The sequence below is a fragment of the Haliotis asinina genome, chromosome 6, assembly GCF_037392515.1.
Source record: "Haliotis asinina isolate JCU_RB_2024 chromosome 6, JCU_Hal_asi_v2, whole genome shotgun sequence".
In the NCBI taxonomy this organism is placed as follows: domain Eukaryota; kingdom Metazoa; phylum Mollusca; class Gastropoda; order Lepetellida; family Haliotidae; genus Haliotis; species Haliotis asinina.
This window is the reverse complement of record NC_090285.1, coordinates 63,101,817-63,226,753: the sequence shown is the minus strand read 5'-3', so window position 1 is coordinate 63,226,753 and position 124,937 is coordinate 63,101,817. Positions and strand designations below refer to the sequence as shown.

General features: G+C 41.4%; 7 protein-coding genes across 9 annotated transcripts; 4 read left to right on the top strand and 3 right to left on the bottom strand.

The window, feature by feature from the left end:
- Positions 1-2,290: 2,290 nt before the first annotated feature.
- LOC137286554 (retinol dehydrogenase 12-like) lies at positions 2,291-11,008 on the bottom strand. Its single transcript, XM_067818479.1, has 8 exons — positions 10,710-11,008; positions 9,792-9,877; positions 8,080-8,293; positions 7,582-7,616; positions 6,357-6,551; positions 4,389-4,539; positions 3,863-3,989; positions 2,291-3,176 (listed from the first exon to the last, which is right to left on the bottom strand). Exons 1-8 carry the CDS (start codon positions 10,783-10,785, stop codon positions 3,065-3,067), a joined length of 996 nt encoding a protein of 331 aa, XP_067674580.1. The 5' UTR covers positions 10,786-11,008; the 3' UTR covers positions 2,291-3,064.
- Positions 11,009-17,494: 6,486 nt separating this feature from the next.
- Positions 17,495-21,985, bottom strand: LOC137288004 (A disintegrin and metalloproteinase with thrombospondin motifs 9-like). The gene is made up of 5 exons (XM_067820364.1): positions 21,778-21,985; positions 19,963-20,231; positions 19,361-19,546; positions 17,904-18,048; positions 17,495-17,538 (listed from the first exon to the last, which is right to left on the bottom strand). Exons 1-5 carry the CDS (start codon positions 21,983-21,985, stop codon positions 17,495-17,497), a joined length of 852 nt encoding a protein of 283 aa, XP_067676465.1.
- A 6,784-nt stretch (positions 21,986-28,769) lies between these two features.
- On the top strand, positions 28,770-43,968 carry LOC137288003 (NADPH oxidase 4-like). The gene is made up of 13 exons (XM_067820363.1): positions 28,770-28,812; positions 29,351-29,406; positions 32,053-32,166; positions 32,873-32,970; positions 34,365-34,475; positions 34,814-34,894; positions 35,443-35,599; positions 35,980-36,144; positions 36,893-36,955; positions 37,122-37,182; positions 40,612-40,690; positions 41,407-41,532; positions 43,851-43,968. Exons 1-13 carry the CDS (start codon positions 28,770-28,772, stop codon positions 43,966-43,968), a joined length of 1,272 nt encoding a protein of 423 aa, XP_067676464.1.
- A 4,389-nt stretch (positions 43,969-48,357) lies between these two features.
- LOC137287354 (opsin-5-like) lies at positions 48,358-55,552 on the top strand. The gene is made up of 5 exons (XM_067819608.1): positions 48,358-48,469; positions 48,858-49,151; positions 49,717-50,057; positions 52,013-52,263; positions 53,759-55,552. The coding sequence occupies exons 1-5, from the start codon at positions 48,358-48,360 to the stop codon at positions 53,862-53,864; spliced, it is 1,104 nt and encodes a 367-aa protein (XP_067675709.1). The 3' UTR covers positions 53,865-55,552.
- A 1,038-nt stretch (positions 55,553-56,590) lies between these two features.
- Positions 56,591-78,503, top strand: LOC137286295 (protein F37C4.5-like). Of its 2 annotated transcripts, XM_067818069.1 has the most exons (9): positions 56,591-56,876; positions 61,069-61,300; positions 62,140-62,339; positions 66,710-66,839; positions 67,378-67,538; positions 72,193-72,313; positions 73,690-73,929; positions 74,378-74,611; positions 75,029-78,503. In XM_067818069.1, the coding sequence occupies exons 1-9, from the start codon at positions 56,689-56,691 to the stop codon at positions 75,221-75,223; spliced, it is 1,701 nt and encodes a 566-aa protein (XP_067674170.1). In that variant the 5' UTR covers positions 56,591-56,688; the 3' UTR covers positions 75,224-78,503. The 2 variants fall into 2 exon arrangements, with proteins under 2 accessions (XP_067674170.1, XP_067674169.1); XM_067818068.1 differs by lacking the exons at positions 56,591-56,876; positions 61,069-61,300; positions 62,140-62,339 and having other exon boundaries at positions 65,744-66,839.
- Positions 78,504-84,855: 6,352 nt separating this feature from the next.
- On the top strand, positions 84,856-114,165 carry LOC137286297 (protein F37C4.5-like). Of its 2 annotated transcripts, none has more exons than XM_067818071.1 (9): positions 84,856-85,319; positions 86,713-86,932; positions 87,855-88,054; positions 89,083-89,212; positions 104,409-104,569; positions 109,463-109,583; positions 110,826-111,065; positions 111,507-111,740; positions 112,136-114,165. In XM_067818071.1, exons 1-9 carry the CDS (start codon positions 85,132-85,134, stop codon positions 112,328-112,330), a joined length of 1,689 nt encoding a protein of 562 aa, XP_067674172.1. In that variant the 5' UTR covers positions 84,856-85,131; the 3' UTR covers positions 112,331-114,165. The 2 variants fall into 2 exon arrangements, with proteins under 2 accessions (XP_067674172.1, XP_067674171.1); XM_067818070.1 differs by lacking the exon at positions 109,463-109,583 and adding an exon at positions 109,284-109,419 and having other exon boundaries at positions 84,919-85,319.
- A 1,295-nt stretch (positions 114,166-115,460) lies between these two features.
- On the bottom strand, positions 115,461-123,506 carry LOC137288001 (uncharacterized). The gene is made up of 7 exons (XM_067820362.1): positions 123,433-123,506; positions 121,644-121,721; positions 120,877-120,945; positions 119,865-119,894; positions 119,476-119,576; positions 117,272-118,385; positions 115,461-116,711 (listed from the first exon to the last, which is right to left on the bottom strand). Exons 1-7 carry the CDS (start codon positions 123,504-123,506, stop codon positions 116,606-116,608), a joined length of 1,572 nt encoding a protein of 523 aa, XP_067676463.1. The 3' UTR covers positions 115,461-116,605.
- Positions 123,507-124,937: the final 1,431 nt, after the last annotated feature.

Sequence of the window (124,937 nt, the reverse complement as noted above, 5' to 3'; positions counted from 1 at the left end):
AGTTTGGAGATTGAGGTACTTGGTGCCGGTCTACTACCAGCCTGGACCTGGAGAAGAACAAGTCTCGATATGGGTCTGTTCCTTCCTGATCATATCCATGAATATGTTTATGTTAGGATGCTATCACGATGTTTTTGACGAAGTGGTTGGATATGTTTTTCGTTGCCTGACAGGTATTTCTGATGCAACGGCAGTGCACAATGTGTTTCTCCTGGTCTTAATTCTGTGGCCAATATGAACAAGGTTCTCTCCGCCTTGGGAGTTAGTAACCAACCGTTCATTTACTTGGACATTTGCCATTTTGTAAAGACTAGTGTGACCAGTCCAAGCAATTTATATACGTGCCAATACCAGCACTGGATTGATGGGCAGTGAGCGTATCAAGGCAAGCACACTTGTTTGTGTGAGCTGGATCGTATCGCCTATCAGGAATGAATGTATATTGGAAACCATGACATGCCATTCGTCTGATGCAACCGGGACACACCCCAGTATATATGTGTAACTGTCGGGCATGTTTCTGTATCCAACGATAGCTAAGTAGTGGGTTTAGTGGGTTCCCTTAAGCTTGAGCGTAATCAGAGCAACAATGATGGTGATTAGAACAAATAATATACATGTAGTATGGTTCAGAATGTAGCTGTGGATGATATTTTAATATACATACTATGCGTTTGTCACAAAATGTAGCTAAAATTAAAATTTAAATTCTTTACTTGTAAATCATATTCTGTGATTCACCTGATGAAGGGGTAAGAAGCAGCGGGGAAGTGAAGTGTTGTAAATAATAAAGGAATTTCAAATCTATACCATGCGTTGTTGTGCACCCATATGTAGCTTGTGGTCTAAGGCACTACACAAGCGTTTCAGAATTTATCGTGTGATTTATACACCACTATCGTTGTGTTACAGACTGACGTGATCCTTCAGACACCCAAAGAAGAGTTTATCGTCTTCTTGACGATAATGGAAGACATAACTGGGTGTCGGAGGTCAAACTTCTGTCCCCAGCGGGTTTCAGCATGGACATGGTTATCACAACAAACTGGTGATGAAAACCTAAGTACGAGAACTTTCAAACAAAGATTACAGGATATCTTTATCCAGGAATGGCATTCGTCTGTTTCTACCTCCAGTGTCTGCCATTATACTCCTGGATTTGAAAAAAAAAGTCTGAAGGTAATAGGTACAGGAAGGACAGACAGCAGGACGACTATGACATCTACTTTGAACATTGTATGGATCTCTACATCGAAGATATGATGTTCACATAATATTTTCCTGTCCAAAATATTCCGAATGAAATATTTACCTTGGTTAACCTCTGTTGTGCCAAACAAAACCAACTTCATTAAACGTATTTGTGCACAAAATCCACAAGCAGATCACTATCAGTATATTAACAACATGTATTTAATGCACGCAGTTCTTGATAATTAGTTTTGTTTATTCACATCACATTCACGTGACCAAATGATATGTTGTGGTGTCATTGTACCCTGGGTATATGGTCTGCAGTATAGGATGAATCAAAGTGTGAGCCTGAGTCATCTAAGGTCATATGTCTGTGCACCACAAAGAAGCATTTGAATTAGGGCACGGCGTTTGTGTTACAAAATGTAGTATGTGAAGTACAGTCTTTTGCTGTTACACAATACAACCTGTGAATTAGGGCTGTTCAAAGAAATGCAGCATGTGAACTAAAATACCATGGTCGTGTTCATATTAAACTAAACATGACATTCATAACGAATGTGACTATTTCTTAACGTAGCTCTATCTTTAAGTCCTCTGATGTTGCCATAAAATGTAGCAATACGGTGTAGTAGGTACAGGAGCGGCCTCAGGCTTTTTGAGAAGTGTGTGTGTGTGCGCGTGTACACACAGACGTCATTTTCACTCGACTTTCGAAGGTAATTTATCAAAGTTTCATGACAAAAGCGAGGTGCACATCCCTGCACCAACCCCACCTCTGGATCAGTATAGTATAGTATAGTATAGTATAGTATAGTATAGTATAGTACAGTACAGTATAGTATAGTATAGTACAGTACAGTACAGTACAGTACAGTACAGTACAGTACAGTACAGTACAGTATAGTATAGCATAGTATAGTATGGACCCCATGTCCTGCGCACAAATCTGTTCTAGACGGTTCGGATTTAGCTGTTTGTTGTTGCTGTTTTGCTTAAGGTAATTATGGTTCAGGTACATGATGCCTACTTGGTTGTGGGATATGGTCCCAAATCATTCCATAATGCCAAAAACAAACAACAAAAACTACAATAATATCGTTTTGTTTTCCTCAGAGAATTCGTTTATGAATATCAAAACTCTAGGAAACTGAATTTATTTAATCAATAAATGGTACAAGAATACATCACATGTAGTACCATATGTGATATGTGTCCATAGAAAACGCATCCCTGAGATCATAACTTATGTTTCGTATCTGTCGTCGTTGTCATTGAGTTTTCGTAACATTTACACTACATACAAAAACTTTTGGCGCAGTGTGCGAATGAAACAGGGGAGGCAACTTAAAGAGTATTTTCTATGGCGGACACGTAATTTAACAAGTACAATACCCTCCTGGTCTGTTCCTTCACTCCGTTGAACCGGATGCTGGCTGGGGAATGGAGGCGAAGAACGATCTGACATACCACGAGTCGCGCTTAAAATGTTGAATATAATATATTTCACTTAAGAAATTATTAATAATGGCTTTTGAAATCTGAGCGCATAGCCTAGTGATCGAAGAAATGGGTGTATACCCTTGATGGTGGCGACATCGATGGAAGCGAGGGTTGAAGTACGTTGCCAACCTTTGCTCGCTTCTCTCTCATCTAGGAAGACTGGTCAGTTTCTCTCTGCTGCGCAACCCCGAGAATAGAATTCACTTTCCGCTCACGAAGCCAGTGTGATAACAGCACGTTAGAGAATTCGACTAATACAGACAAAGGTCCGATAGTGTAGACCGCATATGGCGAATAGGCAGCGACTGGAGTGAGCGCTCGATGTCTACCTTTTGTGACTGACGTTTATTTGTTTCTGAGGTAGGAATTACTGGTAACTATCTTGAGGTATATCAAGTGACGCAGTGACATCTGGGGGCAGATATTGCTTCAGGCACTCTACAGAATAGTTCCACAGATCTTCCTGGTACTGCTCATTCCTGAAAAAAATTGATTGAACCTCAGTGGTTTAAACGCTTTACAATCTCTGCACTATTCGCATCAGAGGCATTATACAAACATGTATTCCGTGAAGGTCCTGGTTAGAATATTGGTCTCCATTAAGCCATTCTTGTCGTATGCGGGAACTAACGGCACCTGGTGGTCAGGCTCGCTGACTTGGTTGTCATTGTATCCCCATTTCGCAGAGCGCTGCTCATGCTGTTCATGATTGGACTGTCTGGTCTTATTTACAAACCCCTACAATATAGCCGACTGCGGCGTAAAACTCACTCACTCACCCAATACCAACACGCATGCTGTAGGCCTGAAATCACAAGCAAGGAGGGCATGAGTGGTTGAGCCGTCTGAGAACCCCCGGGTGCCAGAATCATGTATATATCACAATATACCATCCGATCCCAGATTCGCCATGATTCAGTGATTGTGGCCTTTAGTTTATCAAGCCCCTGGCACCTTCGATTTCTGTCATGAACGGTGTACTCAGCCCTTCCATCGTTCGCGACGGGTTTCACTCTCACTTAAACCTAATCCTAGAAACCCTCGCATAGACATAACAAAGTTAAGGCGTTGATTCAAACTCTCACTCACTCACTCACTTACCGACTCTCTCAGTCTAAAGTAAACATGTTCTGAACATCATCAAGCGATATCTGCATCAACGTACCGGGCAAGTCGTGCTATGGATGAGGATTTGCAGTCAACAAAGTACACATCCGTTACTCCTTTATGTTTTGGGTTTACAGCCACATCAATCAGAGTCACTGCCCCTTGATACGGCGTACGTAGAACTTCTGTAATTGGCAAATAATTTATTTCAACTGTAAATAATAGGCTACGATGTTTTAGTTGATTTAACACTGAAATCAGTAATACTCTCGTGATATGACGGCGATACAACAAATATTGAGTCAGGATTAAGTGATCGACATTTTCAGCATTGATCTACGCCAATCAGAAAAACTAACCACTTGATCCCGTTAGCAGCATGAGGTTCTCTGGACTAGAGGATCGTTACGACTGAAAGAAGATTACGTAAACTTGTCTACGACACGATTCCATACTCATAGCAAATGTCCACTACAATCCTTAATCACTGGAAAACATTGTGACAACTGCCATATTGTGACAACTGTCACAATGTACATGAAAATGTATCTACATGAAACTAATATCATGAAACTCTCACTTACTCATACTGTCAAGACAGCTGACTAAGCACGAGAAACACTTCATATCACTGTAGTTTCTTGTGATCTCGGTGGAGACAGTACCCGGATGCATTGACGTCACAGTGATGTCACTTCCTCTCAGTCGGCGTGAAAGACAGAACATGTGTTGAATCTATAACAGATGCACGATTGTATTGTAAACATAACTGAAAACTAAGACTGGAAAGATTTAAGTCTTGAAATGGATTATACCCTGTTACTTCATACTTTAACATAAAAGGAATTTGCTTTACAACAATTCCATTCATTAATCAACTATCAGAATTGGCGCACAGAGCAAACCCACCCTGAAACTAACTTCAGCAAAGTAACTAGGGCAAGCACGACAAGACCCTTCAACAAAATTTACAATGAAGAGAATAGTCCTACACAGTAAATGCTTTTTGACAAAAGTTAATTGACAAGATCTTAAATTTCTTCTTCACTTTCTTCAGTGAACTGTGGCCATTTTTGATATACGAGGGGATGTCAATAAGTTTTGAGCCTTGCATAGAAAAACACAAAATATTGGTATGAACCACATTTATTTTTCAACATAAGTCCCCTTGTGAGTCAAGACACTTGTTCCATCTTTTCTGCCAGGCGCTGATGGCATCTCTGTAGCCATTTTGGTCCTCAAACCAAGCCTCAGTAGTAGCAATAAGCTCATTATCATCCTGAAATCTACGACCACGCAAGTGTTTCTTGAGATTTGGGAACAGATGGTAATCACTTGGTGCCAGGTCTGGAGAGTAGGGGGAATGCGGCAAGATTTCGTACCCGCATTCCTGGACAGCAGCGGCTGCAACCCGAGAGGTGTGTACTGGAGCATTGTCTTGATGTAGAAGAATACCACGTCTGATTTTGCCCCGGCGCTTCTCGTTGATTGACTGTCGCACTTGCCCCAACAAGTTAGCGTAATATTCCACATTCATTGTTCTTCCTTTTGGTAAGTAATCTATGTGGATGACGCCTTTGCTATCCGAGATGACTGTCGCCATTACCTTCTGCACTGATCTGGAGGCTCTGAACTTTTTGGTCCTGGGAGAAGTGACATGTTTCCATTCCAAGGATTCTTGTTTGCTCTCAGGATCATAGTGGTGGATTCTTGTTGCATCTGGTTAGCATGGAGTTACTTATGGTGACCCTTGTTTGCTTCATTTCATCTGTAAGCATTCTTGGCACCCATCTTGCGCACATCTTTGACATGACGAGATGTTCATGAAGAATTGTCTCTATGGATCCGTGTGAAATGCCTGTGGTCCCCATTAACTCGTGCAGTGTGATTCGACGATTTTCCAGCACAAGACTATGCTCTCTGTCAATGTTTTCCTGACTAGTGCTTGTTGTTGGGCGACCTGGACGGGGGTCATCTTCAAGACTCTCTCTACCATGCTTAAATTCATTGACCCATCGTTTGATGGTAGCAGATGAAGGGGAAGACTTCCCATAAACTGCTGAAAGCCTTTCTTCAATGTTCTTCGCGGAGTTTCCTTCAAGAACTAAAAACTTAATTACTGCTCTATACTCAATTTTATTCATTTTCACTGCCGTGAGGGGGGTCTCTTTCTGTCAATGTGAGCTGTTCAATAACTTCTGAGAGTAGGATACCAAAACTTATATATCACATCAGCTACACCCCAAGGTTCAGTGTCGTACCATAGGCTGCGACACCTGGGTATGAAAAATGTTCAAGGCTCAAAACGTATTGACATCCCCTCGTATCATTATCAGTTGCTCCTGTTGTATTGATGGTATGCCATACACAAGGGTCTCCAACATACGTTAATGTTGATGTATTGTGTCAAGTAATGAATTATGTATGTTTACGCTCGTTCTTCGAAACATATCCAGCATCATGGAATACTTAGAATGGAGTTTTAGGAATTCTATGTCACGGAGAAACTGTATTGATAAAAAGAGGTAAACCAAACTAAAAGGCTACAGCACCTGATACATCTTTGAGTTGGAATAGTAACGCATTCGCCCATAGTCAGATGGATTCTGGGCTTGTGCCTTCTCAAGGTCGAACCTTGCTCCTTTGTGAGCCAGACTTGACGTGAACACAATCCTGCAGTCTTCTCCCGAGGTCTTCATGATAGGCAGCAGATGAGCGACAATCAGGAAGTGGCTCAGGTAGTTCACCTGGCAAAGGTAATACATCAGCTAATAAATCAGTGTTCAATGCGGCGATCACACAATGCCTATACAATATGTCTCCTGTTTGAGATCAAACTGGGCTACGAGACGAAAAGTGAAATAGTCGTTCAAACGTCCTATGGATCGCGGAAGGTCCAGAAGGGTCAGACAAGCACCTCCGACAGTAGGTGGATCCCGTAACGTTTGGGAGGCTAAGTCGATTTTGTCTAGCCCGATAACAATCTTAACTACTTCTCGAGAGAGTCTGCTATATTGGATCAAAATCGTTGTGCGGTAGAATGAACTGTGCTGTCTGGACGGTATCCTGAGGATTGGGATGTCGTGGTGAACGGGCATGAATTGGAGCTATATTTCATTGTCGGTTTAGGACTACTGAGCCAGGATTGCGTCCAGATCAAGTGTGGTTCATTGTCAACTCCCAGACCTCTCAAAGATCGTATTCAGGAGAACCGGTACAGTGCCTGGGCAGATTTGGTCGTTTTTACCATGCGGGATACAATTGTGATCTGGAACAGGACAATCGGGACGAATTTGTCTGGACATGGCTGAATCAGGAGGCTTCCTGAACAATTCCTGATTGTTGTCGTGATTACATAAATATTTTAACAAATGTGTGAATTTCTCGTCATGTATCACAGTGAACTATTTGAGAGGCTTTCTTAAGAAGTAGGAAGTCTTTACGGATGATCAAGTTCTTTATTATACAGTTGTGCCGTTCCGGTATAGATGTTTTTCCTCATACTTGAAAACGGTATAAGCATAATACCGAAACGTCGCAATTGTACAATACAGAAATATCCATACACACTTGTCATTCCTACGAATAATCCGGAACGCTGCTATCAATCCTGTGTGATTGAGGGTTCAGATTACGTAGCAACAATGACGCTTGCTAGTCTTCAGCACAGCAGATTAGAACATTTACCTCCATTAATAGAATGATCAATAGCTATTATGTCATTACATATTCTTCTGTATTAACGTGCGTGTTCTTGGGTAAGCTAAGCTGATTTACCTGAAAGTGAGTCTCATAACCATCCTCTGTGTGACCTGAAAGCGAGATGTCAGGCCAATAACTTGATCACAGCATCATTTAGTTGTTTGATACGGTTAAATAACATTAAAATGAAAGGAAAGTTTTGCATTGACAAAACACAGCAGGTTTTCTTCACAATCGCTCTCTGGAATATCTATTGATAACTTATCTGACGACAGTTTGAAACTGATCCAGGCTTGACCAGACAAGTCTTAGTATGACTGCATAAAATACACTCAGCCTGGCCATTCAATCCACTTGGTCATCACTCATGACAAGCTTACATAACCTATTGTAACGCAGACGTATGATTAATACAAACTATATGATATTTCTCATTGGTTTGCAACATACAAGAGGAAAATCAACGCGTCGTCAACCCGCTATCAACAACAGTTCAGCTATGCATTCCGTAATGGCATATTAAGTATAACCCGATCCTGACGGGGTTAGGGGACGCAACTCTGTAATAATTACCTCTCGGTACAACTGCCAGTCCAGCATTACACAACAAAACGTGAAGTTTCCGCCCGGATGACTTGAATGCTTCAATGAACTCCATCGTTGATTTCAGTGAAGCTAGGTCCAGCAGCATGAAGTCCACCGGAAGTTTGTCTTCATTTATGTGTCCCTCCTTAAGCTTGCCGTTTTTCTTGTCCTCGTGGTATTCGTCATTCATTCTTCTAATGGCCTGAAAGTGAAATAGGCGGACTGGTGTTGAGTTGAGGTGCCGGAAATAAAGCTGGTGTCTCTACTCTGTACGTGCGTGCATGCGAGTGGGTTTGCGTCATAAGGTACTTGTAAGAGTGAGTACAGTTTTACGCCGCCTTTAGCAGTACTCCAGCTATACGGGGGACACAAGAAATGGGCTTCCCACGCTGTACAAACATGGGGAATCGAACCAGAGTTTTCGGTGTGACGAGCGAACGCCTTAACCACTAGGCTATCACACCGCCCCAGTACTGAAATGAAGCCGCTATGTGCTATCCCGCCGAGATACCACACCGCAGGTTAACACATACACCCTACTCACGCATAGTATACTGACCAACTCCCAGCACATACTCGGTTATCCTTAATTCTGAGAGGCAGGGCAACAAGTAACCTCTGTTGGCGTCATGTAGCATGACGCAGCCGGGGATCGAACTTGCTGTTCTCCTGGGAGACACTCTACCCATTACACTACCGCGGACTGACGGTGGAACTACTATGGGTGTCGCGAACTGACGGTGGAACTACTACTACTACTACTACTACTACTACTACTACTACTACTGCTGCTACTACTACTACTACTACTACTACATATACACACACGTATGTGTAAATTGGTGATTGCCACAGGTGTATAAGCAATAAATATATTAATGATGAGTCCAGATACTTCTTCTTGGTAAAATTGTCTCCACAAGATCTTTCACCGTTCAACGGTACTTCAGGTGGTTAATATTAATGAAAACTTAGTGTCGTCATTGGCGACGCAGAACTGTAACGAATTTATGAAACTAATCTGGATTTGTATTTCCAGACAGTGAATGATCTTTGCTGCATTTCAGCTGGATGGTTACTTCTGTTGTGTTGTGTAGAGGCCTTTCTAATCCTTGTAAGAAATGTCATCAAATCATTTTCAATTAAAATCGATTTTTTACAATGCATTTGTGTAAAATCATATTACCAACACCTTTGTTACATATTTTGACGACTGTTTGTACAGAAAAGGTAATTGTCTACATGTATCAGTATTGAGTGAGCTGGATTCAGCACGGAGCTCCACAGTATTTCAGATACAGTAAGAGTGTAAGATGAGAGTGGGACGCCGGAAGTAATGTTGGCGCCAGACCTTCACCATATATGTTGTTGATAACCATACAAATATTATTCCGGTGCATTTAAACCGTACCCCACGATAACAGACCGCCGGCGCAAGGGGCACAACTCTGTAAAGCGACTGGGTATACATAAGAAACACAGTAACACACACACAAAGGAAAAACGGTTCATCCCTGTTTACCCGAAGAATACTTTAATTGTTTAGCCCTCTACCAAAAAAACCCCAAACAATCAATACCCACTACACAGCTCTTTAAAGTTCCGTTTATTAATTGATAGATATATGTTACAACACAGCTATACTTGAAGATTAGAGCAATGCTGACAGCGGACATGCATCTGCATAGATAGATACTCACATCGGTAGCTCTCTGTTCCGACCGACAGGCTATGATGACCGTGGCTCCCATCATTGCGATGTGTTTAGCCGTCTCGTAGCCAATACCTGACAGTGAGAACAACGTAAAACGGTATCATATGATACTATGATGATCATAGGGTGTGTGAAGTGGGTGGGGACTTTTTCAACCTGTACAAGAAGCCTCAATAAGGGCAGTACATGTGGCCTGTTTTATCTTATTTCGCTTTATCTTGATTCTCCTGACCAATATGTTTCTAAAGTTCAGTTTGTAATGGAAATTTGAACATTTGTAAGGAACGTGACGAAGCAGGACTTGGTACACACTCTCATTGCCCAGAAACACATTATTAACATACAAATTTACATGTATACATTCAATCTCGTGATTATCATGAACATTGATCTACGTATATCAACCAAGTCAGCGACAAAATGTAAACAAACACACACACATATGTATGTATGTGTATACACTTCTACCATATAGAGAGATAGATGTACACTGATCCACACACATGTACACACGTACACACACACACACACAGAGAGAGAGAGAGAGAGAGAGAGAGAGAGAGAGAGAGACTTCGCACACGCACACGCGATCAGTACTCAAAGGGAGGTAACTGTTTATGTTCAAATGTTTCCACATGCGGAAATGTGGGGCCAAGTTACATAAACTCAGTTCTGGACTTTCTCTCACACATATTCATAACGTTTACATTCATTCTCTGAATGTCAATCTTTGACAGTCGGCCGGTGCAAAAACGTTTTGTTACGTCCACAATTTACAGAAAATATAAACAGTCTGCAAAGTAGCTATATAGGAAGTAATTAACAAACGGAAGCGGCAATTCTTAAACCATTCATGCATGAACGATAGATCGCATGACGGATGATCTCATGCCACAAAACTTACCTGTGTTGCCACCAGTGATGACGATGATCCTTTCTCTCGGGAGAGAGACAACGGGAAAACTGGGGGAGGACCCCATTCCGATGTTTACAAAATTTACAACCCTCGTCGTTCTTTGTATTTGTTCGCAGTAAGCGTTAACTTAACATCCTTCGTCTTGTATGTATGTTTATACGACTAGCAGTTGAGTCATGTCCGGTTCTCAACCCTTTGAGTTCGTATCACCTTCAGTCGTTATGCCCAGTACCGTCCTCGTGACTTGTCGAACCTCGAGAACACGGGGCGATAAATGGTCTATAAATAGCCTGTAAACAACATCACAGTTGAACGTTGCTAGCCGTGAAGAGTTGCTTCCCTTGCATCATTAGCAAACCCTATACAGTGCATGTCGTCAACTGTCAGTTCGTCTGTAGAGCAGAGTACGAAACAGTTTCCAAACTTTGCTAGACAATGAGACTAGCTGTATGGTTGAAAGTTACTAGCCCACAAAATAATATACTAGCAAAATTTGAATGTGGACACTAAGCAAAAGATTTTTAGAATATATGAAAAGAAGATTCATCATTGCGTTGCTAATGTGATGGCTATTATTATCAGTCCATAATCTTGCATGATGCAAGAGTGCATTATAACTTAACAAGTCGGAAAGAGTTATATATTTACAAAGTGGCCCCATGAAATGTACTAGCCAGTCCTGCCAGTCACTGTGGAGAATTACTGGCCTGACAGGGTTATACGCGGGTCATAGGCTATTTCGAACACTGCTCTTGTGAATAAATTGCGTACAGCATTTCAAGCTATTTATTGGTAAATGCTTGGTGTGTTCTTCGTTGAGTGCATTCGGTCCCTGTCACCAAGTGCGAGATCGCGGACCAGGTTCAGCGCCACTTTGCCTCGTTTGTGACTGCGTGTCATCTAATACGATCAGTGATCTAGAGCAGCTCAGGCCCATATATAACACAACTCATCGCTTACAATGACAGGAAATTAGCTAGGAAGGCTATTTCAATAACTATCGCAGGATGCTGGACCCATGACAACAATGAAAATAACCTGGTAGCCAAATAAGTAATTCTATTTAATAATAATCATTTCATTTTGCCACATGACATTGATATACTCTGGAAGATGTCGATTTCTCTTTTTCGGACCCACGATCGTTTTTCCCGATCTACACTTGATATTTGGATTGGAACAAAATGCTACAAACGTTTTCAAAAGGCTCTAAGCTGTACACCACTACTGCATCAAACGCATCACCAGTGAACGAAGAATGATCAATCATTCAGTCAAGCAAGAGTTCACTGTTATGAATCTTGGTTTGGTGTGGCGGAATGAGTTTAGGACTTAGTTCCACCAGGGATACTCTGTAACATCTCTCTATATAGGCTCCCTGGTTCCACACAGAGAACACCTGAGACTCTGTGAAGACAACCCTCGATCCCGTCATGACGGGTGAACTCAATAGTAAAACTACGTTCCAGTGGTAAATAAAAGCTACTATGAACCAACTTGCAATAGTTTATCAATCCCATACGAAGGTCGATTATACAATCTTCCTTCACCTTCACCTCAATCCCCCCTGTACCTATGTGTTAATTATCATCACAATTATTCTGTATGTTTTTGTGAATTATTTACATATTCATTTTGAGGCCATCTCCCCCATTTTAACCCTTCTAAGCTAACCCTTCCATTCCCAACCTTTCTACCCCACCCCAATATCTCAACCCTTCCACACCAACCTTTCAACCCACCTCCTATATCCCAAACCTTCCAATCCAATCCAAACCAACCCTTGTACCCAACCCATCTACCCCTACCCTTCTACCCCACCCCTATATCCCACCCCCACTACCCTAACCATTCCGCCCTAACCCTTCCACCCAACCATTCCACACCACCTCCTATATCCCAATACTTTCACACCAACTTTTCTACCTCAACCCTTCTATCCTGCCATATATCCCAACTCTTCTACCTCAACCCCTCCATCCCAACCTTCCACCCCTATTCCTCCCATCCTAACCCTCCCACCCAACCCTTCTACACCACCCCCACCCCCCATCCCCCATCCCAACTATTCCATGCAAAAACTTCCACCCGCCCCTATGTCGTACCCCTTCCACAACACCTACATCCCAACCATTTCACCCAACCTTTCCACCCAAACCTTTCAAACCTATCCTTCCACCCCAACCCCTGTATCCTAACCCTTCCGCCCCACCTCCTATGTCCAATCACTTCATCACAACCCTTCCACCGCATCCCTATACCCCAACCCTTCCACACAAACCCGTCAACCCCAACCATTCCACCCTAACCTTTCTACAACAACCTTTCTACCCCAATCCTCCTTTTACCTTTCTACCCCAACCCTTCTACAACAACCTTTCTACCCCAATCCTTCTACAGCAACCTCTCTACCCCAACCATCCTTTTACCTTTCTACCCCAACCCTTCTACAACAACCTTTATACCTCAACCCTTCTACAACAACCTTTCTACCCCGACCCTTCTACCAACAACCCAACCTCCATCCTGATCTCAACTATTGTCGTTCAACACAATATACATGTATCAGATAAAGGACTTAACCAACAATGCACTGACATCATTAGCAAATACGGTGGCTTCAGCAACAATGAAACTCTGATATTGCTCTGATAGTTGTTTGACTTACGAAACAATCAATTGTAAGAACTGGATTCCTTGTTGTGTTGCCTTGTTTGGCAAGTACACGTTAATGACAAAACCCTTTCAGCAAAATATCATGCTGAGCCTCTAAACTGTAAATATAAGTCTCCCTAAAAATGACATACAGCTGTTTTGAACCAAGTATTTTCTAGATTAACAATATCATTGAATACAGGTAAATAATCATAGAGATATATGCTAGTATTTACATGTTTACTTTACAAAGAGAACACGTGAAAGGGCATTTACTACTGTGAGGAGTACGGTCCCAGAACATTCTTCGACTACGTCCTTGTGGAAAGCCTCTCTAGCAATGCCTTCATTAATCTATAATCAGACGTTTTAGAAATATTTAGCAGTACCACGGTGGGGGAAACCAGAATTATATAGGCTTTACATTTGATTGTGTGAAATCGAACCTTGGACAAGGGTGTCTTTGGACAACTGCGCTACTAACATCACGTGTTTCACATCAATCGTAAAACTATAGTTTGAATGGCCAGGCAAGATAATCCATATTACCGACATACTGTGCGTACATTGTCCAATGCTTGTCGTATGAGTATCGTATGGTCGGGCTCGCTCACATGACTGTAGTATGTGTTCGAATCCCAATCGCATATCGATGCTAATGATGCCAGTCACTGGATTGTCTGGTTCAGAAGTGATTACTTACAGACCTCCCTTATATCAGTGGTATATTGTTGTGGGTAATGTTAACAACAACAAACACACAAACAAAGCATTAAAGGATACGACCTCGACGTCCAGTCATGCAACCGATCGTCAAATGACGTCACGTCTGTCAGCCTCGGTTGTGGTGGAGGTTTAGTTTCACAGACTTATCAATCTCGGTTACGGTGGAGGTTGTGTTTTTACAGACGAGTACATTTACCGCATCCCGTTGTGACGGAAGTTACGGTGCCTATGGACGTCATTGGGAGTGTTATGCGCATGCCTCTGTCGTGGTGAGGAATCGTTTTGGGGATGGTTTCGTGACGGTTTTTGGTTTAATAAGTGCATGTCTGAGAACCCAGCTACTTGTTTATCAGGGTAGAGTGACGTGGGATACACAGATCCGTTTTTTTGTGGCAATTTCGGGCATTCAATAAAATGGCCCAGGACAAACGCGTAATGTTCCTATGGCTTTTCTTCAACAGCACAATGCTCAACCATTTGCAAATACACATGATCTTCTCCCCACCCCAGCCCCCATCCCCCATTCCCCATCTATCCACAGAGCATGTATGGTACGAATTAGAACGACGTCTTCGAATCTGCCAGACGACGTCTTAACTGGTGATGTTTTAACAGCACAGCTGCAGTTAATGTGGAAGTACGCAAATTCCACACACTTCCATGCCTACTTGACAGTCTCTGTACGGCGGTGATGTACTGAGGTCTTAATACGTGTTACTGAGTTTGGATCTCTGTTGCTTGATCCCTGCTCATTGGATTCAATACGTCAATGACTTTGAAGGTACTTTACTGCCATCCTCTTATCATATTAATATCAACCTATCAACGTCTATGACATCACAATACCATTTAAACAAGATGTGGATTCGAATCCCACATGGTAATAAATATAAAATTACTATAAACTGTGTTTTACTCATAGTGGAAACCTTTCTTTTTTATACTATCAAATTTAAAAAAGATGTTTTGCAACGCTCAGTTTCTTCTTTTTTCTTTTTTTTTACTACGTAACTATTTAATCCAGGATTGTAAAGCACCCTGGTATATTATTTCTAAAAGAGAATATGGGATCAGTGCTTGTTGAGCAGTCTGTTTAAGATATAATTTTCTGACAAATATGGCGTGAAATGGTATGTGAGAATGAAAGTTAATGTAACTGTTTCTAGATCTGCTAACCCGTCGGGGATTCAGACAAAGTAATTGTCCTCATTGCCCCATGTAATCCGTGAATACGAATCTGTTCGAACATTGTGAAATGTGATACCTTCAATCGGTGGTGTCAGACACTGGTATATCACACACTTTTACAATTCACTTACTTACTCATGAGATGATAGAACAATCGAAGGGATCGATAATGACGTTCCCTTGAACTCATCCACCTACACACGAGAGACGCATTATTCAGCTTTCACTTAGACTTTTAAGGACCTTCTTGAAAGTTTGATTTGAAATCTGAAGGCCACATCCTTCCGTAAAACTGTACCCTATAGGAAAGCAGAGATAAAAAACGAAATCGGAAGTGCGCCTTAAATATTGATTTACTTCTAGATTTTGAACTAACCATGGTGGCACATACAGACACTATATTATAAGGGTCATATACTGCCAAAGATTTCCTTAAAACTGAGGAATAGATAATGATCGATTTGTGCGTGTGTGCGTGCGTGCGTGCGTACGTGTGCATGTGTACGTCTCTCCGTCTCTCCCTCTCTCTCTCTCCCTCTGTGTGTGTGCTCCATAAATGCAACAAATACAAGACGACTCACTTGAGCGAGTAGCTGTGGTTGACTGAGCTGATCATATTCGCTATTGTAGACAGTCGTGAACGGCCTGTATTTTGCATGCATTCTAATGAACACGTCAGATCATGATTATCATTACAGTACACGTCCTCCGTACCTCGTCAAAATGGATCATATCTCAAGGGTGTTGCATACAACTTCTGTGTGTTACAGCAATGCTTTTTCGGAACAAACATTTTAGAGCAAACATTTATAACAAAGACCCCTTCAAGGTTTTCCATGGGGATACACCCTAAAAGAAAAACTCAAACAAGTTGGTGACTATGACATTTATATTTAATATCCTTCAATCTTGTGTCTACAGATCAACCCAACAGACACGTGAAAAAGATAATCCACACACGAAACAGGTTCACCCATACACATTGGCGTCGTTTATAATCACAGTTCATTGAGCTTTGAAGGTCTTACCAGAAGCGTTTTCTTTATTTTCACAATATGTGATATATGAACTGGAGCACCGTTTACTTGTCATCCGTACCCTCTATCAAGGCCGCAGAAACTGCGTCAGCAATCTTTAGCGGCCTTGAGGAGGCGCGAGTACGAGGCTTAAAGGCACAAGGTTGATGCACTAGAAAGGGGACACACAAGAGGTGGTTCACCTTGAATTAAGGCTCATTTGCACATACCCAGATGCGCAGTTCTTTTGACGGTTCATCGTTACTACATGTTGAAACATTTGTCTTTCCATGTCATAAAATTTCATTTCCAGCAGTATTTTTAAAATACTGATTCCTTTTGTTGTTTGTGTGAGCCTATACATTTTGCCATGGAGTATAGCACTAGAAAAAGATGTTTAGCTGTCTATGTCTTAAGGGAAGAAATATAAGTAATAGGATTTTAAGAGCATAATCAAACCATTCTCAGTGCTAATTGATTTTCGAAGGACCACACAAATAATGACGACGACAAAATATTGAACAGTTTATGTTTCCTGCATAAATGTGTTGAATAAACATAATGAAAAGTTTGCTCAATACCGATGCAGTGAGACCAAGTGAAACTTCAGTCTAACCTCCTAAAACATAAGGTATTATTTCAAACCTGTTCATCAACGGGACACATGTCTGTTGTGACCCACTGCTAAACTACATTTATACCATTAACCTGATGAAGGAGTAAGCATATAATTGTATTTGCTGTGTTCCTCATCCATAAAGCCCCTCATTACATATATACCGAAATGAATTACATAATTAACCCAAAATAATGGCTATATATTAGCATTTAAACGTGCCCTTTCTGCCGGATAAATTAATATTTGGATTCGAACCTCTTGGACAAAATTGCGAGTGTCAATACTGCTTCAAGAAATTGTGTGAAGTTGTAGATTTATTGGTACAGTCGTGTTTATGAAGATAATGTACTCAAAGCATGTTTGCACACGATACACGATTTCGCGACGCATCACACAAGATTCACGACGCACGATCGAGGCCACACGACAAACAATAAGGCCGCAATACAAGCAGTCATGGTGCATTAGTCATGTCACGTAAGCAGTATCTCAGTTGTTTATTGATGCAGCATGACACGCTGGATTTGGAGCTTGGTCAAATGTGTCATTTAGAATCCCCATGCCTGCCATCACCACACATCGTTAGGGTCCACCGCGGCACTCCAGTCCAGAACTGCAACACAAAACTATCGCATTACAGACGAGAAAGTACGGGAGAGGGCTCCTAGTTACAGAAATTACCATGAAGAGGACTCCTAGTTACAGAAATTACCACGCAGAGGAATCCTAGTTATAGAAAAACATGTCAAACACTGACCAACGTTGTACCTCTTAAAAGTCACCAGTTCCACACAATATCTATGAAAAACCCTATAGTGTTTTGGGGTTCCTTTTAACACATAAACTCAAATTGAACTAATTAACCTTTCAACTTATGTCTTTTGTTGACGCATTAATGAACTTCAATTGTTTTCATTACCTACTAGTCCCTTTGTGTGTTTCAGATATCATTGACGCCTATTTAAACGGGTGCCTTACCATCGGACGGGTTCAAGACCAAGGTCAGGTGTCCGTTAGGTGAACAGAAGCCAGCATAGCCACCACAAAGAATATCCACCTTGGTCCCATCGGTTGACTTGTTTACTTGTTTCCAGACATCAATTCCAAACATATTCCAGGTTGTCTGTTGACAACATAACGAGCACTGACTACATGTCTGCTTTAACAACACAAAGCATGCTTGGAAATCAAGTTATCTCGGAATAAAACACTCTAGATGCGATTTGGATTTAATTACTTTTGCGTTTGGTAGATGAATGATTCATTAAAATGTTTCATACAGTAAGGCCTATGGGGAGTCCGGAGTGGCTTAGCCCATCGCTTACCTCATCCGTTCCGTTCACTAGTTCATGTTTTGTTATGAGTTTATTTGTTTGTTTGTTTGTTTGTTTGTTTGGGTTTTTTAGTACTTCGTGGTAAGGTGCCCCTGAAGGTATGATCGCCATACATATGTTATGCTTTAGACCACTCCTGAGCTTTTCATCCACTAAAATGGTGAATTAACAGTTTGAATATATGAACTAAATCTTCATTTACCACTAACCAAGGGAAATGACATCCATTATTACGTCAAAAGTACTTTGAATATTTTGAGAGCGAAAACAAGAACTTGTTTCCGCCATTCGTAATCCGAAACGATTGTTTCATGTTTCTGGTATACCTTGCTCATTCACGGCTTGTCGTGATATTACGCTGACAAGGCGTCGTTCCAAATGCAATATGTTACCTATGTCACCGATATATTGTTAAATGCGACGTTGTGCAACATCCATTCTATCATTTCATAAATCATGCAAAGACAATTTGTGGTAATAGCATTCTCAGATTATGTGCACGAGAGACAAATGCATTGTAACTTTCGATTATTTTGACGGTTACTGAGTGTTGGGACAATATTAACTGTAGAAAGTATACTTTCTAGAAAAAATGTACACAAGAGATACAACGTGTTCTGAAACACACAATATATTTAAACACCTGAGTCACCGATAAATCGGGTACTGACTCCGAGTGGAAATTCAATCTAGCTATCTATGGTTCACTACATAAAACACCTAAACGTGACATCCCATTTTACCCAACTAAACGTGAATACCGTTTTAATCAACTAAAATACAGAAACTGTCTATCAAGCAAATGTTAAGCGTCAGTGTCTAGTTCCATTTAATCTATGCTATTCTAGATGAAAACATAACTTGGAGAGAGCTACCCGAGGTGATTGACCAAAGTAGGAATACATGCATTTATTGCTGAACTTACTTGAAAAGTTTTCAAAACGTGGCTTGGCCTAATAATCACTGCCAACCTAATGTTCAAAACACAAAACTATGTACGAATCAAATGCGCCATAGATACGGATTGTTTTGCTTTTCAAGCCAGCGACAAACATGGGTTTATATTTTCTTGTGCTGAGCAGTCATTGTCGGTAAACATACGTCTGGGTCAATGATGAGTCCTGTTCCTGCGGTGTCTATGGTGAAGTTGCCCTTTGGTCCACAAGGAGCCCGGACTCCGCCCTCATGTTTGGCATATGCATCACTGGCATCACCGTAGTAATAGCTTTCGGTCAAGTCCCCAACCATACAAGCAAACGCCAAGTCATCCTTGACAACTCTCATGGTCTATAACATAGCAAAAACTATGTTCGTCATTTACAGTTGCAGCTGAAATGTATTATTCGCTGACAGGGTGTTTACAATGATGACGAATACGATGATAATAATAATACATGTAATGATAAAGTTAATAGGACCGGAAGCAAAGAATTACGCAGTTTCTGAAATGGGAAAGAGGATATAAGGACTTATGACATACTATATGGAGTTGTGTTGTTTCTGATCAGATTGACAGTACGGAAATAAGTGTCAGCCAAGGAAACTGGCGTCAATGAACTAGTCAAATTGACGAAGGCTCTGAACCAAGGGAATGTTCACTGAACAACCAAGTATTGTTGTAGAGCGGACGGGTAACACTGAAGTGGTCCTTCACTAGAAATGTTGCGGATACATCCAATAAAATCAAGGTCAAGGACACATACCCCTGTCAACGTTACACGTATCTTCAGGAACTGGTACACGCCTTCGCCAAAGCCCGTCGGGAACTCTGTGGGACCACAAAAGGGGTTGGACACTCCGGGTGTGAAGCCACCATTGTAGTTAGGCAAGGTGATATACTCGTGTGGGAAAGCTGACCCCATGTTGTTGCAGTATACCTTCACAGGCCTCCCGTCAAACATTGCCGGATACAACCAGTAATCGGCGTCCGTGGTGATCTTGAACTTGTCTTGCAGCTCTGCACAGCTCTTTGCTGTATCGAAAACCAGACCGTGACAGACTGCATAATGGTTCTTTCTACATGACATGCTTCTGTTATACGTTTCTAACTGTCATGACATGCTTCTGTTACACCTCCTAACTGTCATGACATGCTTCTGTTACACCTTTCTAACTGTCATGATATGCTTCTGTTACCCCTCTCTAACTGTCAGGATATTCCTCTGTTACATCTCTCTAAGTGTGTCATGACATGCTTCTGTTACACCTTTCTGTGTCATGACATGCTTCTGTTACACCTTTCCACTAGTAAACGCATATAAGATGATCCACGACCTGACAAATGACCCCAATTTGCATACTTGGGAACGCCCCACAGAACGATCAACTTGAAACAAGAGGGAGACAGGTTGTATGATAAATATCGAGAAGTTCATTTTCCCGTGCGTTTCACGCATGATATTGTTATAGCACACTCGATTTGGGAACAGGTACAATCCGAACGAACTGAATCAACACAATATACTGAGCAAATATGTTTAGGACCACCGATCCATTTCACGAAGCAAATGACATTTTCCTGGGTTTTTTTTAACAAAATTGTTGAATATCTAAAATGCTTGTCAATGCCCCAATAATCTATTTGTCTTCGTCTTAACTAAAGGTTAGCGTGAAATATCAGTATCTTATGCCTGAAATTGCAGTCTTATCATTCGAAGGAATATGCTGTGTTGATTTCATGTCACGGTTAGCATGTATTGCACGTGCATAATCGTCAAGTTACCTGTAGCAGCCAAGTGTACTCGCCCAATTTGTTGTACCGCCTCTCTTGTCACAAATGCGTTTAGTGCGCAGGATCATCTAATATGTGTCTAGCAGTAACTGTGTCATGATATGCTCTGTCACACCTTTCGTTTTGCAATAAAATTTGAGAATTGAGATGGTGTTTGGGGGTATAATTTGCCATGTAAACTAACGTACGAAATACGTTTTACATAATTAAGCAAATCTTTTCGAAGGACAGATACTTTCATCTAAACGTAAACAAACCGAAGCCAATCGCTTTGGGATTTCCCTTTTCTATACACAGTACTTCCCAACTGTCCATTGCATCTAATATTCCAAACCTGTCTACCAACAGAAAAAAGACACTATGATTGGCCATTCTTCAAAAACTAGCATCCACGAACCACTGTCTGTCTGACAGTTTATTCCCCGTCTGACCAGCCCTTTCTGCAATGCTAAAGCTCAACATGAAGCAAACACGAAGATTTCGTCAAGTTCTTAATCTCCCCTCTCAGTCTTCCGTCTCCAGTTACAAAAAGACTTCTTTGTTTCTATCAAAATTATTTCAATTCAGAGACTCTCTATCCTTTCTAAAATAACAAAATTACAAGAAATATACAACCAAACAAGTACAGTCACACCTGAATATTACCAAACACTAACCTGGCATCAACTAGAGACATTAATGCAAACAAACACCGCACAGTCTGAGCCATAGGAGTTGATACGATGTGCAATATCTAGATTAACCTACAGCTCTTCTTTAATAAAATCGTTGATTTTAGAATTCTTACCTTTCAATCGCAATTTCCCAAAGTAAGCCGAATTCCCCAAATAGGTTGTCGGAGTGACATCGTGATCAAAATATCGACACATCCTGCTTGTGGAACTGTACAAGACACCAGCACACAGATCCTTGCGGAGACATTGCAGTGTACAGTCCAGGACACCCACATCAGACGAGAGTGCCATGGACGAGGCGATGGTCGGTTTGTCTTCCATTACAATACCCCGACGAACAAGTATAACTTCATCATTTAAACAAGTACAAGAACATATCAAGGACGATAGGATTGCGGGGAGATACAGAGCCCAGGAATATATGCACATTATTAAACTTTCTTAAAGTGCGATATGTAAAATGTGTGTTCCGAAATGACTTAATGTGATGTTCCTGGGACTTCGGCCTAGGTTGGTTTCTTCCCTCGTACACAAACGCCCTCCCGGACACGGTGTTGTGTACGACAATGCTGATCAATACTTTACCTTAACGCTGATTTAGCTAGAGACAATGAGTATCATGTACGTACTGACAGCGTTACACAAACCGAATACTCAGTCTTGGTCCAGATTGTGAACAGCCTGTATGTAAACAGTGACATATTTGACTATCAGTCGAGCTTTAGAAACATTTATATCGCGGATGCAGTAATGAAAGGAGATTGTATACCTGTTATTAATCTTTCATATAAAATCGCCATAACGTTAAACAAATATGACCGATACGAGCTTCCACGCTCAAAAGGAAGACGTCATTGTAAACTGTCAATATGTGTTAACGTGTGTTAATGGTTGTCCTTTTCGCTAACACCTTGTGTCTTCAGTGATTTTTAGTGACCTATCCATGAAATCTATACAGCTATTTGGGTTTTTTTTATAATAAACGGTATTTGTTTCTGGGGATAGTCAAACCTGTGTATTCCTTTGAACTGACGCTCTGAAGTAACAAACCAGTTGGGTGCTGTTCAAAAACGCACTTGTGAAATGTCATCTTTTATTGATTATTTCGTTCAGGAAATCTAATAGATGGAAAATTAAAGTTGCCACTGAGGCCCTTATAGGTACTTGCATACACACGTCGTCACACGCGCACATATATACATCATAATAAGTAATGCCATGTACAAGATATCAGTGTTAGTTCGGTGATAAGCGCCAATCCCTGACAAACAGTTCCAGTCTGCCTCCACATGTAAATGACTATGGACACAATCCAATACTCCAGTGATCCCTTACGCGCACATTCATCGCTGGTTCATCTTTACCGCCGTGCAGCCATTAGAGATTACGGGAGAAGTTTGAAGTGTCATCTTCTGCCCTATTTACTTGCAATGCAAGTAGTACTTAGATATAGCATGGTACCAGTCATTTCATTTCTGTTTATGAAAGTATGTAACTGATGCATTGTGGGCTATTTATTACAGAGCAAATGAAAAGATTCAAGAAAAGCTGACTATTGTGACTACCTTAAGCCTCCAGACGTGTCAACATTTCTCACAGGTGTTACCATCATGACCACCGTCTGATATAACAGTCATATATGAAATCGGATTTAGGTCCGATAAAAGATATCATTTTTTGTTCCATGTAAATAGTTCAAAATATCTCAACGCTTTCATTTAACCCTTATTAACCCTTATCTAACATCGTCTCTAGGGGCGGTGTAGCCAAGTGGTTAAAGCGTTCGCTCGTCACACCGAAGACCCCGGGTTCTATTCCCCACTAGGATACAACGTGTGAAACCCATTTCTGGTGTCGTATTGCTGGAATGTTGCTAAAAGCGGCGTAAAACCACATTCACTCACTCATAACGCCCCTATACCTGTTGGAACATCTACATCTGCAGACGTACATGGGCCTATTGCCTTCATACGTAATGGCGAATTTATGATAAATAAGAGAGAACATAAAATGAAAGAACGTAAACATACTTATATTTCCTTAAAAAATGTTCCTAAAAAACTACATATACTTTTATCAAATGTGTTATTACTTTCAATGCTAATTATCTTTCAATGTCTTGTGCGTCAGTCTCCCAAAAACATGTACTATGTTAGGTGCCCATGTTGGAAATCAGCCACTTAGGTTCGCCCTTCCTCAGAACGGAGCACTCGGTGTCCTATTGAACCGACCGTGCCTGACTCAGCCAGCGGAACACAGACCCTGGTCGACGTTACATCAAAGCCTCGGGGTGGCGGGGGAGGGACGGTACGTTAATAGTGAGGAGCTGAGGGTTAGAGGTACAGGGAGACTTGTTCTTGTAGGAAGAATGGGAGTGTCGTTCGCAGCCTGGTATATCAACACTGGAAAGAAATATTTACTACTGGTAAGTAAATACCGTTATTATAATCTGGATTCTGAAAACGTGTTCTTAATGCAGTGGTATGTATGTTTATTCTTGAACAACGCATGCGTATTGATGACAATATAGCTACTGGTCAAGTAAATGTAACGTACGTATTGTATGTGATCCTGAATGTGAGCTGGACCACTGGACATATCTTGTTAGAAGATTACGATGGTAATAAGGTAAGAGTTTCTATTCAAACAATCTATATGGATTAACGAAGCACCGAAATACATATGGTTAATGAAGTGGAAGCGATACACCCAATTCTCTAATATCATAAATATCTCCTGAATCTATTGTATATATGGTAAGTATAACTTTCACAACCCATCAGAACAGTTACATGAGGCAACCTGCGATGTAGGGTCAGAACACAATGCCCCATGCATGGGTAGACGTGATATGATGTGTGGAATGCTGCTCACCGAACGCCTTACATCATGTTATTCCATTGGGCCGAGATTGAACCCTGTGCTGAAAATCGCGATTGTTTCAGTGTGTGCAATGGAAGGCTTGCCAAGATAATTCAATTGTAATCTGTATCGAATGATGATAAACGATGTATACACAGACCACATGTAAATTCCTCACAAAGGTTCAGGTCTGGGAATTTGTGAAAATACACCCTCCCACCCCAACTATCTGTCTCTCTCCCCCCCCCCCCCTCTCTCTCTGTGTGTGTGTCTCTCTCTGTGTGTCTCTCTCTCTCTGTCTCTCTCTCTCTCACACATACACACACACACACACACACGCACACTCACATACACACACACACATACGCAAACATGTTTTTTTTCAGTACTTAATCACATGTTGCCCGTTAAGCCAAAAACAAAATCACAAACATTCGTTAAAACCTATGGAGGGGGAAGATCTCCTTGTGGCACACCATCTAATGATGTTATGTAGTTCTTCCCGTTAACGTTATCGCCATTACCACTGTGTGGTCAGTCAGACTGGGAGAACCAGTTACATACAGGTGATGATCAAAGCCCAGTCAGAGGTCACTACGGTCACTTGATACTCCACAACGTGTCAGAAGGCAGATAGCGATAATTAGGCAAATATGACCGTCCGATGACCGATATGCTTCACTGAGTATCCACTACTATAGGGAGTAAGTATAGAGTGAGTGCAACATTAAACAGGCTCTGTGACCCAAACTGTTTTGAGAAAATAAAAATAATATCTAATTGTCTAACGATATAACTGAATAATCGTATTAATACAAATATGGGGCGTTCGTCAGAGCGTATCTGATCAGATGTACACAGCATTTGACAAATATAGTTATAGAAATGTCCATAAACAGATGCCATAAATGTGGTGTGTAAGACTGTGGTTTGTAAGTGCAGAATGAATGACTACATATGATAACTCTCAAGTCGTTTGTCTCCAACGTTCTCCAAGCTGATGAAGTTGTTTAAAATAAATATGTCGACATATAAGCCCGCTAAAGAGAGTAAACCTCGCAAGCATGAAAAACAATCGAACACCAAGTGTTTTAGGGCTACACAAACCCAAAGGTGGCATCACTTACAAAGGTATGTGGAGGAAAATCAATTGGTGACTTGATATGCATAGTTTTACGCGGTTTATCTGACCTGCACTCAAAGCTTGCACTGTAATTTATGTCCCAATTTCGCAGATCCATGCTAATGCTGATGATCACTGGATTGTACGGTCCAGAGTCGGTTATTTACAGACCGCGGCTGGAATATTGCTGAGTGTCTCGCAAAACTAACCTCATTCACTCACTTACCCATTATGATCACTGACAAACCATAACGGAAGCTGAACACAATCTGGAGCCGTTTGACAGGGTTAGTGAGGTAGTCTAGTTCGAAGATCATCCCTAATGATTGGGTAGGATTCCAAACATGGTTGCAATGTGTGAAGCACGTTTTTGGCTCCCCACGCACTGATATTACAGAATATTGCGGTAATCCAACTCAAACTGTATCTCAATTAGAAACTCGGACCTTGGTGCTGTAAACAGTAACCTTTACTGACAAACCCGTGCGACCAATGTAAGAATAATTGGCATGAGAGTAAGTGAGATTTAACTCCTATTTGAACATTGTTTCAGTCATATCTAGGCATGAACTTGGATTAGAACATGCGATTGTCCAACACACTTACGTGAGGCTAATTGGACAACCATGACTTTGCACATAGGGGAAGTTTTAAAGAAATTTACTAAAACATATACAGTATTATTATTAAAGTCTCACCATTAGTACAGCAAGGGTTGAAATGCAGTATTTTCAATGTCAAAAAGGTAAAACTACAAATGACACCCAAAAGGGATATGAGAGATTAGAAAAGTACAAAATTAGTGTACTTTATAACTATGTAAAAAGACATAAAATGTTACATATTATTATATGCATAGAAACAGTTTAAAGACATAAATATAAGGACTTTATGAAAAACACTATAAAAGATAAAATATTATTCCGAGTAATATAAACATTTTGAAGGCCTCCTTATAGTGGTAATGGTTATTTAAAATAGTAAAATGGCGTATTGTTTGTAATAGCGTGTGCGTGGTAAATGGTTATTTAAAATAGTAAAATGGCGTATTGTTTGTAATAGTGTGTGCGTGGTAAATGGTTATTTAAAATAGTAAAATGGCGTATTGTTTGTAATAGTGTGTGCGTGGTAAATGGTTATTTAAAATAGTAAAATGGCGTATTGTTTGTAATAGTGTGTGCGTGGTAAATGGTTATTTAAAATAGTAAAATGGCGTATTGTTTGTAATAGTGTGTGCGTGGTAAATGGTTATTTAAAATAGTAAAATGGCGTATTGTTTGTAATAGTGTGTGCGTGCCCGCGTGTATGTGAATCGAAGGATGCGCCTGCCCAAAACACATTTCTTAGATTGTTGTTGCAGTCAGACATTGAAATTACAAAACTGCACTCACACAGAACTCTCTCAGTCGCCTCGGCCAGTTGTCAGATCTAGAGGACGTACATTCTCTACGAACCTCTTTAAATTCATTCTGATGATGTCAGGGGAAAGCATGTTCTCGTAGATATAAATATTCCGCCACATAACAACGGACATATATTCCTTTCGCTCCTAGTCAATTCCCTTCCGATTTCTGTTTTTCACATTGGCATTTGCGGATTCATACAGGCGATATGCTATCCTTGGTTACAGTTTCGGCGCAACATGTGTTTGACGCCCTTATCAAATGTTGCGTGTGCTGTGCATTGATGGGCTTAAGGAATGCTGTTATATATTGGCTGCGCCACGCAGACTGAGATCATGGGGATGAAGTCAGCCTCACTGAGAAGCAGTTGGTGATAGGAGCTGAATAGTTTCATTGATAGCGGATCATCCCATGAGAGCAACCATACATCAACGATAAGCTGGAGTTATGGCATACTCATATAAGCCCCACTCATTGAGAAATCAATGCTAATGGGGGATTCCATATTGCGAAAACGTCTGAAGAAAAAGCATTTGTTTTTGGACAACTGTTAAATACTAACGATACCAGGTGTTCGAGAAAAGGTAAACGGATATATAGACGTTGTGGTCACACTGAGCGTTTCATGAATATTGCCCTCAGAGAGTCTCACGTATGCATGTGCATGCGCGTGTGTGAGCATGTGCGGATGTATGCAACACAGCAGTGGATACCAGTCTCAGACACAGTGTACTGACACCTAGCAGAGAGAGTAATCATTCATTCCAACTGCCAAAGAAAAAACCCACGCAAAGATAGTCTTTTCCTGAATCTCCCAATATGTTAAATCCAGCTGAGAATGTCTGAAATGGACAAATGTGCATGTACTAAATTGTGCAGTTATAATTATACCCTGGACATCAATGACTAATCCCGCTTATCATATTTCGAGACCCAGCTTTTCCAGTTCATCCTCGGTCACATTATTTAAAATATACAGTCACTATAAACATATAAACATTTCTTTTGAGAAGTTTACTAAGGTGTATTTCTTCTGCCTTTCCTGATCTCCTTCTGTGTGAGCGTGTGACACGTATATATTTGTCCTTGTTTGAACACCTGGGTTACATCTGTTAACCACCTGTTTTACAGGTTTTCAAAAGGAATACACTCAAAATACCCCCTTAGATCTGAGGAAGTAGGTCTAATTTGACACTAACAAGATCGCGTATAGTAGTCAGAGATCTCAGCCGTGTGGGTGACCTATTTCCTGTGAATCCGGAAGTGAAACGATTCTGGTATTTCCCCGAGAGGGAAAACATTTCCCGCATGTGTGTACTTACTCAACATGTGTTACCTCCCTATGACGGAATCTCTTTGTTCAAGGTGTTTATACGTAGGGTGGACATAATTGACTTTCTCGGTCAAGTTCAAGCAACACTTGCTTCATTCAAGCTTGAAATAATCTCATTCGCTTTTGTTTAGTGAGCCACCTTAAATTATTATTGGATTACGTCAAGGCCACTGTGGGATTACAGTTCTTGGGATTATTGATATGATCATTTGTTAGTGTGGATGATTAAGGAATGGGTAAATACTGACTGTACACAAAGTGTTACAGTTCGCGCGTTTAGGCTGTAAGGATAAGAATGAGTAAACTATCGACAGTAATATAACAATTAAACTGGCCTTTCACACAATACATATACTAGTGTCTACAGTAGATAGACATAGATAGATGGATGGATGGATGGATGGATGGATGGATGGATGGATGGAACGTGGGTCTGGTTCTGGTTTCCTTCGCCTTCAAATGTTGCTAAACACGGCATAACACACACTCTTCTGCAGGTTAAAACCATATGGTGAATGAAATATTTACCCCTGTTCAACTCTTATATCCCTGTAGAACCCCTTAAACCTGGCGGTATTGAAGGATTGGGGGGTTCTTTCACTGGATTAATACTCTTCATTATTTGTACAACATTTTTGACGAGTCCACAGTAAAAACATAACAGTTTTGTTAACGTTTCACTCATGTCTAGCTATATCAAGTATTATTAGGGTGTTTTGATTTCCATTACAAGGCACAATATAAATTAAACACTTCACTCATGACTGACAGAAACAGGTTTTATGCCGCTTTTAGCAATATTCCAGCAATATCACGGCGGAGGACACCAGAAACGGGCTTCAAATAGTGTACCCATGTGGGGAATCGAACCCGGCCTTCGGTGTAACGAACGAATGCTTTACCCACTCGGCTACCCCACCGCGATGTAAACCAAGAACCGAGCTAAGTTGTTCTTAATGTTTCAGATGCTGTGGACTGCAGGTTGCGCTGTGTTGTTCTGGAGAACCTATTGCTACTTCAAGTATGATCCAGGCTTCTATTACGTACATCTGATGTTAGGGGTACGTTGTGACGATGTTAGGGGTACGTTGTGACGATGTTAGGGGTACGTTGTGACGATGTTAGGGGTACGTTGTGTCGATGTTAGGGGTACGTTGTGTCGATGTTAGGGGTACGTTGTGACGATGTTAGGGGTACGTTGTGTCGATGTTAGGGGTACGTTGTGACGATGTTAGGGGTACGTTGTGATGATGTTAGGGGTACGTTGTGACGATGTTAGGGGTACGTTGTGTCGATGTTAGGGGTACGTTGTGACGATGTTAGGGGTACGTTGTGACGATGTTAGGGGTACGTTGTGTCGATGTTAGGGGTACGTTGTGACGATGTTAGGGGTACGTTGTGATGATGTTAGGGGTACGTTGTGACGATGTTAGGGGTACGTTGTGACGATGTTAGGGGTACGTTGTGACGATGTTAGGGGTACGTTGTGTCGATGTTAGGGGTACGTTGTGACGATGTTAGGGGTACGTTGTGATGATGTTAGGGGTACGTTGTGACGATGTTAGGGGTACGTTGTGACGATGTTAGGGGTACGTTGTGATGATGTTAGGGGTACGTTGTGTCGATGTTAGGGGTACGTTGTGATGATGTTAGGGGTACGTTGTGACGATGTTAGGGGTACGTTGTGTCGATGTTAGGGGTACGTTGTGTCGATGTTAGGGGTATGTTGTGACGATGTTTGGGGTACGTTGTGTCGATGTTAGGGGTACGTTGTGACGATGTTAGGGGTATGTTGTGGCGATGTTAGGGGTACGTTGTGACGATGTTAGGGGTATGTTGTGGCGATGTTAGGGGTACATTGTGACGAGCAGCACTGTTGGTACACCACTGTATGACAGCAACTCATACATCCAGACACCTCACCATACTAAACTCCAAATATCAGTGTTCAGCATCGTTATTTGACGTCTATAAAGGACCCTCCGTGAAAATATACTGCCAGTTAACTATGGGTTAAAGGTGTAAGACAGACATGTTTTCAAACACATGAACTATCACCTATTTTCAGTTTTCTATTCATATAACTTTCATCGCCATGGGATGGAATGGAAAAACTATCGTTGGCATGTGTTATATATTTATGATAAGCGTCTGGATACTGTAGAAAACGTTGCCCAGGTTACTTCATTCAACCGTTACGTTTGCCCTTCTCTCATTTTGACAGTATTAGAGATCGAATGTTTAATTTTTTATGACGTCACAAACGAGGAAAAACAATGGTTGCTAAGTGATATATAGAGAATCTCACCCAAGTGTCTACTGATATCAAATATATCAAGTCTAGTTGATAAAGTGACAAATTACCTTTTTACCTTTATTATTGATATAATTGATATCAGGAGAGACGAGGATGAGATTCTGTTTATCATCCAAAATCATTCTTCATTAGTTTTCAGTGAAAAATGTACATCTATGAACACACCACTGGCATTAGCTTTGCAGTGCAACGATGCTATAGCATTGTGACGTCATCAAGTTCATGACGTCATGGCATTGTCAGGGCATTGTGCAAATTCTACTGTCAAAGCTATATCTACTAGGAGATATCTCGATATCAAGCGATATCCCCTGTGCAACACAGTTTTGGATGATAAATGCACATATAATACATATGACACTGGTTATTTCAGCACATGGATCATGAAATGTTATATGTTCTCTCCGTTCATAATGTTGCTATCCACAATGTCATTAAACAGTAGATGAAGAGAAATTAGGGGAAAATGTGACAATTTATTCCATTCCTTCGGAACTGTTTATTAAAAGGGTATAGTTACGTGTATGGTATCAATACATTGTGTAAGCTTTGAGCTCTGTAATACGGGATGAAGTGAGATGATAAAGAGCCACGTGTTTGTGTTATCTGCGACGGAACCATGTGGATGGATTTCACGGAATGGGATGCTTTGCATTTGCGAATATGACACACACCTCACCAAAGCGTGTACGGGATATTTTTAAAAGGTTCCTTATGACCTTTCTCCATGTAAACACACTGAGTTATGTCTGTACATACCGCTGCACCCCCCTGTGTGAATCACCTGGAATGGCTGCGGCTTCCATATGAAGATAAACGATGTGTATAACGCGTGTTGGTTACAGTGGGGAAGGTTACATATGGCAGTTTTATGATTACAAATTGTAATTAATACGATGGACACGTCTATATGTATGCAGACACCTGTTCGCCTGATAACACGTTGTGTCGTTAAAGACTGTACATGGTTAGAACCATTGTGAGTCGATTCTTGTTATCCATTATGCTTTTAAATGGAATAAATAGACATACTTGGTACTTCGACTTGAAAATGAGCGTGTCTTTACGTCATATATCGCACTGTTTCGTTGCATTTCTAATACCTCTAAGAGGCGACTAATGGGATCGAGTGGTCAGGCTCACTGACATTGTTAACATATGTAATCGTATTCCTATTGCGTGGATCGTTGCTCATGCTGTCGATCATCGGATTGTCTGGTCAATTATTGACAGACCGCCGCTATATATAACTAGAATATTGTGTGGCGTTAAACAACAAACCATTCATATCTGACCGGACTGGGTGGTTACAGCAGTATTTGTTCACCAAGTGTGATACTCCTGTTCCAGCCATGGCTGTGCATCTCGCGAGGGTCCGCCGCCGTTCTCAACCTCAACTGTGGCTTCGTTCTGCTGCCCATGTGTCGATCCCTTCTTACGCTGCTGCGTCGAATCAACAGGAAGGTAATAGAAGCATGTCATTAAGTATTAGTCACGCCAAATGATACCTTGGTTTATCCTCGTGCAAACTGTATTGTAAATACGTTGTTGATATGTTTATGTTCATGGGATAGGCAGGAAGCAAAACATGAGGAAGGTTGTTGTTGTTGTTGTTGTTGTTTTTATATAACATTACCTAATCTTGTTTTTATATCAAAACATGTCCCAGCCGTTTAACATTGATCGTGTTCTCCAGTCTGGTGACCCTCCATGTTTTGGAGTTTATTTTTCCTCGTGAATAGCTCTGTTAGAATTGGCCTGCGACAACCCAATTTAAGATTTCTGGTAAAAGGAGGCCAGCGGGATAGGGTGTTCAGCCTCGTTGACTTGGTTGACACATGTCACTGCTTTCCAATAACGTTGATTGATGTTTATGACGATTGGTCACTGGATTATCTGGTCCAGACTCGATCATTTACAGATGGCTCACATATATAGTTTGGATATTTCTGGGTGCGGCGTTAAGCAACAAGCTATGATTTTATTTCAGATCTCTGTGGAAACCATGCGACTGGTCCTCGACACATGCAAGGGTTTTCACATAACATGCGCCTTCTTCATATGTATTAATGCAGGTAAAGCTACACACTATAGAAACGAAGTCGAGTATACTTAGTAAAAGTTTCACAAATGTTTATACGGACTATCGAGATTTTTCTCTCTGTTTCAGTTATTCATTTTGTTGCTCACATGTTCAATGCCAGGAACTTTTCTCAGTTCTACAACTCGGCCATTCCAGGTGTCAACGGTGCACATTTCTCAAACCAGGTAACGTCCCGATATCCCGTCACAAAACAACTAAGGCGCTTAACGTCAGGGAAAGGGCATATGTTACCTCCATCCAGCATTTTCCGTAAGAGGAGCTCATAAAATATGGATGTAAAATATGGCGAAACTCAGTTATGGGTTTAGTTATGGCACGCATTTTGATCGGAGGATTGGAACTACGAACCCTCTTAAAGCGGCTCCATTTAGTCAAGGGAGATCACTGTACAGAGTTAGTTGAGGTAACTAGATTGTTTGTTTTAATTTCTTCATTTGAACAGGAAATCATGATTCGAATTAATTCTGTTATTCATACTCCGTTTGGCAGCAGGTGATCTCGTTAACACAGGATTCTGTACTATGATACGGCAATCTCCTGTCTTTCCAAGCCAGTAGCGTAGGGCATCTCCTTAGTTCTATTAAGTAAACACGTGCCTGAACTTCCAAACATGATATAGGAAGAACAGCCCTTTGCCAGTGTCGTTTGAATGACTCAGCTTCGTTATATCCCACGACGTTCAGTTTGAACGCTACATAACCCCCTCACAGAAAACAGACATTCCTCCGAAGTCCCTCCCCTAGTGATGAAGATGTCACCGTGTGACAGGGTGTTTAACATATCCTCTACGCGACATCGTCTACACCTGAGATAGATTATTTCGACGAGATATAGAAAACTGATATATTGATCTTAATGGTTCGCTCATTCTAACCGGAACTACAGACATCTAGACGCTCACTGGCTGATGAGAAAGCTCACCTGGAGCTACCGTGTCAGTAGACGTCATACTGGGGGATGTCACATCAAAGAAAACGACGTCTAATTAGACTGGTGGTTGAAGGTAGACGTCAACAGTCATGTCTGGTTTTCTTCTGTCATTTACCCCTCCGTTTTCTGATTGAGGTATTGGTAACAAAACAACAATACCCTGCATGGATTAATGGTTGAAATCCATCCTTGATACTCCCCGCTGTGATATCGCTGGAGTGTCAATTACAAAACATATTGTAATCATTTGCATATTGTTCCGTTATCACTTGTGACCTTGTCATAATTCACTAATTTGTCTACGCCTGGGGTATTTAGTCCCTATATATATATATTGAATTTGCGTATTTGCAGGATCCTCTCCTTGTTGTTATAACAACAGGTAATTTATTTTTTGTTTCCTTCTGAATAATTTTGAATTTTTACTTTTTACATTATATACGTGCATTTAGATAACACTAAATAGACGAATAAGGATGCATCATAACGAAACCTTGCTCATAATATCATCCACTTGTCTGTCTGGTTAAGATTCGATCAGTTACGCCCTCAGGTCGCTGGAATACTGTTGAGTAGGACAAACCAACAAAGACATCACTGTAACTGTAAACGGAACTTCACTTTTCAGTTCCAGGGATCACGGGGATGATGATGATGATGATTCTGATAATGATTGTGACAACAAGTTTCCGTTACATGAGGTGAGGATCACAAAGGTCGGAATGCCTGTAGATGATGTGTGAGTGAAGACGTAGACACTGTTTTGATAAGTAGACGTTGAAAACAGGCTCACATAAAGTTTACTGTTAAACCGAATGAAGCCTTAATCGCCCCGCACACAATGCGTGGCAGCGTGCATGCATTTACCAACCTTAAACGGGGTTATTGGTATTTTTATAGTTTATTATCACACACCTGCACCTAACTGACCACCAGCACCACCATACCTAACTGAAGCTACGCGTTCACTATTCCGTTTGATTATTTATAAGCGTAAGTGTTTGGTTGTAACGAGGTAAATGCGTGACTTTCATGTTTATGATTATAGTTTGTGACTTGTTTGTTTATTTGTTTCAGGGACACCAACTACGACCTGTTCTGGTACACACACAGACTCATCGTGATATTCTACATCCTTCTACTCATACACGCCTTAAGGTGAGTGCTGGATCAGGAGCTTTGGTGAGTGAGTGAGTTTAGTTTGACGCCGCTGTGAACATTACCGCTTCGAAGAAGCTGACGGGTTCTGGTGATCCGGTTAGAACTGGACTTCTGCAGCCAATACCTGATAAAATAAGTTTCTATCGATATCGGGTGGTAAGACTCGCACATCTGGTTAACAAATGTCATCGTATCCAACTTGCGTAGATCGATGCTGATGGTGTTAATCACTGGATTCACTGGCCCAGACTTGATTATTTACAGACCATCGAAATATATCTAGAATATTTCTGGCTTGTATTTTAATCGGACCTTTTTAATGATGTAACATTGGATCAAAAAGAGTTACTAGTATATTCTTTCACTAGTGTGATTATGTATGCTTATACTTGTTTTTTGCATTTTGATAGTAACATTTGTTATTTGACGTATTCTGTTGATACAAGGCATGGTGATTGTATTATTATGATTCATCTGTTATACTCTGTTATATCTGTTATAAACCTAAACTCACTCACCCATCTCTGTTGCAACTCCGTTATCAGGGGACCGATACGGAAGCAGGTCAACATTCCCGCTCACACACCCGGATGTAACGATACATTGAAAATGTCAATGGCTGAACCGGAACCGGAACCAGAATATTCATTTCACTCCTACCGTTGTCAAGAGGAACCAAAGTTTGACAGTATCGGTTGCCAGGTACGTCATCGAGTTTCCTACAGTTGTGTTATTACTGTATTCCATCACAGCCTTCAACATCAGCCTTGCGGGACATTGATTCCGGTTCACACCTACACATCATTTGATGATTTGGTTTGAGGACCTCACTTGCGTTTGTTAGAATGGAGATAACAGTTATATTAATCGTAACCAGTACAAGTACGGTCAGTTAACGGTCAGACAAGCCTTCTAATCAGGACGGCCCATGGTGATATGGCCAGCTACAATAAATGTCATGATTACAGAGTCACAGAAACATTTTGATAGCTGTTGTTGTCTGCAAAATGCTAATCCTGATTCGGGGTATTTGTATCAAGTATAATTTTACATCGCATGCGGTATCTGTCTTTGTATTTCAGTCCTGGCTGTGGATAGGCATACCCCTTCTTCTCTACGTCATAGATGGTGCCTTCCGCATGAAGCAAAGGGAAACAACTGTAATTGTCACGGACATAATCGAACATGACTGTGACGTCATTGAAATACAAATGCAAACGGATATGCGCAAACCTTCACCAGGGCAGGTAATTATATACACTGTTTGCAATGATATTAACAAGTGTTTTTCGTGGGTTCTTACTTAGGTTACAATACACAAGTAAGTTACTTTTCATTAGTGATTCGTAAATACAACTATTTCGTTATACCTATTTCGAGTTTAAATTAGTGAATAGCTAATTTCAGTAACCATCACATCCCCTCACTGTAATAATCACTTCTTTTGCGATGTAAGCTGTATGTTTAAACAATGCAGTAATATTTGTTGAGCGAATATACTGACGAAGAAAAGAAAGTACACATCCGTGTTATTTTGGTAATACATGCTTAGTGTTTGTGGCTTGTAAGTCAAACTCAAATTAAATTACATAAATTCAAAATAATTACGTTCACTTGTATTTTGGAAAATCATCCCCTTGTGTATACTTTCTTTTGTACGTCAGTGTAGGTTTACATGGTTGTAACTGGTTTGGTTTTATAATCGACGTGATGGTTTTCATATTTTGAGTACTGATGACGTTTCCGTGCCAAAATGGGCTGTGGGGGTAGCGTAATGCTTAAAGCGTTTTCTCGTCACACTTACGACTCTCCTCATGGGTTCACTGTGTGAAGCCCAATTTTGGTGTTCCCCATAATGCTGTTGCTGGAATATTGCTAAAAGAGACGTACATCCAATCTCAGTCAGTCAGTACGTGCCAAACCATTTTTAAAAAATCTATCCCTTTACATGCAGTATATTTAACAAGAATCATCTCAGTGATGGTTTCTTTGCAGTATGTTTTGATCCAGTGTCCGAGACTCTCCGTCTTTGAATGGCATCCATATTCAATCACGAAGGTACTGTAGCATCACATTATTACAAAAGTACTTTTGTTATACCCGTAAAGAACCCAAGAGCGATAGACATGATCCGTTTTACATTAAAACTGTTTATGTCGAAATGTAATATTGTCGAAATGTACTTAATCAATTCTTCACCTTTACCAACATGTCCATTTTGCAGTGTCCGACGAGAGAACATCCAGAAATATCAGTACATATCCGAACACACGGTGACTGGTCAGGTGAATTGGTAACTATTACTCAATATCTTGTCATTAGAATCATAAAATCTCCCGTGTTAAGAAACACTGTGTCAACTCTACGGTGGGACGATGTATATGACAAGGGCTAGAACAGGCTGCTTTCGCTGATCCGTTGATCGTTATTCGAATGCCATATTTTCCTGGTCCTCTGTCTGTCAAACCTATGTGCGTTTCACTGAAGGCGTTATACAAGTACATCCTCAGGAAAGCCCAGCCAAGACTAGTCTGTGTGACAATCCCTGAACTGCATTATTTGACCTTCTATCGATCTCGTTCTGCAATGTTAAAGGGGCACTAATGCGGAGCAATTTCCGTGGACTGGTGTAAACTTTTGTTATTGTTTTTCACCCGTGAGTACCCGGATGATATCCCAGAATTCGTGACTGGTTCGTGACCTCTGCTGCGCAGTCCTTGTGCGCAATTGACAGTTTAATTATAGACAGATCAACTATGGTGAAGTCATTTTTACTTCATTACAAATGTATTGTGAAAACAAATGAAACACTTTGAAGGTTAATCATCTGCCAGTGGTAGAAATAGTAAAAAAACTATTAGGACGGAAAAATAGCGAAGCCAATTTACGTCTCTATATTTTGTCTCATAATCCTAATTAGTTTATTGTATATTTGTAGGATTTTGAAAATTACTAAAAGAACGCACGGTCTGCTTATACTTATAGTACATTTCTAACATGACAGTAACATTTATACATTGTATCAGGGATACCCTACCTCTATATAGGCTCCCTGATTGTATAGATTGCCAATGTGGATCCTATTTAACATACATACGCGATCTAGTGTGTGTTTCTGTCATATAGATTCTGCTGAATGCTACGACAAATAAATTAAAACAAAATGCAAATAATGAATGTAAAACAGACTAATTTTATAGCAACAATGTCAGGCTACTACCTTGTTCAGGAATGTATTCATCAATATCCATATAAAAGATCGTATTCCATTCATCTGCAGCTGGTAAATAATCCTTCTCTGTGTCGGGTGTCTTACAACTGTCTAATTTGCGAAAAAGTAACACATCGTTTCACGTCTTTCACATTGGTGAAAAACTGACAAACCTCTCATTGGTCACCCAAGATAGCACACCTGGCAACTAATTGTATGATGTCCGCCATTCTAAGTAATTTAGTTAACCAATAATGAGCAATCAATCAATTAACGCAAGGGTGGTTAATTCTTTGAAGGGAGGATGTTGTTTTTACACTCGCACTTTACGACAGGGTGTAGTCAGTGTGAATTAGTACATCTACACACACTGTCTTTTGACAAATCCGCTAGAAGATAAAAGTAATTAATTAATCAGTGTGTTATCGGTTAATCCTTTGATCGATGTTTGTTTTTGTAACTCAGTTGATAAATCCTCTAGCATCACATACATGCACATATTACATAACATACAATACATTTGCCTATACAGACCTTAATTTACAATGTTGAGTATTTAAACCAGACAGGAGAAATGTCAAATGGGAACCTTTGTTGAGTAACCGAAGTGATGGTACCGCTAATTATACCTGTTATAAATTCATTAACTGACCATCCAAAGAATGATGACAAATAACACGTGTAGGTTTACACCATCAAACGCGAGTTACAGCAAGGAAGATGTAATCTCTGTGTCGCATGCAGCCTGAAAACACTTATGGGCCGAAACTGTTTTGAGGATACCAACGGAACTTCGTTACATAAGGAATACATATTGGCATTGGCTGTGTACTTGGGTAAATAGGTGTAATAAGTTGGGTTTTTTTACGTAGGAAAATTTTCAGATTTCTCTACCAAAGGCAAAATCATCGTTTTTAGTTTACGAATTCAAATAAATCAACTGTGTGTTTTTATTATCATAAATAATAATCCAGGGTAGCTACCATAGCTACCAAAATGTACATATGATATTTGCTATCACAGCTGAACTAACACCCAAAACTACCCAACTATAAAGCTTTGCAATCTTTAGGACTGAAACAAATGGCTTGCTACGTGCCTCTAGACATCATATTTTCACGTAACATGATTAAATATCGAGGATAGAAATAGGATCAAATTGGATCAGTCACTATACCATCCAAGCATCCGAAAAAAACTACACTGCTGGGATATTTTGTTACGATCAGACAAGGAATACCGTGGATATTTTTAAATAATGGCATATGATGGGCATCCGGCCTCTTGACTGTCTAGGTGAAGAAATTCTGCTAATATGAACAGGAGCCCAGTCCCTTTGTCCGTCACGGTCGAGGGAGCGGGCGCTGACCAATTTGCAGTTTGGTTTCGTAATTAGACCGTTGGCGAGAAACATTATTCGCTCCGCATCAGTGCCCCTTTAAGGCCTAAATGAAGCAAGTCTGGATAACCGCAAGTTGCGGTTGTGAATCTCCCATCTCATCTTGACTCCGTATCAGTTTAAAAGGAATTGTTTCTATCAAATTAATTATATTCAGACTCTGCGCGTTAGTCCACCCCAGCCCGGTGCATCCAAATTCAACTCACCGTCAGTTCACACCAAGCTCACACTCTCTGTTACCACCATGATAGCCAATGGGCTTTAAAACCCAACTACTTCAAACCCTTCATATCCTTATTATAAACTGCTACACTTAAACTCACTCACTCACTCACTCACTCACTCACTCACTCACTCACTCTCGTTATGTGTTTTCCCATTCCCCTTTAACAGCCAGCCTTTGCATAAGTAGTGTTGAGGGGATGGATCCAGTTATATGGTTAACCACCTATGTAGAGCTGAAGGCAGTGACGCATCTTCCCCAGTCTCATCCTCCGTCACGTGGTAGACGTCTTGCCGCCTCACCTGTTTTGTGACAATCTCAATTAGGGAATTAAGGTATGATGAGACATTTGGCTGTGTGGCTCTCGGCACAGACTTACATATCGGATTTGGAAAATAGGACCAAGAGACATATTCATGGAAATGCATTGTATGTTCAGAATTATATTACATGTACTACACATTTCAAATTTTGAAATTTCTCAAATACAAGCTTTCTAGTTGTCAGAGAGAAAACACCACTGTCGTCTTCTGACTGATTTCTCAGTAATTTATTGAAGAGATATGTCTCCCTGAAACTTATTGTCGGGGAGTCGAATCCCAGTTCATTCCTGTAGGGTTTGTAGGTTTGTTTGCACCAAATCCCAGCTCGTTCTTGTCATAGTAAGCATCTAATTTAACGTGTCACCGACTCGTCACCATCTTCAACACTAAGTCAACGGGCCGTGGTGATGTGCGGGAAGTACTGTTCGTTATCCCACACCCACAAACAAGTGAGTTGTTCTTCGAAACCGGCTCATCGCAATCCGCAATTTTCCATATCATGCATTTCAGCATTTCTGTTCTCGAAGATCACAAGAACTATATACGTCTATATTTTAGAGAGACTCGGGACACACGTGCAGGATCTGCTTCACGAAGAGCGTGGCGAATCTGCTGAGTCACTTGATGAGACATCTCGGTAAGAATATCCAACAGTGATTAAACCAAGTATGTGTGTTTTGTATTCTGTATATATTAATCTGTCGTCGATCTTATTCAATAGAAAAACAAAATCGGTTAAAGTATATAACTGAAACAGGTATGATACTTTCATCAAACAATCAGTTCATTCTTTGTAAGTTACCTTGTAGAGAATGACAGAATTGTCTGGCCATCTTATTGGCATGATACATGCATTCTAACATGTTTAAATGTCATACAAAGCCATTAAACCGTATCTGTATAACTATATCAGTGACATACGGTTCAACGCTGGTTATGGTTTTAATGTTAAACATTGCTCAGTGTCAATGACATGTATATAAGTTAAGTCAAGTTCATGATACGTACAAAGCAATTTGATGCTCACCATAGTTTAGTGATTTTACCACTAATTATGGACGACAGTTCCGCAGTGAAGCCGTAACGTGTCATAGAGATACGAGATGCTCAATCTCCAGGACATATAGAAGGGCAGAGTATATACTCTCGTCTTTACTTTTTTTATGCCGCACACCATACTCCATAACGAGAATGACAAATAATGGAACTTGGACCGGATATTCTGGTGATGGAATGAGTCTGGTCCCTGGGCGGAATACCATGACTATTGGCAAGGAGGCTTGTGATGCTACGTCGTGTATTTACCGTTATCTACATCCACAAGGATAATGATGCTCATGTATTGTTTTGTAGGTTGAAGCTGGTAGTTGATGGGCCTTTTGGGGGACCTCTCGATGCAGTTCTTCAGAGTCGGGTTGCCGTGTGTATTGCTGGTGGAATAGGAATAACGCCGTTCATCGCTGTGTTAAACCATGTCAGGTAAACAGCTGATACAATACAGAGATGTGACTCCATGGAATGAAACCATGTCAGGTAAACAGCTGATACAATACAGAGATGTGACTCCATGGAATGAAACCATGTAAGGTAAACAGCTGATACAATACAGAGATGTGACTCCGTGGAACGCACTTGGAATGAAATATGCATCAATCAAAGTACTGAAATGACCAGTTTTGGATCAGTCAATGAATGCCGTAGTCCCTTGGCACCTCAATTCCTGTGTTTCTTACTTATCCCAGAACGGTTCTGATCTTGGTGCAATGGCATCAAATCCCAACCATCTCTGTGTAAACGCACGTGAATATCGTCTTTGAGAATTCAGCTGACGCAGCGAGGCATATTTGAAGTAATGTTTAAATTCACTTAAACCGTGCTGACCTTCATAGTAGTGTGCGAGGTGGTTTGAACGCCGCTGTTAGACGGATTATTACAGACCGCCGCCGTATGGGTGGAATATTGCTAAATGCGTCGTAAAACTAAATTTGCTTAGAGCTCGGGTATGTTGCTATCAAATTCAGAAACATAATCGTTGCGATCTGGGATTCGAGCCCGCAATTTTAGATTTTTGATGTAATTTCCCAAAGCAGTAAGACACAAATGTCAATGTGCTAAGCAGGTCATACCCGAATATATTCACCACTACAAGAAATGGTCTATACACTCTATATTATAATGTTATCAATGGTGAATGGTTGATGGTGCATCACAAGTATATTTCTATGTATGTCCCAGGTCTAGCAAACACAAGTTAAAACCAAAACGTCTCTACCTACTATGGGTCTGTCGTTCACTACTGGAGGTAACGTGCTTCCTAGACACCATCATATCCACCCATCAACATGTAAGTTTGCGATTTTCATTATGTGTTCAACGGTGTCGATATCCAGTGTGCGAAATAGTTTCCAAATTTTGCTAGCCAGTCGGGCGGGAAACTTACTAACCCAAAGTAATTCACTAGCCCGAAACTTTGACGTTAAAACAAAACATGACAAAAAGTTGAAATACCATCAGAAACAAATGGCCAGTAGGCACGATGGCGCCATATAGCTATAATATTGCTGCGTGAGGCATTAAACTAAAACACTCACTCACTAGGCACCGGCTAGCGGTCCAGTAGCTATTTCGCACATTGTTGATATGTGCTTATCATGTGCTCATCATGTGCTTATCATGTCAGTAACATAATATTATCATGTGGGTCTGTGTTAAAACAATTTAACATGGCAAATACGGAACACCCAAAGTTCGGTATGGGTCGAGAAAGACCTAGAAAATTACGTAGTTTCTGCACGGGATAATCTCTGTTGCCTGAATTGGGGATTATATTAATGGGTATATATGTTGTATGTTTCAAGTTATGGGATCAAAATATACCTGATTTCCTGGACATCCGGTTCCACTGTACAGGTCTACAAGAGTCCCATATACAGGTCAGTTCAAGGAAAGCGTGGAGAAGAGAGATGATGAAAACTTTGTACCAAGTATTCGGATTGTATGTTACTCATTGTGTCTGTAGGTAGTCAGTTGTAAATTTAAATATTTAGTGACTTGAATTCTGAAGCATCTGTTATATTCAGTGATACCTTATTTTCTCGTACTCTACTGGCAGGGTCACGGTTGGATGCATCGTTGGACGATATCGTAATTCTGTCATGTCAATGGGTTTGTTTCGGAATTCAGATGAGTTGATGGTTCTTGATTGTCCTCCGAACTTCGAATTAATTAACACAACGAAATAACATAACCTGCATACAACGAATGACGTTTATATGAAAGTTTTATATTTTAGGCAATTCCCACCCAGCAGCGACACTTTGTTACCACACGTCTACAACGTGGACGGCCGGTCTGGCCACAACACTTCCGGGAGTTTTGTGATGCACACAAACGGTAATAATTATATATATTTGGGTTTTCTGATTCCAGGGTGTAATTGTTGTTGTTCTGTTGTAAAAATATACACCTTTCCAGCAAAAACTTGAACTTACGGAAAATGAGAAAACATAAGATCGAGCATTATTCGTCTTTATAAAACATCTATGTTTCGGGAAGTTTTCACAATTATAGTCGATTATAAATTTGTATAAACACTTATAATCCCCCCGAGTATTTCGGATGTTTGTTCCCATTCGACACCTTATTGAACGAATACTTAGATATTAGCGGACAATCAAACTCGTCTTACAATAGTAATATGAGAAGCTATTGATGGCGGATAATGTACAGTGTGAGCGAGTTGAATTGACATCTTCCAGGAATGTTATACACATTGGATGAACTTGTCGTTTTTACAGGACGACTGTTGATGTGTTTGTTTGTGGACCCAAGGCTATGATTGAAGACGTCCAAAGGCAGTGTCTCAGAGCCAACGTAGAAAAGACTAACTTCATATTCCACAGGGAATCTTTCTGAAACAAAAGCAACGAATTTCTGAACTAGTGTCGTGAAGACTTGCAATATGGAGAGCGGAAATCAAAGTCGACCGACTAAAGTTCATGTTTAAGAACTATCCGCGAACAGATGTGATATATTTTGGAAAGAAGACAGAAGGTCCAGTTTACAAAGACGAGTCAAAAGTCATGATCTCACATATATACCCTCCGTTCTTCTCACGGAATGATAATGAGAAATGAGAATTAAATGTCAGCAGTTAGAACTTTGAGGTTACGAAATACTAAGGCACAGTCTAAAATTGACTTTGATTGCCAACATTCGGAATAATGAGGTAATGGATTAATTAGGTCCGAAGAAATGACCTCCTGAAATACTGAATTAGCAAGGTTTAGGGTACAGGGTGTTATAGGTCAGAATATAACACAATCTCCTAAATGTGAGACTAATACTGCTGCGGATCAGAGGACACTTCCACGGGATTTCAATAAACATTCTGATCGCAATATCAGCGTAATAGCTTTTGAGTCTCGGTGACATCTGGCTCAGCTACTCGTCATTCAGATTGCGTGTTCCAGAGGTGCGTTGCAAATAACAAATCGTTTGCAAGCGATTATCTGACAACGGAGTGCCAACTTCCAGCCTCTTGCAATCGCTCCAATTGCTGTGTGAGGTCGCTTCGTTCTCAAAGCGAAATGGCTGCTTTGTTAAATTTGAGTTATCAGCTGGGAAATGGTAGAGACAGCTCCATTCGTAACTACTCGTGTCATTTCGGCAAGCCGGATGGCGTCTCGTACTCCTCTCGTGGCCATGTTTACGACTGGGTCCTGTGTAAGCGCAAACGTGCATGGAGATGAAAATAGTCTAGTACTATTATCAAGGAAAGATAACTCTGATTTTTTTTAATATGGCTCTTAGAATATCCTACATCCCGTGGGCAAAACAGCAATACGGTCTTTTCCTTTGCAAATATGTTTCAGTGTTGAAAGGTGTTCATCCTTTAGCTCAAAGTTTATGTTTAAATTGCGCTTTGTAGTTTCACAGTTCAACGGTTCCGTCATTTTCATGTTTTGAAATGCGTTTTACTACGCGCAGTTTGTTTGGTTTGGCGAGATTCTTGGCGATGATGGCGTACGAGAGGGGTACGAGTCTTCTTGTAGGTCACGGAAAGAGGCGAGTAGTTACGAATGAGACAGCTCACATCCCAGCATCCTCAGTTTGTTCCACAGGTTCAGTGTAGTCATCAACAGTCATAAATTCGTCAGCTCCTCGTTGAGGCTCTTCTTATACCATAGTCATTAGGGCCTTCGTCATTACGGCCAGGGGATCAAACGGTAATCACTCTGCCATTTTGGAAGAGTGAGAAACGGTTCGAGCTGTTGCAAGACCGGGATAAGTGATTCATTTGCCCTAGAAATCAGTGCACCCTAGAAATCATGAAGGAAGGGCAGATCCGATTTCAGTGACATTGCAGATATCACAATGTGTATCATTCATTCGTGACAAAATTCTGTTATACAGAATTCTATGTTATGCCAAATTCGAGGCAGACAATGTACTTCATTATGGTACTGCATTGTTTATGATATGTTTGCAATTATACTTCTCTAACTTAGATTTGCCAATAAAGCGAAGAATTTTCATGTTTGTTTGCTTTGTCTAGACACCATTTTCGCTCATGCTGACTTTGTATACACTCCTACCAGAGGTCTTCCTTGGTGTAAGTCTCTTGTTACTCTAACATTAAAAACATCACTTAAGTGAAAGTCGTTTAAATTTTGGAAATTCCTGCGTATAGCGATATAGGGGAATTGTCTGTTGTTCAAGTTCAGTCATATGTACACCATCCTTGACAAGGAATGAATGGGATCGGTTTAATGCTGTTCCGAACTGTTACTACTTCCACATTTGCCATCAATAAACTGACAGTGACTTGACTGCTACACGTTTCCGTGATTTTTCCCAGATTTCTGCATTTCACGGAACAGTGGCAGAAATTATCTATTTGACGTGTACCATACGGTCGTTCCTAAAATGACTGAGTGAGTATGGGTTTACGCAGCCTTTAGCAATATTTCAGCAATATTAAGACATTAGAAATAGGCTTCACACATTGTATCCATGATGGGAATCGAACCGGTTCTTCGACTTGACGAGAGAACGCTTTAACCGCTAGCCCATCGCCCCTCGTTCCCCAAATAATTGATTTACACTTGCATGTGTTTGTAACGGGTGCCACCACTGTGGACGCATAAACCTTCCTGAAACTATTGTCATCATTATCACCACAATAGTGATTCGTGTAGATATGTGCATTTTTAAAGGCGGAATCGCAGGAAAGACGCTTCTTTTGTTAAAGATTTCTTGTGAATATAACAAGAGATTTTTTCACGTTTTTAAAGATAAGACACAATATGTCAAAAGATTTTCACAATTTATTATGATATTCCTCGTATCAAGACATGTATATGTTAGTTTACACATTTCCATGGAAACGGACGGTTTCCGCCTAAATGAACACATGATATTACATATAGCCGCTGGAGTGCTGCTGTCGGTTCTGATAACCCCAGTGTCTTGAAGTAATCCTCATGGAGCAGTCATGCAAGCTCGCAGTGTGGGCTGCATGATTCGTCTTCACTAAACAGTGAACACAGTGAACACTTGTCATCTTGATCCGTGTCGCGGACAACGAATGTGCAGACGAGATGGCACCTTGAGGTTTAAGCAGTTCAAAGTCCATCTCGGCTTACCTTCATCATTTGTATTTTAAGATTTTCGAAAAGAAATAAGTGTTTGTGGTTTCTAAAACTGAAAGTACAAATACTAACATACAGGCAGTATACATTCAAAATGAGCAAAATATTTGCTGAAGGAGCATTTTCTTGTTGGTTAAATATAAAACGCCAAGGCCAGAAATGAGCCAGTCTCATTCATTCATTCATTCTGATCTGACTATTGTTGACCTTGTCGCTATTCACTCACATAATTTGTTACCCGAAAAGACGGGGTTTGAACTGGTCTTCAGTAACATGGAGCGGGTCGTCATCATATCCCATTTGCGTACATCAGTGCACATGCTGTTGGTCACGGGACTATCTGGTTTATTTACAACCTGCTGTCATATAGCTGGACTATTGCGGAGTAAGGTGTTAAACAATGATCGAACCAAAGCGAATCACATAATCTACATTGCAAAGTGTTTGTTGCATGGCATCACGCATGGGTACTCGAATCGTAGTGTCAGTATCGTGAACAATATAGTCCTGACAATCACCTTTCATGCAGTTACATTCGTAATTGTTATCAAGGGGATTGTTGTATATTCTGTGGCCATTGTGACAAAAACTGCTGTCAGTTGCTAGGTTTCCTTATAGCTGCACTTTGAAGGTTGACGCGTCTCTAGTGACAGTGGTACCTAAGACCCTCCATGAGACACTGGTTCCTTATAGCGTCTCTGGTGACAGTGGTACCTAAGACCCTCCATGAGACACTGGTTCCTTATAGCGTCTCTTGTCACAGTGGTACCTAAGACCCTCCCTGAGACACTGGTTCCTTATAGCGTCTCTTGTCACAGTGGTACCTAAGACCCTCCATGAGACACTGGTTCCTTATAGCGTCTCTGGTGACAGTGGTACCTAAGACCCTCCCTGAGACACTGGTTCCTTATAGCGTCTCTTGTGACAGCGGTACCTAAGACCTTCCCTGTGACACTGCCTCCTTCTAGCGTCTCTTGCGACAGTAGAACCTCCCTTTCGCTTTGGTGTCTACATTAAGTGTCTTTTTATGTTATATGATATCATATACCATGAATTCAAGGAACGCCATATGACTCATGCTCAAAGGTTGTAAAAGTAACGTCAGTATTTCAGAATTTCTACGATATGTTAATCGTGTCTTCAGCTAAATGACTGACTAGCAAATTGCATGTGTTTGTGCTGAGTGTCACGGAAGGACACCCTAACCCCAGTCTCATTTCTAACTGAGAGTGATTGTTAATGTCAGTCTTATTAAACAGTCGAATTCATACAATAGACGCTATTTTCATCATACATGTCTTATTAATGTAAATTCACATTTTTGTATAGACGTATTCCTATAGTAGGCTCTCGTATAATCACAATTTTCTTATGATTATGGAAGGGTTTACAGCATATTAGTGTAGAAATATCCAAGAACAAAGTGTCTGTAAGGTATGTCCCACAGCCTCACAAGAGACGATCACACCATCCTAATATGTATCAGCTAGTTCGTCTGTGAAACATCATGCCAATATTAATTGCCACAAAGCCGGAATGGCGTGCTCCTAGCGGCAACCTATAAATGGTTCGCGTGACACTGAAGCTTTCAGTCGAAAGTCTGGCGTCACGGCAGAAGACACTGCCGTTCATGTCACAGTAGAGTCTGGGGATGGGAAACGTGACGGCGCTGGACCCATGGGAACAGCTGAATGCATCGGGGAGACTAAGGTCACTTGGGCCAGTCGGGTATTTCCTGTCCGCCGTGTATCTTGGCGCTATCGGTGAGTAAAGAATGGCAGGCACTCGTACACACATGCTCCGTGCTTTCAAGGCACACGTGCAATTAGTACCAATTCCCATTATAAGACTGTAAAGAAAGACCGATCATCCCACAATAACAAAGGGTACTGCAAACATGTCTGAATTATGTTTCCATGAAAGTCTCTACAAGTATCCGTTACATATCCTTTACTCTACTTCCTTGTTCGGGAAGCATCATTTTTCGACGTTTGGAATGTTTGCAAATATTTGGAAAGAGACGATGAAACGTTTCCAAATGAATAGAATGAATTTCCTGGCTTCATCGTTTGCATTTTATCAATTTTGTAAACCCAGTATGTCCTACTTTTTTTAATGGAATATATATCAACCAAGCCATGCCTATTGCAGGTATTATCGCCACATTTGGCAACGGTCTCGTGTGCTATGTCATCTTGCGGAGCAAGAAGTTACGGGCAAGGTCTCACAACATGCTGCTTGTCAACATGGCGTTCTCCGACCTGTGTATCACTGCTTTCGGCTACCCTTTCTCCACCATATCTGGCTTTGCCAACAAGTATGTGTTTGGCTGGGTGTTCTGCATCATGCAAGGCTTCCTCACCTTTACCTTTGCAATGTCGTCCATGAATACCCTGGCCGTCATCAGTATTTACCGTTACATTTCTGTTTGCAAGCCTCATCTCAGTAAGTATGGCATATTGTGCTTCTGGTTCCATTACATAATGTTCGGTACAAACATTATCACAAGTACTGTACATTAGGCTCTAGTACTTCAGGCCCCTTGTATAAAATGGTTCTGGTACTTCACACCCCGTGCACAAAATGACTCTGGTACATCATGCCCCATGAAGAAAATTTCTTTAGTACTTCATACCCCATGTAGAAAACGGCTCTAGTACTGCATAACGGCTCTAGTACTTCACCCCCCTTGTAGACAACGGCTCTAGTACTTCATGCCCCATTTAGAAAATGGCTCTAGTACTTCATACCGCAAGTAGAAATCGATTTTAGTACATCATGCTGCATGTAGACAAAGGCTCTGGTACCTCATTCCTGTGTATAAAATGGCTATAATACTTCATGCTCCTTGTAGGAAATGACTCTAGTACTTCATGCCCCATTATTTATCATCGCACGGAAGGCTAAGTAGTGGGAAAGCTAATGAGATTCAGGGACTGTCAGGAAGATTAACGTACACAGTGTCAACAGGAGAGTTATGTGGTATTATTGCCTTAAATTCCATCCCCAGACTACAAGCTGACAGTCGGTTTCACGCAGTTCACCCTATTCCTCACGTGGTTGTACACTCTGCTATGGACGGCGCCACCACTGTTCGGGTGGAGCACCTACACCATAGAACCGTTCGGGACGTCGTGCAGCATTGACTGGACTAGTCCCAAGGACTGGGACGTCGCCTACGTCTACTGCCTAGTCGTCTTCTGCTACCTTATCCACATTGCGATAATGTCCTTCTGTTACTACAAGATAGTGAAGAAGTCTTCGGCTCTGAGAATCAACACTAGTAAAGCTATGGACCTTGATGAAGCAAAGCAAGTCCACAAGATGAAAGTCGAGATGAAAGTGACCGGGGTAAGAATATTAAAGATGACTGACACTGAACTAGATTTAATTTCATCATAGTTTACAACGCCTTCAAACTTATATATGGACAAAAGGATTTGGGTAGCTCAACGGTAGCAGTTTCATTCAGGCAAGTCTGTGTTTGAAAAATATTTTGACAAAGTTCTGAATTAAAATTTTGAACAGTAAAAAAGAGAATATTCTTGAAGCTGAAACAGATGGTCGACATTATATTGCAGTACCTCCCTTGACTTCCTGAAAAATGCTTCCATTTCAGCTTTGTCATATTATCTCATTACAAAGAAAGATAAACAATTTAAACAATCGGCACCAGTCGTACCGACGCTCTGTTTGCTCAAGTAAAAGTTCATTCTGACGTTACCGATAATAGGATATCTTCAAATCTTTGTGCGCCAGCAGTGAGCACTATCACTGACTGTGATAGTGACTGTACTGATTTCAGTATTGTCAGCATCAAAGTTCACACAGGGTCTTACGTGTCTGCAAATATAACACATTTATCCACCGTTTCATGTGTAATGAAACAAAAACATTAATCTAATTGCGAAAAGTTATCAAACGAAAGCGCATGTGTGCAATTGAATTATCAAGATAGGTTATTACAAAACAAGTCAGGTATGGATGTATAAATAAGACATGCAAAGATCACCATCTGCTTATGTCACCAGCCCGTTTATGCCAATGTTCAGATGTCCAAGAATGTGACTTCACCTTCGTGAGTGATCTCTGAAGGCTCGAAGCATGGCTCGAGAACAGCTGGAAGCACATTTTCCTGTGTCTTTGCGTGCTGGCAAATCTACTTTCTCTGCTCGCCTTAGTTCCCACACCTACCATAATCAGCAGTCTTACTGCAACAAGTACTCGTTGCCCGGAACATATTCCTGAAAACTAATACCTGGGATTTGAATTACTCTTCTTAATCCTCCAAGATTACATTCACACTCACTTGGAGAGGAATTATGTTATGTAATTGAACTGCCTCAACACAACAGAGACCATATAATCTATTATAAAGTCTCTGAACACACTGACCCAAGACATATACTAAATAGATCAATGGAGACCTGTGCATACAGGCTGGGTCGTTCTCACTGTAGCTTTCTTTGATCAGGAAATGTTGTTACGATTATAGTTCCCGCTGTGAGGACATCCTATTCGTCTTTTAGTGTTGAGTATTAATGCGATTAAATGACAACTTCCAAATGCGAACTGGCATCTGATTGATCACTCTCTCGTCGACTACGAGAAAAGATAACAGCAGCTTGACCTCGATCGGCAACATGTCGCTACATACAGATACTTAAATATCTTAACCTGGAACAGCCAGGTGTGCGAGAAGTGGTGGAGACAACGCAACAAAGGAATATATTAATGAATATATAACTTCGTCGGCACTTCTGCACGTGCTTGTTGGACACATGTCTGTCCATTTCTTTACACCCCTCCCTCATAAACAAATAGTGAACTATTATCAGCGTTTTGTTGAGTATGTTATGTTTATTAGTGTTCGAGTTACATTGCAATCCATCGGTCCGCTGTTGAGCCAAACGGACTATAGCATGGTGTATTCACGGAGAAAGAACTGGTTTCAAAGCCGCTTGGAACAGTTCAGACAGGACTTATAGAGTTCGTTAGCTCAATGTCGAGTGCGAACGAAATGAGATGCAGGTCCTTGGTGCTGACAATGGTGAAACCCACAAGACTAACACAGCTTGCCACAGTATCAGAGGAAATCTGGATTCGAACCAGGAATTGAATGATCAACCAACAGGCTCTTATATATTCTCAGAAATGTACATGCACGTTCTCGGGGGTCGAAATATTTAGATTGAGGCTACAAGAATATGAATATTGCCACAATACGTAGTACCTCAATATAGGAACAACTAATAATTAACTGGGCTGGACGTTTTAAATATAATAATGAGTTTGGCTTGTTCCAGATGTGTCTGACAATGGTCATCATTTTCACCATAGTATGGTCCCCCTACACCTTCGTGTGCCTGTGGTCAGTGTACGACCCTAACCTGCCTATATGGGTGACCACGCTCCCTACCATGTTCGCCAAACTGGCAAGCATGCTCAACCCATTCATCTACGTTGCCACCAACAACTCTTTCAAAGAAGCTGCGAGAGAGTTGATCTACGCGCGACGGAACAAGATCCACGCCATTGAAGACTATCACAAAAAGAGGTGAGTGAGTGAGTTTAGCTTTACGCCGCTGTGTAGCACTATTCCAACAATACAACGCCGGGGAACACCAGGAATGAATTTCTTCCCATGTGGTGAATCGAACCAAGCTCTTCGGAGTGACGAGCGAACGTTTAAACCTCCGTTCTTCCCTATTGCATGTCAGAAAGAATTCATACTAAGCACTTAATGGTAACTTGTAACCTCATATAATTCTACATATGATGTTGATTTCATTCTAGTAAGTGTCTAACATACACGAAGAAAGGAAAGAGAATAGACGTTTTGATGGATAAACGCAGTCGCCAATGTTCCAAAAAGCAATCTCAGTCAAATCAAGAATAAGCCAACAAGAAAATCCGATAGCTCTTAGATTTATGAACGTTTTGCTAACCAGGAACGTACCAGCGTAATCTGATATCGAGAACCCAAGTAATCACTAAACAGCTGTTGTCATGGTTACCAAACATGTTTTAGATGATTGATTTTGGTTTCTGTATTTCAATACGATGTGACATTGTTGGGGGATAGGCACAACTATGAATCGTCACAGAAGACCAACACATCAACAATTGATATTTCATGAAGAAATATATTGGGCGGTAGTGAAAGATGATTGTCCGACAGTACATGTACAGTCAATATTATTTCAAGCAGTAAACAAGGTTCAAAGTGTCAGTTCAATTACAAGTAAAGATGTTTCAAGAATAATACAAAACTGGATTTGATCATAGTGTTTTGTAATATATTCTCTGTTCACGTTTTTGAGTTGTGTTGATGAATACATTGGACACATTGAGATTGGAAAACATTCATTCATGAATTCAGTTAATTAGACGGAATGGCATAGTAGTACGAAGTTCAAATTCACTGCTTACAAATACAAATCTTTATGTCAATTTGGGGTAGCCAAGTGGCCAAACCACTCCCTAGCTACGCCAAAGGTAGACGAGTAGATTCCTGGTGTCTCCCGATATCAATTACATTAGTACTCACACACAAACAAACTTTGCATTAATTATCTTCATAGAACTTTACATACTAGTAAACTATCAACTTTAAAGTTTGTATTTACCATGTGTTATGTTGTGTTGTTAGCTAGTCATAAGTGGAAGCATTGTCGTCCATGTTGATGGTGTGTGCTCCCTATTATAAGTTGTAACATTGTGATTCGTGGCATACGGGGCTTTATGCGTCCCCGACTATTTAAATCTTTCAGTATGTGAATATAACATTAAAACAACTGAAATTCAATCATATATTTACTCACATGACGAACCGCTGGTTCACGGTTCACTGACTCATTCATGCTTTTTCCGTGGTGCGGGGTATAAAAGATTATTCTCCCTCGCAAAGATTTACATCCCGCTTTCAAGAGTGGTGTACGACCGTGCACAGGACTGCCATGGTAATTTTTTAAAGGTGGGGAGAAGAGCCGATGAGAGAAGGACATACATACATGAGGCTGGATAATATATTCTTATGTCCTTCACTCCAGGAGGGGAACGGAGAGGTCACTCTACACTGTTGACCGGACGAAGGAGGGTATCTACATTGGTGTGACGGAGGTCAAGATATCAACCAGAGACTCTACATTCTTCTGAAGATTTATTGCGTTCGGCCTTACTTCCGGCATTGTTATCTCAGTTGACAGGGTTATGGAAATGTTGACTTGGCGCTTCGAGTGTTTGTGTGGTTGCCAACATCTGCTGCCGGCGAATTCGTGTGACTGGTCTGGCCGTGGTTAGATCTCATCGGAGCTGAACCAGACATCAGAATAGTCAATCGGTCACATTAGTTTATAATGACAGCGTAGTCATGGCAGGTGTTATTAAATTACTAGCATACTCTTATACCTCGTATAGAATGTTGAAATGGCGTTTGTCTTGTACTCAAGATGTACTATTCAGGATCTGTATCCAACATAATGTATTAGTAACTTGACGTGGGATAGGTGCGGTGAGGTTAGGTGAGGCGAGGTGAGGTGAGGTGAGGCGAGGTGCGGTGAGGTGAGTCGAGGTGACATTTGGTTTAGTGTAGCATTAACGATAACTGCGCTTATATAGCCACTTGCGGGCACGTGTGTGTCTGTGTGTGCGTGTGCATGCGTACGTACATGTTTTGAGAGAATGACAAACCATTAATCGCCATTTATGCTTATAAACGCATGTTCGATATGTGTCCGTGGCCCTCATTAACCATCCATTGATCTCCTGCGGTATCCGGTCACGTGAGTAAGCCCCCAGTACATCCGATCCTTTTGCGTTTGGGCGGTGTTCGAATGTTGCTCTCACCGAGCAGGGATTTTGCATAGTTTCCTTTTTATGTGGTTTAGGATCGTTTTCTCAATTTGTGATTTAGTATCCCTTTCTCTACTTGTGATTTAATGTCGCTTTCTGTAATCTTGATTTAGGACAGTTTTCTCTTTTTGTGACTTTATCTCCATTTGTGATTTAGGATCGTTTTCTTCGTCTTTTTGTGTTATTGACAGGTCAAAATGTGAGAAGTTATGAGAATTGATATAGTGATTTGAGAGAATTCAATATACGTTTGTTTATGGACGTGTAAACAATAGACCTGAGCAAAAATATCAAAATACCCACGAGCTCCACGCACACATTTAGAAACAGATTCTCGACTTTGTCAGGTGCTGCTCCGCTATAGTACAAACTTGCTATCTTTCAAGGAGTGAGATTAATTATCTTTAAGCCGCACTCAGTTCCTTTCAAGGAGGTGCCGTTGAAATGAATTAAAAACGCACAAATTTCAGTCTTACCAAAATGGACAATGTTTCAACTTGCATTTGTAAATGTGACCGATAGTTCAAGACAACCCAAATTCGTAAGTTATTCGTCAAATAATGATATAATTCGAAGAAACCTGGAAGAATAAATCAGATCAACATGAACCGAATATTCGACACAACGATGCTTAGTCCCTTGTAGATGTAGCAGGCAGTAGGTGTTCTCTTCACAAAAATAATGTGTTTTAGAATTATATCCGCTATGTTCAAGTGTAACAAGATGCACACGTGTTTATATAACGTGTTTATAAAAGTCAATGTCATTTAGAGAGACGCGTCAGTGTACACTTTGACTGATGTAAGCACGATTCAACTGTACATACAATAATCTATATGTCACTGCATGTGAAACGTCATGGTTGTCATCGGTCGTGTCATTAATTAGACGTCATTGTGACGTAATTAACCATATCGCATTGTACATACTTACGTCACCATGAATTGTCATTTTTCATGTTACTGAGGTCATTATAGGCACATATACAGCCAGCCAAACTGTGTTTGTTTTGTTGTTTAAAACCAAAATCAGGCAGAAATGCTCCAACTATGTGACGTACAGAAAAGCGACTGGGACAGACATTCCAGTGACTAATATCATGAGCACCAGTCTCAGTTGCTGGGATACCCCATCAGCAAGTCTGGCTGTCAGATCCCATCAGTCGCCTCTTACCTCTGTATCATTGTACGTTCAGTTTCAGTGTACTACTGTGTATGCTTCAGTAGAAGGAATCTTAGAGAGAACTTTGTTGAAGATTCAGAGTTATGTGTTACGCTAAACAATCTGAAGAATCATTCATTCCCAATGGTATAAAGATATAGGCCCTAGGGTATTGTCCGAACATTTATGTGCTTCACAAAGGTTTAGTAGAAAGACCTAGCATATACTCAGATATTAACCAAAACACAAACCATAGCTCATGCCCGCGCCTAAAAATATAAACAGTTCACATGTTTACATACATACAAATATTGAATGTACGAAACACAAATCCCAGCCTGTTCAAAGCTTACTGTACATGCGCATTTTATGAGAGATTAATTATTCATTTCTTTATCATTGAAATAATTTGAAAAAGTTCGTTGGTTGGGATTAAGGACAAAATATTGAAAGTTAAAACGTCTTTGAAATCGGTACAATGATGCAAATGATACGTTCAAGCAAGAGAAATCTTTTCTAGACTGGTTTCCGCCCGTTCAAGCTACGGACTGGAACTTGGACGGGCCTGTACATTGTCAGGACACTAATGACTGCAAACTGGCATCCGTGTTTTTCCGGGACAAGCTGAATGGAGGTTGAGGGAAGGGGCGTGTGATGACGAATGATTAACTGGCTCCAGCTTGGTTCCCGTGGTCTGCTGCGCTAACGCAATGATCCAGACTGAACTGGCTCGTGCAGTAAGCATAATACCAGTACTTAAAGATGAAATCCCAGTCATCGCATGTTTCTGACACGTCACACTTGGGTTACGAGTATATTCGTGCAATGCCGAAGTACCTGATCACGTGACGTCCTTTTCTATAAACTAACAGCGCATGGACGTAATCACTGTGTGTGAAAATATATATTGCGAATTCCTTATACCTAGTTGAAACATTTCACTGTAGAAGAGTTTCTGTAATCGACCATGGCAGACGAAAAGAGTGATAAGATAAAGGAGAATGTCTTCCTGTCACCTGAATGTCCAGTGGAGAAAGTAACAGTGTATTCCGACAGGGCGGAAGTATGTCGTCAGATCCATACTAACGTCGTCAAAGGTGTCAATGAAATTGTCCTCAAACAACTGCCGGCGAGCATCGACTCGGATTCCATCAGGTGAGATTCCATATTCCGCGATTATCATTAATCTAACAGTGTGACTTGGGAAGTGGATTTTATTATCACAATTTCATTTTTCTCTCTCATATGTTTCAACCAAAATAAGGAACATCTATCTTGACGGCTTTTACAGTCATTGGAAGCAGGTATTGTGAAATAATTATATGAATGTGTACATGCAGTAACCATATGACATTAGGCAACGTATGACATTAGGCATAGAGTTGATGTAAGAGCGGAGGGGGGTATTTACCGATGATACAACTAAATCTAATTTTAACGTAAGTACACGTACACTGTTAAGTACGCATGACACAAACTATGCTACTTCCTCTTCCGAAAACAAAATGCATATATTCAATCAACCACAATCGATGTGCCACACGGCTTCCTAAAGTCCCCGCCTCATATCCATGACCTACATTCTGGCTAAACCAATCATCTCTCACAATAGCAGGCTTTCCAGCCAGTATTTATAGATCAGCCAACCCATGACACGATGACGTCTTTCTGTCCTTCTCTGCAGTCTTCCCGAACTTTCGCAAGGCCGTTATAGTCTGTATCGGTATAGCCCACTAGCAAATACAGGCAAGCGGCATTTGCCGATGAGACAAGGACAAATTGGTTGAAACTGAACTATTTACCGAACATCCAATCATGATTGCAAATAAACTAAGTTTATTAACTGACTTTACAACATATGTTCTATCAGGGAGCCTATATAGAGAGGGGGAAGAAACTCCTCGAAAAGCCGCTGATCGTATGTCTCGCCTTGTTACGTAACCAGTGTAGCCAATATGGTGGCAGCTTAGTATTTAAGATTGAGCCCGGTATTTTTCAGCAGCTCATAACATTCGCTGAGTGTTGTGACAACTGAACACCTATATGTAGAAGATAAGTTAACTGTGTTGTCACTTCAGTTTAAGTCAAATAATTGTTATTAGTGTCAATATTGGGACAGTAGATTTGTAGTTATGTTTCAAGTCAGTATTTTATAGCTCACTGACTTCCATTCTCTATTCACCGCGAGAAAGTCCCTCCGATCCCTAAATAGTAGCTGTTGTCTGATTGGTTAAATCTATTTAACCGTCTCGCGTTTGGTTGGACGCTCATTGGTCGCTCAAAGGTTACCTGACGCGACCTTCTACTAGGTTTTGTTCGACTCAGTGGTGGAGTGTAACGAAATACACTGAGACTAAGTCTACTTAGACAGCTCATAGGGCATACATGTCGTTGCAAACAAGGTCAGATATCTCATTGTTTGACGTGCTATCTCAACGTATAGTTAATGATGATAAAATGCTCCCGTTAACCATTCAGGTAAAACAAGTCAGGTATGTACCATTCAAATGCTGCCATGAACGCAGCAAATGAAATAATTTATGCCTGTATTTTTACGCAATATGAGCATGGATCAAACACACTTCGTGTGGTATAAAATTTATTTTTCAGGTGTGGTGCTGAGCAACTACAAACCAGATAACAACTCTTTCATGTGTGCATAGAGCGGAAGGGTCTTCTTGTTCTCTATGGAAACAACTTGTACAACTTTGAAAGACACTGGTTATAGTCACCCCAACCAAAGTTAGGTCCCCCCGCTGGGGATTGTGAGGACGAAATGGTGGGTTACCAGTTATTGACAAATACAATAATCTTTTCAGTATTGATCTTAACCACCTGACTGAAAATTTCTTGATTGGCATTGATCAATATACTGTATACCGAAACGTGAAACATATTAGAATGTGAAAGAGCAATATGGAAGAACAACTAACAATAAATTGGACCATAACGAATACTTAAATAAATATAGTCAGTTGAGCCAGGTAACGAGTTGCATCTTAACAGGAAGAGCACATGTAATTCCATTTACGTAAAATTTAACGATGTCAGTTCATATACAGTAGGCCCAAGCACAGACGAAATATTCCTTCATTTTTGTTCAAAATGCAACAGTTTAAAGGTAAGAATTCAGTATTCGGAAAATCAGCAGGAAAATAATCTAGAGGAAATTCCGTGAATTTTTTTAACATGATTACTTGAATTATGAATTGTTGAAAATACAGTTCTTATATTCATTTGTAAATCATATAACTGCCACGTGTCAAACAGGTATCCCTGAACAGTGTCTCTGTACATATTTGTTCCAGTATGTATCTATTTATCAGGTATTTCAAATGTAGATCACTTATACTGTCTTTATATTATGATCTTTATTTTTATTGAGTTGACATTTGTCTGGTCGCTTTTTACCTAAACATTGTTTCAGTAAATGTATATTATGGAGAAAACTTAACTGTTTTGAATGCAAAGCGACTTGATCACATATAGACATTACTGCACACAACGTCAATGACACTTTCCATTACTTTACATCTGAATACAAAAAAAAGACGTACAGAAAATGAGAATGCAGGAAATATGATTTACTCGAAGCCGCACTTTTACCTGCATGACTAACGAGAATGTAATTATGACATGTGGGCGTACTTTATATGAGACTAAATTAACAGGCCATGGAAAGTAATGCAATTGCGTGTTTCAACAGGGACACAGGTGAAAATAATTAAATGACGTACAAGGTGCTCCCAGTTAGTATTAGAGCACAGTTTAAGGGAAACCACTCTCAACAAAGTCGTGAAGTTACCTGCCCTTGATATTCCTATAAGGTCACGGTCGAATATCCACGTTTATCGACATGTTTCAACAAACATGTTCCTGATGTAAAAATAAGTTCCCCACACTAATGTTTGGAATTATTATCTGTTTTCTAAATATTTGGCTTGGGAGAACGCAATAGCTTGTACAGTAAAACCGATTCCTTTATGAACGATCATCGTGTTTTGTCAGCAGAGCACGTTTCCAAAGTTAACGATTGTTATGTACACTGAAGTTCAATTCTAACACCTACGGCTAGAGAATTGCGACAGGTACAATTATCTTGTTTTGTGTTTGTCTTGACACTTTATAAACTAGGTGGAGTAATTAAAAACTGTTTGTTTGGTTTTTTTATTATTGTTATTATCAACAAATAAGCGACACAAACTGCCTTAGGCATAACGTTGAGTAGTGAAAATTGTTGAGGTCAATGGCGCTTGTTCGATGATGTGTTGTTGTGGTGTGTGATTGCTAGGCTTGATGCATGAGCAAGCGAGCAGACGACGTGACTTCTTTATTTCCAGAGGTGCATACACACACAGGCGCCCATCGCGGGTCCGAAAAATCGATAAACGGTTTACTATCCAACCCCCTTACTATATAACCTGTAAAGGTGCATCACCAACTCACGGCGACGTGATCGAAAACAGGACAATTACGCACTCGTCATTGAATATATTGTATTTTTACAAGCCTCGCGAGTATCAGAAGCTTCTGTCCACATTTCTAATGTGTGGGGGAGGTATGTACACAGGCATTTCGAGGGGATGCACTTGCTGTTTTTTTATTAAATCGCCAAAGACCGAGTTGCTGTGCCGGAAGTATACAAAACTAGATCGTCAAAACTAGGTCCGGGAATCTGATTGGCTAACACTTTTGTGTATAAAACACACTCCAGTTTTTTAACCCACGTGAAGTTGTAGTTTGCATTATTAACCAATCAGATTGCCGGAGGTCATAAAGCCTGTCGCTGACGATCTAGGTTTGTATACTATATCTTATATATTTAGGTCATACTTCCAAATATATATCAGTGTCAAGCGCCTATGGGTCCAGGGTAGAATAGGACTTAAGCAACCCATGCTTGCCATCAAGCGCGACTAAGCTTGTCGTAAGAGGCGTAACAGGATCGGATGATCAGGCTCGCTGACGCTGGCTTGGTTGACACATGTCCACAGCGATGCTCATGTTGCTGATCACTGGATTGTCTGGTCCAGACTCGATTATTTACAGACCACCGCTAAACATACTTATGATGAAGTGAAAATAGGAGAAAATGCGCCAATTGATTCTATTGCATTGGAAATGTTTCATCTGTGTGGATATTATAATCCTACTTCTTGTCATATGTATTGGAATTGGCTAATGGTATGTTCTCAAATTGAATATCCCCTTCATTTTTGGAATGGTTTACTTTAACAAGTTTTGATCACTAAATATTAGCAATTTAAGATGTATATGTAGAATATGATTATCAGAGATGCTGGCCACAAATATGGGAAGTAGGTTTATGATTGTGTTTTTGTTGTAGAGTCGAAGGGACAGGGCAGGCAACAATAGCCGAGGTGACATTCCAGAGGAAGTATACCACACCAAATGAGGCCGACATTTCCAGCAAGGAGAGGGAGCTGGAGAGGGAGCTGGAGACGCAGATTAACGACTTGAAGAGGGAAAAAGATCAAATTGAAGCCAGGCAGAATGTTCTGAACAAACAATGGAAACTGCTGGAAAACTTTGGGGACACCATGTCCAAGTCCACAAAAGTAAAGAGTCGTGTATTAAAACACCTCAGTAAACATTTTCATCCATATACATGTATAACAGAGAAAAACACCTACCATTTTCTTACCTTCATATACAATAGTTTGATTTCATTGGTTAGTGATGCTTCAACAAGTTTCCATGTCACCCCTCCCAGAGATGAAAAATGGAAGAAACATTACCCACTTCCACGGAAACTGACAAACTCTCTGCTGAGAAGCTGTATGGCTATCAATCGTATGATGTCATGAAATGATGGTTGAAGTGAACAAAATTTGAAAGCCTCTCAATTAGCTGTTTTAAACTATTTTACGTATTGAATCGTTTGCAACTGAATGCAGTTTGTGTCCTTTCGAAAGACTATGCCAAACTTTAATGTTCTTTTGCTTTCTCTCAAATTTGATAAATGGAACAAACTTAGTTGTTGTTAATCAGGTTTGTACAAGGCAGATATGTTGGTTCATTACCTTTATCATCTCCCACAAGTGATTATAGTATATTATGATGTCCATGCATCCTTTGATAAGCATCCCAGCTCATATTCTTTGAAAACCGGCTTAAAAATGGCTGACCCGTGAAGATCAGGGTTACAGTTGGTGTTCAGTAACATATTGCTTGTCATTAGAGGCGACTAACAGGGCTGGCTTGTCAGACTCACAGAGTTGGTTGACAAACATGCTGATTGTGTAGATTGATGCACATGCTGTTGATCACTGGATTATATGGTTAGACTCGCTTATTTACATGTAGCTTGAACATTGCTGAGTGTGGCAAAAAACTAATCTCACTCACTTAGAACTGGCTGGTAATGGAGTCTTAATTCTTAAACCCTGCATTCCAGAACAAGAGCACCAGCCTGGACAGTGCCAACGTTCAGAATGTGACCCACTTCCTCCATATGTACAAGGACGAAGGCAGCAAACTCGAGACAACCAGGCTGGAGATGGACGAACAATTATCTAAACTCGTTAAGAGGATTGGAGCAGCCACCAGCAACCTTTCAGAACTGAGAGCAAATAGGCGTCATCAGACTGAGTCAAGGTATGTTGGATTACTTGTTGTCAAATTATACAGATTTTTTACTTACTTTACCATAGGTCTATAGTATATTACCTCAAGCTTTGCTTAATATGAGATCTGACAGAGTTGAACTGCCTTCAATAAAACATGGCTACCTCGCAGTCACGACTGTCAGGATACGGAAGTATCTCCCCACTGCACATGCACTCAGACTCCATGAAAAACTTTTACTTTTACTTTTACTTCCAAGCGTAGTCTGTGAGAGACGTGTTTGGATTGCTTAAAGTATTTTAGTCGGAGATCTAATAAAGTTTCACTTTATTTGTTTTTCTCTTGTTCTTTTATGGACATTTCAGTGTGGTATGTATACTTTTCAATCTTAAGGTCGATTTTAACGTATATTTTATGTTTGGTACGCTTTGCCGGCTACCTCGTGTGAGGCATTGTTTTAGTGTCTCCATGTTTTTTACAATTCTCCTCTGTAGTTTTATGGAGGAGTAATGTATTGGCTGGTGGTCATGTCTACTGATATTTTAATTATAAAAATCCACCAGAATCACGATTGTATTATTTAGCATACTTGAGTGTCTTTTTCTCTGTGAGTGACAGCGATTTCACTTGTCTATTGCAAGCTGGTGTAGCACCTTGTGTGGAATAGTCCATTTTATGATAGGGTGTGTGTGGTATTCTACACTCTTTTCTTATCGTTTTTTATTATTTCAATTTGTTACAGCTGTGTGTGTATGACACGACACTTTTGTGTGACTTGTAAAGGACTGAAGTCCGGCAAAGACCCTCATCCCTTTGTCCCGGACTGTGCTGTGGGTGCCTGCTCCTTGTTACAGCGGTGTTCAGCGTGTGCTGAGCTGTCGACACAGGACTTCAAGACTTACTTGGCTGTTATCAAGAAAAGGAGAACACAACAACTAAGGAAAATGTAGAGATCTCCGGCTTCGTCTTCGGGATCAAGAGTGCCTCTTACTGGTACTCCTAAGACTCTACCTACACCAAACGTTTCCATGGCTTTGTTGGAGACAACTGCTCAGCTACAGACACCAGCGATCCAGCATCGTTTCAGAGGACAGCGCCGATGCCGTCGCCGAGGTCAAGTGCAGCACCGACGCAGACGAACATGCCGCCCACGACGGAGACGCCTACAGCTCAGACAGGTGGTTGGGTGGATGTGGCCAGGCCGTACGCCCTGAGGTGCAGAGAATACTGAGAGCTTTGTTGATACCAACCCCAGTGATGGCGCTGGGCGCGTCGCAGGAATATACGATGCCTCTATCTACAGCACCTCAACTCAGTTCTAACGTGGCAGAGTCATCCCAGGGGAAGGAGTATGGAGTGTATCCCAAGCCAGGACTACGTCTTCGGGACTAACTTTTGGAGCATCGGGGAGTGTGGATGTAGCATCAAGCGACAGGAGGAGAGCGAGTCGTTCGGAAATCAGGAGGTCACGTTCCAGAAGCCTACCGTTATCAGCCATGTATGACTGGATTGCGGATAGACTTCCGGATTGCCCTTCCCCAGGGTCGGGAATTGAGAGTGATGAAGCCACTAGGATCGAGCCAGTATTATTGATTCCACCCCATCCTATGGTAATGGATGCCATCTCGTCTTTAAATGAGGATTTGGCGAAGTTGTCACTGAATGCTACTATCAGAGCGCCAAAGGCCAAGGAACAGGAGTACAAGATTCATAGTTTGGATTTTGCGGACTCGGGAGCTGCACTAGACGAAGCCATTAAGAGACTGTCGCCGTTGACTTCCTACGAAGTGCAGGACTCTGAGTTGCAGGCTATAGATACCGAGCTACGTCGCATTTTAAAACCTGTTTCGGCGTTAGCGTCAGCTACATCGGCAGCGGCGGTAGATCTAACTGAACACAATGAGTCTAGACTGGAGTATTTATCATCTCTCCTTTTGTGGCAAGGCAAGGTATTGCACGACTTTCTTGGACACGTTAGGACGGCCTTAGCGATGACAACAGTGGTGCGCAGAACAGAGTTTCTGGACGGTTGTTCGTGGCAGGAAGAGTTCAAGCGCAAGTTGATCAGGACACCTTTCTCTTCTCATGTGCTTTTCGGGGATGCCTTACCCGAAGTGTATAAGGAACATGCAGACCTGTGGAATACAGAGGTATCCTTGCATTCGAGGCACTTTCGCCTGCCTTTCGTGCCAGATCAGCAACTGAAGATAAAGGCAGGAGGCGTTAACTTCCTAGAAGAGAATCATTCAGGTCAGCATTCTATAGAGGCTGAGGCCAGAGGTTCACGTCAACTGACCATCGGGACGCCCTCGCCACTGCCAGCAGACTGGAACCTCCCGCCTCCCGCCTCCAGCCATGCCAGTGTTCCCTACTCCAGTAGGAGGGAGACTGGGTATCTTCTGGCAGAACTGGTTTATCCTCCAAGATCCTTACGTGACCGGAATTTGGGAAAAACGCTACAGTTTACCGATCAGTCAAACTCCACCATTAATTCAGGGTCACAAAGCCAACTGTTGAGGGACAACATCGAAGTGCTGCTGGGAAAGCGTGCGATCGAGGAAGTACCGGACCCGATCTGCTCACCAGGGTTCTGCTCGCCGGTTTTCCTTATTCCCAAGAAGGATTCCAACAAACTTCGAATGATACACAATATGGCAGCTTTCAACGAACGGTATCTGGAGGATCCCCCTCGCTTCAAGATGCTGTCCCTGGAACAGTTGCGACTCAAGCTGACTACGGGTTCATGGCTATGCAGTCTGGACATCCAAGACGCATACCTTCGCGTCCCAATCTACCCGGCTCACAAGAAATATCTCAGGTTTGTGTTCGAGGGTCGCCATTATCAGTGGCGAGTCCTGCCATTGGCATTTCCACGGCCCCATGGCTATTCACCAGAATTATGACTCCCATCACTCGCTTTCTTCACCTCAGGCGAATAGAATTCGACCCTTATATAGACAATTGTCTACTAAACCAGACAGAGCCTCAACTGCTACGCAGACAACTGGACTTCGCCATTCGTCTCTTGGAGCAGCTGGGTTGGTTGATCAACAGGGAGAAGCCACATTTACAGCCCACTCAGGAATTGGTTTTCATCGGAGGACTGTTCCAGACCCAGCACCAAGGCATATGTGGGATTTGGCTTTGGTTAACGGTCCTCTGGAATCTTTCACCACTGTCCTACCTGTTGTATCCATATGTTATAGACCTATGGTAAGGTAAGTAGAACATTTGTTAAAATCTAAATATTTAAATACTTACCTTACCATAGGGCACTATGCTGAACGCTGAATGCTCCTCCCCACTACGGACTCTTCGGACTGGGAAGTAAAGTGAAGTTCCAGATGTAGGCTTAACACATTGTATCGTTGTCAAACCACAAGGCATGAGCTCCACACATTGTGCCAGTGTCAAGCCACCAGGCATGGGCTTCACACATAGTACCAGTACACATTGTACTGTTGTCAGGACTCCAGTTATGGGCTCCACACATTGTGCCAGTGTCAAGCCTCCAGATGTAGGCTTAACACATTGTACCGTTGTCAAGCCTCAAAGCATGGGCTGCCTACATTGTGCCAGTGTCAAGCCTCAAGGCATGGTCTCAACACATTGTGCCAGTTTCAGACCTCCAGATATTGGTTCCACACATTATACCAGTGTCAAGCCTCCACACATGGGCTCCATGCATTGTGCCACTGTCAACCCCCCGGCATGGGCTTCACACATTGTACCAGTGTCAAGCCTCCAGATGTAGGCTTAACACATTGTACTGTTGTCAAGCCTCCAGATGTAGGCTTAACACTTTGTACCGTTGTCAAGCCTCAAGGCATGGGCTCCATGCATTGTGTCAGTGTCAAGCCACCAGGCATGGGCTTCACACATAGTACCAGTGTCAAGCCTCCAGATGTAGGCTTAACACATTGTACCGTTGTCAAGCCTCCAGTCGTGGGTTCCACACATTTTGCCAGTGTCAAGCCTCCAGATGTAGGCTTAACACATTGTACCGTTGTCAAGCCTCAAGTTATGGGCTCCACACATAGTACCAGTGTCAAGCCTCCAGATGTAGGCTTAACACATTGTACCGTTGTCAAGCCTCCAGTCGTGGGTTCCACACATTGTACCAGTGTCAAGCCTCCAGATTTAGGCTTAATACATTGTACCGTTGTCAAGCCTCAAGGCATGGGTTGCATACATTGTGCCAGTGTCAAGCCTCAAGGCATGGGCTCAACACATTTCGCCAGTGTCAAGCCTCCAGTTATGGGCTCCATACGTTGTGCCAGTGTCAAGCCTCCAGTTATGGGCTCCACACATTGTGCCAGTGTCAAACCTCCAGCCATCGACTTCATATATTATAGCAGTGTCAATCCACTGTTGATAGTGTTTGGTTGTTATTTTTTCAGAGAATGCACCATTGTGCTAGAGAGTGAAGGTGAACACAAGGTGTCGCTAGGGGTGTCCTATGTGGTGTCCCAGGCATCCTGGACACCCAGCTACGACCTGCGTTTGTTCACTGGAGAAGGTGTGCTTAAGGTGAGCCAATTATTTCAATTGCATTCAGTGTCATGCTTGCACATAACATCACAATGGTCTGCAAAGCATTACTTCTGTACATTGACACATAGATGCCTTGTGGAAGGTCACTTGTGTTAGACCCATGAAGATCAGGGCTAGAACTGATCTTCAGAAACCCATGCTTGTTTTATAAGGAAACTAACAGGATCAGGTGGTCAGACTTGCTGACTTGGTTGACACGTCATTGTATCCCAATAGTGTAGAATGATACTCCTGTACTTCCTGTACATTGACACATGGTAGGTCATTTGGGTTAGACCCATGAAGATCAGGGCTAGAATTGACTTGGTTGACACGTCATTGTATCCCAATAGTGTAGAATAATGCTCATGATATTGATCACTTGATTGTGTGGTCCATATTATGTAAAAAGATTACAGATCCTAGCCATATAGCTAGAATAACCAACCAACCACATCACTTGGGTCAGTTAGTCTTACACATCATTGTTGAACATTGGTAATATACCTTTGATTATCAAGAACACCCGTTTCAGATCATGTACTATGGGCAGATAACTCAGACAACTGGTGAGGACTGGAAGGATGCCAAGTTGTTCCTGTCAACCGCCAGTCCCAGCATTGGAGGCATGGTACCACTGTTGGGCACTGCGGTACTCAGCACCCAGAGACCGATCAGCTATGTCACAAGAAGCAGGTATGATCAATGTCTACTACCCTACCATTTAGGTTACCTGAATGAAGGATATCTCCCTTATCCTTTGAATTTTGATTATTTGTATCTTTGACCCAGAGCGTAGAGATAAGAGTGGAAATCAAGTAAATCAAGTGTAAAATGATTAGGCAAGTCAAGATTTCTTTAGCTGTCGGCAAAAATTTAGTGATTTTGCAGGTTCCCTTGGAAATTTTGTTGTTTTCTTTTTCAAGGTTGTATACATTGCTGTAAGGTACGAGGGGATGTCAATAAGTTTTGAGCCTTGCATAGAAAAACACAAAATATTGGTATGAACCACATTTATTTTTCAACATAGTCCCCTTGTGAGTTAAGACACTTGTTCCATCTTTTCTGCCAGGCGCTGATGGCATCTCTGTAGAAGGCGCCATTTTGGTCCTCAAACCAAGCCTCAGTAGCAGCAATAAGCTCATTATCATCCTGAAATCTACGACCACGCAAGTGTTTCTTGAGATTTGGGAACCGATGGTAATCACTTGGTGCCAGGTCTGGAGAGTAGGGGGGATGCGGCAAGATTTCGTACCCGCATTCCTGGACATCAGCGGCTGCAACGCGAGAGGTGTGTACTGGAGCATTGTCTGGATGTAGAAGAATACCACGTCTGATCTTGCCTGGTGCTTCTCCTTGATTGACTGTCGCACTTGCCTCAACAAGTTAGCGTAATATTCCCCTTTCATTGTTCTTCCTTTTGGTAAGTAATCTATGTGGATGACACCTTTGCTATCCCAGAAGACTGTCACCATTACTTTCTGCACTGATCTTGAGGCTTTGAACATTTTGGTCTTGGGAGAAGTGACATGTTTCCATTCCATGGATTCTTGTTTGCTCTCAGGATCATAGTGGTGGATCCAGGTTTCATGTCAGGTTACTAGCCTAAAGTGAAAATCTTCTGGATTCTTGTTGTATCTGGTTAGCATGGAGTTGCTTATGGTGACCCTTGTTTGCTTCATTGCATCTGTAAGCATTCTTGGCACCCATCTTGCGCACACCTTAGACATGACAAGATGTTCATGAAGAATTGTCTTGATGGATCCATGTGAAATGCCTGTGGTCTCCTCTAACTCGTGGAGTGTGATTCGACCATTTTCCAGCACAAGTCTATGCACTCTGTCAATGTTTTCCTGACTAGTGCTTGTTGTTGGGCGACCTAGACAGGGGTCATCTTCAAGACTCTCTCTACCATGCTTAAATGCATTGACCCATCGTTTGATGGTAGCAGATGAAGGGGAAGACTTCCCATAAACTGCTGAAAGCCGTCAATGTTCTTCGCCGAGTTTCCTTCAAGAACTAAAAACTTAATTACTGCTCTATACTCAATTTAATTCATTTTCACTGCCGTGAGAATGGTCTCTTTCTGTCAGTGTAAGCTGTTCAATAACTTCTGAGAGTAGGATACCAAAACTTATATATCACATCAGCTACACCCCAAGGTTCAATGTCGTACCATAGGCTGTGACACCTGGGTAAGAAAAATGTTCAAGACTCAAAACTTATCGACATCCCCTCGTAACTCTAACTTGGGCCTAAATGACAGTCTATTTATATTGAAATTAAATGAGTGCTTATGTCATACTATGTTCATGACACAGTGTTGAAAGTGAGTTTTGTAGACATAGTATAATATGGGCGTGAACATAATATTCTATTTATTACTGAAGTAGTCAGATTTAGGAAAATAAGCCCAAATAAACCCAATAAGCAATGTATTTAACCTGCGCATCAAAATCATGTTGCATATCATATCAATTAAAGGTAATCAAACTTAAATTTTTTCAGCGTCTAAAGATTTGGTATTGAAAAAATCTTGAGTAATTCTAAATGCAACTAGAATGTGCAACAGCAATAGAATACTAATCATGGTTTATTGACCCTTCACTGATTGGCCTATCTATAAATAGCAACCAGTCAAATAGCTGTTTCCTTTCTGTAAACAAATCGATAATGGTGAGCAAGTGTGACCAAAAGCTTCCACATGCTTCCATGCTTTACAAACAGAAAATAACTTTGATAGAGGACTACTGGATGCATTGATTGGCATGTACTGTGTTTCACAATCAGAATCAATTTCTGGTGATATTTTGAATGAACTTGGAAGTGCAATATTTTAACAATGGGAACAAGGGTTTGAAGAAGACTGTTGGAGTGAAGACATGGCTGCTTTGTCAACAATATGGGTTAAGAGTAAGGCACATATACACTTCCAAAAAAGTAGAGTACCTTCATTGTTTTTATTTAAGATTAAAAAAATTTAGGAGATTTATCAGAGTCAATCAATGTTGATATGATGTTATGGAATGTTTTGAGAGTGCATCACCATTTGCACTTCTTTACAAACATTATTATTTGGAATGTAGTTGCTTTTGACAGATGTTTGGTGTATGGCATGTAATTTGCACGATTTTCATTTTAAAACAAACGACTAGAAACAAACACTAAGAAATGTATGATGCAAGATGAGTGTCTAAGTTAATGTTCTTAGTGATTTCTCGACCTTGAAAAAACATCAAAATCAAGAATGGGACCCCATGCACGTGTATGGGGCTACTGCGTTGTGCACGCACATCTCATGCATTGTGTTTAAGGGTGGTAATAGAGGGAAATGGTGGTGCATTCATTAGCTGTCCTTGAAACGTTTGTTAACGTTTACACTTCCTATCCAAACTGAAAGTTCATTATCCCCTACTTTTTTTGAGAGTATATTATTTCTTACAGCATGTGGATAAAGGTGTATTAATATAAGCCATTGTGTGGTGGATTTTGTCTAATTCTATTTTTGAATAAGACAAAGTTGCACCTGTTACCCTTTTCTGAAACAACTACCCAGATTTTTAAAAGAGATGGTGGGTATCTAAAACTATAGATACCCACTTGAAATTGGAAATACCCGCTTTGTTTCAGAAGTATGGGTATCATACCCATATGACCAAAAGCTTATCTGAAGCTCTGCATTACCAGGAGAAAATGGTATTTTGCCCTAGGGCATAATATACGAAATATGAACCCCAATATTTTTGCCCTCATAAGTAATAATTTATTTTATTTGTATGTATCTTGACATTTCAGGTATGCATCGCAACAAGTAGTATTAATGACTTGGTGTAGCTGTATTTATTCTTGAGATAATTCACCTTCAACACAGCCATTACTCCAGACATTTTGTACACATTTTGAAAGTCCATGAAGAGCCAAGTTTGATCATGCACATATAGAATCGTCTCTAATTATTACACTTACACATAACACAGACTGTCATATCTGTCATACTATAGCAAATATGCTAATGGTTTCAACACAGATTAATTAATCCTAGAACCTGTATATGTTATATATCACTAGACTCAGGGTAGCCAAGACCTTTTTAGTCCCTGTATGTGTTATGTATCACTAGACTCAGGGTAGCCAAAACCTCACTAGCCCCTGTATGTGTTATATATCACTAGACTCAGGAGAAAATAGTATTTTACCCGAGGGCATCATATAAGAAATATGAATCCCAATATTTTTGGCCTCATATGTATTTTGACATTTGTGGTATACATAGCAACAAGTAATATGAATGACGTGGTATAGCTGTATTTGTGCTTCAGATAATTCACCTTCAGCACAGCTGTTACTCCAGACGTTTTGTGCACATTTTGAAAGTCCATGAAGGGCCAAGTTTGAGCACGCACATATAGAATCATCTCTAAATATTACACTTAGGCATAACACAGACTGTCATATCTGTCATACTATAGCAAATATGCTAATGGTTTCAACACAGATTAATCGATCCTTGACTCTGGCTGATATATCACTAGTTTCTGTTGAACTAAATTTATGATATCATTTGACTGTGGCTAGCCAATACCTCACTAGACCCTGTGTAAATTATATATCTCTTGACTACGGATAGCCAAGACTTCGCTGGACCCTGTATATGTTATGTATCACTAGACTAAGGGTAGCCAAGACCTCACTAGACCCTGTGTAAATTTTATATCTCTTGACTACGGATAGCCAAGACTTCGCTGGACCCTGTATATGTTATGTATCACTAGACTAAGAGCAACCAAGACCTCACTAGACCCTGTGTAAATGATATATCTCTTGACTACAGATAGCCAAGACTTCGCTGGACCCTGTATATGCTATGTATCACTAGACTAAGGGTAGCCAAGACCTCACTAGACCCTGTATATGTTATATATCACTAGACTCAGGGTAGCCAAGACCTCAATAGCCCCATTGGTTGACATTGCCAGGAGTTCATCCATATAATGGTCAGTAAGACAGAAGAAAAGTGCTTTACTTTGACAAAGCCAGTTAAGCACTTTAACCACTGGGCCCTCCAACCACCATTATATGCCATTCGTTGATGCGACAAGAGCAGCAGTTATTATTCTGACAAAATCTCTGTTGTTTATAAACATACTGGGGAAAATCTTGTTTAGATACCGGCCTAGGCTAGAAGGATGTTCTGTGCATGGAAAGAAGGCATCAAGGCAAAATGGATTTTTTTGTGAAGATGTGTATGAGTGTTCAAAACATAACATATCTTCAACACCTAGACTCATGAGCTATACTCAATCAAAGGTATGTTTATGCCCTAAGATTTGTATTTTGGCACCTTTATCAGGTCTTTCCAAAAGTCAAGAATCAGTACTTATGCTCCAGTGAGGAGCTGGTGTCGGAATCCTGCAGGACGTTTTGAAGACTTAATGGAATCTTTTGGTCCAATGCCATTTGTTGAGACAAAGGTATGAAGGCATTGTATTGCATGTGTCACCAAAAAGAATATTGTCTTTTGTTACATGCTTTGACTATTTAAGTTAGGAAACATTTCTTGATTGTTCAGCTTCAACTTTTGAACTCAAGTCTCTCATCCAAAAATGTGAAAATAATCTGTCTTGTTTATCCTCCTCTGTCATTAATGGATTCGAAATACAGAGAAGATATCACACAAATGTAACGGTTGTACTTAACATTTTTAAACTCACCTGAATATTATTTCCTCACCAAATCAACTTTGATGCTTGGTATTGTCACCATGGCAACCATGTTGCAAATTCTGTGGCCATTAGTCATTGTTTGTTTGTAGTTTGTTCTTGGATTCATCACATTCTAGTGTTTGTTACATCGCTGTTGTGACCCATGAACATCAGGGGTAGAATAGGCCTTCAGAAACCCTTGCTCGCCACAAAAAGGCGACTATGCTTGTCATAAGAGGCAACTTACAGGATCGGATGGTCAGACTCACTGTTTTGGTTGACATGTCATCAGTTCCCAATTGCACAGATCAATGCTCATGCCGTTGACCACTGGATCGTCTGGAGCACACTTGATTATTTACAATCCACGGCCATATAGCTGGAATATTGCTGAGTGTGGCATTAAACTAATCTCACTCACAACATCGCTGTTCTGTTATCATTACACATGCACAGTGTATTTGGAGACTACTGCTGTGAGGATATGCTTGGATAAAAGATGAATGGACAGTTTTGTTGGGGCAGAGTCAATGCTAGAGGAGTAGGTGTAACAGAGACAGACACTTTCTTAGTTTTTTATGTTTTAAACTGAAGCCAAATAATGGTGAGCTGGCACATGCTTAACATAATACAGATGCTCACTGTTTCATGTGATCTCTAGTCACTGAAAATACCTAATTTGGAAGCAAATGTAAATTTATATTCTTATGATGGGAATGACAACCATCCTTTGGGCCACTGATCAACAATCTCAATCAAGAAAAATGTCAACAATACTATATTTTGTTTTCACATTTTTGTGTACTGGTATTTTTAGTGAACAGTTTCCTTTTCAATTTTCCATTTTTCACTTTTCATGATCACTAAACTCGTGTCGTTAATTCTGGCTTTGCCTCATCATGATATGTTGGGCAGGTAATGATCGCTTTGAAACTGGTTGTTTCTTACGTAGAGGATGGGGACACTGAGGTGGGTCATGGACTCAATCATATTCTGATGACATTCCCAAATGTAGTCTTAAAATTTTCAGCAAACTATTTCTTTATGAGTTAGCCTACCCCTCTCAAAATCGTTTGTCAAACAAACCGACTTAGCCATGTAAGAAACGATGAGTCCCTGATGTTTAATCCCTCATATATTTCCAGGTGACTGAATCGACCACCAGCACATCCTACGAAATTGCTCGTCAGACATCGATCCCAAGTGACAACCTGCCACACAAGGTGTCTGTGGGAATATTTGATGTGAAGCCCAAGCTGGAGTATATCACTATCCCTAAGGTGGAACCAAGGGCATATCTCCAGGCCAAGGTCACCAACAACTCAGTGTTTACTCTCTTGCCAGGTGCAACCAGCATATTTCTGGATAACAGCTTTGTTGCAAAGGTGAGGAGAGTCTTGACACACCTAAAGAAACTAACACAGAAGTGTCACTCTTGGACTTGCATAGCAAATAAAGTCTCACAACACAGGATCTTGCATGGCAAAGTCAGTGTTACAGCACATGAGTTTGCACAGCAAAGTGTTTGTTTGATTGTTTCATAATTTACGCTGCCTCAGCAATATTTCAGATAATTAATGATGATAATAATAGTCCTCCTGTGAGGTGCTAGAGGGTTATTAGTCACATGACTTATCCCACCAGGTACCCATTTTGTGATGAGAGTTTGTAAATAATCAAGTCTGGAGAAGATACTGAACTGACATGGCATCATACAACCCAAATGGGATATGATGACTAGTAGGTAGGTTAACCAGCAGAGTGAGAGGTACAGCAAAATGGGCAGCTCCGCAGATCAGTTGTAACAAGATGCAATACCTGCTTCTATTCCAGGCTGAAATCAAGTTGGTGTCCCCGGGGGAGGAGTTCTTGTGTTCTCTGGGTGTCGACCCTGCAGTCAAGGTCATATATAAACCATTGAAAAAGTTCAAAGCCTCCACAGGCCTCATTAGTAAAACCACCAACACAACCTATGAGCAAGTGGTCGAAATCAAGAACACACATGAGTATTCCATCGATATTGTGCTGAAACTTCAGGTGCCCCGCAGTAGTGATGACAAAATCAAGGTAGGTAACACCCTCCAGTGTCTTTGTTTTTCCATGATTAATATCTGTAAATACAACTGACTTGTTGACTGATTGTTTCCACACATATGGACATGGCATGTTGTCCATTATCTGTCTCTCTGTCCATCAGTTGCTTCAACTTCAAAATGGCTTTTGCGGTCACCATGAAACTTGGAGGGAGTCACTTGGGGACTATCATAACTGTCTTTCTTCCTTCTTAAGAAGGAGAAAACATATTCATATAGAATGACTACTCATGTATTGTGATTTTAGCTTTACTTTGATTGTGTTTTATGTATGACCTTAATCAGAATCACTGATGGTACACAGTATTCCCCAGTCTTTTCTTGTTAGTGCATTATATGTATATAATTATTATATCTCTGAAAGATAATGTGTGTTATTTTTTCTCTACAGGTGACTCTTCTGGTACCCAGTCTTGATCTGAAACACCCAAAGAGGAATACCAACCCCCATATCACAAAACAGTACCATGTAGTATGGAAACTGGACCTTGCCAAACAAGTGACAAGGGAGATAACTCTTAAGTACACAGTAGACCATCCACCACAACAGGAGACATATTTGACAGAAGCATTTGAGAAGGAATGAGCTGACCTATTATGAAACTAAAAATATGAATGGGTGGATACTTAATTATATTGTTTACATGTTTACATGTCGGCTTTATAACCATATTATTAATTTTGTGGATGGTCACTCACTTGAAATGGGGAGGAATACTCCTGGGCAAATTGGATCCCACATACATTTGACTGCAGCTGTTTGAATTCCACTTTGATTATGATCTGTCAGTAAATTACGCCCTGATTATTGAGAGAAAATGTATCAGACATGTTGGTCCTATCAATGAATGAAGGACTCGCACCCACAACCAACATTTTGGAGCTAAATTCCCCACTATGACACACCATAAAAACTGCTAACAAGTGCATCTTAATTCTCCTATGTTCAAACTTAACATGTGTTATATCTATCCACTTTCTAAATGGCATTTTGTATTCAATATACTGAAATTGTTATACCAATGACGGTAACATTTCTTGTAGAATGCTGTTATATATCAAGTCTTTCGTATTTCTGTGGAGATCATTGAAGTGGGCTTACTTAATATCCATATGGCTGTCCGCATATATGAGGCAATATTTTGATACATACACTATATGTATGACTTGTTCAAAGAGCAACGTGCCTTACCTTTGCCATAATATTCATATCATGCCTGAGTGATCTCTACGATTTGACTTCAGTGTGAGAACTGTGATTGTCAAATACTTTTAACAACCTGACTTTACAATGTGTTGATCCAGTGTGGACTGTTGATGATTTCTTCTAGCAATGCAACTGATGTTTTGTTTACACCTTGTTGTGTAATATATATAACTATTGACCAAAATGTGACATTTTGTGTTACTAGTTTCTTTGTTTAAAATGTGCAGTAACTCCCAGCAAAAATAGTTTAAAACATGTTTATAGTAACAACCAATTTGTAAGCAGTATGAGGGAGCCTAAATAGAGAGGGAAAAGGAATGCCTCGAAAAGCCGCTGAACGTACGTCTTGTAGCCAATATGGTGGCAGCTCAGTATTTAAGATTGAGCCTGTTTTTTTAGCAACTCATGACATTTGCTGAGTGTTGTGACATCTGAACACCTATATGTAGAAGATAAGTTAACTATGTTGTCACTTCAGCTTAAGTCAAATAATTGTTATTAGTGTCAGTATTGGCACAGTAGATTTGTAGTTTTGTTTCAAGTCAGTATTTTATAGCTCACTGGCTTCCATTCTCGATTCACCGACTAAATTAAGTCAATAGAAACTTATTACACACATTCTTTTTATTTGTAGAATTGAAACATACCTTTAGTTGAAAGGTATTTGCAAGTAATAGTGATTGTTTTATGACGTTGTTTAAATGTTCCTAGCTATTGCTTCAAAAAAATCTTTCACATACATCTTTCATTCTTATGAGGGGAATATACTATCAGGTGAAATGGGTTTGCACATGTTAAAAAAAACATGTTAGGGTGTATTTGAGGTGTGTGAAAAATGTCACATATCGCTGATTTGATCTGATCAGCCATTGAAGTAATACACTGTGTTGTTCAAGTGTTTCTAGTTATTATTCTAAAACTTCTTTCACATACACCTTTAATTTTTATGAATTAATACATACCATGAGGTGGAAGGTGTTTACAAGTAATAGTGATAGTTTTATGATTTTAGAAAAAGTGTTTGATCTGATTCGCCATTGATGCTGGTGATGCTTGAGGGTTATAGTTCTATAACTTCTTTCTTTCTTGTTAATCTTAATGTGTCTTGTTGATCTTATTATTTGACAAAACTGGAAAGGTGTTTATAAAGCTTTGTGATAATTTTACACTCTCTGTTTTTGAGGGATGTGTGACAGTGTCATGCCATTCATGCCATTCCCCATGTGCAATAAGATATCTGAATCAATTGTTAATATGAACAAAAATGTCTCAAAGTAGATTTTTTTAAAAGGACAGCTGATGTTAACACATGTTCGAGCGATACTTTTACGCTCTGAAACATGTTTTGGGAGGGATGGCCATGGTGTTTCATATATTCTTTTATTCATTCACACATGTCCTTTTTTTTCTTTATTTCTTTCATTCATTCACTTATAATGCTTGCTCTTAATTCTTCCTATAATTCATTCATTCATGGTAAAATTCCGACTGATACAATATACGGGCTGCAGTACTGTTAAACACAGCTGAAGTTGCACTGGGAACGAACCAAGTCACTGTGTGCATTGGAGCATGACGAGACACGTTAATTAGCACAAATGTTAAAGAAAGCAAGGGTGTGACCTATCCCTGTTGCAGATTATCCCTGGTAGTATTAACCTGCTAACCTCCAAGCTTCAAAGTGTCCAGTCTAATGGTGTGTGGAGTACAAGGGTTTCGTTGTACATGTATTGGATTGTTTTCACTGTGATTAAGCTGAGAATTAATTGAGAATACCCTGTGCATGATAAAAAGATTATGTTACAAATGTTGTTTGGTTTGTTTGACAAATGTTATTTAACTTTGTTTTACAATATCTGTGAAAAATATTCTTGGTTATTTATAGGTCCAATAGACATTCCTATAGTTCATGTACATCACCTATCTACATCCTCTGCCTTAATACTCATGTCTGTTGTATACTACATATATTATCACCAACCCAGTCATAGTAAGTAAGAGTATATTTTATCTTCCTGTTTGTACGTTTTAGAAACGTTTACATAGTCTTTGTTATATACATTAATAAATGTATGGTGGATGTGGTCCTCCCACCCCAAATTGTGCATAGTCTTTCTTGTCAGCTTGGATGGGTGCTCATGATATCAGTCTCTGGTTTGTTCGATCCAGATTCAGCACAGCACTGGTCTTACATAACCAGTGCTTGTTGCTAGAGGTGACAGGATGGTGGTCAGAATCCTTGAGTTGTTGTGGTACCAATGCAGAAACACAGGAGATTGTTTCTGCGAACACCAGGTGTCATGGACATTTTGTTTTGAATCATGAACACATGTTCATGAAATAGCTGTAATGGTAGGACCTCAGTCATGGACAGTGGAGTAACATGGAGGTGGACTGAGTTTGGTCCTTTGACACATTCTCTAATGCTTTGTACAGACCAGGATTATGAACTAATGTAGATGGAACTATATGACTGTTGGCGGGAGTATTAGTATTCACTAGTCCCATTCCTGTCAATGAACTCCCATCTTGTTCTATACGGTGAGGGTTGTTTTTTTCAGGTGATGCAAAATATTGTTTGCAGTTTTATGGACCTATTTTGTCCCTTAATCGATTGCTTTTGAATTTTAACAGTATATGTTTAATAAACATCTTAAAATGGAAAGGGGTTTGTTCTAGTTGCTAAAGTAAGAAAGAAAGTTTTGATGTCTTTTGTGCAGGTTTGACTTATCAGCTGATGTCTGAGTGTGAAAGCACAGCACTGCAAAGCTATGGTTCTGACGCTGGTTTAATGCCATATCCTTAGCCTGGTAGCATCCTATTCAGTGTGCAAAATAGCCATGGGCTAGTAGAAATTCGGTTGGACCAGTAAATTTCCACAGTCACTGTTCTGACCCTCCAGCTTGTCAAGTTATAATACACTTTTATATCATGCCTGATGAAAATGTTCATCATATTAGCATCATAATGATGAAACCCCAGTGGGCTTTCATTCATAGCTATCTCAAGTGGTTATGTTCATAATATCCACCTCTGGTTGCTCTACCCTGACTGTACAGATTGCAGCGCTAGTGCTGACTGCTGCATCAGTATCCTTGTATCTCTACACAATTGTCAACATACTTGTCAATCTAACTCTTAAGGTAAGTCTGTTTTTATGTCATTAAAGTAATCTGACTATTCTGTGAAAACTTAGACCAAAACCATCCATCATAGTCATGCATTTGTCCGCTATAAGAATGAGTCTCTGCGAGAACGAGTGTGATTGAATCAACACCACATTAACAAGTGCTAAACTTTCCAAGCTGTATTTCTGAAAGAAAAGAGTTCCCTTTAAGCAGAAATTATTGAGAGGTTTCCTTTATTTGCACACGAAACTTAGTATAGATGCATTGTGAGGTCCAAATATTATGACGTCATAATGGAATCTCAAGCCGTATTTACTAATCCCCGGAAATAAAACTGAAATCTCTTAGAGAAAAGGTCGTGTTTCTAGACACGCATGCACAGACTGGTTTATCCATTCATCCATGCGCGGTCGCGCACACACATACGTACATACACACACGTACGCACATACGTACACATCCACATACACACACATACATACATACATACATACATACATACATACATACATACATACATACATACATACATACATACATGCATGCATACATACATACATACATACACACACACACACACACACACACACATACATACATACATGGCATAAACATGATCGGTTCAATACAAATACGATGTACGATGATGTATCAGACTAAGAGGGGACTTATCATCCTCACTTTGTCATGATGATAAAAACAAAATCATGCAAATCTAAAAAAAAATAAATGAATCCTTGAAATAACAAACAGGACAGTAACAAATACGTGAATCACCTACGATAATCATAAACTCATAAGGAATAACTTAACACAAAACAAAACTGAAATTTTAAACAAAAATTAAAATATTACCATATAAACAGACAGACATGTTTAAGCTCGGGGACTTAACTCAAAAAAAAATGTAATCCCGCAATAATACGCTCAGCCTCTGAAGGCAGATGAGTTAATTCCATCGAAGGACACTCGTTTAGAGTAGACTCTGTTGTCGCGGAGATCGGGGACTTCTTCCATGTGCATCAAGTAGTGCCTGTATTGGACAAACAGACAAGCCTCGAGTTTCAGTAAGAGCGTGAATTGGCCTGCAAGATTTAAGTCAAGGGAGCTCTTCTTTGATGGGCATTGAAGTCGGATGATGACTATTTTTATGAATATACAACTTCTTTTATTCTATGAAAGGCGATGTTTCGACATAGATTCTAATGTTGTTGCCTAGCAAGTGACGTGTTGATCACTGGATTACCTGGTCCATCATTGACATTTTTGACAGACCACTGCCATGCAGCTAGAATATTGCTGATTGCAATGTAAAGCTAAACTCACACTCACTCAGCCACTGAACGTACACTTAGAATCAGTCGAACAATGTCATCTATTTCCAGAAATGACATTGTTCCTAGCGTGACGTCATTCCGACTTAGGTCACAGTGAAAATCAAATGACGCCAACAATTCCGAATGGCGTAAATCAAACACTGACGTATCATTCGGTCTGCGTGGTGATGAGTTGGGGCCCCTGAAGTGATACTGGAACTCGTAACTGTATCTTAACCCAATGTGTAGGTAATGAAGTACGTTATAGCCAGGTATGGACTGCGGCTTACTTTGAATGACAGAAGCTCCTGAAGTCTGGAATCTGTAGATGAGGTAAAAGAGTATTTCTCCTCCATCCTGATTCCAGCATCTCGTCCGTCCCCCATTCAGCAGCATCACTGTCCTCTTGGTCCTTCCCCTCCAGATCCTCTACATTTTCCTCCTCCATTTTTTCTTCTTCTCCCTCTCCTTTTTCCCCAGGTCTCTGTGACTCCCGCACCAAGATCGAGTAGCGCAGGTATTCGTTTTCGCTTGGACCGCTTTCAGGATACAACGTCAAAGGCGGAGTAAACATACTAACTCAACAAATGCATATTTGTCAGTACATTACGTCTGTAGCGCAATTACATTACTGGAATATAACTGTAAAGACGGCACACATCCACACTCACGCAACACAGACACAGGTCGGGGGTTTACCTACCGTCACTGCTGACGGTCAGGGTTGTTCTGTGGGAAGATGGCAGGCGTCGGTCTGCGAGGGACCCGTCGGGAGGTGTTGTGGGTCATCTTCATCCGGCTCCTACACATAATAACAGAGTGAGAAAACAACACACTGGAACATCGGGGTGGAAGTACTTGAACATACACAGCGGAAAATGCTGTCATGAATCCCAGGGCATTCTTGCTTGAAAAAGAGGTGCAACGCTTTACCGAGACAATCAAATATGGTTTTTGTAACACTATGATTTTGGAAGAATATCAGTGATATATCAACCATTTATTTGACTTAAGTAGTAAATATTTAATAATAATCTAAGGAATTATACATGTTCCAACTGCATATATACATACATCGCCACAATTTGGTTTCGGTGTCCTGAAATGAATCAAAAGCTGAGAGTAAGGTTACGCTTTCACCGCTCAAGAACGCGAGACATTTACAGATATGCAGGGGTTAAAGGTTTTGAGAGTGAGATAATTTTTGGTCAGTAGATAGGAAAAAAAGAACAAAATGCTAAAAGGTTTGTGCAAGATCTTCGATCGTTAAGATCCAAACGTTCTGTATTGATCGGTGGGTGACACTCGGTCAGACAACGAGACATATCACAAATCTAAAATCTGGCGTTCCATTTTGGCCAATTTTTATTTTACAATTTTCGCTATAATATTTTGAAGATTTTTCAGGTCGGTTAAACAGAAAACCAAGCAAATCCATCTGTACGGCCTGATGACGAAACTATTAACCTTCACTTTCTGTAGAATAATCAACTACAAATTCGGTGATCTAGCTCATTATCCACTAACCGTTTGGTAATTAAACGGACCTTTCCTTGTCCAGACTCGACTGTCTCCAAAGCGCCATCATATATCTGGAATATTACTGGGCGCGGCCTTACAAAAAACACATTAAATCTTAATGAAGTTACATGTTATAACAGAAGAAAATAACATCCCAGAAAAAACTACATGATTGTTAGGGAGGACACAAACTGAACGTGTACTAAAGTCTAATAATGATGAATTTCTCTGATATTAAAATTTTGAAGTAATATGTTTTTGCATATCGTACCTGTGCATTGATAACCAGCATATTGTGTGTGTGCTTGTGTGTATGCGTGTGTGTGTGTGCGTGCGTGCGTGCTTTCATGGGGATATACAGTGTAAAAGTAAATGCGCACTGTGGAGAGTGGTCAGTTTTGACCTAAATTCTGTTTGGTTTACGTAAATATAGCGGCCATAACATGTCCGAGTTCCGTGCTGAGATTCGAACCTGATCCGAAGTCGGACACTTTGTCTACATGACCGAACAGGTTAACCCCATCAACAAGCTGACAAAGTAAGGATGTCATGTGTGAGATAACTCCACACCCTGCTACATAAACATAAACGCATGACAGACTGATAGGTTTCAAATGAAGCCCCACCGAATAACGAATAATAACAATTTAACGCATTTCAAATCAAATGCTAACAAGGCCAAGACTACAGTATGTAACTCACATGAAACTCTCCACATCGCTTGTTTTCACACCCAAAGGGACAACGTGCAAGCTGTTGAAGTTGTGACGGCTGTAACAGTAAAACATCTGTCAAGCAATATATACTACCGGCAAGAAATAAGGGAACTAATGAAATAATAGCGAATTTGAAACTGCTTTAAATGTCCACTAAATCAATTTTAGGCGTCAAGTTCAATATCTGGTGTGTCCACCATGTTGGGCAACACATTCACGGCATCTTGATGGCATGCTGTTAATCAATTTCCGGATGGTTGCCCGTGGTATTGCCCACCATTCCTCTTGGAGATCTGCACCAAGCTGGGCCAGGTTGGCGGGTACTGGGTCCCTGGTGTACACCCTTCGACCAAGAACGTCCCAGAGATGTTCAATTGGGGACAGGTCTGGGGACTTAGAGGGCCAGTCCAATGTCTGGCATGGATACCTACTTGTCGGAGATAAGCGGAGACAATTCGGGCCCGATGTGGTCTGGCATTATCATCTTGAAATACAAAATTTCGGCCGATAACTCTAGCCAATGGAGCCACAACAGGACGCAATATTTGGTCAACGTATCGCTGACCAGTCATGGCTCCGTTAATGATGACCAAATCTGATCGTCTGTCATGTGTAATCCCACCCCACACCATGACACACCTATACCTCCATATCGATCATGGTCAAGAATTGCTGCTCTGGCATATCGCTCCCCGCTCCGACGCCAACAACGTTTTCTGCCATCTGTGAATCGTAGGCAAAACCTTGCCTCATCAGAGAACATGGTGAAACGCCAGTGGCGCATAGCCCGTCCCTGATGCTGCCTAGCCCATGCCAATCTTTGGCGCTTATGGTGAGCTGAAAGGGTGACACCCTTAAAAGGCCGTCTTGCTTTCAGACGAGCTTGATAGAGTCGGTTTTTAACGGCTGAGGTTGAAATACGTCTTCCAGTGAGTGTGCGGAATTCTCTATTGATGGCAGGGGCCGATCTAAACCTATCGCGTAGAGCAATCAACGTAATGAGACGATCCTGTCGTGGTGTCGTTGATTTTGGTCTACCACGCCAAGGTCTCGTTGCAACCCCACCCGTTTGACAGTACTTATCCCACAGGCGTGAAATTACACTTTTTGATTTACCCATCTGCCGGGCAACTTCACATAATGATGTCCCCCCCCCCCCCCCCCCCCTCTATCATCCCCACAATTCTCCATTTTGTTGCTTCACCGAGATACTGCCTCGGAGGCATTTCTGTCAGTGTTGGGCATGCATTATGCGAAATTCCATTGTCATTGGATGTTGCGTTTGGGAGATACGCTACTATAACGGACCCTGTCACAGTCTGGTGCTTAATATTTGAACTCAAATACAAGAACTGTTTGTGTTAGAGTCAGTGTACCGAGTCCGAGTGAGTCTCTGTTTTACTGCCGTGGTCGACACAGGCAACCGATCATCTGCATGGACAGGGGTTGTGGGAAACTATATAGGCCCTGAGATATTGTCCGAAAATTTAATGTGCTTCACAAAGGTTTATTAGAAAGACCTAGCATAAACTCAGATATTAACCAAAACACAAACCGTAGTTCATGCCAGCGCCTAACAATATAAACAGTTCACATGTTTACATACAAATATTGAATGAGTTCTGTACGAAACACAAAATCCCAGCCTAGCTGTTCAAAACTTACTAACTGTATATGCGTATTTTATAAGACATTAATTATTCATTTCTACGTCATTGAAATACTTTGCAAAAATTCGTTGGTTGGGATTAAGGAAAAAGTACTGAAACTTAACACATCCCCGCGCCTAAAAATGTAAACAGTTCACATGTTTACATACACATATTGAATGATCGAGTTCTGTATGAAACACAAAATCCCAGCTTAGCTGTTCAAAACTTACTAACTGTATATGCGTATTTTATAAGACATTAATTATTCATTTCTATGTAATTGAAATAGTTTGGAAAAATTCGTTGGTGGGGATGAAGGAAAAAGTACTGAAACTTAAAACAAACGTCTTTGAAATCAGTACAATCATGAACATGATGAAAATGATGCGTTCGAGCAAGGGAAATCTTTTCTAGACTGGTTTCCGCTCGTTCTAGCAACGGACTGCAACTTGGAGGGCCCTGTAAAATGCCAGGAAACCAGTCTAAATTAAAGGTTTTGTGATATTATTTGCTAACGCTACACTCGTTGAAACAATATGATGGAACAGTGCCTGCCACCTGGCATCTGTGTTTTTCCGGAACAAACTGACTGGAGGTTATTGGAAGGGGCGAGTGGTGACGAATGCCTAACAGGCTCCAGCCTGGTTCCCTTGGTCTGCTGCGCTAACGCCGGCAACCAGACTGAACTGGCTCGTGCAGTAAGCATAATGCCAGTTAAAAAGATGAAATCCCAGTCATCGCATGTTTTTGTACAGATAAAAAGGAGGCGTACGCGTCACGCTTGGGTTACGAGTATATTCGTGCACTGCGGAAGTACCTGATCACGCGACGTCCTTTTCTATAAACCAACAGACATTTGTCAACGTGTGTAGAAATATGTATTGCGAATTCCTTATTCCTTGTTGAAACATTTCACGGGTTCAGATAACTGTAGAAGAGTTTCTGTAATCGACCATGGCAGACGAAAAGAGTGATAAGATAAAGGAGAATGTCTTCCTGTCACCTGAATGTCCAGTGGAGAAAGTAACAGTATATTCCGACAGGGCGGAAGTATGTCGTCAGATCCATACTAGCGTCGTCAAAGGTGTCAATGAAATTGTCCTCAAACAACTGCCGGCGAGCATCGACTCGGATTCCATCAGGTGAGATTCCATATTCCGCGATTATCATTAATCTAACAGTGTGACTTGGGGAGTGGATTTTATTATCACAATTTCATTTTTCTCTCTCATATGTTTCAACCAAAATAAGGAACATCTATCTTGACGGCTTTTACAGTCATTGGAAGCAGGCATTGTGAAATAATTATATGAATGTGTACATGCAGTAACCATGGCAACGTGAATAGAAAAGATGATCGAAATCTGATTTAAATGAACGTGTTTCACGTGCACGTTATATGCAGTCTATATACTCAGCTTCAAATTTGACACTTATTTGATGTCCAAATGTTACAATTTTTAGCTCATAATCTAAATCAACACAGTATATATTGTAACTTTCTGGAGTGAGTGAGTAAGTGAGGTAATATTTAACGTCTTATAGGAAATATTTCAGCCACATTGTGATGAAATCATTTAATTCTGTTACATTCTGTTCTGATAAACTTTAAAAACCTGTGACCAATCAAGGTCCAGGTGGAATAGGCCTTCAGCAACTCATGCTTGCCATAAAAGGCGACTGACTATGCTTGTCATAAGAGGTGACTAACATGATTGGGTGGTCAGACTCGCTGACTTGGTTAACATGTCATCAGTTCCCAAAAGATACAGATCAATGCTCATGTTGCTGATCACTGGATTGTCTGGTCCAGACTCAATTATTTACAGACCGCCGCTATATAGCTGGAATATTGCTGAGTGTTGCCTAAAACTAAACTCTCTCACAGTCACACACTCCCTCACTATGAAAACCTATCAAGGGACAGTAAAACCCACCAGAATATCACAAAAATGTAACTTAAACATCATAATGGTGACATCAATGCAGAATTAGACCTTGAAAAGGTTTGATTTATATTCAAGTGTGTTCAGGTGTGTCCTCTTGTAATCATTGGGGCACATGGAGTATTTGTGTATTGCCATGCTTTATTTCATGCAGATTGCATATGCTGTCAAAACATTTAACTGAACGTAAGTCATATTTCATTCAATATTATCTCAGACACGAAAGGTTTTGTGTCACATACCATTCAAAAACCAGGATATTAGGTTTCCAAGATCGATAATATGCAAATGATAAAGCCTTACAGAGGAGACTTATGATGAAGAGAAGACAGGAGAAAATGCGCCAATTGATTCTATTCCATTGGAAATGTTTCATCTGTGTGGATATTATAATCCTACTTCTTGTCACATGTATTGGAATTGGCTAATGGTATGTTCTCAAAATGGAATATCCCCTTCATTTTTGGAATGGTTTACTTTAACAAGTTTTGATCGCTAAATATTGGCAAGATTTAGATGTAGAATGTAATTATCAGAGATACAGGCCACAAATATGGGAAGTAGGTTTATGATTGTGTTTTTGTTGTAGAGTCGAAGGGACAGGGCAGGCAACAATAGCCGAGGTGACATTCCAGAAAAAGCGTACCACACCGGATGAGGCCGACATTTCCAGCAAGGAGAGGGAACTGGAGACACAGATTGACGACTTAAAGAAGGAAAAAGATCAAATTGAAGCCAGGCAGAATGTTATGAACAAACAATGGAAACTGCTGGAAAACTTTGGGAACACCGTGTCCAAGTCTACGAAAGTAAAGAGTCATGTATTAAAACACCTGAGTAAACATTTTCATCCATAAACATGCAAAACAGAGAAAAACACCTACCATTATCTTACCTTCATATGCAATAGTTTGATTTCATTGGTCAATGACGCTTCATCAAGTTTCTGTGTCACCCCTTCCAGGGGTGAAAACTGGAAAAAATATTACCCACTGAAACTGGCAAACTCTCAGTTGAGAAGCTGTATCATTACCAATCATATGATGTCATGAAATGACGGTTATAGTGCACAAAGTTTGAAAAAAACTTGATTAGCTGTTTCAATAGTTTGCATGTGCACATTTATTACCAATTTATTACCAATTTTCACTGCATTCCTTAAACTATTTTACATATTGAATCGTTTGCAGCTGATTGCAATTTGTGTCTTTTGGAAGACTCTGCCAACATTTAATGTTCAGTTGCTTTGTCTCAAATTTGATGAATGGAACAAATTTAGTTTTTGTTAATCAGGTATTTGTATAATGCGGATATGTTGGTTCATCGTCTTTATCATCTCCCATAAGTGATTATAGTACATTTTGATGTCCATGTATCTTTTGTTAAGCATCCCAGCTCATATTCGTTCAAAACTGGCTTAAGATATGGCTGACCCGTGAAGATCAGGGTTACAACTGATCTTCAGTAACCCATGCTTGTCATTAGAGGCAACTAGAGGGACTGGGTAGTCAGGCTCACAGAGTTGGCTGACAAGTATCCTGATTACGTAGATTGATGCTCATGCTGTTGATCACTGTATTGTCTGGTCCAGACTTGATTATTTACAGAGCGTCGCCATATAGCTTGAACATTGCTGAGTATGGAGAAAAACTTCTCACTCACTCACTCACTCACTCACCCACTCAGAACTGGCTGGTAATGGAGTCTTAATTCCTAAACCCTGCATTCCAGAACAAGAGCACCAACCTGGACACAGCCTACTTCCAGGGTGTGACAGACTTCCTTCAGATGTACAAGGACGAAGGCAGCAAACTCGAGACAACCAGGCTGGAGCTGGCCGAACAATTATCTAAACTTGATAAGAAGATTGGAGCAGCCACCAGCAACCTTTCAGAACTGAGAGCAAATAGGGGTAATCAGGCTGAGTCAAGGTATGTTGGATTACTTGTTGTCAACTTTACAGTTTTCTGACGTGTCATTTTGAATGTGAATTTTGACATTTACATGTTGCATTATTGATGCATCATGGTGTTATTGACTGCGGAAGACATGTTTGTATAGCATTTCTGATCTAATATTCCAGAAATGTCTAGATGAGATATGAAACCTGGGGTTTATGTTCTTGTGGTTTTTTTTATCTCTACTTCAACACCTTCTTGGTTATAGATCAGTTATTTGAGACAACTTCAGGTATTGCTGTACTCGCATATTAAGACTTAACCATTAATCAGGTGATCTATTTTGCACTGCTAACATTGAAATACAATCTGCGTTAATGCCTGTGTATGGTTTGATGCCACTGTAGTCAATACTGTGGTGATATGACATCAAGGGACCCCAGACATGGGCTCCACACACTGTACCAGTGTCAAGCTTCCAGGCATATGCTCCACACAATGTAGAATTGTCTAGCCTCCAGACATGGGCTTCACACAAAGTACCAGAGTCAATGCCTCCATGCCTGCAAGCATGAGCTCCACACAAAGTACTATTGTCAAGCCTCCAGACATGGACTCCATATATTGTACCGGTGTTAAGCTTCCAGACGTGTGCTCAACACATCATACCAGTGTCAAGCCTCCAGACATGGACTCCATACATTGTGCCAGTGTCAAGCCTCCAGGCATGAGCTCCATACACTGTACCGGTGTCAGGCCTCCAGACAAGCTCCACACAGTGTACCAGTGTCATGCTTCCAGCCATGGGCTCCAAACACTGTACCAGTGTCAAGCCTCCAGTTATGGGCTCCACACAGTGTACCAGTGTTATGCTTCCAGCCATGGGCCCCAAACACTGTACCAGTGTCAAGCCTCCAGTTATGGGCTCCACACAGTGTACCAGTGTCAAGTCTCCAGCCATGGACTCCATACACTGTAACAGTGTCAAGCCTCCAGTTATGAGCTCCACATTGTACCATTGTCAAGACTCTGTTGTTAGTGTTTGGTTGTTATTTTTTCAGAGAATGCACCATTGTGCTGGAGAGTGAAGGTGAACACAAGGTGTCGCTAGGGGTGTCCTATGTGGTGTCCCAGGCGTCCTGGACACCCAGCTATGACCTGCGTATGTTCACTGCTGAAGGTGTGCTTAAGGTGAGCCAATTATTTCAATTGTATTCAATGTCATGTTTGCAGATAACATCACAATGGTCTGCAAAGCATTACTTCTGTACATTGACACATAGATGCCTTGTGGAAGGTCACTTGTGTTAGACCCATGAAGATCAGGGCTAGAACTGATCTTCAGTAACCCATGCTTGTTTTATAAGGAAACTAACAGGATCGGGTGGTCAGACTTGCTGACTTGGTTGACACGTCATTGTATCCCAATAGTGTAGAATGATGCTCATGATATTGATCACTTGATTGTGTGGTCTATATTATATAAAAAAGTAGTATATACAATGACAGTTCTGGACCACTTTCAAGAAATGTCTCTACAAAGCCTTATTTACTAAATAAGGCTTTGGTTGGGCCATTAGCTCTTGCTACTATTACCCCTACTACTTAACGTGTGTTGGAGGTAACACTGTGCCGTACGGTACGATCAATAATTCTTCTCTTACAAACCCCCTACCCGGCCCACCCCTCAAGTAGTACAAATTAGGTTCGTCGGCTTTCATATCCACTTTATCTATGTTGTAAGTTTTGACTGACCATATAGGATCGGTGGCCCGCTTACGGCTATCACCCTCGTGTTCCCCGGCTGGTATAGATACATTACCCCTACTACTTAACGTGTGTTGGAGGTAACACTGTGCCTATGTCACGTTTATATCGATGAAACAGTTTAACGTGAACCGCCTACGATCTCTTTGGTGTTCATAATAAAGGCTTGCTGGGCTTTTTGTATCCCCTGTTCTATGTACTTTTTTTTCTCATCCTCGCTGATAGCAGACTTACGAGACTTGGATCGAATATCTTGTTTCATTCCGTTATATTTTTTGAGTTCAGAGAGGATTGAACGAAACTCCTCTTCTGAGATCTTACTGTCAGAGAGTGCCGTGGAAATACGCTCACTCACTGTGTTCAGCTTTGCTTCGGCCAGAACCCTGATCTCGTCGTGTTTCAATGCCTTACGATGAAGTCTACGTGATACTAACTTAAGCGCCAATCCTGCCAACCCTGCCACCCCTGCCGTTATTTCAATACCTAGCACTATAGGTGCGGCCACGATGGTAGCCAACAACCCAACGCCTGCCGCCCCTAGTCCCATGCTGGTTGCCATAAGGGTAGTGTCAGCCCCGTCCACGATATTGAAAGCTCTATTGTACTTCTTACATAGTGCTTTCCGCGTGTCACGGTCTTGTTCTAGTTGACGTTTCACATCACATAACTGCCTCAAGCGGAACCCATCTACGGTTTCCAGCGTCTTCGCTACTTCCTCTACGACTGGGTACAGACCCATCCTATAATGTATATTTTGAAAGATATTTTAATTGGGTTTCAGTTAAAAATCTATCAATGAATTTGAAGTCTACAAGTTCTAGACTATTAGTCAGGGCAATAGGTGAGAGGCTAATAGAATTTCCTGTTGTAATAGAAACCCCACGGAGGCTTATTAAGTGGTTTATAGGACCCGTGGTATCCCGTTGTATAACAATACGACAATATTGGTCTATGTAAGACCAGCGTATTGACACCCCGGGTAAAATTTGGTGTACTATTGGGGAGGTTCCATGGAATAAAGACGTAAAGAAGACTTCTATGATGAGGGTGAAAGGGGAGCATATTCTATCAAGATTACTGCTAAATGTTAATTTATTGTTTGGATAAGCACTTAACCCCTTTTTTTCGTAACCAGTAGATGCTATGTGTACTAATGTATTCTCCGGAATGAAATCCCCGGCCCAGATACCGTTGTTCTTAATCTTAGAGACAACCCCATTATTTAATGTGATATAAGGTGAGGTGAATGTTAAGTTGATCAGCCATTTGGGCTCTTTTAAATCTGGTAACGGCACCCGTCTGTACACGTTGTCTTTGAAGTGCAGGATGTATAATTCATCTTCCTCACCAGGCTGATCGAATCCCTCCGTATCTCCTAGGTCGTTAAGTGTAGTGTTGGGACGATGACTGGTCATTATTATACTATTACGATATAATTTCCAACTGGGTTTTTGATAATAATTCAGGGGTGAACTTCATACCCATGAAGTGTATGTTGTCAGGCAGGAAGATCTTGGTTAGTGATATCTTGTTTTCCACGATCACGTTGACCCCCTCCAGACTGGTGTCGGCTCCAACACCCACCCGCACGTAAACGTTGCAAACTTGATACTGGTGTCGTTTCACCCACCCGAGTTTGATCCCATTCACGATCTCGACATCATTCCCCGATGGTTCCCCTAGGTAGACTTTGATGATCAGTGTTGAGTTTGCCGGTAGACTCTCTAGTATCTTAACCACGCCTTCGAATTCAGACACCAACTGCAATGTCACGTTTTGTATGGTCAGTTTACTCGATAGCATGTGGGCTGCTATAGTGTTGACTGGGCTGACGACTACGCTACGTCTCTGAGTTGGGACGTAAGCCACGAGCAGGGTTCCATTGTTCACGACTTTGTTTAGGTGGTTGTCTTTGTTATCAGTAAACACGTAAGGGGAGACGAGTCTAATATTGAGAAACCAGTCGTTATCGGGTAACAACACCCACTTGTCATCTTCGGTGAAGACGAGCATATATGGCTTGTTTCGGGCGACGGTAGTGCTCTCAACATCGTCTAAGTCGAACAGTTTACCCCCGAACGATGGGTATATTATCCAATTATTATTACCGGTGTTGACAAGGGCGTACTTAGTGTTGACTGTTGCTCTTGTGGTATCTACTATATCACTTAGGGTTCCACCGGAGGGGATTTCAACGCGTTTGTAAATGTTGTTTTTCAGTTGTAAGGCGTACGATTTACCGCGCGTGTCTCCGAGGTCGGAGAGCCCGATATTGACGCATTTTTTCACTCCGGGCCCTTGTGCGCTGGTCATTTTACATGAAGCGTTAAGCTGAGGTATCCTATATTTACAGGATTATGATTTATATCTAACACCGATATTGTCAGCTCAGGTATGTTGCCCTGGGTTAATCTCTTATACTGCCGTGGTGAAAACGACTCGGTTCTACCGTCGTTGTATTTCTCAGTTTTCACCGGCACTGCTCTCAGTATAGTGGAAGGGTGACCTCCTTGAATGTTGTACGTTGTGCTCACCTGACCGAGATGAATGTACAGCTCTCGGTACGGTACTAGGCCGGGTAACTTCGTACCTGTGACGGTTGTTGTTGGTTTTATCTCGTCAGGAGACATACCGAGTATCCTCGCTAATGGTCGGCCGAGCCTCAAGGAGGTTCTTCCGTTGTTGATTAACACCACTGTGCCGTTTGAGTCGTTCATCTTGAGTTCGGCTCCCAGGGGTTTGAAGACCTCGTCGTTTAGAGAGCACACGCTGTAGTAGCCGTCAGTTATCTGACTGCGAGCCCCACTGACGAACAGCTTATTGTTGCTGGCGTTGATGTTAGTCCATTGCGGTAGGTAGGTGATATCGCAGAGTGCGACTTCGAGTTGACCTGACGTGTTATCGATCGCGTGCGTCAGCTGAACGGCCTCACCGCTCGTTATTCCTGGAAGTGTTATGTACATGTTAGAGTATATATGCTCATTATATAATAGTTTTTAAAATGTATTCCCCTGGTGTGTTTTACCCTAAACTGGATGTAGATTTCTCCCCCATGAAGATCGTGGTTGCTCCTGGGTTGTATTTCAATGCCCAGTTTTTAGATGTGTTCGATCAGTATAAGCTTTCGGTGACTAACATTGAGGCAGTCCACGCTTGGTTCAACAACCCTATGCAGTTCTGGCAGAATCAATTAAACTTTGCCGTGTGGTGCGCTACAACGGGGTGTGGTGTGACATTGACCGACACTCGGCGTGGACCGCTGAGTCAGTCTGTGTTCAAATTCCACGTGTACTACCAGGTCAGACGTATCCTTAAAGAGATCAGCGTCCCCCTCCCACAAGACAATGGGTGGAAAGCAATAAACAACGGGTACAAAAGACGGGCCTACGAACGTATTTGCAATGAATTCGAAATAAACCCGAAGACGGATTGGCGTTTGCCGGGTCCGAACCACGGGTTGGGTATTCCTTATGATGGGGGGCGACCAGTGAAAGAAGTCAGTGATGATTTACTGAAACGAGATATACTACGCCAGGACTTTGCTTTGTCGAGTAATGAATGGAGGGATGATCGTATGAACTTTAAAAGTGGGGTTACTTTCACAGTCCAGAAAGTGGAGCAGTCAACCTCAGACGGGTGGAAAATGTTCATGCTGGACACGTCGAAAGGATTCACTCGTGCCGGGGTAGTCAGGTTGAACAACTCGATTCGAACGTACGTGTGGGCGCTGTTGGGTGCGCAGTCGATGACGCGTTCCAACATCATCGGTAAGGGAACTGCTTACGACGCTCAGACACAGTTCGTTTCCAACGTTGAGGATGCTATCAATTCTCCAGTTGATCTCCCGCGGGCCATCGACCGTTACCAAAACGTGTTAGAATACGCCAGATCGAAAGTCAATTACGTGTTCGGCGTGGGGCTGTACATGGCTCCGAGTGATATGCAACTGAGAGTAAAAAAAGTGGTGGGTTATAACAACAAAATAGTCATAGCCACGAAGGATCAAAAGTTGGGTATCAACCCCGATATTAACTCCCCCTATATCTCCCACATTCCACCACGTGAAACGGGTATAGTGGCGCCACCCCCGGAGTCTAAAGTTCATGTGCCCCCCACACACCCCCATATGCATGTGGGGGTACCCCCCTATCAGCAGCATATTGATAATAAAACGGCCCTGGCGGTTGGTGGGGTAGCTTTGGGACTTATTTGGTTAAAAATTTCTTAGCCGCTACGTACGCCAGACCAGCCACGGCGACGATGGCTGCCCACAGGTTTTGACTGAACCACGTGGCAGTTTTAGCCAAAACGTGTTAGAATACGCCAGATCGAAAGTCAATTACGTGTTCGGCGTGGGGCTGTACATGGCTCCGAGTGATATGCAACTGAGAGTAAAAAAAGTGGTGGGTTATAACAACAAAATAGTCATAGCCACGAAGGATCAAAAGTTGGGTATCAACCCCGATATTAACTCCCCCTATATCTCCCACATTCCACCACGTGAAACGGGTATAGTGGCGCCACCCCCGGAGTCTAAAGTTCATGTGCCCCCCACACACCCCCATATGCATGTGGGGGTACCCCCCTATCAGCAGCATATTGATAATAAAACGGCCCTGGCGGTTGGTGGGGTAGCTTTGGGACTTATTTGGTTAAAAATTTCTTAGCCGCTACGTACGCCAGACCAGCCACGGCGACGATGGCTGCCCACAGGTTTTGACTGAACCACGTGGCAGTTTTAGCCAGAGCGCTCAACAACCACGAGACGATGCTACCCAGGATGCCGGGAAGGGCTTCGGCGGCTTTACCAGCCAGTTTAGCTAGGCGTTCCCCGAGTTTTTTTATCCAGTCTTTAACACCCCCACCGCCACTTGGAGTTCCGCCGCCGCCAGGTGTGGGGGGTGTGGGGGTTCCTCCCACCAGTGACACCACCAGGGTTGATATGATGAAACCCAATGCAGTCAGAATGCTGGCGATGGTGATCCCTTGCTCCCGGAACAATATCCGAATCCTGTTGGCTAAAGTTGTATCCTCATTCAGTATTCTATCGATTGTTTCCCGAATACGACTGATCTGGGATCGAAGCTGTTCACGATTCGAGGAAGCGGATTCCAATCGTGTACGTCTCTCGTCTTCTAAATCGCGTAGTCGTTCATTGATACGACGCTTCATATCATCGTTTTCAGTTTCGTTGAGTTTGGTTTTTTCCCTAGCGATGTGCTCGTCGATTTCGTTCAGTTTCCCCATGTTGTTCACGAGTTCTCCACGCACGCGTTTCACGGCTTCGTCTAAGCCGCGCAGTTCCCTTACCGGAAAGTCAAACCCCGGTAACGGTTTGTCCCAGTAGGTGCTCAACAGTTTTTCTATGCTGTCCGAGGCTTCTGTAGCACGCTGTGGTGTCATTTCATCTCTAGTGGTGAGGTGGGATCTGGTAGCTTGCAGATCTTCTTTAACGGCCTTAGGTATTGCACCACCGTAATCATTCATGTTTAGATTTTTACGGATAAATTCGACACCATGGCGGCTGGCTAGAGTTGACAAGGCCAGTGGTTTTTTATTGCTCTTGTTAAAGAGGTCAACCCCTGGGTCAGACTTAAGGCGTAGAACACCCTTTGTATCAACAAAAAAATTCTTATGGTATCGGCCCTGTGGTTCAACGTAGTTTTTATCTCTTCTTAAACTTTCGTAATAATCATTTACCGTTGTTTCCAAGAGTTCTTGGTTCAATGGTGAACTAGTAAATGAGGTCTCCTGCTCATCATCGAATGCCTGGGCACTAGCGCCCGGCATCTCCGTCATATCTATGTCTTCATCCATTAGTATTTAAATATATTTTATTTATATATAACAATGTACGGCAGAAAATTAGATCCTTTCAGAAGATTGAGAGAGCCATTAGGCGCCAGAGCCGTGCGCCAGTCGGTGACCATCACCAACAATCCCAGCAAGATAGACCAGAATCAAACTCTGCTGGTTAGATTTCCAAACCTTGGTGAGAATGACCTCATTGTACCAGGCACTGTTCGACTGGCGTTCAATATCACGTTGACCTCCGACAACGACAAACGCGCGCTAGTGCGGAACGTGGGTCGAGCCATCATCAAGAAAACGACCGTCAAGATCAGCGGTAACGAGGTGCTGAGTATCGACGACAGCGACGTGTTTCACTGCTACAAGGATCTCTGGAAAAGCGAGGGAGAACGAGTCAATGATGTGTACCAGGGTATCAGCAAATCAACCCAGGCGCGCGTAGGGTATGTCTTCACGCCAGACCAGCTAGACAAGCTATCGGACGGTGAAAAGGCCATCGCTCGAGCATACGGGAATCGATTCTGCGTGCCGCTAGACTTCGAGTTGCTCACGGGACACGCGCCGTTTTACCAGGCCGCGCTGGGTGATAGGCTCGAATATGAGCTCACGTTTAACGACTATAGCAAAGTAGTGATTACGTCGAACGGTGATGAGGCCAGTTATGCCATAGACAACATCTCTCTGGAGTTCGACATGGTCACTAGCCCGGAGCTGGCCAGGCAGGTTCGAAGCCAGTACTCTGGGAAGATGGCTATCCTGTACGATCGCGTACTGAGGCATAGATCAGTCGTGCGAGATAAGAGCGACACTGTGTGGAATATCAACCTGAACGTGCCGGCGCGATCGATGAAAGGTATCCTGGTCGTCCCCGTGGAGGATTACGAGCCATTCCGGAGGGACAGCGAGAAGTTTTTCAACCCCGAGATTGAAAAGGTGGAAGTGACCATCGAGGGCGTGCCCAACCAGCTGTTCAGTCATGGTATGAGACCACACCAGCAGTGGGATGAGATAAAAAAGCTACCAGTGGGGGATTATATAACAAAGGACCTGGACCTCGGCTCCGTGCAGATCGGTGAATACCTGACCACCAAGTACGCCCTATGGTTGGACATGCGATCCACGGATGATGATAAACTGCACGGTAGCGGGCGCCGTATAGATAACGGCAGCGAAGGGATAACCATCCAGATTACTAAGAAGGCTCAACCCGCTGGTAAGTTGAAATTATATCTGTACGTTATTATGGACGCGCAACTTAATATAGACAATGGGAGATTCGTGCAAGCCATCTACTAGTGGGGGAGACCCCCACACCCCCCAGGGGTACCCACAACTGCCCACTGACCCACACTGCGCCATAGTGTGCGGGCAGACTGGCTGTGGGAAGACCGTTTTCGTGTTGGATATGTTGGAGGGTTACTACAAGGATGTGTTCGATAACATCGTTATCATGTGCCCTACTCTGAGCATGAATAAAACGTACGCGCGACCTTGGGTGATGACGGACCCGGACGTACACAAAATCGACCCTGGAACACGCCTGCAGGACTGGTTGAAAGCTCTTCACGAGAAATTTAAAGGGGAACCGACGCTGTTCATACTGGACGACTGCAGCGCTAATCGCGAGATAACAAAAAAGAGAGACATGCTATCGTACCTGGCCTTCTCCGGCCGGCATGCAAATCACAGCGTCTGGGTGCTAACGCAGAAGTTCAACTCGGTGTTGAAAGACCTCAGGGAGCAGACGCGATGGGTGGCCTTATTTCACTGCAAGGACAGGGATTCGTTCGAGGAGTGTTTGAGAGAGAACGATGTGATGAGTAAATTAGAACGGGAACGGGTGAAGAAACAGCTCGCTGAAACTAAACACGCTAAGCTCGTGCTAAAGACCGACCAACCCGTGGCTTATATAGTATGCTAAGCAAAGCTAAGCAAAGCTAAGCTAAAGCTAAGCAAAGCTAAGCAAAGCTAAGCATATAGCTATGATATTTGAAGTGTTTGTCGTGTGCAACTTAACCTTCATTTCTCTGTGTTTTGTCTGCATCGGGTATTATATAGTTAAAACTAAATCTTACTTGTTATATTATAAGATGGAGTGTGAGGAATTGCTCGAACAGTTGGGGGTCTCCCCCAGTGGGGGTGTGGGGGATTCCCCCAAGCGAGAGAAACTGGTGGCGTTGACTGTTGGCGGCAAAGCCAAACATTACTTTGGAGACTACACTCCGGATAAAATTCACAAAATGTCAGCCGAAGAAATCGATAAGCTGTACGCTAGATACGAGTCCCGGCTCGGAGCAGAAATGACAAAGACAATAGGATCGGCTATGACCCAGATATACACCGGTATTGTATCACACTTCCTTCCCATTCCACCAGAGCGCCGACTTTACCTGTGGGAGGACCTCGAGAAAGACCCTTTTATCGAACACGCCGTGAGCTCTATCAGCTGCGGGCTGTACCACAAATATGGTATGTTGTTGGCTCCAGTGACGGCGGCGATTATCACAGCAAAACATTGTCAATTTGAGAGAAAGAATAATAATAATAGTATAGATGGATGCTGCACAGGAAACCCCAGTGGGGGAACTGAGGGAAACCCCTCCCGAGGTGATACCCCCCACAGTGAGGGAAGTGACCCCTTCAGTGGAGGTACCCCCAACAGTAACCAGACAGAAGAATCCTAAGAGAGTAGCTGCCGGTAAAAAACGGTGGTGTAACCAACATAAAGTGACCAACCCAACCCGACTGTTGTTGGCTGTAGGCGTAACTGCTGCCGTGGTTATAACATGGTTATACGTGGGGGTACCCTCCCACAGTGAGGGAAACTCTGGGGGTGTTGGGGTACCCCCCACGCCGCCGGCAGGCCCCACTGTCGACCCGCATATCATGTTATAATTTTAATATTTTATATCATATACATAATGTCTGAGGGGAAAACGTTCGTCAACGACGCATACCACGCCACAGTGGTCGCCAGTCTAGCCGTAGGGTACGCTCGGTTGACTAAAATGGTGCTTAAACAACCAACTATCAAGCTAGATTTCAACCTGCAGGATATGGGTATGCTCATAATGAACCTTGGTATGGCGATGGCCACAAAAGACATCCTAGTAAAACAAGGAATAATACCTGATAATATAATGAAATAAATATAGGGATGGCCACGATAGCTATGATGATCGGTGGGGCGTTAGTGAATGCCCTGGCATTTTCCGGGAGTAATTTCCTCTTCTCAAAACTACGAGATGATCACACGGCTGAAATACAGGAAGAAAGGAAGCGGCACGATCTCGCTACTGAGAAATTACAAAGGGCACAGGCCGAGTACGCTAAAAAACGCCTCCAGAGGATCGATTTTATTAACGAACAACTCCAGCGTGAAAACCATGCCGTTCAAACATTCAACGATGTCGATGAAGCAATGAAAGAATACTACCTACTAACTGGTAAACAATTGGAACCGCTCAATAAACCCACACTCGCTCAGTACTACACACCATCCAAGGGACAAATGAATCGTGAACTGGGCTTCATAGTGTTGGGTATAGCAGCTACTGCGTTGGTTGCTAAGCAATTAAATTAAAATACCTATATAAGTAAACATGAGACCCGCTCCATACCGATGCGAATACATACTTATGGGGAAGACCGAGGCCTGTGGTAGGAAATGCAGGAATCAGGGGTTCTGTTGTTTCCATATGGGAAGTCCTAACTACACGTGTTCTGTGTGTGGTATCGGGGTTAAAGGACACTACTGTCTATGTAAAGCTCACGGAGCGAACGTAGTCAGACATCAACTCATCTACGAGAATAAAAAAGGCTACATAAAAGAACGTAGGCGACTGCTCAAGATAGACTCCAATGCGTGAAAGGGTTACCTCCCTTTACTGTGAACCAATTAGACATTGGTTCTCTTAGGTGTAAACACAATGACTACTGTACGCGAGCTGAAGAGGGTCGCAAAACAGAGAGGTGTGATCGGGTATTCTCGAATGCGGAAGTCAGCATTGTTGAGATTACTAGGTTTAGAAGCCCCTCCTACGGTAACACAATTAAAAGCTCAAGCAAAACAGCTTGGATACACGGGTTATTCAAACCTGGGGAGAGCCGGGTTAACCGCATTGTTATCACATGCCCCCGTAGCAAAACCTCCCACTGTAAAACAACTGAAAGCCGAGGCACACGATTTGGGTTTAGGTGGGTATTCCCGTATGAGAAAACCACAGCTTGTAGAATTATTACGACAGAATAGAGCTATTGACCTACAGTTCGTGCGCACTGAGCGCGCTGTAGGCAACTATTTGAGAGGTTGGCGCATGCACATTGATAGAAACATAGACATTACAGATATCAAGCCTCTGATAGCTGATAAGGTCAACCAGGAACTAAATAACTTAGGAAGTATCAAGTTTCAGATCACAGTGAAAATGTCGCTCGATAAGCAGGTTGGGAGTACCACTGAATATGTTCAGCCTTACTTCCGAGGTCAACAAGAGGTCGCCACACATACAGAGACCATTGATACATCAATCGATACCAGTTTTCAGCAGATACGAGAATACCTAGAACGCTACACACACTTGGGGTCCGGGTGGGCTGTAGATAAAATCGATAATGTCTATCTAGACATAGCTAACTACGTGCCGTTCAGAGGCGGGTCATACCTAGCCTTGCCTCCCTACTATAGGAACAAACATGCCATAGTAAACGTTAAGAATAGAGGAAACGATTGCCTGAGGTTAGCTATCAGGTCAGCCTTATTTCCAGCTGGCACTCATTCAGATAGGCTTTCTAGCTATCCCCAAGATGATGGGCTCAACTGGGATGGTATAGATGAACCTACCCCCATATCCCAGATCACTAAAGTAGAAAAACAGAATAATCTGGCTATAAATATCTTTGGACACGAAGGTAACAAAACAATAGTACACAGGGTCAGCCCGGTGAAGGATCGCCAAGTTATCAATATATTCATGATCCAACGAGGTGAAAAGTATCACTACACGTGGATAAAACATCTCAGCCGGTTGTTGCACGACCAGTCGAAACACGATGGGGAAAAACACTTTTGTGTACAATGCCTACACGGTTTCAGTCGAGCTGATTTATTAGAATCCCACCGGGATGATTGTCAAGGTGTGGGGCAGGCGGCCATACGAGTCGACATGCCTAAGGAAGATAACAAAATCCTAAAATTCAGTAACCACAAGAACCAAATGTCTGTGCCTTATATCATATACGCCGACTTCGAAGCCTTGGTTGTGGGTGGGGATTCCCCCAGTGGTAGCTTCACCCACAAGACACAAGAGCATAAAGCCTGTTCGTTTGGATACATTGTCGTCCGTTGTGACGGGGAAACGAAAGCTCCGGTAGTGTATAGGGGGCCTGACGCGGCTGAAAGGTTTCTAAAGTGTTTGCAGGAGGAAGAAAAAATTATTAGGAATGCATTGTATAAAATCGCTCCCATGCGTCTGACCCGAGTCAACAGGCTAGCTCACGCTAGTAGCACTAACTGTCACGTGTGTGACTCACCACTTAACGGTGATTCGGTGAGAGATCACTGCCACATAACTGGTAAGTATAGAGGCGCCGCTCACAACGCGTGCAACCTCAAGCTTAAAATCAACCCTAAGACAATAAACATCCCCGTTGTCTTTCACAACTTGAGAGGGTACGACTCACACTTGATCATGCAGGCCATCGCGAAAATCGATGGTAATATAACGTGCATCCCCAACAACATGGAGAGATACATCTCCTTCAGCTTAAACGGACTTAGGTTCATTGACTCGTTTCAGTTCCTCCTGTCGTCACTCGACAGTCTGGTCAAGGCCAACAATACCTTCCCTATCACCGATCGATACACAGACGCCGAGACTAGACCCCTGCTTATGAGGAAGGGTGTGTACCCCTATGAGTACATGGATAGTTGGGTCAAGTTCACCGAGACCAGACTACCCCCTATTGACTGCTTTTATAGCAAGCTGAATGAGGCGTCCGTCTCACGAGATGATTACTCGCACGCGACTAACGTATGGAATAAACTGGGTTGTAAGAACCTGGGTGATTATCACGACCTGTACTTGAGGACAGATGTACTGCTGTTAGCCGACGTGTTTGAAACGTTTAGGCGGACGTGTTTCAAGCAGTATAAACTCAACCCCGCATGGTATTACACCAGCCCAGGTCTGTCGTGGGATGCCTTGCTTAAAAAGACCGGAGTTAATTTGGAATTGCTCACAGATTACGACATGCACCTATTCATTGAGAAAGGCTTGCGAGGTGGGATTTCCATGGCATCCAAACGATACGCGAAAGCAAATAATCAATACGTGAAAGGTTACGATCCTAACAAGCCAACCAATCACATTCTCTACCTCGACGCAAACAACCTGTACGGCTGGGCCATGAGCCAGTATCTAGCTACAGGGGGATTCGAATGGGTACCCCACGTTGATGTTATGGGGGTTGCACCAGATTCAAACAAAGGGTATATCCTCGAGGTTGACTTAGAGTATACCAAGGAATTACACACATCACACAACAGCTACCCCCTGGCCCCCGAACGTATGAGGGTTAACCCAGACTGGATGTCTGAGTACCAACATAACTTGTCAGGTGGGCGTGTGACAGACGTTGAAAAACTCGTGCCTAACTTAATGAATAAGACCAAGTACATCGTTCACTATCGCAACCTACAGCTGTACCTGTCGTTGGGTATGAGGCTGACCAAAATACACAGGGTGCTCATGTTCGACCAGAGCCCATGGATGGAGCCCTACATCAGAATGAACACAGACCTACGAAAAAAAGCCACCAGTGATTTTGAGAAAAATCTCTACAAACTCATGAACAACTCGGTGTTTGGTAAGACTATGGAGAACCTGAGGAAACGCGTGACCGTGAAGCTGGTTCGGTCGAGTGAGGAAGACAAGCTCAGGAGATTGATAGCCAGTCCGGCATTCAACCGTAGTAAGATATTCACAGACAACCTGGTTGCCCTACACATGAAGAAAAGTCACATAAAATTCAACCGGCCTGTTTACGTGGGGATGAGCATCCTCGATTTATCCAAACACCTGATGTACGACTTTTACTACAACGAGCTAAAGAAACAGTACGGTGACAGGTGTGAAGTGCTGTACACTGACACGGATTCCCTGCTGATGGAGATTCGAACCGAGGACGTGTACGAGGACATGAAAAAACACCTCGATTTATACGACACCAGCGACTACCCTAAGACCCATACCATACACAGTACGGTAAATAAAAAGGTCCTAGGTAAGATGAAGGACGAGTGTGCTGGCACGCCCATAGCCGAGTACATAGGTTTGAGACCTAAGATGTACTCCATACTGAAAGCCGACAATAGTGAGATCCGGAAGGCTAAGGGGGTTAAGAAGTATGTGGTGAAACAACACATCAAACACGCCAGATTCAAGGAAGCCCTGTTCAAGACCCGTACCTTTAGGCATAAAATGAACACACTTAGAAGTGATGGACATAAGATATACGGACTGACTATAAACAAGACGTCCCTGTCGCCTATGGACACGAAACGTTGGATAGCTATTGATGGGATAAACACATACGCGTATGGACATGAGAAAATTTGAGGCTATTTACTACAGCCCGCGTGGGTACTGGAAAGGAGCTAGCGCAGTAGATAAGCTAGCTAAAATAGCGCGAGTACCCCCGGAGGAAGCCAAAGCGTGGCTTGAAAAACAAGCCCTGTGGCAGATCTATTTGCCGGCACCACGCTACGTGCCTAGAAGGAGATTCGGTATTAACATACCTAATAGCGTTCACCAGGCAGACCTACTGTTCCTACCCCACGACAAGAGGTACAAGTATGCCTTAACCGTAGTGGACGTAGCCAGTCGTTACAAGGAAGCCGAACCCTTGACCATGAAAGATTCGGCCCAGGTAGCCAGAGGATTCGAACGCATATACAAACGCAGCCCGCTGACGTGGCCAACAGAGCTGCAAGTTGACCCCGGACGGGAGTTCATGGGTGCCGTGTCACAACTGCTAGCCAAACACGATACAAAGGTCAGGCGTGGCACGGCCGGAGCCCATCGCAGCCAAGCCATAGTTGAGAGATTTAATAGGACTTTGGCTGAGCGCTTGTTCGGCTATCAGTATGCTAGGGAGATGGCCACCCCTGGAAAACGATCGACTGAATGGGTCACGAGGTTACCCAAGGTGGTGTCGGCAATCAACCATGAAGTCACCCGTCTCACCGGTAAGAAACCGGCAGACGCTATCAAACTAAAATCAATAGTTGCAGAGTCGGCCGCTCCATTGCGTGGGAAGGAGAAACAGATACCAGATAGGGCCCTAGTGAGGTATCTGTACCAGCCGGGGGAACACGAGGGTGATAGCCGTAAGCGGGCCACCGATCCTATATGGTCAGTCAAAACTTACAACATAGATAAAGTGGATATAAAAGCCGACGAATCTAACTTGTACTACTTGAGGGGTGGGCCGGGTAGGGGGTTTGTAAGAGAAGAATTATTGATCGTACCGTACGGCACAGTGTTACCTCCAACACACGTTAAGTAGTAGGGGTAATAGTAGCAAGAGCTAATGGCCCAACCAAAGCCTTATTTAGTAAATAAGGCTTTATAGAGACATTTCTTGAAAGTGGTCCAGAACTGTCATTGTATATACTACTAAAAAGATTACAGATCGCATCCATATAGCTAGAATAACCAACCAATCACATCACTTGGATTTTTTGTCTACACATCATTGTTGAATATTAGTAGCATACCTTGGATTATCAAGAATACCCCTGTTTCAGATCATGTACTATGGGCAGATAACTCAGACAACCGGTGAGGACTGGACAGATGCCAAGTTGTTCCTGTCAACTGCCAGCCCCAGTGTTGGAGGTACAGTACCACTGTTGGGCACTGCGGTGCTCAGTATCCACAGACCGATCAGCTATGGCACAAGAAGCAGGTATGATCACTGTGTAATACCCTACCATTTAGGTTACCTGAATGAAGGATATCTCCCTTATCCTGTGAATTTTGATTGTTTGTGTCTTGTGTCCAGAGTATAGAGAACAGATTGGGAATAAAGTAAATCAAGTGTTAAATGATTAGGCAAGTCAAGATTTCTATAGCTGTAGACAAAAATTTAGTGTTCTTCTAGGCTCCCTTGGGATATTTTGTTGTTTTCTTTTTTAAGGTTGTATATATATTGCTATAAGGTAACTCTAACTCGGACCTAAATGTCAGTCTATTTATATTGAGGAAATTATATGAGTGCCCATGTCATACCATGTTCTGATAGTGCTGATTTCATATCCGAGTTTTTCACCGATGCTTTGTGCTCTTTGATGTGAATGCACAGGGGCCTGCCTGTTTCCCCTATGGAGCTGCTGGTACATGATCATTTCACTTTGTATACACGCCCTCTTGGGCTTGGGTTAGTTTGGCCGCTTCAGTTACCACTGGCTGTTAATAAAGACTCTAAGGATTTTCCAGAGGAGAAGGTAGTGTCAATGCTGGCACTTTTCTTTAGAAGTCTACTGATGTGATGACCGATGGATCTAACATAGGAAATATTCACACAGACAGGAAATTATATGAGTGCCCATGTCATACCATGTTCTGATAGTGCTGATTTCATATCCGAGTTTTTCACCGATGCTTTGTGCTCTTTGATGTGAATGCACAGGGGCCTGCCTGTTTCCCCTATGGAGCTGCTGGTACATGATCATTTCACTTTGTATACACGCCCTCTTGGGCTTGGGTTAGTTTGGCCGCTTCATTTACCACTGGCTGTTAATAAAGACTCTAAGGATTTTCCAGAGGAGAAGGTAGTGTCAATGCTGGCACTTTTCTTTAGAAGTCTACTGATGTGATGACCGATGGATCTAACATAGGAAATATTCACACAGACAGGAAATTATATGAGTGCCCATGTCATACCATGTTCTGATAGTGCTGATTTCATATCCGAGTTTTTCACCGATGCTTTGTGCTCTTTGATGTGAATGCACAGGGGCCTGCCTGTTTCCCCTATGGAGCTGCTGGTACATGATCATTTCACTTTGTATACACGCCCTCTTGGGCTTGGGTTAGTTTGGCCGCTTCATTTACCACTGGCTGTTAATAAAGACTCTAAGGATTTTCCAGAGGAGAAGGTAGTGTCAATGCTGGCACTTTTCTTTAGAAGTCTACTGATGTGATGACCGATGGATCTAACATAGGAAATATTCACACAGACAGGGGATGGTTCGAGTTTAGCAGGAGGTTGGTCACGATGTTCTAAGGTCCTGTTGATGGTGCATTTCTACTAGGTGTCTTGGATAGCTGTTCAGGGTGATGAAGGTAGATTTGCGATGGGCTGTTTCTTGTTGGAGGGGGTGCATATGTTCTTGGCACGTCTTGCGAGGGTTGAAACAATGGCTCTCTTGATCTGGGGGTGATGTTGGATCCATCAGTCATCACATCAGTAGACTTCTGAAGACAAGTGCCAGCATTGACTCTTGATCTCTGTACATCTCATCTGTAAATGCTATCTCACTGGCTTCCCGTATATACTATATAACTTTGCTCATTACCGAACTATGTCATTCACCTGACGAAGGGGCAAAAAGTAGCCCAGAAACTCATGCTGTAAACATAAAGAAGTTGTAAATCCATACCATTTGTTGTCATGTCACCCACCAGCTTCTAAATGCCAATCAAGCAATGTCAGAATAACAATGGTACCCCAGTACATCAAAATCATGTTGTGTATCGCATCAATTAAAGCTACTTGAACTTAAACTTTTCAATCTCTAAATGTTTGTTATTAAAACAGTCTTGAGTAATTCTAAACGCAACTAAAAAGTGCAACTTGTGGTTTGTCAACCCTTCACTGATTGGTCCATCTGTAAATAGCAACAAATCAAATAGCTGTTTTCTTTCTGTAAACAAATCGATAATGGTGAGCAAGTGTGATCAAAATCTTCCACATGCTCAAAATAAACTAGATTTCTTTTGACGTTTTACAAACAGAAACTTTGATAGAGGACTTCTAGATGCATTAATTTGCATGGACTGTGTTTCACAATCAGAATCAATTTCTGGTGATATTTTAATAGAACTTGAAAGGGAAATAACACAGTGGGAACAAGGTTTTAGCAACCTTAAAACAAGTTTTAGAGTGAAGACATGGCTGTTATGTCATCTAATAGTCATACTAGTATCTTGTTTTACACCAATATGGGTATAGAGTAAGGCACATATTATTACTTGCAGCATGTGGATAAAGGTGTATTAATATAAGCTATTCTTTGGCATTGTTTGGTGGATTTTGTCTAATTCTGTGAATAAGACAATTTTGCACATGTTACCCTCATCTGAAATGAATGCCCAGATTTTAAAAACAGATGGTGGGTATCTAAAAGTGTACATACCCACTTGAAATGGGAAATACCCGCTTTGTTTCAGATGTATGGGTGTCATACCAACATGACCAAATATCACTAGACTCAGGGTAGCCAAGACCTCACTAGCCCCTGTATATGTTATATATCACTAGACTCAGGGTAGCCAAAACCTCACTAGCCCCTGTATATGTTATATATCACCAGACTCAGGGTAGCCAAGACCTCTCTAGTCCCTGTATGTGTTATATATCACTAGACTCAGGGTAGCCAAGACCTCTCTAGTCCCTGTATGTGTTATATATCACTAGACTCAGAGTAGCCAAGACCTGACTAGCCCCTGTATATGTTATATATCACTAGACTCAGGGTAGCCAAGACCTCTCTAGCCCCTGTATATGTTATATATCACCAGACTCAGGGTAGCCAAGACCTCCCTAGCCCCTGTAAATGTTATATATCACTAGACTCAGGGTAGCCAAGACTTCACTAGTCCCTGTATGTCTTATATATCACTAGACTCAGGGTCGCCAAGACCTCACTAGCCCCTGTATATGTTATATATCACTAGACTCAGGGTAGCCAAGACCTCTCTAGTCCCTGTATATGTTATATATCACTAGACTCAGGGTAGCCAAGACTTCACTAGTCCCTGTATGTGTTATATATCACTAGACTCAGGGTCGCCAAGACCTCACTAGCCCCTGTATGTGTTATATATCACTAGACTCAGGGTAGCCAAGACCTCACTAGCCCCTGTATATGTTATATATCATTAGACTCAGGGTAGCCAAGACCTCACTAGCCCCTGTATATGTTATATATCATTAGACTCAGGGTAGCCAAGACCTCACTAGCCCCTGTATATGCTATATATCACTAGACCCAGGGTAGCCAAGACCTCTCTAGTCCCTGTATATGTTATATATCATTAGACTCAGGGTAGCCAAGACCTCACTAGCCCCTGTATATGTTATATATCACTAGACTCAGGGTAGCCAAGACCTCTCTAGCCCCTGTATATGTTATATATCACTAGACTCAGGGTAGCCAAGACCTCTCTAGTCCCAGTATGTGTTATATATCACTAGACTCTGGGTAGCCAAGACCTCTCTAGTCCCAGTACGTGTTATATATCAATAGACTCAGGGTAGCCAAGACCTCACTAGAACCTGTATATGTTATATATCACTAGACTCAGGGTAGCCAAGACCTTTTTAGTCCCTGTATGTGTTATGTATCACTAGACTCAGGGTAGCCAAAACCTCACTAGCCCCTGTATGTGTTATATATCACTAGACTCAGGAGAAAATAGTATTTTACCCGAGGGCATCATATAAGAAATATGAATCCCAATATTTTTGGCCTCATATGTATTTTGACATTTGTGGTATACATAGCAACAAGTAATATGAATGACGTGGTATAGCTGTATTTGTGCTTCAGATAATTCACCTTCAGCACAGCTGTTACTCCAGACGTTTTGTGCACATTTTGAAAGTCCATGAAGGGCCAAGTTTGAGCACGCACATATAGAATCATCTCTAAATATTACACTTAGGCATAACACAGACTGTCATATCTGTCATACTATAGCAAATATGCTAATGGTTTCAACACAGATTAATCGATCCTTGACTCTGGCTGATATATCACTAGTTTCTGTTGAACTAAATTTATGATATCACTTGCCTGTGGCTAGCCAAGACCTCACTAGACCCTGTGTAAATTTTATATCTCTTGACTACGGATAGCCAAGACTTCACTGGACCCTGTATATGTTATGTATCACTAGACTAAGGGTAGCCAAGACCTCACTAGACCCTGTATATGTTATATATCATTAGACTCAGGGTAGCCAAGACCTCTCTAGTCCCAGTACGTGTTATATATCATTAGACTCAGGGTAGCCAAGACCTCACTAGCCCCTGTATATGTTATATATCACTAGACTCAGGGTAGCCAAGACCTTTTTAGTCCCTGTATGTGTTATATATCGCTAGACTCAGATTAGCCAAGACCTCACTAGACCCTGTATATGTTCTGTATCACTAGACTCAGGGTAGCCAAGACCTCACTAGCCTCATTGGTTGACATTGCCAGGAGTTCATCCATATAATGGTCAGTAAGACAGAAGAAAAGTGCTTTACTTTGACAAAACCAGTTAAGCACTTTAACCACTGGGCCCTCCAACCATCATTATATGCCATTCATTGATGCATCAAGAGCTGCAGTTATCATTCTGACAGCATCTCTGTTGTTTATAAACATACTGGGGAAAATCTTGTTTAGATATCGGCCTTGGGCAAAAGCAAGGAATTCGTATATCAGGGAGACATCCTTGCAAGATGAATCTGATGAAGATCTGTATGCGTGTTCTGAAAGTATTGAATCAACACCTAGACTCATGAGCTACACTCAATCAAAGGTATGTTTATACCCTGAGATTTGTTTTTTGGCACCTTTATCAGGTCTTTCCGAAAGTCAAGAATCAGTACTTATGCTCCAGAGAGGAGCTTGTGTCTGAAATCTGCAGGACTTCTTGAAGACTCGATGGAATCTTTTGCTCCAATGCCATTTGTTGAGACAAAGGTATGAAGGCATTGTATTGCATGTGTCACCAAAGTAAAAGAATATTGTCTTTTGTTGCATGCTTTGACTATTTAAGTTAAGAAACATTTCAGGATTGTTCAACATCAACTTTTGAACTCAAGTCTCTGATCCAAAAAATGTGAAAATAATCTGTCTTGTTTATCCTCCTCTGTAAATAGTGGATTCATAATATAGAGAAGATATCACACAAATGTAACAGTTGTACTTAAAATTTTTAAACTCACCTGAATATTATTTCCTCACTAAATCAACTTTGATGCTTGGTATTGTCACCATGGCAACCATGTTTGTTTGTAGTCTGTTCTTGGATTCATCACATTCTAGTGTTTGTTACATCGATGTTGTGACCCATGAACATCAGGGGTAGAATAGGCCTTCAGAAACCCTTGCTCGCCACAAAAAGGTGACTATGCTTGTCATAAGAGGAGACTTACAGAATTGGATGGTCAGACTCACTGATTTGGTTGACTTGTCATCAGTTCCCAATTGCACAGATCAATGCTCATGCGGTTGACCATTGGATTGTCTGGTCCTCACTTGATTATTTACAATCCACGGCCATATAGCTGGAATATTGCTGAGTGTGGCATTAAACTAATCTCAATCACAACATTGCTGTTCTGTTATCATTACACATGCACAGTGTAGTTTTTTATGTTTTAAACTGAGGCCAAATAATGGTGAGCTGGCACCTGCTTAACATAATACAGATGCTCACTGTTTCATGTGATCTCTAGTCACTGAAAATACCTAATTTGGAAGCAAATGTAAATTTATATTCTTATGATGGGAATGACAACCATCCTTTGGGTCACTGATCAACAATCTCAATAAAGAAAAATGTCAACAATACTATATTTTGTTTTCACATTTTTGTGTACTGGTATTTTTAGTGAACAGTTTCCTTTTCAATTTTCCATTTTTCACTTTTCATGATCACTAAACTCGTGTCGTTAATTCTGGCTTTGCCTCATCATGATATGTTGGGCAGGTAATGATCGCTTTGAAACTGGTTGTTTCTTACGTAGAGGAGGGGGACACTGAGGTGGGTCATGGACTCAATCATATTCTGATGACATTCCCAAATGTAGTCTTAAAATTTTCAGCAAACTATTTCTTTATGAGTTAGCCTACCCCTCTCAAAATCATTTGCCAAACAACCCGACTTAGCCATGTAAGAAACGATGAGTCCCTGATGTTTAATCCCTCATATATTTCCAGGTGACTGAATCGACCACCAGCACATCCTATGAAATTGCTCGTCAGACATCGATCCCAAGTGACAACCTGCCACACAAGGTGTCTGTGGGAATATTTGATGTGAAGCCCAAGCTGGAGTATATCGCAATCCCTAAGGTGGAACCAAGGGCATATCTCCAGGCCAAGGTCACCAACAACTCAGTGTTTACTCTCTTGCCAGGTGCAACCAGCATATTTCTGGATAACAGCTTTGTTGCAAAGGTGAGGAGAGTCTTGACACACCTAAAGAAACTAACACAGAAGTGTCACTCTTGGACTTGCATAGCAAATAAAGTCTCACAACACAGGATCTTGCATGGCAAAGTCAGTGTTACAGCACATGAGTTTGCACAGCAAAGTGTTTGTTTGATTGTTTCATAATTTACGCTGCCTCAGCAATATTTCAGATAATTAATGATGATAATAATAGTCGTCCTGTGAGGTGCTAGAGGGTTATTAGTCACATGACTTATCCCACCAGGTACCCATTTTGTGTTTGTAAATAATCAAGTCTGGAAAAGATACTGAACTGACATGGCATCATACAACCCAAATGGGATATGATGACTAGTAGGTAGGTTAATCAGCAGAGTGAGAGGTACAGCAAAATGGGCAGCTACGCAGATCAGTTGTAACAAGATGCAATACCTGCTTCTATTCCAGGCTGAAATCAAGTTGGTGTCCCCGGGCGAGGAGTTCTTGTGTTCTCTGGGTGTTGACCCTGCAGTCAAGGTCATATATAAACCATTGAAAAAGTTCAAAGCCTCCACAGGCCTCATTAGTAAAACCACCAACACAACCTATGAGCAAGTGGTCGAAATCAAGAACACACATGAGTATTCCATCGATATTGTGCTGAAACTTCAACTGCCCCGCAGTAGTGATGACAAAATCAAGGTAGGTAACACCCTCCAGTGTCTTTGTTTTTCTATGATTAATATCTGTAAATACAACCATTGGACTGACTTGATGACTGATTGTTTCCACACATATGGACATGGCATGTTGTCCATTATCTGTCTCTCTGTCCATCAGTTGCTTCAACTTCGAAATGGCTTTTGCGTTCACCATGAAACTTGGAGGGAGTCACTTGGGGACTATACTATCTTTCTTCCTTTTTAAAAATGATTACTTACGTTAAATATGATTTTAGCTTTACTTTGAATGTGTTTTATGTATGAGCTTATTCAAAATCAGTGATGGTACACAGTATTCCCCAGTCTTTTGATCAAAGTGCATAATATGTATGATTATTATGCGAAAAGATAATATGTGTTACTTTTTCTCTACAGGTGACTCTGCTGGAACCCAGTCTTGACATGAAACACCCAGAGAAGAATACCAACCCCCATATCACCAAACAGAACCATGTAGTATGGAAACTGGACCTTGCCAAACAAGTGACAAGGGAGATAACCCTCAAATACACAGTAGACCATCCACCACAACAGGAGACACATTTGACAGAAGCATTTGAGAATGAATGAGCTGACCTGTGATGAAACTAAAAATATGAATGGGTGGATACTTAATTATATTTTTTACATGTCTACATGTTGACTTTATGACCATATTATTTATTTTGTAGATGGTCACTCACTTTATACCCTGATCACACAGAGAAAATGTCTCAGACATGTTGGTTCTATCAATGAATGAAGGACTGGCACCCACAACCAAAATTGTGGAGCTAAATTCCCCATTAAAACATGCCATAAAAAGTGCTGTCCAGTGCATCTTAATTCTCCTATATTCAAACTTAACATGTGTTATATCTATCCACTTTCTAAATGGCATTTTGTATTCAATATACTGAAATTGTTATGCCAATGACAGTAACATTTCTTGTAGAATGCTGTTATATATCAAGTCTTTCATATTTCTGTGAAGATCATTGAAGTGGGCTTACTTAATATTCATATGGCTGTCCGCATATATGAGGCAATATTTTGATACATACACTATATGTATGACTTGTTCAAAGAGCAACGTGCCTTACCTTTGCCATAATATTCATATCATGCCTCAGTAATCTCTGTGATTTGACTGCAGTGTGAGAACTGTGATTGTCAGATACATTTAACCACCTGACTTTACAATGTGTAGATACTGTGTGGACTGTTGACAATTACATCTAGCAATGTAACTCTCCTTTTGTTTATACCTGTACTATTGTTGTGTAATATATATAACTATTGACCAAAATGTGACATTTTGTGTTACTACTTTCTTTGTTTAAAATATGCAATAACACCCAGCAAAAATAGGTTAAAACATGTTGGTAGTAATAACCAATTTATAGGTAGTATTAACCTACTAGCCTCCAAGACACGAGGTGTCCCGTCTTATGGTGTGTGGAGTACAAGGGTTTCGTTGTACATGTATTTGATTGTTTTCACTGTGATTAAGCTGAGAATTAATTGAGAATACCCTGTGCATGATAAAAAGATTATGTTACAAATGTTGTTTGGTTTGTTTGACAAATGTTATTTAACTTTGTTTTACAATATCTGTGAAAAATATTCTTGGTTATTTATAGGTCCAATAGACATTCCTATAGTTCATGTACATCACCTATCTACATCCACTGCCCTAATACTCATGTCTGTTGTATACTACATATATTATCACCAACCCAGTCATAGTAAGTAAGAGTATATTTTATCTTCCTGTTTGTACGTTTTAGAAACGTTTACATAGTCTTTGTTATATACATTAATAAATGTATGGTGGATGTGGTCCTCCCACCCAAATTGTGCATAGTCTTTCTTGTCAGCTTGGATGGGTGCTCATGATATCAGTCTCTGGTTTGTTCGATCCAGATTCAGCACAGCACTGGTCTTACATAACCAGTGCTTATTGCTACAGGTGACAGGATGGTGGTCAGACTCCTTGAGTTGTTGTGGTACCAATGCAGCCACACAGGAGATTGTTTCTGCGAACACCAGGTGTCATGGCCATTTTGAAGTGAATCATGAACACATGTTCATGAAATTGCTGTAATGGTAGGACCTCAGTCATGGACAGTGGAGTAACATGGAGGTGGACTGAGTTTGGTCCTTTGACACATCCACTAATGCTTTGTACAGACCAGGATTATGAACTACTGTATATGGAACTATATATATGACTGCTGGTGGGAGTATTAGTATTCACTCGTCCCATTCCCGTCAGGGAACTCCCGACCAGTTCTATACAGTGAGGGTTGTTTCTTCAGGTGATGCAAAATATTGTTTGCAGTTTTATGGACCTAGTTTGTTCATAAATCGATTAGTTAGTAATTGTTGAAAAGTATATTTTAATAAATATCTAAAAATGGAAAGGGGTTTGTTCTAGTTGCTAAAGTAAGAAAGAAAGTTTTGATGTCTTTTGTGCAGGTTTGACTCATCAGCTGATGTCTGAGTGTGAAAGCACAGCACTGCAAAGCTATGGTTCTGACGCTGGTTTAATGCCATATCCTTAGCCTGGTAGCATCCTATTCAGTGTGCACAATAGCCATGGGCTAGTAGAAATTCGGTTGGGTCAGTAAATTTCCACAGTCACTGGTCTGACTGGCTACTGTCACTCCGACTTGTCAAGTTATAATACACTTTTATATCATGCCAGTCACTGGTCTGACTGGCTATGGTCACTCCGACTTGTCGAGTTATAATACACTTTTATATCATGCCAGTCACTGGTCTGACTGGCTACTGTCACTCCGACTTGTCGAGTTACAATACACTTTTATATCATGCCAGTCACTGGTCTGACTGGCTACTGTCACTCCGAATTGTCAGGTTATAATACACTTTTAGATCATGCCAGCCACTGGTGTGACTGGCTACTGTCACTCCGAATTGTCAGGTTATAATACACTTTTAGATCATGCCAGCCACTGGTGTGACTGGCTACTGTCACTCCGATTTGTCAGGTTATAATACACTTTTAGATCATGCCTGATGAAAATGTTCATCATATTAGCATCATAATAATGAAACCCCAGTCTACATTCAAATGTCGAACTAATGAATTATTCAGTGGGCTTTCATTCATAGTTATCTCGTAAGAGGCGACTAACGGGATCGGGTGGTCAGACTAGCTGACTTGGTTGACACATGTCATCGGTTCCCCATTGCGCAGATCGATGCTCATGTTGTTGATCACTGGATTGTCTGGTCCAGACTCGATTATTTACAGACCGTCGCCATATAGCTGGAATATTGCTAAGTGCGACGTAAAACTAAACTCACTCACTCACTCATAGTTATCTCAAGTGGTTATGTTCATAATATCCACCTCTGGTTGTTCTACCCTGACTATGTACAGGTTCCATCACCAGACCACAGTATCCTTGTATCTCTACACAATTGTGCCAACACACTTGTCAATCTAGCGCTTAACGTAAACCTGTTTGCATGTTATTAAGGTAATCTGACTATTCTGTAAAAACTTAGACCAACACCTTCCATCATAGTTGAATCATGCACAGATCCGTATGCAGGAACTCGGCGTATCTTTTCGACTTCTTAGGCTAAATGAAAAAAAGTGAAATGTTTCTCGGGCATCAGCGCGTCACTTTCATTTGTACACGTAACAGTTTTTTTATTGTCATTTAAGAATAATAGTCAAGCAGTCTGGCACATCTAAGGGAATATTTATTTAAAATACAGCAGGTGAGGGTAATATGGTACATAAATTCATATAAGCCTCTACAGGCACAGGTTATTATAAATTCAAATGAAACATCCTAATTTACACAAATCCACATGTATGAAAACCATTATGAAATACGAAAACCAACGTAGCTGTTGTGAAAACCATATAACAAATCGTCGATAGATAACAGAGAGATAACACAGTTGTGACAGGTAAGTGAGATAGGACACAATTCTTAGAAAGCTTTTAGGATGGATATGTTTAACAATATTCGAACATATTAATCTGTGTGCGTGGGGAGGAGACTGAACTAACACAAATTATGGCGTCATCAGTGACTGTGATGTAAGGCGACTGTGACATTATGACGTCATAATGTGACTGGATTAGTACTATAAGTATGTTTTATTTAGTGCGGGACTGAATAAAAAAATACACCAAAAGTAATGTTATTTTAGAGTTCCCTTTAAGCTGAAATTATTGAGAGGTTTCCTTTATCTGCACACGAAAATTAGTATAGATGCATTGTGAGGTCCAAATATCATGACGTCATGGAATCTCAAGCCGTATTTACTAATCCCCGGAAATAAAACTGAAATCTCTTAGAGAAAAGGTCGTGTTTCTAGACACGCACACACAGACCGGTTTATCCATTCATCCATACGCGAGCGCGCACACACATACGTACATACATGCACGTACGCACGTACGCACATACGTACACATCCACATACACACATGAGTACATACATACATACATACATACATACATACATACATACATACATACATACATACATACATGGCATAAACATGATCGGTTCAATACAAATACGATGTACGATGATGTATCAGACTAAGAGGGGACTTATCCTCACCTTGTCATAATGATAAAAAACAAAATCATGCAAGTCTGAAAAAAATAAATGAATCCTTGAAATAACAAACAGGACAGTAACAAATACGTGAATCACCTACGATAATCATAAACTCATAAGGAATAACTTAACACAAAACAAAACTGAAATTTTAAACAAAAATTAAAATATTACCATATAAACAGACAGACATGTTTAAGCTCGTGGACTTAACTCAAAAAAAAATGTAATCCCGCAATAATACGCTCAGCCTCTGAAGGCAGATGAGTTAATTCCATCGAAGGACACTCGTTTAGAGTAGACTCTGTTGTCGCGGAGATCAGGGACTTCTTCCATGTGCATCAGGTAGTGCCTGTATTGGACAAACAGACAAGCCTCGAGTTTCAGTAAGAGCGTGAATTGTCCTGCAAGATTTAAGAGAAGGGAGCTCTTCTTTGATGGGCATTGAAGTCGGATGATGACTATTTTTATGAATATACAATTTCTTTTATTCTATGAAAGGCGATGTTTCGACATAGATTCTAATGTCGTTGTCTAGCAAGTGACGTGTTGATCACTGGATTATCTTGTCCATTATTGACATTTTTGACAGACCACCGCCATGCAGCTAGAATATTGCTGATTGCAATGTAAAGTTAAACTCACACTCACTCAGCCACTGAACATACATGTGAGAAACAATCTATTTCCAGAAATGACATTGTTCCCACGTGACGTCATTCTGACTTAGGTCACAGTGAGAATCAAATGACGCCAACAATTCCGAATGGCGTAAATCAAACACTGACGTATTATTCGGTCTGCGTGGTGATGAGTTGGGGCCCCTGAAGTGATACTGGAACTCGTAACTGTATCTTAACCCAATGTGTAGGTAATGAAGTACGTAATAGCCAGGTATGGACTGCGACTTACTTTGAATGACAGAAGCTCCTGAAGTCTGGAATCTGTAGATGAGGTAGAAGAGTATTTCTCCTCCATCCTGCCTCCAGCATCTCGTCCGTCCCCAATTCAGATGCATCCCTCTCCTCTTGGTCCTTCTCCTCCTGATCCTCCACATCTTCCTCCTCCAATTTTTCATCTTCTCCTTCTCCTTTTTCCCCAGGTCTCTGTGACTCCCGCACCAAGATCGAGTAGGGCAGGTATTCGAAATTTCCATTGATCTCGTATACATTTGGGGGATCCTCATCGAATCTGACTTTCCTCAAAGAACGAGTGTTGTCTTCTTTTACCTTGGGATGTGGGTACTTTTTGGAAGTTTCAAAATGAATGCGAGTTTGAGCCACTTTCGGATAACGCATGTTCAAAAGTTCCTTAGACAATCTTTGCGTACCCTTACAAGAATTACTGGGCTTTGGTTTATCTGGAAAAAGATTCGATGGGTTGCAACTTATAAGTCTCCTGTCTGGCGTATTTCTTCGTAGACATTTACCCATCTCCTGTTTGGACCGAACATGTACCTGAGGCTCGCGAGTTGGTTGAAGCAGCTCGCCATCACCCATGTAACTCTCAAAATCTTCAGAACACACGGGAGGAGTTTTTGTGTACACGTTCGGTAGATTCCAGCCTTCCTGACTCAACCTTGCTCTGATGTTGATCAAAGAATCAGAGACCGGCATCTGCTGTGGTGGAGCTTCCTCTTCCTGGTTTGGATATACGACGTCTTCCTTATCAACACCATCTCCGTCAACACGATCTCCATCGTCGTCCTTGACACATGGACTGTTGGCATATGACAACCTCCTATGAATGGGAGGAAGGAACATCTTTGCTTGGTCCTCGACCAGACTGGTGTTGGAGTAAGACTGCCGGTAGACTGTCGTATACCGGAAGTTCTCGTATTCGTTCACTGGCTCCCTGACTGGCACTGAATCTGGTTTGCCTGCTTTTGACATCCTGTCCATCCTGACATTCCGTCTGATGGTTTGGGTGTGGTCCGGAAAGGTTGTGGAAGCACGAGGAGAGATGTACAAGTCCCGCGTACACTGCGCCAAGCATTCTCTGGTTGGTCGACTCAGAATATACGTGCCTGTCATGACCAAGATGAAAGAAAATACTTCAGAATGTGTACCTGATTAGCTTAACCTAATGCAACAAACTCACTAATTTATGAACTTTCGACAAGCAGACAGACTGACAATACATCATAGCGCTCAGCGCAAAATCTTGCCACCTGGCCACTATATCTGTTTTTCGTTTGTTTGAATGTTAGATTCGCTCGATAAATACATTTCAGATTGGTCCTTCGGCTCCATGTGAGTGGTTTGATCATTATCTAAAGGGAACACGGTTTTGGCATATCTTATCTACGGATAAAATTGGTGTCTTGATACAGCTGAAATAATATGAAGAGCACTCATTCAGACACACTTAAGCTACTGTGAATAAATTGAGATGGGTTAGTTGATTTAAAATCGCGTGCAAGATTTATTCATTTATGAAGAGGGACGGGTATGTTGCTACTATTTATAGTCCAGATTTATAGTCCGCGACCTGCGCGACACCATGCCCCTCTTAATATTGATGCCACACAAAGACAAACAGTACGACTCCGTCCCAGTGTGACGCAGTATGATCCCCACTATGTAGAAGGCCAGTCACGGAAACAGCAAGTGCCATTATCTTACCTCATACATCTGACCTCACACATGAATGTCGCTTTCTGATTGGCTAAGCGCTATTCTACTATTTTCAATGTATCCCGCTTACAGGCGATGTATTATTTTCAGTGTACACTGCTGGGAATTTAGAACTCTTCTGGTACTTCATGGGAGTACGTTTTTATCTCGAATAACATTGAATCATGCATCAAGCACGGAAATTACCGCCGTTTTGACAATCGACGGAAAGGAGATAACTCTGCATCGGTAAGATAAATACCTTGTGTCGTCTGCAAAATGGCGATTCGCCTCGCATTCAACAGAAGTGCTTCAAACAGTTCAAAATTAAAATTTCATGCGGTCGGTAAGATAAATACGTTGTTCACTAGTCCCTAGGGGGCCATGGGCTCGCTTTCATAGGCGGAGGTAGAGTAAAATATACGCCTCAACCAATATAACTTTAAAGGCCGTACACATCCACACTCACGCATCACAAATACAGGTCGAGGGTTAACCTACCGTCACTGTGCTGACGGTCAGGGTCGTTCTGTGGGAAGATGGCAGGCGTAGGTCTGCGAGGGACCCGTCGGGAGGTGTTGTGGGTCATCTTCATCCGGCTCCTGCACATAATAAGAGAGTCTGAAAACAACACACTGGAATATCGGGAATGAAGTACTTGGATCATACAAAGCAGAAACGGCTGCCATGAATCCCAGGGCATTCTTGCTTCTAAAAGAGGTGCAACGCTTTACTGAGACAATCAAATATACTTTTTGTAACACTTTGATTTCGGAAGAATATCAGTGATATATCAACCATTTATTTGACTTAAGTAGTGTACGTAATATTCAATAAATCTGAGGAATTATACATGTTCCAACTGCATAAATATATGCAGAGAGTCTTACCCGACATCGCCGTAATTTGGTTTCGGTGTCCTGAAAATAAATCAAAAGTTGCGAGTAATTAAGGTGACGCTTTCACCATTCAAGAACGCGAGACATTTACAGATTTGCAGGGGTTAAAGGTTTTGAGAGTGATAATATTTGGTCAGTAGATAGGAAAAAAAGAACAAAATGCTAAAAGGTTTCGATCGTTAAAATCCAAACGTTCTGGATGGATCGGTCGGTGACACTCGGTCAGGCAACGAGACGAACGATCTAAAATCTGGCATTCCATTTTCGTTTTTTCTTGTCCCGACTCGACTGTCTCCAAAGTGCGGTGATATATTTGGAATATTACTGGATGCGGTCTTACAAAAACGTTCACTCACGCTAATATTAAATTTTAATTGGTCGTGTATAATGCTTTTCATTTAATGAAGTTACATGTTATAACAGTAGAAAGTGTCATCCCAGAAAACCTACGTGATAGTTAGGGGAGGACACAAGTTGAACGTGTGCAAAAGTTCAATATTGATGCCATTTATTCAATATTTGAACTTCAAGTAATATATTTTTGCACATCGTACCTATGAAACATTGATAATCAGCGCCGTTTACTAAGTGTGTGTGTGTGTGTGTGTGTGTGAGAGAGAGAGAGAGAGGGGGGGGGAGAAAGGGGAAAGAAAGAGAGAAAGTGAAAGGTAAAAGTGGACAGTAGACAGTAGACAGTTATTGGCCTAAATTTTGTTTGGTTTACGTAAGTGTAGCGGCGATAATATGTCCGAGTACCGTGCTGGGATTCGAACCTGATCCGAAGTTGGACGCCTTGTCTACATGACCAAAGAGGTTAACCCCATCAACAAGCTGACAAAGTAAGGATGTCATGTGTGAGATGACTCCACACCCTGCTACATAAACATAAAATCATGACTGACTGATAGGTTTCAAATGAAGCCCCACCGAATAACGAATAATAACAATTTAACTCATTTCAAATCAGACGCTAACAAGGCCAAGACTACAGTATGTAACTCACATGAAACTCTCCACATCGCTTGTTTTCACACCCAAGGGGACAACGTGCAAGCTGTTGAAGTTGTTGCGGCTATAACAGTAAAACATCTGTCAAGCAATATATATATATATATATATATATACACGATGTGCATTGTCAACGCAATTTGCTCCACGAAGCCTACAAGTCATAGGAATTTGGCCCTGACTATGTTCTGAATAGAGAAATCTTCTTAAACAATAAACAAAGGTTTTACAGATACTGTTGTTTTGAAGGCCATTGGGGGTATCGGCCATGATTATGTATGACATGATTATGTATGACATGATTGTGTATGACATGATTATGTATGACATGATTATGTAGTGTCGTACAGCGTAAATGCGGTGAATGGAAGGCTGGCAATACCAAAATACCTTTAGAATAAGATACTTGTTTCTGCCTTGCCTGGTGCTTAATATTTGAACTCAAATACAAGAACTGTTTGCGTTAGAGTCAGTGTACCGAGTCCGAGTGAGTCTCTGTTTCACTGCTGTCTTTTGTCTCAGGGGACAAGTACAAGTCGTCATAAATGCGCGCGCACATGCTCGCACCCTCGCACCAGCATCTATGCGCCTGTTTGCGCACGCACATGCATGTAACAATAAAAGGACAATGATCTTAAACGCTAAGTAAAAGTGTTGAATTCTTATTGATAACGTTCATAATTATGCCGTTTTCATTCTTTCTAATATCGCCAAAGAGACGTCTTTTCAGGGTGTACAGACCACGTGTCCAGTGATACTCACAATCTGGCCAGGGGGTCCCTTGTTTCTAGGAGCGGCACATCGTTTATTGGGTTCTCTCCCCATCGCTGCGGCCTTGACCTTACAAACGAAGCAAATGTTGACAAGGTGAGTATATACGATGATAGTACTAATCCATTCCCTCGTTTCAGGTGGCAATAGGCTAGCATCAAAATTATATATCACCATTCTTGCTTTTTCTGGAGGTTTGTGTACACGATATATAAACACCTGGGAACAATGTTAAGTAATACTTGGCTGAGTATCGCAAATGTCTAAGTTATTTTATTCTAACGTCGATTTCCAATGGTCCCATAACAAGAAGTGGGTAGCGCTTCGTCCCAAGGGCCACTTCGCTGAACAGTATACGTGCGCTTCACTGACTTGTATAGACACAATGGCCGGACATTTTCCTGAACTGTATTGTTATCATCTGAAGTTGTAAGCTATTTCTTGTTGTCTTTAATGTTTTTAAAATATTCTGAACACCTTTAATTATGCGAATGTATACAATGCCATACGAAAGTATGAAACACTAGCGGAAACGCGTCAAGCCTACGGTTCACATGTATATGGTACCTGTATGAAACAAGACTTCCATTTGTCCGGTAGTGTATTTGCTGCTATTTGAATAAAGTGACGTGCCACTTTCACTCTTAAATGATTTGTGCTCACCTAAAGCATTGTGTTAAATATTTATGCCTCACATCAAGGTTGCCGTTTCACTTTTGTTCAAATATTAAGAGCAATATTCAGTGTTCTTGTAAATATTCAGAGACCCTATTGAGAAGGTGTTTCTTTCAAATGTCAGTCTTCTACGTCTCATCTTTGAGGTATGCTCACTTTACAACTTTACAAGTTGCACTTTAAAAAGTGTGTTTTACGTTTGTTTTGCTTTTTGTTTGTTTTGTGTGTGCATGTGTGTTTTGGTTTTAATCATTCTAGACTACATCTAAGGATGAATACTCTTTCGTGGAACCTGATATCAGAATATTTTCAGTCACTGGTATGACTGGGTATGAGTTAGATCTTCAGTAACCCATGCTTTTCGTAACAGGCGACTAGTGGCCAGGCTCGCTGAATAGGTTGACAAATGTCACCGTAGACAGACCCCATATAGCTGGAATATTTCTGAGTGCGGTGTAAAACTAAACTCACTCACTCACTCACTGGAATATTGCTGAGTGCGGCATCGATCAGTCAGCCAATCAATCAATCAAAACAGGCAATCGATCACACACGAATACACAGAACTACAGACATCTTGCCAGTTATATTGGCACACTTGACGTAATTTCCAAAAAGACTTACATGTTATTTCAGTGTAGATTAGATGATTTCCATGAAGTGAGCTTAGAATGAATCTTTGTAAAATTTGACAGGTAAATGTGAAATCATCTCTGCTCTGCGCACATAATTTCAGTTCAAACTTCAGACCACTATTTAACAAATGATATCAGATTTATCAACTTACGTATGTTTCCACAATGCACAAGACTATAGGCCGTCATGTTATAAGGAGTTCACGGCATCGTACATATAGTATATTGATTAAATGATTCCCATTCGGAAATTTAAACAGAAATGATTTGATTTAAGTAAGGTGGTTCCTCACAAATGTCCAAAAATTGACTTAGATCTTACAAATAATATATCAATGAAAACTATTTATGCTACACGAAATCTACATGTAAGTCTATGGAAATTACAAGTGGCCCAATATTACTGACGCGGGTCTGTACCTGGGAGTGTTGTGATTGCCTGTGAACATGTTTAAAGTAAGGTTACTGACCTCTCGTCGCTGTATGCAGTGTACAATGTCCTGGCCAGAGACTGCTGAGCAAAGGGAGGAAGAGCGAGTGTCATCATCCCGACAATGTCCACTTCACTGGACACACCAGACACGTCTGTGACGTCATGTTATTGTTGCGTCATCGCTTGCGACTTCTGGTTCTAACTTAGAGGTGCGTCCTCACGATGCGCCATCAACGAACAACTTGTAGTTTTAGATGTTAACAACTGCCTCACATTTTACGACACTTGTTGTAAATCGTATGTAATTGAGGGACAGTACTGTTACCTGTTGCGTTATCTGTAGTTAACTGAAAATACACATCATTACATAACCTTATAGTGAGTGAGTTTAGTTTTACGCCGCTTTTAGCATTATTCCAGAAATATAACGGCGAGGGACATGAGAAATGGGCTTCACACATTTTACTCATGCGCGGAAACGAATTCAGTTACATATTGTTACTCTGATTATATATAGTGGCTGTCTCCATTGTTACAAACAGTGGTAATCATGACACTGTTCAGAATATTCTAGTTTCGTTTTAACAATAGTTATAGAATAGTAGCATATAACAATAAAACAGTAGTGCATAAACGCCGCTATGTAACACGGTTTGTAGAATAGCGTATAAGATGGTTGTAAGTATCCCATGACATATGGCAAGTAAATAATATCCATCGTATCCTTTTTATTTTGTTACTGCTTCAAAGCGGAAAATTGTTAGAAAGCGTATAAACGAAAGAATGAATAGACGAGAAAATTGGATGTGACAAACAATGATGTTTTTAAAACTGTCCAACACTGATAACTGTCGCCATAACGCCGCAAGCAAGCGTAATATTCAAAACCTGTGATACCTGTATCAGGTACATCCCAACCAAATAATCATCTCTTGTTTGTTTCGATAAGGCGGGTAGAATAGTTGGTAAAGCGTTAGCTCGACAGGTCAAAGACCCAGGTTCGATTCCCGACATGGGTACAAGATGGGAAGCTTTTTGACTCCTGTCGTAACAAAAAGGATTGTAAAACCTCTCACTCACTCACTCACTCATTTTCGCCACCAACAAGCGCACGGGCGTGTATTACCTTTGCCCTTGGTGAATTCACACAATAGTGTGTACGTGGTCACGAGTTTTGGTGACCGTGACTTTAAATAGTAACCGGTTTTATCACCTTGATCTCTGATGAAAGCTGGCTGATACTGGCGTTAGAGCATGGATCGCTTTAAATACTTAAAGCATGGTTTGCAATATCAAACCATGATTTTTGTAGCTGATGACTGATCATACGTTAACTGTGATTTGTCATGAACGTGATTATTGGTGTAAGCGTGGCAAGTCACTTTTACAGGGGACGAAAATAGAAACCGACTGTGAGAAACAGTAGATCTACAAAGGAACTGATTTCAGAAACGACGAACGGGATCGGTTTGACTGATCGGTTTGACTGATCGGTTTGGCTTTGTTGATGGTGAGAGCATATGCCATATATCAATACTTATG

Excerpts from the sequence above, each read along its gene's own strand:
- LOC137286554 (XM_067818479.1), bottom strand. The coding sequence starts at position 10,785 with ATGGGGTCCTCCCCCAGTTTTCCCGTTGTCTCTCTCCCGAGAGAAAGG. Across the intron at positions 4,540-6,356 it reads CCAACTCAAAGATGTATCAG|ATTCAACACATGTTCTGTCT; the intron begins GTGCTGTAGCCT and ends CATCTGTTATAG. Across the intron at positions 3,990-4,388 it reads CAGCTGTCTTGACAGTATGA|AAGTTCTACGTACGCCGTAT; the intron begins GTAAGTGAGAGT and ends TGCCAATTACAG.
- LOC137288004 (XM_067820364.1), bottom strand. The coding sequence starts at position 21,985 with ATGGAAGACAAACCGACCATCGCCTCGTCCATGGCACTCTCGTCTGAT. Across the intron at positions 19,547-19,962 it reads TACGTGTAACGTTGACAGGG|ACCATGAGAGTTGTCAAGGA; the intron begins GTATGTGTCCTT and ends GCTATGTTATAG. Across the intron at positions 18,049-19,360 it reads GACTCATCATTGACCCAGAC|ACAACCTGGAATATGTTTGG; the intron begins GTATGTTTACCG and ends TGTTGTCAACAG.
- LOC137288003 (XM_067820363.1), top strand. The coding sequence starts at position 28,770 with ATGGATGGATGGATGGATGGATGGATGGATGGATGGATGGAAC. Across the intron at positions 34,476-34,813 it reads GGAATGCCTGTAGATGATGT|GGACACCAACTACGACCTGT; the intron begins GTGAGTGAAGAC and ends TATTTGTTTCAG. Across the intron at positions 40,691-41,406 it reads TCACTTGATGAGACATCTCG|GTTGAAGCTGGTAGTTGATG; the intron begins GTAAGAATATCC and ends ATTGTTTTGTAG.
- LOC137287354 (XM_067819608.1), top strand. The coding sequence starts at position 48,358 with ATGGGAAACGTGACGGCGCTGGACCCATGGGAACAGCTGAATGCATCG. Across the intron at positions 48,470-48,857 it reads CGTGTATCTTGGCGCTATCG|GTATTATCGCCACATTTGGC; the intron begins GTGAGTAAAGAA and ends TGCCTATTGCAG. Across the intron at positions 49,152-49,716 it reads TGTTTGCAAGCCTCATCTCA|ACTACAAGCTGACAGTCGGT; the intron begins GTAAGTATGGCA and ends TTCCATCCCCAG.
- LOC137286295 (XM_067818068.1), top strand. The coding sequence starts at position 66,021 with ATGGGCTTCACACATTGTACCAGTGTCAAGCCTCCAGATGTAGGCTTA. Across the intron at positions 72,314-73,689 it reads TGCCATTTGTTGAGACAAAG|GTGACTGAATCGACCACCAG; the intron begins GTATGAAGGCAT and ends ATATATTTCCAG. Across the intron at positions 73,930-74,377 it reads ATAACAGCTTTGTTGCAAAG|GCTGAAATCAAGTTGGTGTC; the intron begins GTGAGGAGAGTC and ends CTTCTATTCCAG.
- LOC137286297 (XM_067818070.1), top strand. The coding sequence starts at position 85,132 with ATGGCAGACGAAAAGAGTGATAAGATAAAGGAGAATGTCTTCCTGTCA. Across the intron at positions 104,570-109,283 it reads AGCTATGGCACAAGAAGCAG|ATATCGGCCTTGGGCAAAAG; the intron begins GTATGATCACTG and ends AATCTTGTTTAG. Across the intron at positions 109,420-110,825 it reads TGAGCTACACTCAATCAAAG|GTGACTGAATCGACCACCAG; the intron begins GTATGTTTATAC and ends ATATATTTCCAG.
- LOC137288001 (XM_067820362.1), bottom strand. The coding sequence starts at position 123,506 with ATGACACTCGCTCTTCCTCCCTTTGCTCAGCAGTCTCTGGCCAGGACA. Across the intron at positions 120,946-121,643 it reads AGGGACCCCCTGGCCAGATT|CCGCAACAACTTCAACAGCT; the intron begins GTGAGTATCACT and ends TTACTGTTATAG. Across the intron at positions 118,386-119,475 it reads TGACCGTCAGCACAGTGACG|GCACGTATATTCTGAGTCGA; the intron begins GTAGGTTAACCC and ends TGGTCATGACAG.